The 144,179-nt window shown below is 35.2% G+C and overlaps 2 protein-coding genes across 6 annotated transcripts; both read left to right on the forward strand.

Moving 5' to 3' along the window:
• Positions 1-21,469: 21,469 nt before the first annotated feature.
• Positions 21,470-47,314, forward strand: RNPC3 (RNA binding region (RNP1, RRM) containing 3). 4 transcript variants are annotated; one of them, XR_009345568.1, is made up of 16 exons: positions 21,470-22,016; positions 23,502-23,549; positions 27,663-27,781; positions 28,373-28,456; positions 29,087-29,198; positions 30,261-30,329; positions 31,856-31,998; positions 35,715-35,840; positions 36,848-36,996; positions 39,781-39,942; positions 41,152-41,246; positions 41,337-41,395; positions 43,278-43,410; positions 44,513-44,584; positions 45,617-46,331; positions 47,107-47,314. XR_009345568.1 is itself a non-coding variant. In XM_059138314.1 (15 exons), the coding sequence occupies exons 1-14, from the start codon at positions 21,822-21,824 to the stop codon at positions 44,570-44,572; spliced, it is 1,554 nt and encodes a 517-aa protein (XP_058994297.1). In that variant the 5' UTR covers positions 21,470-21,821; the 3' UTR covers positions 44,573-44,584; positions 45,617-47,314. The 4 variants fall into 4 exon arrangements, 2 of the variants coding, with proteins under 2 accessions (XP_058994297.1, XP_058994298.1); XR_009345569.1 differs by having other exon boundaries at positions 45,617-45,660; positions 46,248-47,314; XM_059138314.1 differs by having other exon boundaries at positions 45,617-47,314.
• On the forward strand, positions 47,107-87,644 carry LOC131810402 (pancreatic alpha-amylase). 2 transcript variants are annotated; one of them, XM_059138312.1, is made up of 11 exons: positions 47,107-47,181; positions 78,992-79,205; positions 79,527-79,673; positions 80,495-80,692; positions 81,121-81,351; positions 82,468-82,601; positions 83,359-83,481; positions 83,574-83,673; positions 85,707-85,825; positions 85,935-86,060; positions 87,417-87,644. In XM_059138312.1, the coding sequence occupies exons 1-11, from the start codon at positions 47,174-47,176 to the stop codon at positions 87,604-87,606; spliced, it is 1,590 nt and encodes a 529-aa protein (XP_058994295.1). In that variant the 5' UTR covers positions 47,107-47,173; the 3' UTR covers positions 87,607-87,644. The 2 variants fall into 2 exon arrangements, with proteins under 2 accessions (XP_058994295.1, XP_058994296.1); XM_059138313.1 differs by lacking the exon at positions 47,107-47,181 and adding an exon at positions 70,000-70,137.
• Positions 87,645-144,179: the final 56,535 nt, after the last annotated feature.

Raw genomic sequence — 144,179 nt, forward strand, 5'->3', positions numbered from 1 at the left:
CTACAGTCTGACAAACTTCCATAAGAAATTTCACATTAGCAGAATTGTGGGGCATTTCACCAAAACAAAGGTAGAGCCAGTGGTCTTATTAGTTTGGGGGCAAGGTAAAGTTTAACTAGATTTTTAAAAATGGTTTTATTTATTTTAATTCCAATATAATCAATATATGGTGTTATATTAGTTGCAGGTATATGATATAGTGATTCATCAATTCTACACATTACTCAGTGCTCATCACCAGAAGTATACTTTTTAATCCTTTTCATCTATTTCACCCATCTCCCCCATCCCCTCCAGTAACCATCAGTATGTTCTCTATATTTAAGATCCTGGGGATTTTTTTGTTGTTGTTTTCTCTTTGTTCTTTGTTTTGTTTCTTAAATTCCACAGAGAAGTGAAGTCATATGGTTATTTGTCTTTCTATGACTGACTGACTTTACAGCATTTTACCCTATATACCCATCCATGTTGTTGCAAATGAAAGATTTTATTTTCTTTGTAGTTAAGTAAATTCCACTGTACGTACACACACACACACACACACACACACACACACAACACCTCTTCTTTATTCATTCATCTATTGATGGAAACTTGGGTTGCTTCACATTTTGGCTATTGTAAATAATGCTGCAATAAACATAGGGATGTTTATAGCTAGTCACCTTACTGTAATACTGTAACACTACAGCTATTCACCTTAGTGAAAATTTACTGGGTAAATGCCCAGTAGTGCAATTACTGGATCATAGGGCAGTTCTATTTTTAATTTTTTGAGGAACCTCCATGCTATATTCCAGAGTGGTTACACCAGGTTGCATTCCTATCAAAATAGCATATGAGGGTCCCTTTTTTCCTACATCCTTGCCAGTACTTGTTTCTTGTTTTTGATGTTAGCCATTCTGACAGGTATGAGATGATACTTCATTATGGTTTTGATTTGCATTCCCTGATGATTACTAATGTTGACCACCTTTTCATGTGTCTGTTGGCCAAGTAGATGTCTTCTTAGAAGAAATGTCTCTTCATGTCTTCTGCCCATTTTTTGACTGAGTTGTTTATTCTTTTGGTGTTGAATTGTATAGGTTCTTTATATATTTTGGATATTAACCCTTTATTGGATATGTCTTTGCGAGTATCTTCTCCCAGCCAGTAGGTTTTAGTTTTGTTGATTGTTTACTTAACTGTGTAGAAACTTATTTCAATGTGGTCACAGTAGTTTATTTTTGCTTTTGTTTCCCTTGTCTCAGAAGACATATTGAGAAAAATGTTTCTATGGCTGAGGTCAGAGAAATTACTGTCTGTACTCTCTCCTAAGATTTTTATAGTTTCAGGCCACATATTTAGGTCTTCCATCCATTTTAAACTTATTTTTGTTTATGGTGTAAGAAAGTGGTCCAATTCCATTCTTTTGCATGCACTTGTCCAGTTTTTCCAATGCCATTTGTTGAAGAGACTGTCTTCAGTAGAATAATACATATTCTTGCCTACTTTTTTGGAGATTAATTGCTCATATGTTCATGGGTTGATTTATGGGCTCTCTATTCTGCTTTATTGATCTATGTGTCTTTTTTTTTGTGCCAATACCCTAATATTTTGATCACTACAGCTTTATAATATGACTAGAAGTTTGGAATTGTGATGCCTCCAGCTTTGCTTGTCTTTTCAAAGTTTTCTTCAGCTATTTGGAGTCTTTTGTGGTTCCATACAAATTTCAAGAGTGTTTTTTCTAGTTCTGTGAAAGATGCTGCTGGTATTTTAATAGGGATTGCATTTAAATGTGTAGATAGCTTTGGGTAGTATAGACATTTTAACAATATTTGTTCTTCCAATCCATGAACATGGAATGTCTTTTCATTTCTATATGTCATCTTCAATTTCTTTTATCACTGTTTTGTAATTTTCAGAATACAGATCTTTCACCTCTTTGGTTAGATTTATTCCTAGGTATTTTATGGTTTTTGGTGCAACTGTAAATGGGGCTGATTCCTTAACTTATCTTTCTGCTACTTCATAATTGGTGTATAGAAATACCACAGATTTCTGTAGATTGATTTTGTATCCTGTGATTTTATTGAATTCCTCTATCAGTTCTAGCAGTTTTTTCATGGGGTCTTTCAGCTTTTTAATATATTGTATCATGTCATCTGCAAATACTGAAACTTTAACTTCTTCCTCAACTATTTGGATATCTTTTATTTCCTTTATACCCTTTTTTGTTGTCTTATTGTTGTGTCTGGGACTTCCAGTACTATGTTGAAACAAGTAGTGATAATAGACATCCTTGTCTTGTTCCTGACCTTTGAAGAAAGGCTCTCAGTTTTTTGCCTAGATAAGATGATGTTATCTGTTTGTTTGTGTTTTTTAAATATGCCCTTTATTATGTTGAGGGATAGTCCCTCTGAATATACATCATTGAGGGCTTTTGTCACAAATGGATGATGTACTTTGTCAAATGCTTTTATGCTTCTTTTGAAATGATCACAAGGTTCTTACCCTTTCTCTTAACTGATGTGATATATCACATTGATTCATTTGCAAATATTGAAACACTGTTGTAATCCAGGAATAAATTTTATTTGATCATGATGAATGATGTTTTTAATATATCGTTAGATTTGGGTTGCTATTATTTTGCTGAGGGTTTTTGCATGTATGTTCATCAGAGATATTGGCCTGTAGTTCTCTTTTTTCTGGTGTCATTATCTGGTTTTACTATTGGGATAATGCTGGCCTCATAGAATGAATTTGGAAGTTTTTCTTCCTTTCCTATATTTGGAATAGTTTGAGAAGAGGTATTGACTCTTCAAATATTTGGTGGAATTGGCTTGTGAAGTGATCCTGGACTTTTGTTTGTTCAGTTTTTTGATTACTGATTCAGTTGCTTTGCTGGTAATCAATCTGTTTGAACTTTCTATTTCTTCTTGTTTCCATTTCCATAGTTATATATTTCTAGGAATTTATCCATTTTTCCAAGTTGTTCAACTTGTTGGCGTAATACTTTTTCATACTATTCTCCTTATATTAGTGATGCTCATTGTTATTTCTCTTCTCTCATTTGTGATTTTATTTGGGTCCTTTCTCTTCTTTTCCTTGATGAGTCTAGATAGATGTTTACCAATTTTCTTGATTTGTTTTTTCAAAGAACCAGCTCCTGGTTTCATCAACCTGTTCTATTTTTTTAGTTTCTATATCATTTCTTTCTGTTCTAATCTTTATTATTTCCTTCCTACTGCTGGTTTTAGATTTTGTTTGTTGTTCTTTTTCTGGCTCCTTTAGATGTAAGGTTAGGTTACTTGAGGTTTTTCCTACTTCTTGAGCTAGACTTGTATTGCTATAAACTTCCCTCTTAGAGTCGCTTTTGCTGCATCCCAAATATTTTGGGCCATTGGTTTTTATTTTCATTGTTTTTCCATGTACTTTTTTATTTCTTCTTTTACTTCCTAGTTAACCCAGTCATTATTTAGTAGCATGTTGTTTAATATATATATATATATATATATATATATATATATATATATATTGTATTTGTGATATACAAATGTTGTGATCCAGAAAAGATGCATGGTATGACTCTGATCTTTTTAAATTTGTTGGGGAATATTTTGTGGCTCAATAAATGATCTATTCTGGAGAATGTTCCATGTGCACTTGAAAACAATGTGTATTCCACAGTTTCGGGGTAGAACATTGTGAATATATCTGTTAAATCCATCTGGTCTAGTGTGTTTTTTAAAGCCATTGTTTCCTTGTTATTTTTCTATTTAGAGGATCTAATGTAAGTAAGTGGGGTATTAAAGTCCCTACTAGTATTGTATTCTTATTGATTAGTTCAATTATGTTTTTTATTAAGTGTTCTATGTCATTGGGTGCTCCCCTACTGGGTGCATAAATATTTCAATTTTTTTCCTTCCTGTTAGATTGTTTCCTTTATTATTATGTAGTGTCCTTCTGTGTCTCTAATTATAGTCTTTGTTTTATTCATTTTTTTAAATATTTTATTTGATAGAGAGAGACACAGCGAGAGAGGGAACACAAGCAGGTAGAGTGGGAGAGGGAGAAGCTAGCTTCCTGCTGAGCAGGGAGCCTGATGTGAGGCTCGATCCCAGGACCCTAGGATCATGACCTGAGCCGAAAGCAGACACTCAACGACTGAGCCACCCAGGTGCCTCTACAGTCTTTGTTTTAAAGTCTACTTTGTCCCATAAAAGTATCACTACTCCAGCTTTCTTTTGACATCCATTTGCATGAAAAATGTTTTTCCATACCCTCACTTTCAATCTGCATGTGTCTTTAGTTATGAGTCTCCTGTAGACAGCATATCTTGATTTTTGTATCCATTCTGTCACTCTATGTCTTTTGATTTGAGCATTTAGTCCAGATACGTTCAAAGTACTTACTGATAGATATGCATTTATTGCCATTTTATTACTAGTTAGTGACTGTTTCTGAAGAGTTTCTCTGATCTTTTCTTGTCTTTTTCTCTTTTATGGTTTACTGGTTCTCTTTAGTGATATATTTGGATTTTTTCTCTTTATTCTTTGCATATTTATTAGTGGTTTTTGATTTGTGGTTATCATTAGGTTTGTATATAACATCTTCTACATATAGCAATCTATGTCACGTTGATAGTTATTTGAGCTTGAACCCATAGTTACTCCTTTCCTCACCATGTTTTAGGTATATGGTGTCATATTTTACATCCTTTTATTTTGTGAGTCCCTTGATGAATTGGGCAATATTCATTTTTACTCCCTTTGTTTTCTACCTTCATTCTGTCTTTTTTGGTTTTTCCTTCCCACTCTAATAGTCCCATTTAAGTATTTCTTGCAGGGCTGGGTTAGTGGTCAAGAATTCTTTTAATTTTTGTTTCCTGGTAAACTATATCTCTCCTTCTATTCTGAATGATAGCCTTGCTGGATAGAATATTCTTGGCTGTGGGTTTTTCCCATTCAATGCTTTGGATATATCATGTCGCTCCTTTTGTCTTGCAAAGTTTCTGTTGAAAAATCTGCTGATAGCTTTATGGGGTTTCCTTTGCATGTAACTGTCTTCTTTTGTCTTGCTTCTTTTAATATTTATTCTTTATCACTATACTTGGTCATTTTAATTACAATATGTCTTGTGTAGATCTGCTTTTAATGATTTTGTGGGGCTTCTCCTAGATCTGAACACCTATTTCCTTCCTCAGATTAAGGAAGTTTTATTTCTTCAAATAAATTCTCTAGCCCCCTTTTCTCTCTCTTCTTTTTCTGGGACTCCTACAATATGAATGTTACTATATTTGATGGAGTCACTGAATTCCCTAAATCTATTCTTGTTTTTCATAATTGTTTTTTCTCTCTTTTGTTCAACTTCATTATCTTCCATTACTCTGTGTTTTAGGTCATTAATTTATTCCCCTACTTCTTCCAGCCTGCTGTGCATTCCATCAAGCATGTTTCTCATTTATTGAGTCCTTTTATTCCTGCTATGCTATTCTTTATGTCTGTGTTAATGGTCTCACTGATGTTCTCACTTTTTTCAAGTCCAGTGAGTACCCTTATGACCATTGCTTTAGATTATCCACCAGGTGTCTTACTTATATCTGAGGTTTTGTTTAGCTCTCTGGCCATAGCTCTGTCCTATTCTCTCACTGTCACAAATTCCTCTGCCTTTTCATTTTGTCTATGTCTCTATGCCTATTTCTCTGTGTTAGGGAAATCAGCTATAGCCGCTGTTCTTGAACATAATGGATTTAAGATGATGAGGTCTTCTACATGGCATAGTGCCCTGCCATGTAGTGTTCCTCATTCTCCAGGCATTGGTACTTTCAGAAGTATAATTAACCAAGTGTACTGTACACACTCTCCTGCTCTGTCATGGCTGCTTTATCCTTTAAGCCAGTCATCTACAGAGGCTCTCTGTTGTGGGCAATGTTTAGTCCCTGGCCTGAATGTGGCATGTTTTAACTAGGTGTGGTCTGGTCTGCTTTTGAGATGAGACTTGCTGCTGGAACTGAGGCCCAACAAAACACCTGGGCTGAGAGACATGGTGTTGGTAGGGGTTTGGGCTGGTCTTCTGGGGGAGGGGCTCACAGCATTGGGAATGAAGCATCTGTGACTGGAAAAGGTGGTTCTTGCAGAGCATGGGGTGGGGGTGCTTAGCAAAAGCAAATTAGGGAGGGAGATCCAGTATTGCACTGGTTCCTGCAGGTGGCTCTGTGTTTATGCTGAGGGGCAGGAGAAGGGAAATGATACTTGCCAGTTCCTTTGCTCCTGGAGGATTCTCTTTGTGAATGCTGCCTCTCTGGGAAATGTTCCAAGATAAGTAACTAACCTCCCTACTCTGTACCCCAGGCACTCTTCAGATAGCTATTTCTATGCTGTATGTCAGTGGGCTGTTTGCCTGCTTCTCTATAAGAGAAGCCCCAATGTCCTCCATGTTCTCCCAAAGCCAAGCATCCTGACCTTTAAAACTCCAGGCTTTAAGCCCCAACTGGTTACAGAAGCTACAAAATTCAGTCTTTCTCACTTTCCAAGACAATTGCTACAGGAATTCATTTCCCATGTGCTCCTGAGTGTGAGTCTATCTCTCGACATTCTCTACAACCATGGCTCCCTCCACCACAGTGGCCATGATCCATTTCTCTCCCAAGCCACATCTCTGAACTTTCTATCTTCTTCAATGTGGCCTCTTTTCTACCTTTAGTTGAGGAGTTTGTTCTACCAATCTTCAGATCAATTTCTGAGATATTTAGGATAATATGATAGTTATCTAGTTGTATTTGTGAGACAAGGCCAGCCTAGAGTCCTCCTACTCTGCTGTCATCTTCCCCTCCCAAAATGTATTCTTATTATAAGACTAATATATACTATAATATATTCTTTAATATGCATATAAGGTAAACCTTAAAATATTATATAAAAAATAAAAATTATATATTCACAGAGAAAATAGATATTAATTTTGGGGAATTGATTCCTGTGATTATGGAGGCTGAAAAGTCCAATGATTTTCCTTCTGTCTACTGGAGATCCAGGAAACCTTATGGTACAAATTAGTTTAAATCTAAAAATCTGAGAATCAGGGAAGCTGATGGTATAAGTTCCAGTAAAGGCCTGAGGTGAAATATTCCAGTTCAACAGTGAGGTCAGAAGAAAGGGGTGGACTCTTCCATCATCCACCTTTTTATTCTATTCAGGATGGTATGGTGTGATATGGTATGTTGTCTACCTCTATTGGACTAGGCAAGCTACATTACTGAGTCTTCCAAATCAAATGCTGATCTCTAAAGCCACCCTCAGAGACAAACCAAGAAATGTTTAATCTGGGCACCCTGTGGCCAGTCAAGCTATACATAAAATGAACCATCAGAGTGTATTTTTTTAATCATGACAGAATTAGCTTTGATATGGTTTTAAAAAATTAACCCTAAACTATTATTTAACATAATAAAAGTTATTTTTTAATTATGTGAAGATTGGTGGAAGTCCAGCAGTTTCACAAGGCAGTTGTTATTGATATGGTGACTAGGTATTCCATGTTGTGTTTACCTGTCTGTCTATGTTTGCCTTATTTCTATAATCTCAGTGTGTGGCCTCCATGATCACTGCTTTCACATCTACTCTTCCATGCTGTAGTCTGGAATTGACACATGTTACTTTCAGTAATAGCCCATTGACCAGAATGATTTATATAGCCCCACCTAAAAACAAGAGATTTGGTAAATGAAGAACATACTGAATAATCAGTGAGCCTTCTTATGTCTGCTCAGGGAGCAAGGACAAAAGTAGAATGGCCATGAGGCTACCACAATTTCAGAAAATTCATGGTGGCTTTTACAAGATGATAACAGTGGAGATGGAGAAAAATGGTTCAATTTTTAATATATTTTAGTTAAGGGACCATTAAGGTCCCTTCTGACTGAGCTCAAGAACTGTCTTCCTCTGATGATGTTTCCAGAATACCTAGTCACCAGGCTTTAGACTATGACAACAGGATTCTTGGAATTGGGATCCAGAAAGGCTTCTATAATCTGCTGACAGGCTTGAGCACAAGATATGAGAGACTTACAGTAGTCAGTTATACTAGTATGAGACAACAAGGGATCAGCCGAAGGTTGTAGACCAACAGACACTGGTCTGCTTATGACTATCTCACACAGTGTGAGGTTATACTTCCCAAAGGGGGAACTTCTAGCCATCAGTAAGACCAAGAGCATAAATACATTAGAACACGTTAGTCCAGTAGTTTTTGGCAAGTTTAGAAATGCTCAGTTTGAGGATCCCATTAGTGTTCTCAACTTTGTCTGATGATTGAAGTGATAGGGAGAGTGATAATGCCAAAAAGTTTCCAAGGTTTTCATTAAGGCTTATAAGATTTTCCCAGTGAAGCAGAGATGTCTTGATCACTGGAGAACATGGAAGGTATACCAAGTAGAAAACACATTTTCTAACAGCTTTTTGCCACTATGAGGACATTAGTCTTACAATAAGGGAAAGCTTGCATCCATCCAAAAAACACAAGAATAAGAACATAGTGGTAGCCCATACTAAGTAACAGCCGAATGACATCCAACAGCAGGGTTCAAAGGGTCCAGAGGGAGGTGTGAAGCCTCTTGAAAAACAAAACAAAACAGTTTCTCTAGGATTATGAGTATAATCCTAGACTATTAATGGTAGACTAGTTTTGAATTTTATAAAAGTTTTCTCATCAATGTCCATTAATAATTTGAGTCATCATGAATGCAGAGTGGGTAAAGGAATGTAAATACCAAAAAAGTGAGGCTTGCCAGGGAGACAGAAAGAACTGCGCAGCCATGTTGGGTTTCCCAGAGCCCTAACTGTTCATTTAATTTACAATTATTGCTTCTTTGATTTAGAAGCAGGCTGTTGCCATGGGGCAAGGACATCAGAATGGCGAAAGTCTGGTATCAAAGGGTAATTTTTTATAGAAGCAGAATAAACTTCATCCACATGTGCCACAACCTTTACAGATTGTGTTTCTGCTGTCTTTGCATGAAAGTCAGCTAAAGCATCTCCCTGATACTCAGGTTTAGTCCCTTTAGTACAAGCCCCAATTTTGATGAGAGCAACTTCAGAAGGTAAAAGAATAATATAAAATGATAAAGTTATATAAGGACACATATGTCTAGGTTTTTCACATGATTTCTAGAACTCTTACATACCCATACAAATACAACATAAGGAAGGCATAGCATTTGTTATGATTTTACAATGCTTCCGGTATAATTTAACATATCAAATAAGCTTAATTAGCTTAACAAATCCTTTGAAATGTTAAGGGAAACTTCTGGGAAAATTCTAATTTCTTCTAGGACAAAAAGACTTCATTTAGAATTTGATTTTGGGGAGTTTGTCAAAATTACACATGGCCAGGAGATGCCCAGGTAGCTCAATTGGTTGAGTATGCCTTCTGCTCAGGTCATGATCCCAGGGTCCTAGGATGAGTCCAGCATAGGGCTCCTTGCTCAGCAGGGAGCCTGCTTCTCCCTCTGCCTGTGGTTCCCCATGCTTGTAAGCTCACTCTCTGACAAATAAATAAATAAAATTTTACAAAAAATAAAGTGCTTGCCTGAATAGTATCACAGATTATTATGAAACAATAATTATCTATAGCAAAAGTTAGCTCTTTTTAATTTTTTTTTTTTTTAATTATTTGACAGAGAGATCACAAGTAGGCATGGAGGCAAGCAGACAGAGAAAGGGGGAAGCAAGCTCCCCACCGAGCAGAGAGCCCAATGTGGGGCTCAATCCCAGGACCCTGAGATCATGACTTAAGCCAAAGGCAGAGACTCAACCCGCTGAGCCACCCAGGTGCCCCAGAGAGCAGACACAGGATATTATTTTTAAAAGACACAAAATCTTTTTTTTTTTTCTTTCTAGGCAGATCACTTAAAAGGTAAAGAAAACTTTATAATCTTGTTATCAAAAGCAGACCAAAAGTCCAACAGTTTTAGAATGGGGCTCAATCCTAGGACCATGAGTTCTTAACCTGAGCCAAAATCAAGAGCCAGACACTTAACTGACTGAGCCACCCAGGTGCCCCTGTATGTTTTTCCTCTTTAGACAACCAGCCTCAATTTAGGATAAAATTACTTTCTTTTCCTTCGACAAAAAAAAATGCATTTCAATTTTTCATAACTTCTCTTGCTGAAAACACGTCCTATTTCTTGGCAAAAGGAGATGCTTCCTTTATTATTTCTAGTAGTTTTAATCACATGCATTAATTAGAATTCTCAACACTTAGAAACCTTAACATCTAGTAAAAACTAGAAGTAAGCAATTGTAAACCATTGTACCAGTGAGCAAGGGACAGGCAGGGCTGGGTAGTGAGAGACAAGTAGAGGGCTATGTGATCAAGCTCACAAAAATCCCAGAAAAGCAGCGGTATAAAGAAAACCAGAGATAAGGGAACATAACCAGACCACCTAATTTATCTTAAACATCACAGATGAGCTATTCATAGGGGAAGTAATCATGGTGACATCACGAAGATTTAAGTTCCTTGATCAGTGCTGTATAAAAGACTGACCATAAAAGGCTTAATGGCAACCCACTCAGGATCCCTCTCACTCTAGAGGGCTTTCTTTAGTTTCTTGCTTTCCACTTAATAAACTATCACTTCACCCTTTTGGTCCCCAAGATTCATTCTTCGACTCTGTGAGACAAGAAACCTGCAACCCTGTAACACCAGTATTCTTTAGGTTGGCAGATTTATGAATACATTTCATAATTTCTAGAAGCATGTGCCTTTTCCAGTGTAGCATTAACACATTCAAATATCTTCTAGTTTCTCTGTAATAAGAAGCCAAAAATAGATACACCTATTCTAAGTAATTAATGTTTCATTACTATTGGGAAGTGATCCAGATATTCAATGAATTTAAAACGTAACTCATCGCTTAGCAAAAATTTAAGGTTTCAAGTTACCAAGATTTGTTGAAAGCATTTAAAAAATTTACCTAAAATTTTATCTATTCAACTTATTTGTTATTAAAAATTATGTTTAGATTATGCACAAAAAATTTATGAGACACCAAAGTCAACCATAATTCGAAATTAGTTTTGCTGACAAATTACAAAACGATGTTACATGAATTTAATTAGTAAATAAAATTTAACTAGTAGGATAATGGTTTGTTTACCAGAATTATATTCCATGTTGATAACTCTAAATATGTGCCTGTTTTAATTAAACGAACAAACTCATTAACTAACTTTAATTTACTAAATATTATCCCAGATCATAAGAACTTGAATTCGTTTGGGTTAGTTTCTATTATAGTTCTGAGAATTTTCATGAATACTGTTTTAAGTAAAGTGCTTGTTTGTTTAAGCCAATTAAACAGAACTTTTATAAATTAATTCTGACAATACTGTCTGGAGGTAAAAATACCACTCATCTACAACGCAGATATAGATACACATGAACTATATGTACAGTTCCAACAGAGATATTATAGCTTCTGTTTTAAGGTTATTGCCATGAAATTGGTACAAAATTCACTAGTTATAAAAATTAATCTAGGTTTGTTTTTCTGGTAAATGGAATAAGCTAAACTTACCTATCTAGATGGCTATAGCTTTTTGTAGTATTTGTGAAGACACAAGATTTGTTATTACTCCTTAGCAAATCAAGTTCTAAATATCTTTCTGCTTTTGTTTTTTTCTTGATAAGAATTATTTCCTCTAAATTTTCTTTTTAAAAAGATGGTCTAGGGGTACCTGGGTAGCTCAGTCAGTTAAGCATCTGCCTCAGGTCATGATCACAGGGTCCTGGGATTGAGCCCCATATTGGGCTCCTTGCTCAGTGGGGAAACCTGCTTCTCTGCCTTCTACTGTTGCTACCCCTGCTTGGGATCTCTCTCTGACAAATACATAAATAAAATCTTTAAAAAATAAAATAAAATACAGTCTAGATAAAAGTTCTGGAGAAGACCCTGGCTACAACATTTATACTTCAAAGGAAAAAAAATAAAGCAAGATGATCCTAGGATGTTTGTTCCCTTGAGGCGGGAGTTTTTACAAGTTTTACTTACAAGCCTTTTGAGATAAATAAGGGAGGTTTGGGTATAGGTAAAAAAGATCAGTGGACTCTGAATTGTTTCTGTAATCATGCCTTTGGTCTTGTAGTAAAGACTAGGTTCCTTAAGCAAGGACAACTATTTCAAATTCTTCAATTTGGTTACTTGCTGCCAAAGATATCAAAGGCCTGTTGTACCCATGTACCTACATTAGAGTTTCTTCTTTCCTTTTGGTTACATTTAGCCTATAGGAGAATGCCTTAAAAACTTCCTATCAGGCTCTCAATATCACTTTTAGATAAATGTCTGATCCGCTTTGGCCAAATGTCTGATCATAGAGTTAAGTCCTTCCAAATATCTTGTCAGGTTTCAGCCTAGACAAAAATAAATATCTCTGGCAGCTGTAAACAACCTCATAGACCTATGAGGTGTTCTCAAAGAGGGTGAAAAGACTGTATCTTCACAAGATCTACAGTTACTCCCATAGATAGCTAAAGAAAGAAGCAATAACCTGCACTCCCTAGGCTGGTAAAAAGCCAAGCCAAATTCTTAGGATGCAAAAGATAGATAAACAAAAAGGAAATAGCTATCCTGGGAGAGAAAGAATCAATAATCAATTGGTCTGGATTTGGAAAGAGAGGGACAATGTGAAATTTTATTTTTCTCTTTTGAATGGGCTCAGGATGCAATTATTTACAAAAACTTCTGAGGATCATCCTTGGATTTAAAAAATTCTTAACTCTAGCCCTTAGTTTGGTATTTGACTGAAGTGTGAAGAATACAACAGGACTACCTGTAGCCTTGAGTGGTCTTAATTTAAAAGGCAACTGTTTAATAGTTTTTTCAGAATATAATGTTCTAAGTACGTTTTCTGTCTTTAGTTTTTTATTAGCCTTTTATAGTGACTCTTCTGCTGAAATGACTCTGAAGTTTGAAAACTTCTGGAGACTTCCGCATGTAAATTAAAATAAGTATCCCATTTATTTAACTTGGGAACCGTTAATTATAAGTGTTCTTCTTAAATGATTGTATCTAATTGTAACATTCCCCATAGTGGCCATTGTAATTCCAGGATGTTTTTAGTAAAATTGTTCCATCTTGCTAGACATCTCCAACTAACAAGACTATGTTATGTAGTCTATGTAACTATAGTTCTTTTTTTTTTTTAAGATTTTTATTTATTTATTTGATAGACAGAGAGAGATCACAAGTAGGCGGAGAGGCAGGCAGAGAGAGGGGGGAAGCAGACTCCCTGTTGAGCAGAGAGCCTGATGCGGGGCTCGATCCCAGGACCCTGAGATCATGACCTGAGCTGAAGGCAGAGGCTTAACCCACTGAGCCACCCAGGCGCCCCTATTTAACTATAGTTCTTAGACACAAAATAAGTAGGTGTGCTGGAAGAGTGTACTCAACTCTAGATATAAAGAATCCTATTTCTTTTAGCTAGGGCTCTTAGCTAGGTTTCTTAGAGGCAAACTAATACCTACAAGGGATCTGTCATAGTTTTGGTATTTGTGAGATGTTATACAGTGTACTTCATTGCACAGAAATTTTCTTGAAGTTGGCAAAGGACCTAGTGTCAGTTTAACCCATTCCATAACAAACCTATCCTATCATGGGAATCTTCTTGAGGTGGTAAAGCCTTTAAATGCTCAGTCCATGCCCACTGATGTTTGCAGCTTTATTTCCAGCTTTCAAGATTCCCCATTAGCAACTAGTTTTTATTTAAAAGGCCTCACACTAAATGCAGGCCAGCTCAAATCAGACCCAGTCCTATCCCAGATCTATTCTGGTTCTTAAATTGGATCCAGCCTAATCCTGAACTCATTCTGGTTCTTAGGTCTGGTTCTTAGCCAGTCCAGCTATGGCTAATCCAAGATGGACTAAACCAGCAAACCCCCGTAAATGGGGACTACAGACTGGAACTAAGAAAGGGATTCTGATATGAAATTGTGGCCTGAACTGAGGGCTGGCTGATGATCTGTTATTGCTTCCTCTTAGTCTAGAGTGATCTGTTAACCCTAGACAAAAAAGTCAATTAGGGCATGAGCACAAATGCAGAGCACAGAGCTCAAACAGAAAAACTCACCAGTGGCCTTGGAAAACAGCCAGAAAGACAGTGAATTCAGAAGGATTCACAGGGTACCATGCTTGTGTTTTTCATTATCTCTGAATATCGATGAAGATTTGCTTTGGATCCTACTGCTGCCACCAACTCTGTTAAAGAACTTAAATTCCATTGTGAAAACTTGAAGATCTAATTGGTTTTTATTAAATGATTCAGGAAGTATCCCATATAGTAGGCAGAGGGGAGCTCCAAGGAGCCATACAAAATAAAAGTTGTTTTTTTTTTTTTCAAAGAAAGGAATAATAAGAAGTTATTTGAAAAAAAAAAAAAAAGAGAGAGAGAGAGAAAAAAGAAAGGATCCTCTCATCTCTCATCTTCGTTTGGGGCTAGAAAGGGACTGTCTAACAAATTACCTCATTGATACTTCACAGAAAATTCCTGACCAGTTAAGGTTGTATGTCTGGGGGAGGTTATGTAGGTTATGTATAAAGACTTGTTTTGGTGACCTAGTCCAGTGAGCCATTTTGGGGCTGCAGGTTGTTTTTGTTTTTTAACAAAACTAAAGAAAATATGGGAGAAGAGTGGAGAAAACATATAAACCATTATTTCTAGGAGTTTTGCTATAAACAGGAAGATATGAAGTAGCAGCAGGAGAGGGAAGTGGGAACAAAAAGTTTTTTTTTTTTTTGCTTTGTTTTTTTAATTTGTATATTTGCTGATGTGAAATTTTGGGGTTTGGGAGCAAATGGTCAAGAAAGAATTCTTGACATATCCTTGGTTCAAAAAACGTGGTTTTATTAAAACATGGGGACAGAACCACAAGCAGAAAAAACTGCCCTGCAGTTGTGAGGAGCAATTGATTATATACTTTCAGATTGAGAGGGGGTTGGGGATAGCATAAGTCCCTAGTGAATTGGAAGCAAGGTTTCCAGAACCTTGAGGGAGCATTTATTACTATCTAATAAAACCTTAGTCATGAGACCCTTCAGATATATACCAGTGGGCCATATGTCTGGAGGATGATTGCTACCATATACCTTGGGATTGATATGGTTTGGGGTGGTGGGGTTTATTGCCGAAGGCCAAGAAAGAATTCTTAAGATATCTTTGGTACAAAAAGGTGTTTTTATTAAAGCAGGGGGACAGGACTGTGGGCAGAAACAAGGGCACTGGGAATGTAAGGAGTGACTGATTATATAAGACTTTTTATCCTGTGGAGAGAAGGGTGATGGTAGGGCTCCAGGAAATTGAGTCTATAGATTTTAGACACTGTTTTTTTCTTGTATCATTAAGACAGTTGCAAGTTAATGGAGATCCATGTCCTGCAGACTGTGACAACTTCAGCCTTTTCTTTTTTTCGTTTTCTTTGTTCTAGGGCAGCCAGGAATGTCTGAGGAATGTCACACATGTTGGAGGAGGGGGTGGGGGGTTACTGGGTGTTAGTTTGTGCTATCTATGCTCTCCTTTTGCCTTTTGTCCCTTATTACCAGCATAGAGATAAAGGAAGTTTCCAAAGGAATTTTTATATGTTAAAGAAGACTTTTAGGACCCTGGAGGTTGGGCTATGGTCAAGCTAAGGCTGCCTTTCACCTCTAGTAAAGTATTAACACAAGGCAATTGATTTTCTGGAGGAAGGTCACTCTGCTTGTCCCAAGTAGTTGGCTATAAGTTGTAAGGAAGTTTATTTCTATATTTCTTTTGCCTTTGTTCTCCATATCATTTGCTTTGCTTTTTTAAAAATCAAAAAAGTAATAGTATATATGCTGAATACAAATGATTCAGGAGAGCACACCAGAAGGGAGGGAATCTACTTCTGAAGTAAGAGGTTGCATTAACTAAAGGGCACAAATGCAAGTAAAATTGATAGGTATGTAAGTCTTCAAACTTTTTTTTTTTTTTCCAATGAGAATAAAAAACAAGGTTATCATTTAAGAGTTGTAAGGACCTACTTAGCCAGAGCACTTCCATTTGGTTAAACAATAACCTTGTTGTTTAACCCTTAAACTGTCCCTGTCCCCCTTCCCCCAGAGGACTTACTTAAAAACAAGTCTTGGAAACCAGTCCCAGGTAACAAAGCCCAAATGCAAGTGTGGGTCAGGCCAGGTGGAGACATCCAATCAGTGTGTGTGTGTGGAGGGGGTGCATACTGTCTCCCTAGTTACCAAGGAGTATGGGTCCCACCCTTTGGGAGCCTTTTGGGCACCAATTCTGACCAAGGTGATAGGCTAGTTCAAATATCTACTAGGATAAATTGTAATTCAATTTGTCACTTATGTGTGACCTACCATGACTGTGCAGCTTTCTCTGTTACAATTTCATTGGCCACCTGTGCATGGCGAGGCCCAACCACGTGGCCTTTGACCTTAAAAGCTAGTCTGTGAAGCAGAGAGAGGTCACCCTCTCTGTAAGAGGCATGGCCCCAAACGTTCGGTTTGATTCTCAACGCCTGGCGCGGAATAAAGCTTTACTTGACCTTCGCTTTGTATCAGTCTTGCTCCTTTAATCACGGACCCATTAATGGGGGAACTTTCAAAGTAAAGATAGGAAAAAAAAAATAAAGCAAAGGTAAAATGAAGATGAAAATTTACTACAGTCAGGCCAGATAGAAAGTGAACTAGAATAATAAGAGAAATGATATATTTTGTAAACCAAGAGAAAATGATGTTTCAAAAAGGATGCGGCCAAATGTCTCAAGTGCTGCTAAAAGTTAAAATGAGAACTAAAAATGTCTACTAGATTTAGAAATTTGTAGATAACTGTTGACTGCAGCAAGAATTACTTTATGGACTGAAGGAATCAGGAGTCAGATAGAAGTGCATTTTGGAGTGAGTACAAGGTAAACAAATAAGGATAACTTATGTCTCATAATGCAGGAAAGGTGTTGAGGTTTCAAGCCAACACCCAAGAAATAATTCTTGAGATGTCTTTAGTGCAGTAAGGTGGTTTTATTAAAGCACAGAGACAGGACCTCTGGACACAAAGAGCTGCATTGGGGTCATGAGGAGTGGCTGATTATATACTTTCAAGCTGGGAGGTGGTTAGAAATAGCAAAAGTCTCTAAGGAATTTTTGAAGCAAGACCTTGAGGTGAGTTCTAGAGGACTGTTAACCTGTTCCAAGGACTTGTTAATGGGCTTGCTGTGAATAGGAAAGAAATTTAATGTTTCTTTACTTCCCACATTATCTCTCTAGAAGTTTGGATATGAAGGAAGAAGAGAATGCTTTTAGCAAAAAAATTAGGAAAGGAATTCAGAGAACTGAATAGCAAAAAATATACAATTATAATAAGCAGAAAATCTAAGTAGACATTTTTCCAAAGACAACATACTAATGGCTAACAGATACACAAAAATGCACCACTTCAGTAATCTTTAGGGAAATGCAAATCAAAACCACAATGAAATATCAATTAATGCATTTTAGAATGGGTATTATCATAAAAAAGAAAGAAGGAAGGAAGGAAGGGTGTTGGCAAGAACCGGGAGAAAAGGGAACCCTTGTGCACTGTTGGCAAAAATGTATACTGATACAGCCACTATGGAAAACAGTATGGGGGCTCCTCAAAAAATTAAAGATACAGCTATCATATGATCCAGCAATTCCACTTCTGGGTACTTAGCTGAAGAAAACGAACTCAAAAAGATACATGTATCCCCTTATCCACTGCAGTATTACTTACAATAGACAAGATACATGCTAAACAACCTATGTATCCCTGAATGAATGGATAGATAATGATATTCTGAAATGTTTTTTTCAGAAATAAAAAAATGAAGGAAATCTTGCCATTTGTGGCAAAATGGATGGATCTCAACGGCAGTTTGCTCAGTGAAATATATCAGACACAGAAAGACAAATGTCATCTGATCTCATATGGAGACTCAAAAACAAAACAAAACCAAGCTCACAAAGAATAGATTGGTGATTGCTCAAGCCAGGAATAAGGGATGGAGAAACTGTTGAAGGGTGTCAAGATATAAACTTCTAGTAATAAAATAAATAAATCCTGGGGATGTCATGTACAGCATGGTGACTATAGTTAATAATACTGTATTACATATTTGAAAGTTGCTAAGAGAGTAGATCTCGAAAGTTCTCAACATAAGAAAAAAAATTGAAACTATGTATGATGGATGGATGTAAACTAGACTTATTGTGATGAACATTATTAAGTAAAACCAAACTAAACCAAAAAAAAAGGAGTAAACTCTTTTCTTTGGTTAGTTCTCCAAGCCCTTCCAGAAATAGTAGAAATAGGCCCCAGGAGTTCTCCTGGCTTCATAAGAAAAATTAAAGAGCTTGGAAATTGAAAGGAATGCTCAAATAGGACATGGCTGAGGGAGGTAAACTGGAGATGTAATCTAAACCAAAGTAAAGGCTGAAGGGGAGGGGGAAGCTACTCTTAACTGAAAAGATAGGTACCCAGTGACTATTGGAGGGGGAGTTGATGAATATGAACCTCTAAAAAACCACATTAGCAGAGGCTTCTATCAACAGATAGAACCAGAGATAATCAGAGTGAGATTAAAGAACCAACTTTTGGTCACTGAAGTAAGATACTCCCAAACTCTTAACTTTCCCTCCTCTTACCTTGCAATGAAGAAAATCAAAACCATAAAGTAGTATAGAGCCATAGTTCTCAAGTGTCCAAGATGCCTCAGCTACCTCAAAGAGGTACTACGGAATATATATATATTTACTAATCTCCACTCTCAACGTGGGGGTTGAAATCATGACCCCAAGATCAAAACTGAGCCAGCCAGATGCACCTACTATGGAATGTTTTAAATATTTGAGGGAAACAGCAATACTCATTATCTGCCAGATACCACATGATCACGAGCTTGAAATATTTTTGAATTTAAGAATCTTTGCAAAGCTGTTTGCTTTTTTCCCCCCTGTTGCTTTGATAAACAGGCGTCTCTTGAAAATCAGGGTGGAATAGGAAGCGAGGAGGCACCAAGGGATGCTGTTAAAAAAAATATTGAGACAGTAAAAGCACTATGAGGTGAGAAAGTTTGGGAACCTCTGTGGTGTCCCAAGAAAAGAAAATTGAGAAATGTATAACACAGAGCAGACCACACCCACTTCTACTCAAATGTGGGAGAGCTGAAAGCAAATTATATCTTCTTTTTATCTCTTAGGGGAAGGCTGATATGAGAAGAGAGCTAAAAGCAAGGGTTGAATGTAATTCAGAGTGACATTTCGAGCCCACTGGGACTATTAACTGAAAGTGATGAGGAAATTATGAAATTTGCCTGAGCTATTGACAAGAAAAGGATAAAACAGATTTAAGTCAGTACAACTAAAAGTAATTAAGTGGAGAGAAAATAAAATTTTGTCCCTTTACTCTCCGAATGAGTTGTGGTGTCTCAATTATAACAAATTAAATTATAAATTTATAACACTAAATTTATCTTGATGGCCTATGAAGCAATTCTTGACCAAAAGAGGCAGTTGTAAATATTAAAGGTAATCCATTCCCCCATTCATTCACTGAACATGTATTTTTATGTCTATTATATGCTGATCATTTTACTAATAGTAAAAGACACAGACAAAAGACTACAAAGGATAGTGTTTAAAGTAGCATGTCTCCAATCACAGTTTATTACTCTACTCTGTCTCTATTTCTCCCCCTACAGCAAGTATTGCTCTCCAAGGGAATTTAATTACTGATCTACATGTTATGGTCTGTCTTTCCTACTAGAATGTGCGTGCCAAGAGAGAAAGGATTACTATCTTGTTCTTCCTCTTTCCTCCAATTCTCAACATTGGTATGCCCCATCAATCAATACTGGGCCCCTCTCTCCCTGCCTATACTCTCTCTCATCCCTTGGATATAAATATTATACAGCTTGATGCTGTATGTGCATCCTGTTTTGTTATTTCTCTAAAATATCAAATTTACATATCCAACTGCTTGCTTGAAACAAGGACGTTGACGAGATACCTTAATTTTAATATGTATTCCTCCCTTTCTCACCCTTCCCAGCAGTCCCTAATCTAGCTAAACTTTCCTCCCTCTTCTCATGCTCAGTAAATGGCATCATCATCCACCTAGATGGTGAACAGTTTGGGGCTCAACCTAAAAATCCCAACTATCCTTCACTACTCCTCTTCAAGTCTATCAATTCTACTTCCCAAATACATCTCAATTTCAGATTCTTCTCTTTGTATCCACTGTGACCAAACTATTTCAAGCAACTTTTTTTGTTGTTGTTGGTTTTTTTTTTGTTGTTGTTTTGTTTTGTTTTGTTTTTGCCGACTATTGTAGGAGCCCAGCGATCTTCTGGCTTCTACTCCATTTTTCACACTGCAACCAAAGAGAAATTTTCATACCCCACATTTAATTATCACACACACACATACATAACTCTACTAGGAAAATCTGTCAATTTCCAATTACTCTTCACATAATCAAGACTTCAAACAAACATATGGGGTCATCAAGTTCTGGCTCTACATACCTGGCATTTTGGGTTTTATTCCCGTGTTTTTTTCCAGTTTTTATTAAAGTCTGTACCTTCTCTGCTTCTCAAACAATGCTCTATGAAAGCAGAAGTTTGATATATTGTTTACTGTTATATTTTAAACACCTAATTAAGTAGCAAATAAAAAGTGCAGGCAGAAGTTCCTTAGGTCTCTAGCTTGTAGCAGGCCCTGTAGAGAATGCCGCGGACTGCAGAGAATACCTTCCTCTAGAATCCTCAAGGCCCTCACTGCATGGAGTGAGGGAGAAATTTCTGATTCTCTTCTTGGGCTGATCTCCGCCTCACTCCATTCAGAAACTAGGCAGTATAGTGGACTCAAGTGTAATCCCTTGTCACACTTGCGGGGTCGAATCTCACTTTTGCCATTTATTAGCTATGTGACAAACTTTCTACATCAAAGTCCTCAAAGGTAAAATGGGAAGGAGTCCCTACCCCTTAAGGTTGTTATTAGAATTAAATATGTGAATACCTATCTATTGGTTATCTATGTAACTATATTCATTAGGGCACATCTCCCAAGAGACCGCCAGTTCCCTGCAATGTACGCTGGCCAGAGCCTATGAGACTGCTATATGCACGGTGATTAAAGAAAAAAAAAACGTACTTCTTAGCTTTTTGTTCCGTAAACCGAGTGCTGCCTACGCGCCCCTTACTGAGTTGAAGAAAGAACTTGCTATCTTTAGGTTCTACCATCCCAAGATTGCAAACACACACCGCTGAATCCCACACCAAGTCGCCCTTCCCAGGCAACCAGTCAAATGCGCTTTCGCAATTGGCCGTAATAGAAACCCCGGGAGCTCCGCTCTGACCCGGCGGGCGCCACGCCCAGACTCGCTTCCTGCTCGCACAAGCGCAGTCGTCGTTCTTTCCTGTCCTTGGGCTTCCATCCTTTTCCTTCACGCGGTCGAGTCCCCTGATCAAATTTTTAAATCCTCGCGCTTCTCCATGGCAAAATTTTGTCTTTAGTACCTTCAGCAGCTGCCTGGAATTCAAAACCACTTCGCTCTCCCACCGGTGTAGAACCTAATCCTCCAGTTTAAGGAACCGGCTTCCGGAGACCAGCCAGCCGCGGGAGCGCAAATCTCGCGAGAAAGGGACCATCCATCGCGGTACTTCCTTGTTTCCAGAATCCTTAGCGCGAGGCGGAAACATACTCTTACCTTCAGCTTCTGTGGATTAGAGGATTTTCACTGCGTGCTCGTTTTTTGCCTTCCGTGTTGCGGTTTCTGGAAATGGCGGCCCCGGAGCAGTCCCTGCCGCCGATGTCAAGGGGATGCCAGAGCTCTGCCTCACTCTCCCCACCGCGGGGCGACCGAACGCTTTTAGTGAGGCACCTGCCAGCCGAACTGACCGCCGAAGAGAAAGAGGACTTGCTGAAGTATTTCGGGGCGCAGTCGGTGCGGGTCCTGTCAGATAAGGGACGACTGGTAAGGGCGCGCCCGTCCCAAGCCGCCGGGGAAGGCCCTGGGCTAGTGACTGAGGGGGTCGGGGGGGAAGCTTTGACAGAAGGAAGTAGAATAGAGTGGGAAAATGAGCTTGGGTAGTGGGGTCTTCCCTGTCTTCTCTCTTTTACGTTAAAATACCTTGCGTACCAAGTGAAGTTTTAAATGCCTTGACCCTGTGTTAGTCACTGCGCTGTAGAAAAAAGCAGTGAAAAAGTCAAGGGAGAAGAATGGAAAATCGCTTCTGCCCCTTTTCTCACCCATCTTGAGAATCTCAAGAAACTCCTCTGAATTTGGGAGCATTTCTTTTAGACGCAGAGTACTCTCAGATATGAGGTACAAAGGACTTTTTAAAAATACTGGATCATTTATAAGCCACTGTTCAGACATTCATTAAAACAGAGGAGAAAGTACAGAAGTAAGTTCGGTAAAGCAGTTACAGAATTTCTACGGGAATTTTTAGGAAAAAATTCTGAAATTTTTCTGACGGAATCCATTGGAATAATATTCTAAGACTATTAAAGGTTTCTACACAGGAAAAAAAAAAGTTTCTGCACAGTAATTTACAGTTACTTCATTTGCTTTTATACCTGAAGATGTTTTAGATCGATTTCTCTCCGTTAAAATAGTGATGGTGATGTGAAGTTTCTGCAAGATGGTCTGGGTCTGTGATTCCGCCAAATGTCAGTGGTTTTAGTCTCACGTGTTTCTAATATGCAAACAGGGTTGAGACGTATTGAGAAGACTGACCAATTTTGGTCAATGTGTCAGGTACACCAGAAAATACAAATAGTTTATGTGTTCAGTTTAAGTACTCTTATGTCATCTTGGATTAGATTAGACAAAACTAGAATGTGTGATATAAATACTCAAGCAACTTGTAAATGTTTTAATAAGCGCTGTTAAGAATGATAACATTACCCGTTGTAATGATTCATTTACCTTTGAGTTACCTTTCTTTTTTCTTCCCTGATGGTCTTTAAACTGTTTACAGTTTATATTTTAAAATAGACTTCCCCCACTGAACTCTTATTGCAGGGGTAAAAGAGAAAGGTACCATGCACTTGATGAATGGTTTTCTGTGGTAAACATTTTTAAACTTTGTATTTGGCTGTATAGAGGGAAAATCTGTATTATAAATTTAAGATATTTTGTTTAAGGGTTGTCCTTTGGTAGAGTAGGGGTTTTAAACTTCTGGTCTCTTGAACTATTTGAAAGTATATAAAGAAAGCATCCTGTGTGTGTGTGTACACCTTTATAGAAAAGGCTATGTAGCTATTATCTCAAGGAACTCTGATACAAAAAAGATTTAGAACCACAGTACTGAAATTAATAAAGTTATAATGGTCTTGATTTTCCATCCTTTTCCATGACTTTATTTATTTGTGAAATAACTGTCAGCTGTTAAAGTCAGACTTAGGAAAACCAGATATTGCAACAGAAGTAATTTGTACCTTAATTCTTTTTCAGAAACATACAGCTTTTGCTACTTTCCCTAATGAAAAAGCAGCTATAAAGGTATGACTTTTTTTTTTTTTTTTTTAAACTAATAAAGTCATCAGCAATTTCCTGTTAACTAATTTTTGTTAAAAAGATTTTGGACTGAGGTATTGGGTTATTACATTACCTGACATTAAGGGCAGGAGTCAAAGGATGTTGGGAAAGGTAGATAATTAATTCAAATGTTACATATTAACTTTGAAGAGTTGAGCTGTTTCTATGGAAATTTTTTTTTTTTTAAAGATTTTATTTATTTGACAGACAGAGATCACAGGTAAGCAGAGAGGCAGGCAGAGAGTGGGGGGAGGGTTCAGCAAGGAGGCTCCCTTCTGAGCAGAGAGCCTGATGTGGGGCTCGATCCTAGGACCCTGCAATCATGACCTGAGCCAAAGGCAGGGGATTTAACCCACTGAGCCACCCAGGTGCCCCTGGAATTTTTTTTTTTTTAAGATTTTTTATTTGAGAGAGAGGCAAAGCATCAGGAGGGAGAAGCAGACTCCCTGCTGCATGGGAATCCTATATGAGACTCAATCCTAGTATCCTGAGATTATGACCTGAGCTGAAGTCAGATGCTTAACCAACTGAGCCACGCAGGCACCCTGGAAATATTTTTAATACAGTTGAAAATATGATTCTAAAGACAGGGTCAAAAATGGAGTTTCTTGAATCAGGTGAATGGATATGGTTGCCCAAAGGAAGACAAGCCAGGAAAGGAGAATGGGAGGGAGAAGTTAAAAAGAAAGTTGAACTAGAAAAGAAATTTTCATCGTTGCAAAGAGAAGAGAGTTTTAAGAAGATGAGGTACTGTGATGACACAAAATGAGGAATGAATAGCCTGATGAGTCAAGGGTTTTTTATTATGAAACAATAGAAATCACCCAAATTCTCATCAATAAAGGGAAGGGACAGCTTATATTATAGTATATCGGTAGCCTGTACTAGTCTCAAAGAATGATGGTCAAACCAATATATATTAGTAAGGAATGTAGCCTTGATAGAGTACATGAATAAAGTTGGCAGACATTATGTATGAGATGTAATGGATTTTTGGAAATCCAATAGTACCTATGTTTATGGATAGGAAAAAACTGTGGCAAAGCTATACACCAAATTGTTAATCAATGTCTTTCTGTCAAGGTGGGATTATAGAAGACTTTCACATTGTATGTATTTTTTAACATTATAGGATTTTTTTTTCAGAAGAAATTCTTGTAAATATGGCATAAGATATTATAAATAAAATATGGTAATGAAACCCACGTTGTTTTATGGTCAACATTAACTTAGAGAAGAGGATGTGGTGCCAGTCATTGTCTTTGGGAAATGTTTGTAGTAGAGAAGTAATGAGAAGATAATAGCATTAGTATGGCTTTTAGGTTACGGTGCACATGACTGATAGATTTTTAAAAAACAAGGGTAGAGAAATCTTTAAGAATAAAGTAAGTAGTTGGGCAAGATGGGTAAATTAGTTAACATTAAAAGTGAAAAACTGTATATCCTTGAAGAGAATAGGTTTGGTACCCATTTTGCCAACAAGAAAGTTGAAGCAGTTGAGCTCAGATGCCCTGTATTTCAGACAATCAAAGGTTCACTGGTAGTGAAGAAGTCTAGAATTGATTTAGGGACTTGTTATTGAAATAATAATAATGTTATTGAAACATTTTAAAATGAAACAAATAAGGATGCATAAAGATGGTAAAATAAAACTGTAGTCCTAAATAAGGCTTATAGGTCTATTTATTAAAAAAATTTAAATGCTTACAGTGTGGTAGATGCTGCTTTAGGTCTTGGGATAAATCGGTGAATAAAATATTTACAAAAAAGGAAATAAAAATTTATGTCCTCATTGGGGCTCATATTCTCAAAAGGGGAGGCAGATTATAAATAATAAACTTAATTGTTTAATATTTTAGAAAATGATAAATGCTATGGAATAAAAAGGAAAAAGAGCAGTACAATCAAGAGTGCGAGATGGGGATGGTTAAGTTGCAGTTAAGGTGATTAGGGTCATATTTAATAATTTGAAAAAGGTGAAATTAGCTAAGGGAATATGTGGATAAAGTACATTCTAGTCTGATTAATGACTGGAATAAGGGCACTAGTATTGGAGAATGCCTGTTCAAGTAAACTAGAATGACTGAAGCAGACGGAATGAGGAGGATGAAATTAGAATTTGAGGTCAGAGAAGTAATAATAGATGCCATATCATGTAGGTACTCTAAAGATCCTGGATTTTACATTTTACATTTGAGTAAAATGGGAAGGTACTAGAATATTTTGAGCAAAGCAGTAACATAATCTAATTTATATCTTTAAAAGGATGTGTTGAGAAGAGATGGGAGGCAGGAAGAGTAGAAATAGGGAAATCTCTAAAAAGGTTATGGTGGTAATTTAGGTCAGAGATGATAGATGTTTGGACCACGTTAGTAAGAAGTGATTAGATTCTGGATATATTTTGAAGGTAGAAGCAAACAATTTCTTGATGGCTTGGGTATGCAATATGGGAAAGAAGTCTTATGTATGTTTCCAATATTTTTGATATGAGTAAGTGGAAGAATGGGATTACCATCAACTGAATGTGAAAGCCTCCACATAAAAAACATTTGGGGGGGATGAGGATAGAATATCCGTGGTCCAATTTCTGAAATGTCAATTTTGAAATGTTTGTTAGACACTTAGGAGAGCTTTCTGGTAGTTTGGATATGGTTTCTTGAACTTTGGAGCAGGTTTGGGCTGAGGTTAACAAGTGGGGAATTAGCACAGCATTGGGATTTAAATTTAGGATGGTGATTAGATCACTAAGATAGTAGCTAGAAAGAGGACCAATAATAGAACCCTGGAGTATGCCAACATTTAGAGTTTGAAAAGGCAAAAGCCAAGAGATTAAGGAGTAGAAACCAGTGAGCTAGGAAGAAAACTGCAGGAAAGTATGATGTTTTAACATCAAATGAGGAACATGCATCAAGGAGGAAGTGATCAACTGTTAAATGCAATAAAAATGAAGACTGAAAATAGACCATTGGCTTGGCAGTACAGAATTTGTTGTCTGAGTTGGAGACTGGATGGGAGGAGAGGGATTTTAGGTAGAGGGCTTAGAAAAAGAAATTTTTTTTAAGATTTTTTAAATTTGAGATCGAGAGAAAATGTGCATGAGAGAGGGCAAACAGTGGAGAGGGAGAAGCAGGCTACGCATCTAGCAGGGAGACCAATGTGTGGCTTGAGCCCAGGACCCTGGAAACTTGACCTGAGCCAAAGACAGCTGCTTGACTGACTTAGCCACCCAGGCGCCCTGGTTTAGATAAATAATCCTTAAGGAGTTTTACTGCAACTGTAATTAAAGAGGGAAGTGAGCAAAATGGGGTCAATAGATGAATAAGAACAGAGTAGGGTGGGAGAAATAGAAGCATATTTGTGTGCTAATATGGATGAATCCATACAGGTCAGAAAATTAGTAATGTAGTTAAGAACATTCCCCAAACAGAGTAGAAGAGAGTTGATGGGTGGATGAGAGGGTGGGATTTAGTATACAAGACAAGTAACTGGATTTAAATGAAAATGTGGGTAATTAATACTTTATAACAGTAGGTTGATGATGTGGATTCATTAGCTTGTAGATAGGCATTAGAGTGGGAATCTGAAGTTCTCATCTGATTGTTTCAGTTTTCCCAAAGTAGGAAGCAAAGTCCTAGGCTAGAAGAATGGGAAAGGAATGTTGTGAGGCTGAGGAACAAGGAAAAAATAGAAAATAATAGCTTAGAGATTAGTAGAAAAAAATTAACTAAAAATGTGGTTAAGTGTGGCATCATTTAGGTTTCATCTCCAAATTTTGTGGTTGTGGTCATGAGTTTAAAGTGAGTCCAGACTGATTATGTCTGTTTTTCTAACTATTTTCAGCTGCCTAGTTATAGGGAGATTTTGATTTAACCAGATGTTGCTTTTACTGAGTGGTAGGAAGCAGTCCTTTAGTAAATGACAAAGGCTAAGCACCCTGAGATTGGAAATGGGTAAAAAATAGCCAGGGAAATATTAACAGCATTCACAAAGATCATGTAAAACTATTTGGAAATGTTCCCTAACAAACAACTTTTGATGCAGTTATAAAATATTTTACTCTTATTTTTCCAACTGAAGGCATTGACAAGACTACATCAGCTGAAACTTTTAGGTCATACTTTAGTTGTTGAGTTTGCAAAGGAGCAAGATCGAGTTCATTCTCCATGTCCCCCTTCAGACACTGAAAAAAAGAAAAGGTATGTAGTTAGGTTTTCCTAACATTTTAAAATGTTTTTTAATCAATTGTATTGTTGTTTTTAGACTAGCAGGTAAATAATTAAACATAATAAATGATACATGTCTCGATTGAAATTAGTACAGTATATTTCTTTTTGTTCCTAATTATGCATTAGGAGTCTGAGTATTGATTTAATATTAAGTAATCAGTGTGAAGTGGGAAGAGGGTGGAGTGAAAAGTATTCAGCTTTAAGTGGAGGAATATAACTAGTATAAAATCCTTGTTGTATTACAGAAAGCAGGGTGTCATGGATAGGCATGCCCTTTGAAATCAAAGACTGGTATTTGGTTCCCAGCAGTAACTCTTTGTAGTTACAAAAACTTTACAAATTTGCCTTATACTGGTGATTCTCAGAGTGTCCCTGGGCCAATGGTATCATGTAGGATCTTGATTGGAATACAGATTCTTGGGCTTTACCCTAGTCCTGTTGAAATTGAAATTTGGGGATGGAAAGGGGGAATATAAGGCCTAGCAGTCTGAGTTTTAACAAACCCTCAATTTTTTACTCTATTTCTAAAGATATGATCAACTTGTATTCTGTATTTTATAGATGTGATGACCCTGTGGAAGATGATAAAGAAAAGAAAGAACTTGGTTGTTTAACCATAGAAAATGGAATTGCACCAAACCATGGGTTAGTGTTTTTTGTTTGTGTTTGTTGCTTTTTGATTTGTTGTTCTGAGTGTGCGTGTGTGTGTGTGTGTGTGTATTGCAATAAGATACTTTAAAGGATACATTATTATGTCAATCAATATGTTGGTTAAAGATGATGAGGTGTTAGAGTCTGTCACTGAATTTGGGTTCATTAAAATGTTAAGAGCTATAAAACAAGCTCTGGTAAGAAATACCTTATTTTTCTTTATTTCAATCAGAAAGCAATTTTTTTTTTCTCTTTTTAAAAAAGATTTTACATATTTGAGAGTGTGTGTGCTCACAAGCATGGGGGGGATGTGGGGGACAGGGAGAGGGAGAAGCAGAATCCCTGCTAAACAGGGAGCCCAATGGCCCAGTGGTGGGGGTAGGGGCTTGATCCCAGGACCCTGAGATCATGACCTGAGCCAAAGGCAGACACTCAACCAACAGAGCTACTCAGGGACTTCAAAGCTATTTTTTTCTTAAATGTACTTATTTGGGATTATAAGGAACAAGGTAAATCTAAAAGTGCTGAATTATTTGAACAATTATGTACTTCATCAGATTACGTAAAAATGTTATTGATATGAAACTTACTAAAACATGATAAGCATTTTAAATATTTTTTTAGGCTGACTTTCCCTCTGAATTCATGCCTCAAGTATATGTACCCACCACCTTCAAGCACAATCCTAGCAAACATAGTAAATGCTTTGGCAAGTGTGCCTAAGTTTTATGTACAGGTAAGTAGAATGAAACTTACTTTCCCAAAGTAAATGCTTGAATAACTTGATAAGTTATTTTTCATGCTAATTTCTTTACTTTTCATAATAGCATTAATCAGACTAATTCTAACAGGTAATGGTATTACAATTATTTAAAGGTATCTTCTCAGTTTGGGCTGGCATAACTAAGTATCATAGACTAGGTGGTTTATAAGCAAAAGAAAATTATTTCTCACAGTGCTGGAGATTGAAACTGTGAGATTAGGGTGACAGCAAGGTTGAGTTCTGGTAAGGGCCCTCTCCAGGGTTGCAAATGGCTGTTTTCTCTTTGTATCTTCACCTAGCTGAAAAAAGGAGAGAGCTCTTTGGGGTCTCTTTTATAAGGAACACTAATCTCATATTCATGGGTGTCTACCCTTGTGACCTAATTACTTCTCAAAGACCCTGCCTCCTTATACCTAAACCCTGGTTAGGGTTTACTATGTGTATCTGGTTGGAAGTTAAGTCCATTGCAAAAGGTAATGAAATATTACTACATTCGAGTAAAGGTTTTTATAAACTGTGGCTTAAAACTTGTTAACATGTTTAATATTAATACTAATAAACACAAGATAATTTGGGAAGTGTATGGTAATTTTTGTTACTTGATCATACACCTTTAATGTGGAGATTCTTTCTTAAAGGAAAAAACATAGTGAACACCTTAGCAATGCTTGAAAGTATTGACAGTACAAAATACTTTGAAGTACAAACTATAGATGATATTTATTTTCTTTAATATGCTTCTTATTTAATTCCATAGTAGTTGGAAGAAAGACATAACATTTTGGTAGCATTTACATTGCAAGAACATGCTATTTTTAATGAGAATAAGTATTTATAATTGACAAGCATTTTAGAAAGGGTAATCTTCTGAGATACATCAGTGACTGGTAACAGCCCCATTCTGGGATAAAGCAAGACGTAGCCAGCTTTTGCGCCAAATCAGGAGTATAGTTATAGCAGAGTTTTAAAGTACATAAAATATGTGAGTTGAATTATCATTTTACTATGCAATTTTCAATGTTTTGTTGCTTTCAGGTTCTTCATCTTATGAATAAAATGAATTTACCCACACCTTTTGGACCAATTACTGCACGCCCTCCCATGGTAAGAAATATCTTAAAATTGTAAAGATTTATGGGGCACCTGGGTGGTGCAGTTGGTTGAGTTGCTCTCGTGATCTCAGCGTCATGGGATCAAGTCCTTCATTGGACTCTGTGCTCAGTGTGGAGTCTTGTTTTAAGACTCCCTCTCCCTCTGCCCCCTGCCCATAAATAAATAAATCTTATTATTATTATTTTTTTTTAGATTTTGTTTATTTGTCAGAGAGAGCTAGATAGGGAGAGCACAAGTACGGGGAGCGGTAGGCAGAGGGACAGAGCAGGCTTCCTACTGAGCAAGGAGCCTGATGCAAGACTTGATCCCAGGACCCTGGGATCATACCCCCTAAGTCGAAAGCAGACACTTACCCAAGATGTCTCAATAAACAAGTCTTTGAAAAAAAATGATTTTTTTTTTTTTTTCTTTGAAGATTCACAACTTCTCTTCCGGAGATGGGATTGTTGAGGCCAACCTTCACAAATACTGAGTCACTAGCCTCTAATGTGCATTGAAAATAAGGGACAAGTATAAAGTTAACATACTAATGGTAGTTAAGTGGAGAATGCTAGAATATGAAAAAGATGCTTTTGGTAATAGAGGCTCTCATTTCTACCAGTGTTCAGTCCTTTGACCCACAGTGCTCTTCCATTTTATAAAATAATTGCATTTGACAACTTAATTATGTAAAATTTCTGTTGTTCTTGTTTTATTCCATATAGAGAACATCATTTGCAGAAGAGAAGAAAGGTTGCTAATAACTTCTATTCAGAATTTACTATGAAAATATATCTGTAATTTAGATAGTAGTCTGTGTCTGCTACTGAACTATTCTAGTTACTATTTTGTTATAGTACCTGGTAATTGTCTAGATAATAGCAATGAGAAATTATTTTGAGTCCTAACATTTAAACAGAATTTGCTTTTCTGTTATGTATTGCATATTGACTGCTTTTTCTGATGTATATACTACTAGCGTCACTATTTTTCTTTGCAATCCCAACACTTCAATATCTGGTACATTACAGGAATATCTGTTAAGTTTAGGCTGCTATTAACATAAAACTCGAATCTTAGTCACTTAACCCAGCATAAGTTATTTCTTGTGCATGTCAACTCCATTCCAAAAGTAGGGCAGATGACTTTCTATTTAGTCATTCAGAAGACCTAACTTGTTTTCACTCTGTGCATATCCCAGAATAATAAAGGCATTATCATACATCCTGCAGATCAAGAAGGAAGAGAGGATTATGGATGGAATTTTTTTTTTTATGCTAGCATTCTGTTGGTTAAAACTCATTTACATGGTTAAATCCAGCTATAAAGGAGGTTTGGAAATTTACTCCAGCTAGGTGCCAAGGAAGAGGAAACAAGTTTGTAATCAAATAGCAATCTTCTGTAGCAGGTGTTCTCTCACTGTGGGTTGAATGTGTCATGAGGGAGAGAGATGAGAATAGAGTATCTGAATGAAGATGGTTTTTCTGTTCTATAAATATCATAGATTACCATATGATTACTGTTTTTCTCTTAATTAGTATGAAGATTATATGCCATTACATGCACCTCTTCCACCTGCATCTCCTCAGCCACCAGAGGAACCTCCTTTGCCAGATGAGGATGAGGAATTATCAAGTATAGAATCAGAATATGAGAGTAGTGATGATGAAGACCGACAGAGGTTTGCAATATCAAATAATATTTGTTTCGATTTCAGGAACAGAATATGAGAGAGATTCTTTTGCTCTTCTTAAATTTTACCTTAGAAGAATTATAAGAACTTATAATTCTTCCATAATTTGGGGTCATTAAAATTTCTCCCAACCTCCCCCACCCCTCAAGCATATTGTAATAGGTATAGATTAAGATCTAAGAATGTATATCCAGACCTAAGGAAAAAATTCTTGGATCATAAGTAATTTTTTAGATTGATTATTATGGTATTATAAAGTGCATTTGATCCTCATTATTTGTGGATTACGTATTTAAGAATTGTCCACATTCTAAAATTTGTTTGTAACACCCCAAATAATACTTAGTGTTTTTATGGTCTTTTGCTAATGTGGGCATGCACAGAATGGTGAAAAATTTGAGTTGCTTGATGTGCACATTCCTAGATGAGGTAGAACAGAGTGACATGCAGTCTTCTTATGTCAGCTCCAATACCGTAAGCAAGTATCCTTTTTGTGGTCTATTTGATACCAAGCCTTTCACATTTTTTATGCTTTTTGTTGGTGAATTTGCTGGTTTGTTTGTTTAGATTTATTTATTTATTTGACAGAGATCACAAGTAGGCAGAAAGGCAGGCAGAGGGGGAGGGGGAAGCAGGCTCCCTGCTGAGCAGAGAGCTCGGTGCAGGGCTTGATCCATCCATCCAAGGACCCTGAGATCATGACCTGAGCCAAAGACAGAGGCTTAACCTACTGAGCCACCCAAGTACCCTGGTGATTTTGCTGTTTAAAGTGGTCCACAAGGGTAGCATTGAGGTACTGTCTGATGTTTCCAAAATCAAGAAAGCTGTGATGTGCCTAATGGAGAAAACATGTTAGATAAGTCTTGTTCAAGCTTGAGTTATAGTCTTTGTGAATTCATTGTTAGTGAATCAGCAGTTTATAAAATAAGATGTCCTTAAACAAAAAAAACAGGAAACAAGGTGTGTGTTGATGAGTTGGTGAAATGTTAGAGCACAGGCTTATAGGAGCCCTATCCTGACTTTCTGGTAGGGGCATTGATTCATTATTCACTAATTCTTTGTGAAGACTTTATAAAACTTAAGTATCTTAAATAACAAGAATAAGAATAGATTGTATTCATATTTTTTCAGCTATTCCCCTGAATTTTATTCACCTCAGAATAAATTTCCAGAGCATTTCTGTGGGATTTTATATAAAATAGTTCATAGTAACTAATGCAGAGGAATTTTTTTGTTGTTGTTGGTTGTTCTTGACACCTTACATGTATTTTATTTAAAGATTCTGGTGAGAAGTAGTAAGTTGTTAATGATGTTAAGGTGTATTATCCACACATAGCCTAGAACAGGAATATGTAAATATTTTCTGTATAGGGCTAGAGTTCTGTTGTAGTAGGAAAGCAGTCACAGACAGTGCCTAAATGAGTGGATATGACTGTGTTCCAGCAAAACTTTCTGTTCACAGAAAGAGGCAGCTGGCTGACTTTGCTCCTAGGACTATAATTTGACAACCCCCAACCTGGAAGTTCACTATCGGCATATGATAAGAATCTTTTTTTTTTTTTTATAAGGTTTTTTTTTCTAATTTTTAAGTAATTGTTATATCCAGTGTGGGTCTCAAATTCACAACCCCAAGGTCAGGAGTCACATCCTCCACCAGTTGAGCCAGCTGGGCACCCCGAATGTTAAGAATCTTAGGTAACTATGTAGAGAAGTCAGACACAGGAGTGGTTGACATGAATCAAAACCCAAGCAGAGAATCCAAGCAATATTTACAAATAATCAGCAATAATATGACTATTATTGAGTCAATGTTAACTTAAGTAGTTGCTCAGCATGCATTCTTTCTAGAGAAAGAGTTAAAATAAAAATGTAGATGGAGCCAAAATTACAAAAATGAGGTGAATAGAGTGTCTTGAATAGAGACATTTAGGAAGTCTGGCAGTTCTTGATAGACTATAACTTTTACTTGTTGATAAATAAAGAACAGTATAAAGTGTTGCCTTGGGTTCATTACATAACTTCTGTAAATTTTACTTTCTTTATAAAAATAGTGATAGCAGTTTCAGGAATGCTTTATGCAGACTGGCCAAAACCTTTTTTTGTTGTTTTGTTTATGTAGGTTTCCATTTAGGGATATAGTGAAGAGCTCAGCAAGTAATTCATCTTGAGTAATGAGAGTAAAGTTTTTCCAAGAAACAATCTCTTTCATGCTTTTCTACTATCTTATGGAAACGTAAAATAAAACAAAACCATACTATTTATTCAGCAAATATTTATTGGTTTTCTAATTTATGCCTGGCAATGTTGAGAGGCTTAGTATATTCTGGATGAGCAATTTATGAATAGAAACATGTTTGTATAACTGGATTTATTCATAAAATTTTTGGCAAACATTGGTTGTTAAGAAGCTTTACAAATGTATAGCATGTTGTCTTTTTCGTAACTTAGTTTAAAGCTTATTTTAACCACATTTGTAGGTTTACATTTTTCCTCACTTGGTTTAAAGCTTATTTTAACCACATTCTCTCCCTTTTTATTTTGCCTTTAAATTTCACAAATGTAACTGTAGAAATAGAGTTATGACTAGTGGTTTTGAGCTTGTGCTCTCTAGGAACACTGTGTTTGATTCTAGGAAGATAACAAAAATGCCTAGACAGGACCTATTTGAAATTTTACACTCTTAATGAAGATAAACTGGGTACAGTGTATCAATTATCACACCTTGATAGTTACTTATAAAAAGCTGCTTCAAAGTATAGTATTGAAACTTTGTTCTAAGTTATTCTGTTTCTATAATGATTCATGTGTAACAGTTATGAAAATGCTTTAAAATAACTTCAGTTTAGACTAATTAGAATAAGAATCAAAATTAATTACACTGTATTTGTAAGGTCTTTTGACTATCAGTCAAGAAAGGCAGTAAAGTTACATAGGTTGTATTACGGTATCCTGTTCAACTTTCTGGCATCAAATACAACCTTTTTATTTAGACAATTAATAATTTTCATAATAAAACATATCTTTAAAAGATAAATTGAGGGGAACCTGGGTGGCACAGTAGCATCTGACTCTTGATTTATGCTCCTGTCATGCATGGTCTCAGGTTGTGAGATAGCCCTGAGTCAGTCTCCACAATCAGCAGGGAGCATGCTTAATATTCTCTCTCTCCCTCTCCCGTTGCCCCTCCCTCTGCTTGTGTATGTGCACACACACACACACTCTCTCTCTCTCTCTCTGTATCAAATAAATCTTAAAAAAAAAAAAAAAAGATAAATTGAAATTAAATATATTCCCAGTCCCTTTAAAGATGAAAGTTGGGGACGCCTGGGTGGCTCAGTTGGTTAAGTGGCTGCCTTCAGCTCAGGTCATGATCCCAGCGTCCTGGGATCAAGTCCTACATGGGGCTCCTTGCTCAGCAGGGAGCCTGCTTCTCTCTCTGCCTCTGCCTGCCTCTCTGTCTGCCTGTGCTCACTCTCTGACAAATAAATAAATAAAATCTTAAAAAAAAAAAAAGATGAATGTTGGCCTAGAAAACTCAGAACTTGAGCTTATTGTAAATTATTTTAATTGATGGCTTAGAAACTATAATTCTGCTATATAAATCATAATTTGTAATACAACATGTATAATTTATATTTATAGTTCATATTATGTGCTTCTACATGAAGAATTTCTTGTTTTTACTTCCCCTTTTCATAATGTAGAATGACTAAACTAATGGAACTAGCAAATCTTCAGCCCAAAAGGCCAAAAACAGTAAAGCAGCACCATGTGAGAAAAAAACGAAAAATAAAGGATATGTTGAAAACACCTCCATCTGCTCCGCAAAGGTAATTTTGTTTTATGAAATAAGTTTCCTGTGTACTTTGTCTACATGCTTAACTCATGTCATTTATAAACAATTATGACAAACATTTTACTTACCTGTCTACCATGGAACTCTATATATTTTAATATATTAATCACATAAAATCAATGTTAATTGCAGTTTCATTTAGCTATTCTACAGTGTAAGTTTCCCTTGAACTTGTAATTAGCTTCATAAATTGAGAAAAGAGTTTGTTAGAAATCTTTTTTTCCATTTTGAAGGAATAAATCCTTAATCTGTGTTTTTTAAAATTTCACATTAAGTATGTGTTTTTCTTACCTATATATGTCTTGATACCATAGTCCCATGCTTTTAATACCTATTGCAGCCCTGAAAAATTAAATAACATAAACCAAATTCAGTTTTCCAGTAGCCACAGTAAAGGATTAAAAAGCTGATGAAATTAATTTTGATAATATATTTTATTTAACCCATTATATCCAAAATATTATTCCAGCATATAATTAATACAAAGAATTATTGATGTGTCACTTTTTTTGTACAAAGTTGTCATAGCAGTGTGTATTTTATATATTTTAATTTGGACATCAGTATTTTCATGTGCTCATTAGGACAAATGTGGCTAGTGGCAATTCTGTTGGATAGTATAGCTATGTTATATAGTAATGTAGAATATAGTACATAAAAATACTTATATTAAACATAGAAGAATGTCTTTGTATATTGGTAAATTTCCTTAAGTTTGAAATCAATAGTCCTCAAGTATTGTTTCTGTCATTTAGTGAGTGATACTCCTTAATCTCAGTCTCCTTGTTTAAGTAGTAATTTAATAGTATCTGTATTGAAAATTTATTAGGGTTTATTAAAGTATTAAATGTAAGTTATATTGTGCAATGCCTGTGGTGTAATGAGTGCTTTGTCAGTGTTAATTTAAGGTAAATAGGAATAATGTTTTACTTAGGATTTTATTTGCAGTTGGAAAGTAATGCTGTCACTATTTATAAACAGTTTACATCCAGTTCTGTTACCTTCGGATGTATTTGACCAACCACAACCTGTAGGTAGTAAGAAAATTGAATTTCATATATCTACTGACATGCCGTCTACATTTAAGAAAGATCCAGAAAAAGAACAAAATTGTGAAGAACAAAATTATGGTAAGCATATTCTAGTTCTCTAATATGCTGTGTAAAAATTCTTCTCATTCTGCTTTTTGTATTAGAATTAAATTTTTAAAATTTGCAGTTAATCTTCCTTAATATTGTGGAATATTATCCATATTGAACTTTTTCATATAACTAAAATTAATGCTTAATGATGAAACCATCACTGTTGCCTTTTGCTAGTAATGAATTTTAGGGTGAAAATTGAATCTGGTTTTTGCTGATATTTACACTAAAAATACAATGAAGCAGTTCTGCTAGTGATTTATTTTTTCATGTTAGATGTGATGTTCTGTGATTTTATTAGTACATTTGTACTATAGATGAGGAAATAAATTGTGACTATTGTGTGTATTGTAGATTTTATGTAAATTTTCTTTTTTACCCAAAAGACATTGGAGATTAATTACTAAGGTACTGTTCTTAGCTTTAAAGATAATTTATTAAAATTGCAGATATTTGTTCTGTTAATTTTAGGCATTAATTTGATACTATGGTGAAATTCCTTTGTTAATTTCATAAATAATACAAACTTACAGAAAAGGTAACAAAAAGCATATAGTGTAAAAAATTTAAGAAGTTTTACCACCTCAAACCCCACTGTCCTCTGTCTCACCACCATTGTTAATAATTTAGAATATAGCTATTCTTCTGGACCTTATTCTATACATGTGTAAACACATTTTCTCCTCTTGTTTTAAATGGGCATAATGTTTTATGTAGTGTTTGCCATTGACTTAATATTGACTTATTGAAAGCATACAGTATAGCAGGCTCTATGCTAGGCACTAAGGAACAAGTTAAATGTGGTATCTGATTTTTAGGAGTTTAAAGTCCAGAGGGAGTAGCTTAAAGTTTCAACATAAAAATACGTACCTTTTTTTATGATTGCATAATACTACATCGTACAGTTAAATCAATCTGTAATCATGCTTTGTTGGTAGAAGTTGATTGTCTGTTTTTTTACTATCTGAGAAACTACTGGCACATATATTTTTGCATATATATCTTTGAGCATTTGTGTGACTATGCAGTTAGAGTTCCAGTAAGTGTTGGAAATGTAGTGAGTAGAAAAACTGATTTTAATCCCTCTTTTTCAAGGTTAATGAGAAGATACTGCCTTTTCAGATAGCTTCCCTATTATTATTAAGGAGAATAGAACATATTTTATTTAACAGTTAAACTTAATTTGTAACTTTACTGTATTTCAGTGTATGGTATGAGGCCTCCATCTGTACTCTTGTCTTGGCCTGCCACCATTAGGGGTGGGTTTGGGTTAGCCATTGGGTCATAATCTCTACCAGAGGGGTAGCATGTGCAGAACCCCTGCTCCAGAGCACAGTGCCTATCACAGAAGAGCAGCTGATAAACACTGGCTGTGAGAAACAAACAAGATGATCCAAGTAAAATGCTGGGCATGGTGCATATGTCTAAATATTAGCTATTATTGTTTGTTGAATAAATGAATATAGGTAGGGCATGGATAGCTCCTTTTTTGTTTGTTTCAATATTTATATTTTTCTTTTTGTATATTTTTGTTTCTTATTTCATGTTAGTCGCCTACACACTAATTTTACTTTTTTAAACTTAATTTACTTAAGGGTGTAGACCACTATGAGATGGTGACAGCCCTACCATGACATCCCTGTCTGGTAGTAATATTGAAGTAACAGTAGAAGTGGACTTGAGTTTTTCTCTTATTGATACTTCCAGGCCACAGGAGATCTATTTGTATATGTTTTTCAACATGATGAAGAGATTTTATAATCTTAAGTTTAGCATGTTCTTTGCATCATTTGCATAGCTTTTTAGTTTTTTGTTTTTTTTGGTAGAATGACTAGAATTTTTCTAGTGAATATTTAACCTTACCCTTACTGTGCCAGTTTAATTTTTGCTGAAGCTAAAATTCATATTTTATAAATGAAATCCATTATATTGCTAAAATTAAAAAATTTGCAGTGTTTTTGAATTTTCCTACTTGAGTAATTTTTAAAGTGTGAATACTTGTTTTTCTTTATTTCTTATAGGATCCAGGAGTAATATTGGTTTCTTTTTGGTGGGAGGGTGGGAAAAGGATTGATGAAGGTTTTTTGGTATCCTCAAACTTCCATTTGTTTTATGATTTCAGGATTTGTGCTGATCTTAATCTTTTAATCATCTTTGATAAGACTGAAGATTGAAGGCTGTTTAATTATATTCTGGTGTAGCACTATGAAGTCTTCAAATCCATTGTATAAATAATGTTGAGTGACCACGTTCCATTACAGAATGAGTGCCTTTGCTACAAATTTCTTTCATATAATTATTAATAGTTCAAAGTGGACAGGTTAAACATAATACTTATTATTGACCCCCTCACACACACACACATATGCGTGCACATTCTGCCTATCTTGCGCAATACACTTTATCTTTTTGAGGTGTCCCTCTGGTATCTCAGACTAAATACATTGAAAATGAATTCATTTTCTTTCCACCTTGCAGGGCCTATGAGTAGCACCACAAAGCAACCATTTGGCTGTTTAGCTATTGTCTGGCTGTTTTCATAATATGGTGGCAGAGTTTTAATAGCCATGACAGAATCATATGGCCTGCAAAGCTTAAAATACTTGCTATTTAAACCTTTACAGAGAAAGTTTGTCTACTCGGTTCTAAAGCATTGAGAAAAACACTGAAGAATTTTAGTGCCAAAAGATATTTTAAAGACTAAAAATGGAAAACAAGACCTGTTTTGAAGGGAGGGAATTTTTAATGGCTGATGTTAATGTTAACTTTTAGATTTACCTGCTGCTGAAGGTGATGCACCCAATGTAGGATTTGGAAAAATCTTCCCGAAACCTAATTTGAACATCACAGAAGAGAGTAAAGAGGACTGTGATGAAATGCCATCAGAATGTATTTCTAGAAGGGAGTTGGAAAAAGGCAGAATTTCTAGAGAAGGTAATTTCATGAAATAGACCGATGCTTATTCCATTTCTCTGATGCATCAGAAACAACAAATCTCTTCATGTTCTTTACCTAATTAAGGCATACATTTCAAAACCTCTTTACAAATAAGGTTTTTAATCACTGCTTTTTTTTTTTTTTTTTTTTTGTGAAGATTTTGTTTATTTATTTGATAGAGAGATAGCGAGAGAGGAAACACAAGCAGGGGGAATGGTAGGGGAAGAAGCAGCCTCCCTGCAGAGCAGATGTGAGGCTTCATCCCAAGACCCTAGGATCATGACCTGAGCTGAAGGCAGATGCTTAATGACTGAGCCACCCAGGCACCCTGCTTTTGGTTTTCCTCCCCATATTTTTTAGGGAGGAAAATGTGTCTCGATAAAGTGTTTTCAGTCTATCTGTGATTGGAAAAAATATTTTTGTTTTCATTCCTAAAACTTTTTATATGTAATCTTTTAAAAAATCAAGTGGCCTATGGTCTGGAATTTTGTATTCCAAATACGGTGGATGTATCATTACAGTTCTGTGTTTGAGAAACATGCAAAGCAGTTGTTTAAAAAAAAAACAGTTTCAATTATTTGGTAATTGAAGATCTGTGTTTAAGATTTTATATCCAACATGATAGTTTCTTTACTTCTAGAAGAATTTTTTCTGTTTTAGTACATTTTAGGAAATTAGGGGTTTTAGATTGTCTCATAGCATTTTATAGTATTTCCCATGATAATGGGAAATAAACTTCCAACTAGCATTTTTACATAGAACATCTGTTGTCAGGAACTGATTATTGATACTACAAGTAGTGGTACAGGGATTTAGAAGCCACAGTTTGTATGAAATTAGGTTTCTTACATTTGACTGTGTTGGTATCTGGTGGTTTGGGAAATTAACTTTAAGCAAGATGATAACATTTATTTGCTTTATTTTTTTAATAAGGTTATTTTATCGTAAAGGAGTTTCAATAGTAGATATTTTATTGAACAAATTTTTGTTATTCTAGGTGACCTGAAATTTTTAAGTTTTATTATCAATACAGATTTTTAATGAGTATATTTATTAATAACATTGCTATTAATGGTTATGGTTTTGAAATTTTCATAATGCTTGTTCTATTTAACACTTGTATTTGAATGTTATTACAGTTTTTCTTTAAGAAAATTAATGAAAATATCCTAATGTGTGTCCTCCTTTTTTTTGCTTTTAAATAAGAAATGGAAACACTCTCAGTTTTCAGAAGTTACGAACCGGGTGAACCAAACTGTAGAATTTATGTAAAGAATTTAGCTAAACATGTTCAAGAAAAGGTAAATTGAAATTTGTCAATTGACTGTATTATTTTACTTCTTTTTTCCCCCCGAACCTTCTTACTTGTCTTTTTCTTATTAAAATTCTAGGACCTTAAATTTATTTTTGGGAGATATGTTGACTTTTCATCAGAAACACAACGGATAATGTGAGTCATACTCTCAAATAATGTTTTGTTTTTATCTGTTACAAATTAGCCCTTTATTTAATCCCAGCACTTTCCCTTTACAGATAACAATTACAGGGAAAAATTGCTCTTGTCTGTTGCATAACTTTTAGATATCTAAAGCATTAGTCAGCAGAATTCTTCATAAATGGACAGGTAGTAAACATTTTATATTTTTATTTTATTATAAGCCATACAGTGTCTGTCAGAGCTCCTCAGTTCTATTTTTGTAACATGAAGGCAGGCATAAATAATAGACTAATACTTATGTCTGAGTTCCAGTAAAACTTTATTTATACAAAGAGCATAAATTCCAGCCTTAATGCCCGGTTCAGAAGCAGTGGGTCTTAAACTTTAACCTACATAAGAATCACCCGAAGAGCTTAGTAAAACCATTTCCTGGATCCATCTAGGTTGACGTAGGGCCTATAATTTGTATTTCTAAAAAGCTCATGGATGATGCCAAAGCTGCTGGTCCAAAGACTATACTTTGAAAACTACTGCATTAATGATCTATTCAGGAATATATATAGTAGTCTGGCAAAATTTTTCAGATTCTTAACCTTGGAAGTAACTTCCCTTCTTTTAATTGGTCTTCATTAACCAAGGCTCCCAATTTTGTGGGAGGAAAAGAGAGGGATATGATTTGTAAACGATATAAAAGCTAATGTTTAGAGTTAGGATTTCATTCTTTAAATTGCTATAATTAGTTGGCTGCAAAGTATAAAAGACCCTCAGCCATATAAGTTAGAAATAGGGAAAAGTAGAAAAGTTAAAGAGATAGACTTTGAGTTGGAGGTAAAATGAAGGACTAACTGGAACTAAGTTTTATTTTAGTATTTTTAAGTCTTATCTGGCCTGTTTATACTCAGTAGTAGCAGATCTCTTTTCTTAGCAGTATACTAAAAGTTTCTTTTGCTACTTTTGCAAAGTACTGGTCCTTTTTCTTGTTGCTACCTTTGAATCATGATTATAAGAAACAGAAAAAAAAATGTATGAAATGTTTCATTTACATAGGTATTTGTATACATCCATTTCTTCTATTTTTAGTATTGCTGCAATTAGAATTTGAGGGGGAAAATAATTCTATATGTGGAGAAAGCTGTATGTACATCAAAATCATAAATAAATTGTTTTTCTTGGGACTAGTGTGAATTTTAAAAATTGCTGCATTTTTTAATGCTCTGTATAGACTATTTTGATTGTAGGAAGTACTTTAGTTGTAAATTATGGTCTGGTTTTTCTGATTTTTGAATATCATTTTCCCAAAAGTATTGAAAAATGAATATGTTATGGAATAATAGAACATTACATTTGGAATAAAAAAATCTAGTTTGTGTTTTTGCTCTAATTTTAGCTATCTTTATGACTGAAGAAGTCACTCTCTGTAGACTTCTGTACAATGATGATTTTGACTAGATGATAAATAAGGTCATTTCCTATGCTGAAGTTCTGTGTTACTTTTCTTTGGTTCCTCTCAGCCTTCCTATCTCATTATGTAGTTGCTTTTTGTCTCTTGGGTGGATAATATTGAGTTGGCTCTATGAAATATTTTAAACATTGAAATATGAAGTAAAAATTTAAGTTTGCTTTTATAGTTTTTAGTATTATAATTTTTAAATTATATAAATACACAACATAGTTTTGAAGGATAGGTATAAGCTCATTATCAGACTTACTTAGAATCAATTTTAGAACAGTATACAAAACATAACTCTAGAAAGTCTGAGTAATGTTCTAATCAGACAGTATTGTCATTTTTATTCAGAAATAGCAAACATCTTAAATGTTCAACACATTTTCCTGTGATTAGAATTGTTTGATACTCTTCAAATCAAAATCTCTTTTTCTTCTTCACTTCTAGGTTTGATATTCGTTTGATGAAAGAAGGTCGCATGAAAGGACAAGCTTTCATTGGACTTCCAAATGAAAAAGCAGCAGCAAAAGCTTTAAAGGAAGCTAATGGATATGTTCTTTTCGGAAAACCTATGGTGGTTGTATCCTTTAAATAATCTGTTCCAAAGACACTGTGTTTTTTAGTAGAAGAGTATGTGAAACTAATTTTTTTTTAAAGATGTTACTTATTTATTTGGGATAGAGAGAAAGCACAAACAGAACTAGAGTCGCAGCAGAGGGAGAGGGAGAAGCAGGCTCTCTGCTGAGCAGGTAGCCCAATGCGGGGCTTGATTCCAGGACTCTGGGATCATGACCTGAGTCTAAGACACTTAACTTAGCCACCCCAGGCCCTTCTTGAAACCAATTTCTAAGTTACCCTTTAGAAAACTGAACAATTGGTATTCTGGCTTGAGATTAGTTATAAACATACTTAACTGGGTCACATGGGTGTAAATAAAGGAACCTCAGTGGCATGAAGGTATTAAAATTTAGCCATGTCTTTTTTTTTTTTTTTTTAAAGATTTTATTTATTTATTTGACAGAGAGAAATCACAAGTAGATGGAGAGGCAGTCAGAGAGAGAGAAAGGGAAGCAGGCTCTCTGCTGAGCAAGAGCCCGATGCGGGACTCGATCCCAGGACTCTGAGATCATGACCTGAGCCGAAGGCAGCGGCTTAACCCACTGAGCCACCCAGGCGCCCCCAAAATTTAGCCATGTCTTAACATTTCATTTATATACTCAGAAGCACATTTTTAGGCTAAGCCTAAAACACTACAATATCTACAAATACACTTGGAGTCATTAAAAAAGATATGATTCATTGTAGTTTTGTTTTATGTTTTATTATAGTATATTTCATATATCTATTTGAAAATTTTAATGACCAAAATATATCATTGGTTAAACATTCTGCCTTTAGTAGTTAATATAGTTTGCAAAATAGAAATCAGTGGGATAGATGGAGTCAGGGTCCAGCTGTAAAAAAATATGAAGTAAAGGTACATTTTTTTACTTTAGCAAATCATGGGCAGTAGGTAGGAGGCACTCAAGAAAAATTTTTTTTGACAAATGGCTGAGAGTAGGAAGACAAGTGTAAGAGACAGATTTTAAAAACTACTTCTATTTTACATTAGGTAGTCTTAATAATTATTTAGAGAAAATAACTGTCCTGTTCGTGAAAGAACCTTAATTTTTGAATATTAGCAGTTTGCTCGATCTGCTAGACCAAAACAAGATTCTAAAGAAGGAAAAAGGAAGTGTTAAAAATTAATGAAGGTAAGTGTGGATATAACATAATGAAAGAACAAGACTTTCTTGAGATAAAATAAAGGAAATATAAAAGCCTGCTTTTTTATAATTCAGGTATCTCCTAAGGTTTTTTAAAGGATACTTAATCATTTGATCCATCTATCCATCCAAGTCTCTATCACTCTCTTTGTGTCACTATGCAGCTAATTCCCAATAAATTTCAAAATTTTAACTACAGACTAAAGTCCATCTGTATATAAAATTAAGTTTGGAGAATGGATTTATGAGGGGAATATGTCTTTGTCTTAGAGCTTGTTCAACCTACAGGAAAGCAGTGGTTCTTAAACTTTAACATATATTACAGTGACCTGAAGGGCTGATAAAACTGTTACCTAGGCTTCTGTTCACCCTCACCCAGAGTATCTGATTCAGTAGGTCTGGAGTAGGAACCTTGTGTAATCAGTCATGCCAGTTTTCCTGTGCTGATGCTGGGAAAGTGTCCACCAAGCCAAGACATGTTGGTCATTCTTAACAGGGCCTCTGAATTCACATTACTAATTTCATATGTCACAGAAATATTTACATTTTTTTTGTGGAATGAAATCTTTTGCTTTTCAAACAAGTAATTTTAATGTATTCTTAAGTAATTTAATGGTTAAAAAAGATAGAATTAACCATTTTAAACTTCAAAGTTTGTGTTACTGTTTGATTTAAGGCACTTGAGTGGAAACATTTTTTGTTTTATTTTAAATCTTTTTATCTTTATATTTGGAAGAACATGAAGTAACTCCGTCAACTTTAATGGTGTTAAGCTAAAAAAAATCACATAACTAAGGAAGAATTTTGATTAATGTTTATTTCTTTTGAAAAGTGCCTTAAATATTTGAATTTTGTGAGATACCTATACTGGTATAGTCAGAATTCTTACAAATACCTTAGTGGAACGGTTAAAAAATTAACAGTTTTCAGTGTGTGTTTAAAAAAAAATCATTTATTTATAAATCTAGTGTGTGAAAACTGAGAAAAAAAATTAAACTGCCTTCTGCTGTTCTTCTTTAGAAGCATTCCTGCGTAAATACTGCTGTATTACTGTCATACAAAGTGTATCCTTTCTTGTTGTATCCTTTTTGGGGCAGTGTTTTCTGTTTTTCCTAGAAATGTTTTGTCCCTCCCCTACTCATTGATTCAGATTAAGCAATAATTTTTTATAATTTATCCAATGAGATATTTTAAAATTAGCAATGTTGACTGGACAAATCACTTACATGTTTTTTAGATCTGTTGCTGAATTTTCTATGCTGTTCTTGAGGTTATGCAATTTTTCCAGAGAAAGTTAGTGAATCAGGTCAACTTATTTACTTGGAGAATGTATGCATCTGCTTCAACACAGAATTTAGTCTTGTTTCTTATATTTATGTATTTCCTAAACCTGTTTAATAACATATGCTTTCTGTTTTATGATATATCTGGTTTAGGGTGTTCTATATAATGTATTGTTAAAATTGGTTTGGGGAAAGTATTTTTTCTTTAAAAAAGTATATATATTGGAAATTAAAATAACTGAATTTCTTTGTAAATTCCAAGTAAGAGTAACAGACTTCACTTCTGAGGTTTTATTATTGATATTTCCTTTGAAACAGAGAGCAAGTAGAAGTATTTTTTTCCCCTCTTTTTCTAAACAAAACAAAAGGAATGAGAAAAGAGGAACAGAGGAAAGAAGATATAATACTGACTCAGGGTAGCACATTAAGTGGAAAAAAAAAAAAAAAATCTGGTAGGTATATGTAGTAACAGTGGTTTCCAGACTGGCTGAGGACCATAATTACCCAAAACAGTGGTTCTTAATCTTGGCCACGGTTGGAATCACCTGGGAAACTTAAAAAAATCTGATGAAGGGAAGAAAAGACTAAAATGTACCTGAGTTTCTCCCCATTTTGATTAATTGGTCTGGCGTACAGCATAGATACTGGAGTATTTCAAACCTCCTAAGTGTGACCCAGGTTGAGAACTATTGAGGAAGGATTTTTACATTCAGAGATTGCTGGACTCTCTCCTGAAACTAATAAATCAGAATTTCTCAGAATAGGACCAAGAATCTAATTTGAAAAGGTGTCTTTAGTAGTTCCAAGGGGTGACCAGTTTGGATACTAGTTTGTTAGATTAAAATGGTTAGATGCTTACTACAACCTAGCCATCCAACCTTCTCTGTGTAGGAAAATCAAGAATTGGAGCCTCTGCATTTCTTGCAAATCCTGCTATTGCTAGTACTAGGAACACAATAAAAATTCTGTTAATAATTTTAATCACTCAAGAGTATAAAAATTTATAGATATTTAAATTGCTGGTTTTTATAGAGACAATTAAAATGTTTTTTTAACGTTAATCAGTTTCTGTATAAGCTGTTTATTTAGACAATTAAAAATTTTTAGTACTGACATGATTCACTAATTTTCTAAATATAAACATGTTAGCTTTTAGTTATTTTAAAACTTATTAATAAACTGCTTTATAATCATAATTATTTTTAATGAACTCTTATGGTGTTTTAGGTTCCTTTTGATTCCATGTCTTCCAACTGCTTTCCAACTTTAAGGAAAAGAAAGTGACACCTGGATTATGGAACTGTGCGTAACAGCTTTTAAAGTATATTTAAAAATTAAATCTATATGCATTTAAATCAGTTTATTGGAGATATATTACATGTATTTTAATCCTCTTCCTCATATATAATAAATTATTTTCTTTCCAATAAAATAATGTTCTTATTTTTTTTTATGTTTATCACATTTGGAAAGTGTAGTTTGATAATTGCACAAAATTTTGAAGGTAAATTTTTCAACAGAAATTTTCTTTTATGATTATAGATACTGCCCTTTTTTCACTCTTACCTGCATACCAATTCACTTAAACATGCTTTTTTATAGTAATATTACTTCTTACTTCTTATAATTATTTTAGGAGTGGTTATATTTGTCTGGCTATGAATTTTGTTGTTTTTTTATTGTTGGTTTTTTGTTTTTGTTGTTGTTGTTTTTAAGTAGTGGGAGATTTCCCCTGCTTGAGGGAATTTGTATCTTGCCCTAATTTAGTGTTTTATTTTGGTGCCCCCAAATCGATCAGATTATCACCTAAGGTTGTAAATGTTTCCCTTACAGAATCTGTTATCTTAGTGAAATTACCTTCATCTATGTGTTAAGGAAACTGATATATTTAATTCTTATTAATACTGTCCTGTGAGTATATAATAATAACTTCACCAGAATCAATGCCCAAAGACTTGGTCTTTGTTGGAATGTTGTTGTGAATCACAGCTTTTTCCTCAAAGCATTGTAAAAGTAAGGAAAATGGGAATTTTAATGATAGAATTTAGAAGTATGGAGAAGTGAACCCTAGAACATGCTCAGTTTTAGATGTCAGGTATATGAAGAAGAGGTAGAAGCCAAATGAAGGTATCTCAGATAGGAAGGGGTGGTGAAATGTAGCAGATCTGTTCTTGACAGATTTCTTCTCGACAAACTGATTGGATGAATGGAAGAAATGAGAAGAGGTATTAAGGAGAATTGTTGAGAAGAAGTTAATATAGTGAGAATTTTGAACAACTGTGTTGGAGAGTCTTGCTCTTAGAGGGATGGAGAAATGGACTGTTAATGCAGGGGGATGTAGTAGCAAGCTTTTTTGTTTTGTTTTGTTTTATAAAGATTGAAGATACAGCAGGTTTGTGTGGATTAATCCAGTAGGACTAATCCAGCAGAGGAAAAGACAAATATGATGCAGGAGGGAGAAGGAGGAGCTATAAATACAGTATACAAATGAAGTTAGTTTTAAAGATGGACATGTAAACATAATAGCAGTGGGAGAAAGGTAGATTATGAAGGTCCAGATATTTGTAGTTTGCTAGATATATAGGAGGAGCATGTAAAAGTTGTATTATATTTTTTTAGTGAAATAGGAAGCAAGGTCACAGAGGGAAAGAATATTGGATTGAGGAAAGAAAAAGGTATAAAATAGATACTTCGGGAAGTGGCAGAGTGAATAGATTATTGGAAAGATGGCTAGGTAGTACTTAAGGAGGTCAGTTGAAGTCTGTTAATTTAAATGAGACTAGTCAAATGATTCTGTATTTTCAATTATGTTTAGCCTTGGTGTTATCATTGAGTAGACAAGAGTTGAATTTAACGAAAGTTGTGATTATCCTAGATGAATACAACAAAGTGGGAGAAAGGAAAAGGTGTTGGTATATTCAAGGGAATGATTATAAAGAAAAGACAGAGATCTGGGTAAAGAGCAAAGTGAGAAAATGAAGGTTGAGAAATAATAGGAAAGTGGTATGATCAATTATAGATTACAGTATGATTGAAGATACGTTGAGTTATTTACTAGAGGTGGGAAGTAGAAGTTGGGGAGGTTGAAATAACCGAATAAAGTAATAAGTTGACAAAGGCATAGAGAATACAGTAATTAGTGACTGTAAGTTCTAGGATCTAAATATGGTAGTTGAGTGAAAACAGGGTCATGGAAAGAGATGAATTAAAGAAGTTAAGAAACTTGAATATTAAAAGGATCATCTAAGGGATTTCAAAATTACCATGACAAGAATAGTGAGCCAAGCAAGATCTAAGTAAAACTATTCCTTAGAACATGTGATCTTGTTAGATATGCAAAACGTAATATTTTAAAAAGTAAATTTATAAAACTCTTGAGTCCCCATCTTTCTATAGTGACAGGAAATTCAGCCTAAATTTACTGAAAACTAGTATATTACTAGTTTATTATAATAGTATATATACCAGTATAGTATACATAGTATAGTATATACTATATATACATAATATATATATATACCAGTATAGTATACATGGTATATATTACTAGTATACTAGTTATATATACTAGTATAAAACTAGTATATTACAGTGGTTTAATAGGTGTAGATTCTGACATCACATCTTGTTTCTAAGGTTTAATTGCTTTATGGCCTTGGGTAGGTTCTGTCAGTTTCCATGGAGATAATAAATACTTGTCATAGTGTTGTAAAGTTGATTTGATGAATATAAAATACTTATAAAACAAGTCTGGTGTGTGTGTGTATGTAAATGTGTGTGTGTGTGTGTGTGTGTGTGTGTGTGTGTTTATAGTCAAGTTTTCAATAAATACTAAGTCTTGTATTGGTTGTGGTGGTTCTCAACTCACACCAATTACAGGTGATACAAAGATTTTGATATCTTAGACAAGACTTCAATCATCTACCCTCTGTGATGTGTGTGTGTGTGTGTGTGTGTTTATAGTCAAGTTTTCAATAAATACTAAGTCTTGTATTGGTTGTGGTGGTTCTCAACTCACACCAATTACAGGTGATACAAAGATTTTGATATCTTAGACAAGACTTCAATCATCTACCCTCTGTGATGACCAGCACCTCTCTCTTCTGAGAGAGGAAAAATTGCCTCGATTATTCAAGGTTCTTCTAGCTGTTCTAAGAATTAAATTTATGTGAGACATACTCCTAATTTCTGAATATTTTCCCAGTTCACGTGAACTGGAAATTCACTTTTTTTTTTTTTATTTTGAGAATTTTTATGAATACAAAACTTACGTAAGTGCTTAATTTCTTTAAGCCAATCAGATAGAACTCTTTTACAAATTAATTTTAGCAATTCTAACTGGTGGTAGAAAATGCTGTATAGCCACAATGGACACATAGTGACAGATGCAGAAACCTTACTTTTATTAATATTTGAGGAGAAAAGGGGCAAGGGAACCCTTTTGCAGTTTCATTTTTTAGGAAGACCTACTTTCTTCTTTTTTCCTTTACTTAGTTGCGGAGATTCAGAGATTCAGAGATAAAAGATTTATAACTTTAAGAGACAGAAAGAATGTAAGCTCCCCCCCCCCCCCAAGAATTATAGGGTAATTGCTATTAAGAATTTTCTTTCCTTAAGTACAGGACAATTCTGTTTCAGTATCCTAGTTATTTTATAATACCTATAAGCATTTTGAGAGGAATAGGTGAGGTTTTGGGATTGGTAGAGATGGCAGGCAGGGTTGGGGGGGGTTGCTTCTAGAGTTGTATTTCTGGTTTTGCAGAGATTGGCAGGCAAAGTTGTTGCTAATTCCCAGAAAGAACTGAATTACAGCCTGAATATCAAGAGACTGATTAGCCTTTTTAACTAAACTTGCCAATTTAGATGAGGGAGATTTCCAAATAAAGTAGGAATCAGAAGATTTATATCTTTGTTAAAACAAAAAGAAAAAGAAAAGAAAAAGTCTATATAAATCATTTTAACAAAAGCCTTCTTTCTTCACAATTCAATCTTGGCTTCTTTAGCCCCTGAATATCAGCCTTCAGCTGTTGAATTGTAGGAGGGCCAGAAAAAATTATGGTCATCTGTTTTCTTTGGTAGTGGGGAGGATGTGAATGGCTACTAGTCTTTCCAATTTCTCTTTAAATTTGGGGGATCTTCTAAAAGTGGAGGTAAAATTGGGCTTTATAAGACTAGCTGCTATCCAAGGGACATGAAATTTTTTCCCTCCTGGGTTTGGGGTGGGAGGAGTGGATCCAGTGTACATCTGCAAAGGACATGACATAAGAATGCCTAAAGCTGGCAGAGCCTGATTGCAGAGCTTTAGAAAGTAGGAGTTTTGAAAAATAGCAAAGTGAGCCTCATCACATGTCTTCGGTGGTTCTGTTATACTCACTTCATGAGTTTTAGCATTTATGTGAGTAACCTACATACTTTGACTCTAGCAGATAGGCTAGAGTGCTCTCTGTAAATCTTATAAGGAAAGGTAAGTTAAAACAGGTGGACAGAGCTGGTTTTTAAGAAGAATTTAACTTGGATGTGGATATCAGTTTTTGTCTTAGTCTAACTTCTGTTCTTTCACTTTTTTAAGGGAGTCCCTAGGTCCCTAACCCTAGTAAGTATACTAATAAGATAATTGACAGCTCTGTATAAGGATTTTTTTTCCTTTGAAATGTAACCAGTTTAAAAGATTTATTGTCTGACCGTTGATGAGTAGAATCTTACTATTTTTTTTTTTTTAAATACTGTATTTATTTGAGAGAGAGAGCACAAGGAGGGAAGGTAAGGATAGAGGGAGAGGGAGAAGCGGGCTTCCTGCTGAGCAGGGAGCCCAATACAGGGCTCAATCCCAGAACCCTGGGATCGTGACCTAAGCTGAAAGCAGATGCTTAACCAACTGAGCCAGGTGTCCAGGATCTTACTAATTTTAAAGCAACTCAAACAAATAAGCCTTTTTATGGAAAGACACAGAGAAACATTCTAGGCTTAGGCCATGGATGCAAGTGGCATCCCTGGGGAGGGCATAGATGATGCAGTCCCCATGATCTAAAAGTTTATTCCCAGAAGTAGTGTAAGAAAGCAGATGCTTTTGTTACATAGGCAGTAAGGATGCTTCAGTGAAAACAGTGTCATTGGTCGCCCACAAAAACTTGAAATGCCTCCAGTCATAGACCTACTAATCTGTGACACCAGGCAGGTGCTACTGAAAATGGGGCACTTCAGCACTAACAAAGCACAAAGGTTAAGAGCACAAAAATCCCTTATGGACTACAGCCTGTTATGACTTACTGTTCTGAGGGTTGTCATGGCTAGATAGAGAATGCCACTAGCAACTTTGTCTTAGAACCCCACTCTTAACTTGGCTACCAAGGTATACCCCAGTAAGTGCTTTGTCTGCATAGTGGAGACCAGAGAGAATAAAGCAAGTTCTCAAGACAGAAGGAAAGCCCTTATCCAGATCTTATGTGTGAGACCCACAGCAAAGTTTTTCGAAACATATGCCAGTCTGTTGAGAACCATGAACTCAACAGTCTATAATGTTAGTTTGAATAGCAGGCTTATAAGGGCCTATACTGGTATTTCCCTATAATAATTCCCTTTTATAACAACACAAAAGATAAAATTAGTGACCATCTCTGGGAGGAAAGAGAGTACTCTACCGAATTTATCAGAGATGCTGAGCCCATGGAACTCTTTCCAAAAATATTTTCTCCTAATCCAGATTTAGAAAAAAAAAAAAAAGGACCATCACCACTCTTGCTTCACCAGATCTTACAGACAGTTTCCAGGAGGCTGACGTGGTAAGAAATCTTACCTTTGCTAGCTGTTTGTCAGATGTCCCAGAATTTCTCAGCTATAGCAATCACAGGGTGAATAATATTTAGCCAGTTAAAGTTTATCCTGCCAACTAGCTAACTATTGAGGAAGAAAAAATTTGCTTCAAGATTCTTCTAATTGGTCTAAGAATTAAATTGACATGAATCAGATTAGCAGTAGGAAAAACAAATTATAATTAAATGTGCATGGAGGCCTAATAATGGCATTGAGTCTCAAATGTCCAAGTCCTATGCTTTTATGCATTTTAAGCAGATGTTGCCAGGTGAACTGCAGAGACCCTGGACCCTGGGTCCTCAACCTAGCCCATCCTGAAGGAGTCACCAAAAGTTCTCTATCTTGAGAAAAGATTCAAGGACACACTCAACACAGTAGATAAGTGACATAACTGGGGAAGTTTATTAAAGTGAAAAGCACTCTAGAGATAGGAGAGCAAGTGAGCTCGAGAGCGAGAGCGAGCGTGTGTGAGCCCTATGTGCTCTGAAGATTGGGTTTCTGTCTTTATTGACAGTTGTTAACTAGAGGGTAGAATATTTATTACCTAGGGCAGGAAGAAGGGTTTTGTACTTTTTCTTCCTAATTTGGTCAGGGGTTTGCTGTCTTGGTATCCATCATCTTGGACCTTTCTGGTTTGATCAGGTTTCTTGTGGAATGGTGCCAGGATAGGCCTCTGACTTTCCTAGCTGCTTTGTTAGAACCTAACTTCCTCTTCGAACAGGAAGAGACATTTATCAACAAGGAATTTAAAAGATAAAGAAAACTTAGAATTTGGGCTGTAATTGTAAATTACTAAAAGTAGTAAGACTTATTTATACAACTTTTTTACCTCTGAATTCCCCATCTCATGATAAGGATATCTCAGGGAGAGTACCTTTCACATGGGAGATTTATTTCCTGCTTTGTGGAGACAAGGTGGGGAAGGGAAGAGCATTCTTAATAATTAGTACATCAGAGTGACACATTTGGGACTACCTGTCCTTGGCCCCCACACTTCCGTGCCACAATTAGACCATGAGAGTTTGACAAGTGTAAGAGTGTTGGTGTCTAAGAATTAACCTGTTTGTGGATAATGCCATTCCACTCTGTTTCATAAATTGAGGATATGACCCAAATAGGTCCAATCAGAAGAATTTCCAGTTCTTGTACAGATTTCTTTCTTTCTTTCTTTTTTTTTTTTTTTTAACTAGGTAGGACTATTCCTGGAGCTGCTAATAACTATTATCCTGATAATTGTGATGATAGTTCACTTTCAGTTAGTTGTTTTTTGTTGTTGTTGTTGTTGTTTTAAATTCATACTGGAGAAGTACTAATAATTTAAACCTGTAGCAAAAGCCTGAACAGCTAGTGTGTCATGGAATTTTTTAGTTACTTGAAATGAAACAAGCTTGAAATAAGTACATTTTCCATTTGCTGGACGGATTTGGCACTCTACAGACTAACTGTGGGTCATAGATGTCATCCTTAAGGACTGAAGTTTCATATAAACCAAATGAAGTGAGAGTTTAAAGGCCTTCTCCAAAGGAAAAGCAGAGAGCTATGAAATCAAGAGAGAAAGTAGGTGCTACACAGCCAAAACCAAATGTTTTACTACAGGTTATGATATATAAAACTCGTATTTCCACATGGTAGTTTTCCACTTATGCCTTCTACAGAGGCTGGGAATGGTATGAGGCAAGTGAGACAAATATGGTATAAAATTAAAGGAGTCACTCAGACTAATGTAAGTCTCTTCATCCCAATTTAGTAGCATGAATAGAATCAACATAAACCTGATTAGGTAAATCAAACAAAAGGCCGTAGTAGTTCAGTTTACTGCTTTAGATGATTTGGAAAGTATTTGCTATGCAAATGAGACTCCTTTAAAATCAGTATCAAGAGATAAGGCTTTTAAAAGAAGTAAGTAAGGGAATATATTAAGAACCTGAAATTCAAAAGGCACTGTACTGAGTGCTTGGAGCAATTTGATCTTAACCACTTTTTAAGAAGAGAGCACTTCCCATTATGAGTAATGGAGAAGGTTTTGTTTTTCCTAATAAGCTTCAGCTGTAAATTAATAAGATACTTTTTTATATCTATACTTATCAATGCTTATAAAACAAAAAGTATTGACCTTAGTATGATTGTTAGGAGAGATGAGAGCCACCCACATATGTTAGGCACATAAGAGAACTGATGATCTCAGGAGGAATAGTGTACTCCAAAAACTTAAGCTACTCTCTATATATGCTACTCTGACATTTCCGGAAAGCAAACTGTTGTTAACTCTAGGGCATTCATGTAAAGGCCTAAAATAAACAGCTCAAACTCACCAAGTTTTGGGGGGGGGGGGGGGAGGAAAGTCCTGGGAAAGGGAGATTCTGTATCCCAACAAGCATAAGCTTCAATACCTTGGTGTGAAGCGAGGGGATTAAACAAAAACAAAACTTTAGAACATCTGTGATTGAAAGGGGTTCTATCCAAAAACTGCAACAGTGAGAAAAGGGGCATTTAACTACACAAGAAATTTTAATTTTTCCAAATAACAATACAGCACTGACACCTGGATATTTGTAAATCTTAAGAATTCAAGAAAGTCTGAGTAAGAAATTAATTTATTGTTTGAAATTTCTCAGAGCTTAGAAAAAAGATACACAAAATATTAAATTACTTACGGAGACATTTAATATGCTGCTATGTAAGAAAAGGGTGGAAAGGAAAGTTTGAGGTTTGAATTGCACAGTTTTGTATATATTGTACATTTCTTTTAAAAAGTTATTTGAATATTTTGATAAAATGTTAACATCTGTTAAATCTGGATCTTGGGACATGGGGCCTGTCATTTTTTTTTTTTTCTTTTACATTTTGCTGTATGACACAACTTGAATGAAAATAAAATAGTGGAACACCTCTAACCTAGTGTTTTGCAGCTGTTTTCATATTGTCCTCCCCAAAGGAACGTTTTTAGAATTTTTTTGACAATTGCTGTACATGAAATTTTAATATCGTAATATACTTTTTGATTTTGAAATATATATGTACCTGTCTTTATGGATAAAAATTGGAAGATTTTCTATCCTTTCCAAGAACTAAAAAAGAACACATGATGCCATAAAACATTAACAAGTTCAAAACCTTAAGAGATCATATAATTTTCCCTGACCTTAGTTGATAAATTAGGTATCAGTAAAGAAAGATTTGAAAAATGCTTAAATTTCTGAATATTAAACAATATTTCTAAATAACATGGGTCAAGGCAGAATTCTGAGGAGAAATTAGATGGTATTTGAACTGAATGAAAGTGAAAATCGATCAGATATTTGTGGAATACACTAAAGGAGTGTTTAAAGGGAATTTGTTTATATTAGAAAAGAAGAAAAATCCAGATTGATGATTCATCTTTTTGCGTTAAGGAGCTGGAGAAAGAAGAGCAAAGTAAACACAGAGAAGCAGATAAAGGAAGTAAAAATAAGCATTAATCAGTGAATTTGTAAGCAGAACAATAGAAAATATTATAAACAAAGCTAGTTCCTAAAAAGACCAGTAGCATTGAAAAGGTTCTAGCCAAATTGCAAAGAAAAAACACCCCCAGAGCTGTAAGAAAATATTTGGAGTATTTTGAACAAATTTATTTCTGCAAATTTCTAACTTTGATGAAATGGGTCAGTATCATAAGAGACAAACTACTAAAGCTGTTTGAGAAGTAAGTAACCTGAATGATCCTACATCCACTTAATACATTTACTTTGTAGTTAAAAATGTTCCTTTCTTTCTTTCAAAGAAAACATAAGGCATAGATAGTGTTACTGGGTTAATTTTGCTAAATGTTAAATGAAACCAACAATTCTGTACGACATATACAAATTCATTTTATGAGTTCTGTACTACCCTGATGCTAAAACAAGATATAAGAAAACTATGTTACACTATTTCTCACGAGAGTAAATATAAAAATCATCATCAAAATATTAAAGAAGATAAATCAAGCACTACGTGGAAAGTATTTTAAATCATGAAATGCAGTTTATCTTGGAAAATGCAGGCTAATCCAACCTTTGAAAATCAACTATAATCCATATCAATAGACCAAAGAAGAAAAAGCATATACTCATCTTAATGAATGAAAGCATTTGATAAAATTAAACGTTCCTAATAAAAAGTAATAGAGAAGAGCTTTCCTTAATCTGGCAAATAGTGTTTACAAAACTTACTACTACCCTAGTGGTTAAAAAACTGAATATTTTATTCCAAGATTGAGAACAAGTTAAGAAAGTAGATACCAATTCCTTCTTTTCAACATCTACTAACAGCCAGTGCATAAAACAAAAAAAAGAAAAGCCATACAAATTGGAAATGAAGAAGTAAAATTGTCCTCATTCAGAGATGACATGATTGTTTATGTAGAAAATCCAAAGAATTAAGTCTCCTATAACTAATAAGTAAGGTAAGCAAGGTTGCAAGATTAAAAGTCAGTAAGTGGATATCAATTTTTTTTCTAAAAAATAAACCATTTGCAGTAGTACCAAAACAAATAATAGAAGTCTACCAAAATGTGTATCGACCCTGATAACCCTTCACCACTTTTGATAATGACAGGTGAAGATCTAAATGAGAGAGATACTGTGTACATGAGTCAGAAGACTCATGATTTTTAAGGACATCAACTCTGCCAAATTGATTCATTACTATGAAAAAATCCTAGCAGTATATTGTGTTGATATTGCCAAGCTGATTTAAATTTCTTTGGAAAAGCAACAACTAGAATAGCCTGGGATGGGGTGTGGAAATGGGGTGACTTAGACTACCTAATTCTAAGACTTATTAGAAAGCTTGGATAATCAAGTTGTGGTATTGGCAAACATGGACACAGATCATTGGAACAGAAAAATCCAGGACTAGACCCACACATGTACCATAATTTTTGACAAAGGTGAGAAGGCAATTCAGTGGAGAAAAGATGGTCATTTCAACATATGATACTACAATAAATTGAACATCCGTGTGCTAAAAATTGAGAATAAAATCTCAGTATATTTTCTCATGAGAAAAATTTCTTCAAAAATGAGCCCTAGGCTAGGTATAAGGTGAAAAAGTATAGAATTCCTGGAAGAGGGGGGAACAAATAGGGTAAGTCTGCATGGCCTTACATAAACAAGTTCTTATATGCAAAACTATAAAAAAATAAAGATAAATATGCCTTCATCAAATAAAAACCGTGTATTTTTCAGAAGACAAAGCTAAGAAGATGAAAGTCACAGACTGGGAAAAATTTTTGCGAAGTATATATTTGAATTTTATCTGGAATATATAAAGAACTTTGAAAACTCAGAGAAAACAAATCCCCTGCCCCAAAAAAGGACAAAAAATTTGAATACTTTACCAAAGACTTAAAGATGGCAAATAAGCACATGAAAAGATGCACATCATTAGATCTTAGACAAATGTAAAATAGCCACAATAATGTATAGCACTACACACCTATTAGAATGGCTTAAAATGAATTTTGACAGTACCAACACTTGTCAAGAATGGAACACTACAGCTTGCAAACATTGCTAATTGAAGTACGAAATGGTCCAGCTGCTTAAAAAAACAGTTTCAAGAAGTTTGATATAAAGTGAAATATACAATTATATGGAACCTAGCTATCACACTTCCTGTTTAAGAGGAACAAAAAAGTATGGTCACCCGGAAAACAAACAAATGAAAAACAAAAAACCTTGTATGTGAAAGGATACTGGGAACATGACAGAGTAGGAAGCACCAGGAATTTATCTCCCCACACAGATGACAATTGGAGTAGTAGAATTTTTTTGATGTAACTATTTTGGAACTCTATTAAGGCCTTTCAGTTTAACAGGAAAAATCTTGGACAGTAAATTGAAGTTAATTTCATTCAAATTTAGCTCTTAACATAGTAGTAGCGACCCATTTCCCCACCTCAGCCATATAACAGGCCACTGTATATGTGTTCCTGGGACAGCTTACACACAGCTAGTGGGCGTCAAGATAGGCAAAAAGAACCTCCACCTCCAAATATTGGGAATCAGGCTGATGGCTGATTTCTGCTTTTGATCACAGGAGTGCAAAGAAGTGGGAAGCCATGGTTCTACTTCTTTCCATTATAAGCATACAAACCCACATCCTGTGAAGTGACTTCCAAGGGTATAAAAGGACTGACATCCCTTTTATTCCCCGTTTCTTTTCTTTTTTCTTTTTCTTTCCTTTTTTCTTTAATCTCTTCTCCCCCCCGCCCTTTTGGGATTCAGGCATTAAAGACCAGGGCATTCATAAACAACTGCATGTATGGGAAAAATGAGAAATTGACCATAAATGCCCAGGGAAAGATTCAAACAAGATCTGAGAAGGCCTTAGGTTTCATACTTCAGACTGATCCTTAGCACAGAGAGCGAAAAACAATCAAAAGCAAATGATAGGGTTGCCTGGGTGACTCAGTTAAGCATCTGACTTTTGATTTTTGGCTCAGGTCAGAATCTCAGGGTTTTGAGATTGAGCCCTGTGTCAGGCTCCACGCTGGGATTGGAGTTTGTTTAGGATTCTTCCTCTTCCTCTGCCCCTCCCCTGCTCATGTACAGGCACACATGGGCACATACACTTTCTCGGTCTCAAAAAACCCCAGCAAACCCCAGGGAGGAATTTATTTCTAGAATTAAGATATTGTAAAAATGTCATTTCAAAAAGCACAAACAAAACAGAAATGTATGATCCATTCAAAAGAGATACAAACTACCTGAAGTAGATGATGGCATTTACTAGACAAAGTCTTTAAAACAACTTAGATGATCAAAAGATTAAAGAATGATATCCAGAAAGCTAAAAAGCAAAAGAGTTCTAGAGATGAAAAATACAGTAAGTGAAATGAAAAAAAATCACTGTAGAGGCGTTCCAAGGAAGATTTGAATAGGCAGAAGAATCAACAAACATGAAGATAAGACAATGAAAATTATTAAGTCTGAAGAACAGAAGCAAAAAAAATTGAAAAAAAGTGAACAGAGCCTGAGGGACCTGTTGGACACCAACAAGAAGATGTATATACACTGTGGGAGTCCCAAAAAGAGAGAGATAGGGACAGAGAATATTTGAAAAAATAATGACTGAAAACTTCCTAAATCTGATGAAAATTTCAAATACAGAGATCCAGGAAGTTAAACAAATTGCCAGTAAGATGAACACAGAGACCCACATCAAGACACACTCTAATCAGACTTTCAAAAGACAAAAACAGAATCTTGAAAACTGTAAGAAGTGAACGGTCACAGGGGATACTGAGATTATCAGCAGATTTTTTTTTTCATCAAAAACTTTGGAAAACCAGAAGGCACTGAGTACAAAGTGCTAAATGGAAAAAACAAAGAACAAACAAAACAAAACAAAACAAAAAAGGGCAAAAAACCAAACCTGCTAACCAGGAATCCTGTATCTAGCAAAACCTTTCTTCAAAAGTGAGGGAAAAATTAATCACAAATGAAGTTTGAGAAAATTTGTTACCATCAGATCTGCTTTGGAAGAAATACTGAAAGGAGTCTTGCATAGTGAACTTAAAGGTCACTAGATAGTAATTCAAAGTTGTTTGAAGAAATGCGGCACTCAATAAAGGGAAATATATGGGCAATTATAAAAGTTAATATTGTAATAGTGGTTTATAACTATACCAGTTTTCTACATGATTTGTGAGACTAATACATTTTTAAAACAATTATAAGCCAATATTGTGACTGTGACTAGTAACTCCACATGTTGTTTTCTACATAATTTGAGACTAATGACATTTAAAATAATTACTTATGTTTTGGGTTTTGGAGTACACAATATATGAAGATGTCCTTTGGGGGACTTAGACAATGAAATTAAGACAACTGTAAAGGCAGAGTTTTTGTCTGATACTGAAGAAGTGTTAATTTAGGATTGTTAAATGTAAATCCCATGATAACCACAAATAAAAGAGCTACAGAATAAACACAGAAGAAAATGAGAAAGTAAACACGTCACTACAAAAAAATCAACTCAACATAAGACTGTAAGGCAGGAATGAACAACAACAACAAAAAGCTATAGGACATACAGAAAACAGACAAATTGATAGAAGATCCTCACTTTAAGTAATTAAGTATAAATGAACTTAACTCTTTAGTCAAAACACAATTGCAAGAGTGTATAAAGACACCTGATTCAACTATATGATGTCTAAGAGAAACACTTTAGATTCAAAGACACAAAGGGATTTAAAGTGAAAGGACAGAAAAAAACTTAAAGGATGGGAAAAGATAATACATGCAAATAGTAATCAAAAGAGAGCAGGAGTGACTTTACTTATACTGACAAAAGAGACCTTAAATTGAAAAGATTGCAAGAGACAAGAAGGATTTTAATAAAAGTTTAATAGAGCAAAATAATATATCTATAGATTATAAACTATAAACATTTATGTGCCTAAAGAATATGAATTGAATGAAATATGAAGCAAAACTGAGAGAGTTGAAAAGTGAAATAGTTTTACAATAATACTTCAAAACTTAAGTACTCCTTTTATGATGATAGAATGAGACAGAAGATAAGGAAATAGAGGACTCACATAATAAACCAACTAATCTAATATATACAGAACACTACCTAAGAACAGCAGGATACACATTCTTCCCAAGCGCACATGAGATATTTTCCAGGGTAGAATTCATTATCAAACCACAAATTAAGTTTCAGTAAATTTATAGAAAGGGGCATACAAAGTATATTTGACTGCAGCAGGATTCAATTAGAAATCAATAACGGACAATTGGAAAATTCATTTTACCATTGAAATTAGACAACATTCTTGAACAGTAGGTCAGTTGGTCAAAAAATAAATCACATGAGAAGTTAGAAAACCCTTAGAGACAACTGAAAACCCAAACAAGGTATTAGAACTATGGGATGCAGCAAAAGTGGTGCTAAGGGGAGAATTTATTGTTATAAATCACGCTAAAAAACAAAGTTCTCACACCAACAAGCAAACTCTATAACTTAAGGAACTAGAAAAAGAAAAATAATTAAATCCAAAGCTAGTAGAAGGAGGAAGTAATAAAAATTACAGATAAATGAAATAGAAAATAGAAAAAATAATAGAGAAAATCAGTGAAATCAAAAGTTGATTAGTTGAAAACATCAGCAAATTTGACATATTTATAACTGGATGTACTAATTAAAAAAATATTAAAATCGTAAGTTAAAGTGGGTACATTACTACAGATTTTACAAAAATAAAAAGGATTATAAGAGTATGATGAACAGTTGTACCCAAATTGAATAACTAGATGAAATGGACAAATTCCTAGAAATACAAAGCCTACTAAGAATAAATTACACACAAAAATAGAAATTCTGAATAGACCTATAACTAATAGGAAGATTGAATCAGTAATCAAAACTCTGACAATGAAAAGCCCTGGGACTGACAGCTTTACTAGTGAATTCTACAAAACATTTAAGGATGAAATAATACCAATCCTTCCCAGACTCATTCTAAAATTTGAAGAGCAGGCAACACTTCTTGGCTCATGCTGTGAAACTAACATTACCCTCATATCAAAGCCAGAAAAAAAAAAAAAAAAAAAAAACACTACAAGAGAAAAAATACAGACCAATATCCCTTGTGAACGTTGATGCAAACAAACCTTTCAACCAAATACTAGCAAACTGAATTCAGCAGCATATTATAAGGATTACACATCATGACCAAGTGGAATCTATTCTTGGAATGCAAGGATGGTTCAACATATGGAAATTTATCAATGTAATATAAACTATGAAAAGAAAGAAGAACAGAAACTATATGGTCATTTAAATTGATACATAAAAAGCATTTCACACAATTTAATACATTTTCATGATAAAAACATTGAGCAAACTAGGAATAGAAGGAAAACTATCTCAACATAATAAAAGCTATATATGGATAACCCACAGTGAACATCATACACTGTGCTGAAAAGTAGGGAAAAGTTTTCCTGTACAATCAGGGACAAGGAAAAAAATTACCATTTTAATTATTTTCTGTTCAACCCAGTGCTGGAAATTGTAGCCAGAGGAGTTAGGAAAACAAAAAGCATTCAAATTTAAAAGGAAGAAATGAAATTATCTCTGCTCACAGATGATAAGATTTTCAGCTTTATTGAGGTACAATTGAGAAATAAAATCTTAAGATAAAGTATACAACATGACTTAATATATACATATATTGTGGAAAGAATCTGCACCCCCCTATTTAGTTAATTAACGCATCTATCATTTGACATATTTACCTTTAAGGTTTCTCTGCAAAGTTCAATTACAGAGTAGTGGTATCACTTATAGTCTCCATGTTATACATTAGATCATCAAACCTTATTCATTTTATAGCTGAAAGTTTATACCCTTTATCAACCTTTTCTGTATTTATGCCACCCTTCAGTCCCTATTAAACACTTTTCTACTCTCTGACTATAGGTTTGACTTTTTCCCCTTTCTTTTTTAAATTCCACTTACAAGGGAAACAATGCAGTATTTTCCTTACTCTCTCTGGTTTATTTCACTTAGCATAATGCCCTTTCAAATACATCCATGTTGTCACAGATTACTGGGACTAGTGGATCATATGGTAATTGTTTTTACTTTTTTGAGGAAACTCTGTACTGTTTTCCATAGTGGTTGTATTTCTTTACATTCCCATATACAGTGTACAGGGTTCTCTTTTTCACATCCTTTCTAGCATTTATTATCTCGTCTTCATGATGATAACCATTCTAACAGGTGGGAGATATTAGCTCTCTGTGTTGTTGTTGTTTTTTAAGATTTTATTTATTTATTTGACAGAGATCACAAGTAGACAGGCAGGCAGAGAGAGAGGGAGAAGCAGGCTTCCTGCTGAGCAGAGAGCCCAGTGTGGGGCTTGATCCCAGGACCCTGAGATCATGACCTGAGCTGAAGGCAGAGGCTCAACCCACTGAGCCACCCAGGTGCCCTATTCTCTGTGGTTTTGATTTGCATTTCCTGATGATTAGTGATATTGAACACCTTTCATGAACCAGTTTCCTATTTGTATATCTTTTAAAAATGTCTATTTAGGCCTTTGTCCACTTTTTAATTAAGTTATTTATTTTATTGAGTTGTAAATATAATCTTATATGTAGAAAACGTTAAAGATTCCACCAAAAAACCATGTCAGAAAAAAACTTGTCAGAATAAATGAGTTCAGCAAAGTAGTAGCATGCAAAGACAACATGCATTTCTGTACACTAATGAACAATCTGAACAGGAAATTATGGAAAAAAATCTTTTATTATAGCATGAAAAAGAATAAAATACTTAGGAATCAACAATGAGGTGGGAAAATGTACAGTAAAACCTATAAAACATTGCTGAAAGATGTTAAAGAGATAATAAATTGAAACATTTCTGTTTTCATGGGTTGAAATACTTAGTTGAATCAAAATGTCAGTACATCCAAAGTAATCTACAGGTTTAGTGCAATCTCTATCAAAATCCCACTGACCTTGAAAAAAAAGAAAGAAAATTCTGTCCTGAAATTCATATCTCAAGGGACCCTGAATAGCCAAAGAATCTTGAGATAGAACAAAAACTAGAGGACTCACTTCTGGTTTCAAAACCTATTATAAGCCTATAATAATCAAAACATTGTGGTACTGGCATAAAGACAGACATATAAATCCATGGGATAGAATAAAATCCAGGATTATAGCCTCTCATATATGGTCAAATGATTCTTTTTTTTTTTTTTTTTTTTAAGATTTATCTTATTTGAGTGAGAGAGGGAGAGCAAGTGTGAGTGGGAGGGGCAGAGTGGAAAAAGTAGACTCCCAAGTAGACTCCTTGCTGAGCATGGAGCCTGATACAGGGCTGGATCCCAGGACCCCAAGATCACGATCTGAGCCAAAACCCAGAGTCAGATGCTTAACTGGCTGTGCCACCCAGGCACTCCTGGTCAAATGATGACAAGAATGATGCCAAAACCATTCAATGGGAAAGAGCAGTATTTTCAACAAATTGTGGTAGGAAAATCGGATAACCAAACATGAAAGATTTCATTTGCACCATTACCTAAGACTGTATACAAAAATTAATTCCAAATGGATCAAAAAAATCTAAATTTAAGAACTAAAAAACCTCTCAAAACAGAACTAAAGCTTCACAACATTGGATTTGACAGTGATTCATTACATAAGGCATTTATGTACTGCACACATTATACATTACCAAAGGCATGGGTAACAAGAAAAAATAGACAAATTGGACTTCACAAAAATTTTTAAAAATTTTTCATCAAAAGATGTATACAGAATGAGAGAATATATTTCAAATCCTAAAATCTGATAAGTGATTAATATTCAGAACATACAAAGAACACCTAAAATTCAACAACAAAAAAATCAACCTAATTCAAAAATTACTCTATTTTCTTTTCTGATAGAATCTGATAGTACTCATAGGGTTTCTTCACTTTTTAAAAATCTTAGTTTGAATCTACTTAGTTTGTATATTGAGTAGACTTATCTCTAAAGATGTATAAATTATCAATATGCACAAATATATTACTTCACTATCAGGATGTCTATTACCAAAACAAACAAAAAAAAAAAAACAAGAAACAAGTGTTTTTGAGGATGTGGCAAAATTGAATCCTGTGCATTTTTGGTGGGAAGTTAAGATGGTATAGTTGCTGTCGGAAGTAGTGTGGCAGTTTTTAATAAAACAAAAATAGAATTACCATATGATTCAGCAATTCCACTTCTTGGTATATACCCAAAAGAACTGAAAGCAAATTCTCAAAGTAATTATTCATGCACCAATGTTCTTAACAGCATTATTCACAATAACCAAAAAGGTGGAAGAAAAACAAGTGTACTTCAGCAGATAAATGGATAAGTCACATGTGGTAATATCCATATCCTTATGAGGGAATAATATTCAGCCTTTAAAAAGGAAAATTTGCCATATGTTACAATGAAGATAAACCTTGATGATATTATTATTGCTTGGGAAGTCTTTATATCTCCTTAATATCTGAAGGACAACTTTGCCAGATAGCATATTTTTAGCTATCAATTTTTATCTTTTAATGCTTTAAATATTTCATTTCATTCTCACCTGTCCTATAGTTTCTGCTGAAAAGTCCACTGATAGTTAAATGGGAGTTTTCTTGTAAATTACTTTCTTTTTTCCCCAGCTGCCTTTAGCATTCTTCATAAGTAATTTTTGACAGTTTTGTTATAAAGTGTCTTGGAAATGGTCTTTTTGCAGTGAAATAATAGGGTGTTCTAGCTTTGCAGACTTGTATATTCAGTTTCTTCCCCAGGTTTGGAAGGTTCACAGCTATTATATCTTTAACTCTCTGGCCCCTTCCCTCTCTCTTTTTCTAAGTACATTAATTACTCGATTTTCTTTTCTGATAGAATCTGATAGTTCTCATAGGGTTTCTTCACTTTTTAAAAATCTTAGTTTTCTCTCCTTTTCTGACTGAATCATTTCTAAAATCCTATCTGCCAACTCACTTATACTTTCTTCCTTCTTATCTGCTCTGTTACCTATGCTCTTCCATGCATTCTTTATTTTATTCTATGACTTCTTCAGCTCCAAAATTTGTTTTTGTTTGTTTCTTTTTAATTTCAGTTGTTTTGGTAGAGAACCCATTCTGTTCATTAATTTTATATGGAGTTCATTGAGTTGCCTTTCTTGGTTTTCTTGTAGCCCATTAAATTTCTTCATAAAATTTATTTTGAATTCTCTATCATTTTTATTTCAATATTTTGTGTTTTTGAGTTCAGTATATGGAGAATTAATTTCTTTTCATAATGTCATATTACCTTGATTTCTCATTGTGTCTGACAATATGTGTGTCTGATTTTACATTTGAAATAGCAAACACTTTTCTTACTTAAAAATTTGTGTTATTTGGTCATTACAGCTCAACAGACTAGCAATTAGAAAACTTTCTTTTGTAATCCATGAGGTGGCACTATAGCTCAAGTTTTTGTTTCTCCTATGGGTGTTTGTTCTTGGGTTGAAGTATGCAAAAACAGCTGGCAGGGAGTTGGGCTAGATGTGGATTTAGCATCTGGAACTTTGGGGGTATCCACAGTCCATTAGGTGGATCCTAGTGTAGGGAACTTCAAGAGATCTATGAATAGACCTACTGCTGAAATTCTGAAGCATACAGAAGGAAATTAAGTTCCTTCAGTGCCATTTAATATTCCTTATCTGCCTCCCCTTCCCTCTCCCTCCCCCAAGTCATGGAGGTCCCTCCTTAAAACTCTTGTGTTGCAAGTGAGAAACAAGCCCCTCCAGCTGCAACCCACATGCAGCTAGGTAGGGTGCCAGCTTCTTTCACTTAACACTTCCTCTGCCAGGGAAGTAGCTCCTTCTGTTGCCCAAAGCCCAAAGTGTTGCACTATAGCCCTGAAGAGGGAGCTGCCTCAGTGGGTTACTCTCTGTCCTCTGCCTCCGCTGCCATCTATCCCACTCTGATGTTGTGCCAGATGGAGCAGGTTCACCTGCTCCCTTGAATCCACAGTCCACTCTGAGATCCTATCCACTTACTTTTGGAGGCACAAGTAGATAGAAATTGGTATAATACAGAGAGGCACTTTAATACAGTTATAGGTGACTAATTAATTGTAAAAGAGGAGAGGAGAAAGGAATCACTCACAGTACCATGATGCTGACATCACAGTCAGTTTTTTTAGGTTTTTATTTGTTCAATGTAAGTACTGCTTGTCTCATTCCTAGGTCATATATATATATTTATATATATATATATAGCAATAAAATAAGAGAATTAGATTTAGATAGGAACAACATATTCTTAACTAAATGTAAAAATGTAAGAATAATATATCAATGTGGTGTATATATATATACAATGGAATACTATGCAGCCATCAAAAGAAATGAAATCCTGCCATTTGCGACGACGTGGATATTATGGTATTATGCTTAGCAAAATAAGTCAATTGGAGAAAGACAACTATCATATGATCTCCCTAATATGAGGAAGTGGAGATGCAACATGGGGGGTTTGTGGGGGTAGGAAAAGAATAAATGAAACAAGATGGGATTGGGAGGGAGACAAACCATAAGTGACTCTTAATCTCACAAAACAAACTGAGGGTTGCTGGGGGGAGGGGGGACGGGAGAGGGTGGTGGGGTTATGGACATTGGGGAGCGTATATGCTATGGTGAGTGCTGTAAAGTGTGTAAACCTGGCGATTCACAGACCTGTACCCCTGGGGCTAATAATACATTATATGTTTATAAAAAAATAAAAAACTAAAAAAAGAATAATATATCAGTGGTAGTTTTTTTATGAAACTGAATTTCATGACTTTTATATGAGAATATGTTTTTATATAATTTTTTAAAGATTCTACTGATTACTTAAGAGCTCAAAATCTGGAAACCATTGGACTAGCTTATTCCAGTAGTCTCTTTCAATATTAATGTTCTCTGATCTTATGATTTATTCTTTCTTCCTACATCACAAGAGAAAAGAAATGTCAAGTAGAATGTCTAAGAATCAAAGAGCTTAATTAAGGGAACTTAATGGTTACATCAATCAGGATAGAATAGGTGATGTCATAATAACAAAAAACCTGAATTCTCAGTGGCTTACAATAGCCAAGTTTATTTCGCACATTTACCTTAAATCGACAAGGAGACTCTTCGTATTAGTCACTTTATAGTCTGTCACTGAAACTTCATTTTGATACATGCTTTAACAATCACAGAGGCCCCAGAATAAAACATATTACTTTTGCTTTTATTTCATTGCCAAAGGAAATTACATAGATATTCCCAAATTCAACAGGACAAGGTGTGTAATTCACGTGCAGGGAGGAGCACTGAATATTTATGAATAAGATCTGGAATAAGAACTGTAACAGAGAGGGGTGCCTCTCTGTGGCTCAGTTGGTTAAGCAGCTGAGGACTCTCGATTTATGCTCACGTCATGATCTGAGGGTATTGAGATCAAGCCCTATGTCGGGCTCTGCACTAAGTGTGATGCCTGCTTAAAATTCTCTTTTACCCTCTGGTTCTCGTGCTCATGCTCTCTCTCTCTCTATAAAACAAACACACAAACAAAAACCTCACACTGTAATAGAGAAATATTAATTTTGTTTAGTGTAAAAATTCGAAAAACAGGAAATAGGAGATGAACTACTTTTGCAATTTTCTAAACATATTAATATTAGCTAAACAGGAATTACCAGATTCTAAAATATCTTCAGATAAAGTATTTGATTTTTTTTACAGCTCAGTGACGGAGACTGATAAGCCTAAGTATTGGCTACAAACACACTATAGAGTTAAACTGCTCGGTTTTGAATTTCAGTTTCAGCATTTACTGAAATTTGACCATGGACAAATTACCTTACTTAGTGTACTTCAGTTCCCTTCACTTAAAACTGGGTATAATCATAATTCTATATTGTATTTATGTTTGTGTGAGGAATTAAAGTGATAATACACTGAAATGACACATAATTGTACTCAATATATAATTAGTTGGTTTTAGTTATTTTTATATTTCTATCATGTTTATCAATAATACTATTATCCCCATTTTCCAACTGAGACCTAAATGCAATAGTCTTTGATTTCTCTAAGGGTCACACAGAAGATGGCAAAGCTCAGATTCAAAATTAGATGTTTGGCTTAGAGACTTTGTTTACATTCTAGTCACACTTGTTGAATTTGACACAATCATTTTAATCTTTGTCTTTAAGGTTATTTTATCAAAAAAGTTTTCTTACAGATTGCTATAGATGGTTCAGGAAAGAAAAAGACTAATTGAGATTGGGAGAGGATACTGAAAGAAAGAGAAAGGAAGAAAAAAAGAGAAAGAGAAAAAGAAAGCAAACAACTGGAAAGGCTCAGTGTAATTAGAAGTGGTGGCAGGACAGCAACTTGAGCAGAGGAGAGAAGACTGTGGTTTGTTCAGCAACCGGGAGTGATGGTAGCCAATCAAGTATCATCGTGGAGCTCACATTAGACTTTTTTTTTTTTTTTTTTTTAAACAGATTAGGTTTGAAGAATTGGAAAGGGTTGTAGAGCATCTATTGGAAAGAAAAGAATTGTAGAAAATCTATAAGTCCTAAATTCAGCGATTTTTTCTTGCTAAAGAGAAAGCAAAACAAATGTCTGATTTTTGTTTTTCTATAATTGAAAAGACTGACCTGTGGATTTGAGAGGTTGCTGATTTAAAGAAGTGATGTGGCAAGTTATTTTTTTTTTAAATTTTATTTATTTATTTGATAGACAGAGATCACAAGTAGGGAGAGAGGCGGGCAGAGAGAGAGGAGGAAGCAGGCTTCCTGCTGAGCAGAGAGCTAGATGGGGGCTGGATCCTAAGATCCTGATATCATGACCTGAGCCAAAGGCAGAGGCTTTAACCCACTGAGCCACCCAGGTGCCCCTGTGGTAAGTTATTTTAATGTTTTATGAATATCATGTAGTCCCTATCCCCCACTTTTTTCTTTGAAAGAAATGGTTTCTATCATATGATTTGATATTGCTATTGCTCAATGCTTCACGACCTATTTTAGGTTTGTTGACAACTCAAGTTTCAGTTTCCAGTGGCACAAAATGTACTGTTTGTGTTTGAAGTGTGTCTGAGCCTTGGCTCAAAATGTTTCTTTCATTTAAGAAATCTGGTAGGCAAACTTGATTATATTTGCCTCTTTTCTCTTTCCCATGTAATTTATTATCTTGAGCTCAGTTTCAATTTCCTGTTTTTATTTTCCTTTTTTTTCTTTTTTTCTTTTTCTTCTTTTTTTTTTTTGTGAGAATAGAGAGCTTGTAGGAGACAGTTTTGAGAAAATTGTACATGATTCAATGCAAAGTTCAGAAGAATTACCACTTTCTCAGTAAGAGAAACCACTAACTTGACCAAATACTATAGTAATAATACTACCTAAAGCTCTAAAATATTCAAAACAATGAAAATAGAAAAAAATGCAGATAAATAAAAGTGAAAAATAAGCATAGATGTGACATATAAGGTATTTCCATTAAAATGTTTTATGATACTTTAAACAACCTAAAGAAATTTAACTATGGTATCTAGGCTAATAACTACAAATGATAAGAGTAGATAACTTGTCTCTTCTTGGTTAATGTTAATTTATTTACATGTTAAAAAATATATTACTATCTGCCTGAGATAGTAATCAGGCAGATAGGGGGAAAGAACATTGTCATAAGTAATACTTATATAGGTAACTGACTGACATTTATATAAGTAGAAAGAAAGCCATAGAAATAGATACTAGTTTTTTTTACTACTACTTTTTACCTAACGTTTTAATAGAGCTCCTTTATTCTATTTATGACATGGTATGATTTAAGTAGACTTTAAGCTGAATCACTGTTTATGGTATTTCATGTATCAAGAGAAATCCTGAATTTATTCTAGAGCTTTTCCCCCAGGATATCATTTATATTGTGCACATTAAATAAAATAACAGATATCTCAATACTGATTGAGAAAAAAAATACTTGAGAGCATAATCTAAGTTAATAGTATTTTCTTCTTCTTCTTTTTCTTTTTTTCATATTTTATTTATTTATTTGAGAGAGAGACAGAGAGAGCATGAGAGGGGAGAAGGTCTGAGGGAGAAGCAGACTCTCCGCGGAGCTGGACCCTGGGACTCGATCCTGGGACTCCGGGATCATTATCTGAGCCGAAGGCAGTGGCTTAACCAACTGAGCCCCTATTTTTTTCTTCTTAGCATTGTATATGTTTTATTGGCACTTAAAAAATAAATACCTCTTAAGGAGTATTGCTTTTTACCAAGTGTCCTAGTTCAAGTTTTTAAGGAACTCCCAATATATCTAATTTGACATATTAGATATATTTAGCTTAAAGCTTTAAAAGGAAATTTCCTCTTTGTAAGGCAATTCACGCAATATGAGATATGGGCAATGGAGCATTGATATTAGTATTAATAACTGTGAAATCTTCTCTGAGGAAAACAATTTTAGGAAATCCATAATGGGAAGTAGACATAACAACGATTTCAAGTTTCTTATTTTTTTGTTTTTTAAAATATTTTCTTTGTTTATTTGAGAGAAAGAGAGGATGAGCCAGGGGAGGGCCTGGGGGAGAGGGAGAAGCAGGCTCCCACTGAGCAGGCCTGATTCAGGCCTTGAGCCTGGGACACTATGATCATGACCTAAGCCAAAGGCAGAGGCTTAACTGACTTAGCCACCCAGATCCCCCTTTTTTTGTTTTGTTATTGATATCAAAGATGTCAAGGATTTGTTTGCAGATTTTACTTCACATGATATAAAATGCTTTAGTTGTTTTAATGTCTCTCCTTATGGAGTTTATAACTCTTTAGATTGATTGAGATAAAAATTAAGATTAAATGAGAAAATCTTTGACAATGACTGACCCTTGATAGAAGATTATTGTATAATTGTATACATCCATCTATGCTGTGATGCTAGTAAAATTTCTCAGCTTATGTTTGCAAGTTATCTGTTATTTTAATAATAGCATCGTAAAATACATGGAAATCAATATTAAAAACAGTTCAGAGATAATGGATGAGGCAGTGATGAGAAGTTATTTCAAAATCAACATGTGATCTCCTATAAGCTTTAAGAGGTTAAAACAAAAAGAGAGAAAAAGAAAAGAAAGTGTGGAAAAAAGAGCAGGTGGAAAACCTTGCTGGTTCCTTCTTATCACTATTCCCATGGGGGGGTATGAAATACTTCTGAGAGTAGAAGGTATTATTATAATTTGGAAAGAATGGAATGGAAAGAGATAATGTCCAAGTGACTATAAGTGAGAGTAGAAAGAGAGCATGAGTTTAGAGCAGTTTGAATAGTACCAGCAATAAAAATAATAAAACAGTAATAGCAACATCATAGAAACCAAATATATTGGGTTTTTAATATATCATGTACTGGGTAACAGTATTATTGATGTTAATTCACTCAATCATGATGACAACTTTATGAGGTACATGTTACATTTTCTTGTTCATAGATAAAAAGATTATTCCCCCCACTCCCCGCGCAAAAAATGATTATTTTCCAGGGCCACATAGATAATAAATGACAACGTCAGGATTTAAACTGTAGTTTATCTAACTCCTAAGGTCATTTTCTTAACATTTGGAAGCTTAACTATGAAGTTCAAACCGTGCTCTTCTCTAATTCTCAACTCATTATCACCATCAGCCCTATATCATCCACTGTCTAGTCAGTCTTTGCTCTTTTTTCTTATTCTGATATTCATCTTCATCTAGTTGGTCTCTTGTCCTCCCCAAAAACTCTTCTTCCTATTTGTTTTTGAAAACCTTTCTCTGGTGCCTGGGTGGGTCAGTCGGTTAAGTGTCCGCCTTCCACTCAGGTCACAATCCCAAAATCCTGGGATTGAGACCTGCTCAGGCTCCCTGCTTGATAGGGAGTCTGCTTCTGCCCTCTGCCCCTCCTCACTGCTTGTGATCTCTCCCTCTCTCTGACTGAAATAAATAAATAAAATCTTAAAAAAAAAAATAAAAAGAGAGAGAGAGAGAGAGCTGTTGGGGCACCTGGGTGGCTAGGTGGGTTAAGCTGCTGCCTTCGGCTCAGGTCATGATCTCAGGGTCCTGGGATCGACTCCCGCATCGGGCTCTCTGCTTGTCAGGGAGCCTGCTTCCCTCTCTCTCTCTCTCTCTCTCTCTCTGCCTGCCTCTCTGCCTACTTGTGCTCTCTCTCTGTCAAATAAATAAAATCTAAAAAAAATTAAAAGAGAGATGTCAAAAGAAACTGGAGAAATTAATGTTAATAATAAATTTGAGGGACGCCTGGGTGGCTCAGTTGGTTGGACAACTGCCTTCGGCTCAGGTCATGATCCCGGAGTCCCAGGATCGAGTCCCGCATCGGGCTCCCAGCTCCATGGGGAGTCTGTTTCTCCCTCTGACCTTCTCCTCGCTCATGCTCTCTCTCACTGTCTCTCTCTCTCAAATAAATAAATAAAATCTTTAAAAAATAATAATAATAATAAATTTGATTTAGCCTAATGAGTCACAAAATACTATTTCAACATAAATGGCATAAAATTATTTTTTACACTAATTTCTAACACTAATTCTTCAAAATTTGGAGTGTATTTTACACTTATAGCACATCTACATTCAGACTAGCATTTTAGGATCTCAGTAGCCAAATATTGCCTGTGGCTATGATATTGGACATTACACCTCTAGAATTCTATGATAACCATTGGTGTAATACAGAGAATGCTGATTTGTGGTAGAATCTATTGTCAAATCACTGGCTCTATTTACCATATGAGCCTAGACAACTTATTCAGTTTATCTGGCATTAGTTCCTTCATGTGTACAAAGGTTTTACAAAGATTACATTGTATCACATAATTTCTGACACTTTGGAAAATCATTGAGAACATCACCCATGTTATGCCTGAATTTTATACAAGGGGTGAAATTTAGTCTTTTTTTTTTTATTTTAAGACTTTACTTATTTATTCTGACACAGAGAGAGAGAACGCAAGCACAAGCAGGGGAAGGGGCAAAAGTAGAGGGAGAGCAAGGAGCCAGATGTGGGACTCAATCCCAGAACCCTGGGATCATGACAAAGGCAGATGTTTAACCACCTGAGCCACCCAGGTGTCTCTGGAATTTAGAGTTTTATGTTACAAAAATTTATTGATCATATAAGCCATTATGCTATGTGTTTTGTTAGTTTCTAAGAATATTAGGTAGAAGGTCTACCTTTAAGAAGTTTGGTATAGAATGATGAGCATGAAAATACTTAGCTATCTATAGTATATTTATAATATAAATCAAATATAGCTTAATAATATCATATAAGTTAAAAAATTATCATACAGAGGAGTTATTAACTATGCCTGGAAATATCAGGATAAGCTTCAAAAGACGCTACTTCAGCTGCATCTGGAAGAAAGAATAGCTGTTAAGTACACAAGGATGTTGGTTAAGTACATAAGGATGTTGGAAGGTGATATTTGGAAAATCATGGAGCAATGAAATTGTTTGTGAAATGAGAGGGAATTTTAGTTTTACAATGGATAAGTGTTAGCATCTGCACATTTATGTCTACTTTCCTCCAAAATTTGCATGTTGAAACCCTAACTTCCAGTGCCATGGTATAAGGCTGTGGGGCCTTTTAGAAGTAATTAGGTTTAGATGAAGTCATGAGAGTGGACTCCCATGATGGGATCGGTGTCCTTATAAGAAGAGAAAGAGACTGGAGCACTCTCAGTTCTCCACCATGTAAAGATACAGGAGAAAATGGCTATCTGTGTCTCACCAGACACTGGAACTGCCGACATTTTGATTTCAGGCTTCCCAGCCTCCAGATCTATGAGAAATAAATATTTGTTGTTTAATCCACCAGTTATATGTTTTAACATATAAAACATGTTTTATATGTTAAAATAATTTTATTTTAACAACTTGAACTAAGAAAGTAAGACTACTTGTGTTTACATGGTGGGTTAGAAGAAGGACCAAAGGAAAGCAGTAGGGTTGATAGAGGAGTAATTATGGACCATAGTGTTCTGCATAACCCTTCCTTAAAACTGGTACTTCCTTGTTTTTCCTCATCTTAATGAATGATATCACCAAATACTTTTCTATATTTTTTCTCTTTCCCTCATTCTTCAGCTCTAATATATCCATAAACCTATTGCCTTTCTGTCTCTGAATTATATCCTATCAGTGCTCTTAGTCTAAGCCACTCACCTCTTTCCCAGATCACCCAAAAATTGCAACTGATCTCCTTATCTCTACTCTTATCTTCACATAGTCCACTTTCTTCATGACAGCAAGTGTGATTTTCTTTTCAAATATACCAAACTTTCTTCACCTGCTTTTTACAGACTCAAAGACTTTCTCATTATATTCTACAAGGCCCTAAATGAACTGGCCTAATAGACCTCATATCAGTTTACCCTTCACTTTATTACACATTGCTTAGCTACTTTTTTTTTTTTTTTAATGTCACTTTGGTTTTTTTTTTTTTTTTTTTCCCTTGGGTTGTTTCTGTTGTATTTTCCTCTAGATTGTTCTTTCTCTCATCTTCAAATGACTGGCTCCTTATCTGTCAAATCCTAGCTGAAAATCATTTCCACAGAGAAATCTTCCTGACTTCCTATTAAAATAACTTGATGACAAAGTCATTTTCTATTTTATTACTGTTAATTCATACTTGTTCTTACTGAAATTATTGAACTTATCTTCAGTTGTTTATTATTATTATTATTAATTCATATATTTTCTTTTTTAAATTCCTTTTCCTTTTTTCAGCTTTTTATATAAATTCTAGTTAGATCACATATAGTGCAAAATTGGTTTCAGGAGTAGAATTAAGTGGTTTATCACTTACATACAACACCCAGTGCTCATTATAACAAGTACCCTCCTTAAGGACACTCCTTAAGGGCACTCCATAGGGCCCTCCTAACAAGTGCCTATCATCCATCTAGCCCATCCCACACCCACTTCCCTCCCTCAACCCTTACTTTGTTCTCTATTATTAAGAGATTCTTACAGTTTGTTTCCCTCTCTCCTCTTTTTTCCCTCCCATATGTTCATAGGTTTTATTTCTTTTTATTTTTTTTAAGATTTTATTTATTTATTTGACAGAGAAATCACAAGTAGGCAGATAGGCAGGCAGAGAGAGATAGAGAGAGAGAGAGAGAGAGGGAAGAGGAAGCAGGCTCCCTGCCAAGCAGAGAGCTCAATGCGGGACAGTCCCTGAGATCATGACCTGAGCCAAAGGCAGAGGCTTAACCCACTTACCCACCCAGGCGCCCTCTTTCTTAAAATTTATTTTATTATCTTTTTTTATTTTTAAAGATTTTATTTATTTATTTATTTGAGAAAGAGTGCAGAGCAAGAGTGAGAGAGCAGTAGTGGAGGTAAGAGGGAGAGGGACAAGCAGACTCCCCACTGAGCAGGTAGCCCAATGTGAGAGTCGATTTCAGAACTCTGGGATCGATGGTGGATGTTTAGCTGACTGAACCACCCAGGTGCACCATCTGTTTTATTTCTTAAATTCCACATATGAGCGAAATAATATGATATTTGTCTTTCTCTGACTGACTTATTTTGCTTAGCATGATAAATTCTAGGTCCACCCATGTTATTGCAAGTGGCAAGATTTCATTTTTTAAATTTTATTTAAATTCCAAGTTAGTAAACATATAGTTTAGTATTGGTTTCAAGAGCAGAATTTAGTGATTCATCACTTACATATAACACCCAGTGCTCATCCTACAAGTTTTCTCTTTCAAACACATCACCCATTTAGCCCATTCCCCACAAACCTCCCCTCCAGCAACCCTCAGTTTGTTCTCTTTATCTATACAGGCCATATGGTTTGCCTTCCTTTTTGTTTTTATCTTATTTAATTTTCCTTCCCCCTCCCATTATGTTCAGTTAGCCAATGATTCATTAGTTGTATAACACCCAGTGCTCATCACTGCATGTACTCTCCTTAATACCCATCACTGGGGTACCCCATTCCCCAAACCCTCTCCTCTGTAACCCTCTCTCCTTTGCTTCCCAGAGTCCAGAGTCTCTCATGGTTTGTCTCTGTCTCTGATTTCTTCCCATTCCATTTTCCCTCCTTTCCCCTGTGGTCCTCTGTGCTATTCCTTATGGTCCACATATGAGTGAAACCATATGATAATTGTCTTTCTCTGCTTGACTTATTTTACTTAGCATAATACATTCTAGTTCCATCCACATTGTTGCAAATGGCATGATTTCATTCTTTTTTATGGTTAATATTCCATTACACACACACACACACACACACACACACACACACACACACACACACCACTTCTTTATCCATTCATCAGTCAATGGACATTTGGGCTTTTTCCATAGTTTGGCTGTTGTTGATAATGCTGCTATCAACAAAGGGGTTCATGGACTCATTTGAATCTATATTTTTGTATCCTTTGGGTAAATACCTACTAGTGCAATTGCTGGGTCACAAGGTAGTTCTATTTATAATTTTTTGAGGAAGCTCCATACTGTTTCCCACAGTAGTCACACCTGTTTTTATTCCCACCAACAGTGTAAGAGGGTTCCCCTTAATCCATCTCTTTACCAACATCTGTTGTTTCTTGTATTGTTAATTTTAGCCATTCTGACAGGTGTGAGGTGATACTTCATTATAGTTTTGATTTGTATTTCCCTGATTGTGAGTAATTTGAGCATTCATATATTTTCTTTCCTCAGTAGAATGTAAGCTTCTTCAGAATAAGAATCCTGTCTTATTCATCACTGTATCCTGAAAATCATCCACATGCTTAAGCAAAAAGCAGCATTCAGTTTAAGCAAAGTGCTTATTGGATAAATGGTTTAAGTTTTCCCCATCCTATTATTCTCTTTTATAGGTTTTTACTTATAGTAGGAAAAAAAAATGGGATTGAGTTCATCAATTTAATGTCCTATCAGGTATAAGAGATATTTAGCTTGGGCCAGCTGGGTGGCTCCATCGTTAGGTGTCTGCGTTTGGCTCAGGCTATGATCCCTGGGTCCTGGGATTGAGCCCCACATCAGGCTCCCTCCTCGGCGGGAAGCCTGCTTTCTCTCTCCCACTCCCCCTGCTTGTGTGCCTGCTCTAGCTGTCTCTCTCTCTCTCTGTCAAAGAAATAAATAAAATCTTTTTAAAAAAGACAGTGAGTGAGAGAGAGAGATTTAGCCAAAGGGAGAAAAAACCAAAACACTCTACTGCTATAGGCATTGCATTAAGCATCTTATTTGATGGAGGTGGGGAAAGGGTCTGTTTCCTCAATTCATGGGCATTCAACTTCCAAATAGTTTCTTAAATCTTAATGCAGACATTTAAATAGCTAAAAATTAAGGTTGGTGGTGTAAAAATAGAATGGGATTGAATATCCTATTTCTTTTTGAAATTGAAACATTATAATGTTTGCAAATAAATAGTTAAGGCAGTGTTTTGACTATAAGTTCAGTTGACTTTGATTGTGATTGTCCTATTAGTGAAGGTCTTCAAATAAAACCTAATCCTAATTAAATAATACATGATTAAGGATTCTTTAGATATAAGCTGCCAGATGTTTAAAAAGGTTAATATTCCCTCAGTAAGGAAAACATTAAGTTCTAAAAGGTCATTTAGATTGTTTTCCTGGGTAAGTTGTTTATAAGATAGTCTTCACCTGTTAATATTATCATTGATAATCCTTTTCTGATTTTGAATAAACACTTTACGTGTTTATTCATGTTAACATTTACTTAGTAAAACATGTTTCTTACAGGAAGATAAATACTTGCTGCAAGGAATGCTGGCAACTTCAAAGCAAAATGAAGGTCTTTCTATTGCTTTCAATCATTGGGTTCTGCTGGGCTCAGTATGCCCCAAATACCAAACCTGGACGGACAACTATTGTCCATCTGTTTGAGTGGCGCTGGATTGACATTGCTCTTGAATGTGAGCGATACTTAGCTCCAAAAGGATTTGGAGGGGTTCAGGTGGGTATTGTTCACAGTATAAATTGTGGTTTGCTATGCTTATAGTAAATGGCTATCATGATCTGAATCTGTGAAGCTGAAACGTTTTACTGAGGAAGAAAAAAGTTTAGTATTGTTGGCAATGTTATGTTTTGTTTCTGATATAATCCTTCTTCAGCAGGACGTTTCCAATATGTTGTTAATATTTTCATGTGTTTGTTAAAAATGTAGCTGTATATACAAAGATTAAGAAATTATTTTAGATTATTGATTAGTCTCTAGAGTACCCAGTGATATAAAGTAACCCATAATTTGATACTTATTATGATTTTTTATTTGTAGATCTCTCCACCCAATGAAAATGTTGTGATTAATAACCCTTCAAGACCTTGGTGGGAAAGATATCAACCAGTTAGCTACAAGTTATGCACAAGATCAGGAAATGAAGATGAATTCAAAGACATGGTGACTAGATGTAACAATGTTGGTGTAAGTGAATTAAAGTTTCCTTTAAAAAATATTTAGGAAAATAATTTCTCCTCTCTCCTGCTTGTTTTGAAGAAAATGTTTTCCATATTTATTTTTTATTTTACTTTACACTTAAGCTATAACTGAAATTTAATTATTACCTTATGTTCAGCTTTTGTGAATTTTTGTATATGTACTATTTGTGTACTAAAGAAATTTAAGTCAAAGTTTAAAGTGAACTTACTTATAAAGCAAGTATGAACTTTTAGTTCTAAAACTATATAAATTTCTGGGGAATACTTTTCTAGTTAGGAATTGGAAATTCTCATTGTGATATTTGCTGTAATTTTTGTGTGACTTGTATCTCCACCTACAATTCCTGGGTCTTCTTTCACATAGGGTTTTTGATAGTAAATAATTATATTCTTTTTGGCAAGGAGCATGAGAGACAATATTTACCTTCAGATGCTTAATAAATAATAAAGGCTATCTGCTTCTTTCTTAGGATGATGCATGGAAATTTCAAAGACCACTACTCTTTGCATCTCAGCTGATTCTTACCTCCCCTCCAAAAAGGCTGCATTTTTTCATAGTTATGGTAGTTTCAGTTCTATAATTTTATCACATATATAAGAATTTTACCAAGATGATAGAAAGCAGATAGGTATAAAGTTCACATTAATTTCCCTTCACTCTTGACTTTTGATTTACTAAGAAGAGAAGTTAAAAAATAACAAAAAACCTATTTTGGAGGTGATTAACATACCATAAACTTCAGTCAATAATACCATAGATTATTACCTCTGTATAAGTCACACTGAAATAAAAACTTTGTTTTTCAGGTCCATATTTATGTGGATGCTGTAATTAATCATATGTGTGGGAATGGTGTGGGTGCAGGAACGAGCAGTACTTGTGGAAGTTACTTCAACCCTGGATATAGAGATTTTCCAGCAGTCCCATTCTCTGGTTGGGATTTTAATGATGGTAAATGTAAAACTGGAAGTGGAGATATTGAGAATTATAATGATCCTTATCAGGTAATTAAAGAAAAAAACCCACAGTGATCTAAATAAAGAGCTATCTGTGCCTTTAATTATCTACATATAATTTATTGATCTTCATTTTAAATACTGGCCTGGATTCCTTAGGAAAATAGGATTCCAACTATGACTCTTTAAAAGTAAGAAACTTGAATTGATATGTAAAACATTTTTCCCAATTTAATTTGTCCCAATCAAAAAGCTCATCTACTTTATTTCCTACATACTCCATTTTTATACTTTGAAAATATACTTTGAAAATATTTCAAAGGCATGTCCCTACTAGAGTGTCAGTATCTCCAGTTCCTAATGCAAGGAAGACACTACAGAAATATCTGTTAATGAATAAATGAATGCATAATTAAATGGATTCTCAGGTAAAGGTGATGTTTTATGTATCGCTCACAAAATGTTTACTTTAATAGGTCAGAGATTGTCGTCTGGTTGGTCTTCTTGATCTTGCACTAGAGAAAGATTATGTGCGTTCTACAATCGCTAAATATCTGAACCGCCTCATTGACATTGGTGTAGCAGGGTTCAGAATTGATGCTTCTAAGCACATGTGGCCTGGAGACATGAAGGCAATTTTGGATAAGCTGCATAATCTAAATACAAAGTGGTTCTCTGAAGGAAGTAAACCTTTCATTTACCAGGAGGTACACTAATACATATATGTATCTGTATTTCATGTGTATATGAAATAATATAATTTAATTCAGTAGAAAATAAGTGATAGGAGTGCGTGGGTGGCTCAGTCGGTTAAGTGGCTGCCTTTGGCTCAGATCATGATCCCAAGCTCCTGGGATTAAGCCCGGCAGGCTCACTGCTCTCTGGAGAGCCTGCTTCTCCCTCTCCCTTTGCCTGCTGCTCTATCTACTTGTGCTCTCTATCTGTCTGACAAATAAACAAAAAAATATAAAATAAATTTTAAAAAAGAAAATAAGTGATAGATTTAATTAATACAATTTCAGTTGTTTATGGGCTAAATCATTTATATAGAAGAGTTTTCTTGAACCTCTTTTAGTGAGACAGTATCTAACACCTAACTCTTTATCACAAGAAGTTTTATGGAACTGCAGAGAATTTATTTAGGCTGCAGACATCTGTGTCTTTTACCATCTCCCCAGAGACCTTTAGAAAAGACAGATAATACTACAGTGGCTTTTTTGAGCCAGTCTATCTGAGTTTACATTCTGGCATTAGCACTATCATCTGTGTTCACTTAGGCAAATTGATTAACCTCTCTGTGTAACATTTTTTTTCACATGAAAAAAAGGGATGATAATCTTATACTTTTGTCTAAATATTAATGAGCTAACATAGTCAAGCATTTACAAATGTTGTGAACCCGATATCAAGTGCTATAGAAATGCAAGCCTTTTTATTATCGTTATGTGCAAGACTAAAATTATGACAGCATTCTCGCAGGCCAACAGTTCACCTTGTTATATTATTTTTTAAATATTGTAGCATATAATTTAGCACATAAAAAGAATCTTTTTTTAGGGAAAGCCATTTACACTTTTTCAAATAATATAAATAGTTTCAAGCCATTTTCTATATAATAGTATTCTTGTTGGTTAATTATCTTAAAAGTTCTGATTTAAAATGATATTTCAAAAAAAACCAAAAAACAAACCAGTAGACCTGAAGAAAATATTTTTTAAAAAAGGATGAACTTGATTTTAGTGTTTCAATTTAGGGCAATAAATATTTTTAGGGGTAAAAAATAGTTAAAAAAATAAAATGATATTTCCCTATATTTCTACTAGGTAATTGATCTGGGTGGTGAGCCAATTAAAAGTGCGGAGTACTTTGGAAATGGCCGTGTGACAGAATTCAAGTATGGTGCAAAACTAGGCACAGTTCTGCGCAAGTGGAATGGAGAGAAGATGGCTTACTTAAAGTAAATGAAATATAATTGTCTTTTAAATTATTTCAAAGATGTATTAGTCTTATTATCCCAATCTGAGTTAGCTTTGGAACTTATTTAGAACTTTTAAGGATTCAGTTACTAGTAATGAGGGTTATAGTTCCCCACACTCCAATTTATCATCTTTATTATTAAGAATGTCAATCATGAGGGTATCTAGAAACCCAAAACATACCTTAGAGATACTATATTTGACTCATGTTTGCATATAGTATGTGAAGGCCATGTTATTGTTAAAATGATTGCATCATTTATGAAGTACTTACAAGGTGACTATTTTTAATTTACATATACTTATTTACATATTTTATATAAAATTATTTACATATATTGTCAATTATTTTCAAATATTAGAATATTTACATTGTAACAATATAATATTGAAACCTACTTTTAATCCAGTTTTCCATTCTGTATGATATCATATGGATATTGATCATTCCGAAGTTTTATCTAAGTTATAATATACTAAAATCTCTAAAAATGACTTTTTTTATAACAAAAATCTTATAACTGTAATGTGAATGTAATACAAGTAATTCATACATTTATACATACATGGAATGTATAATGTATCTGTATATTGTTTATATATTTTTTAAAAACTCCTATAGAATAATCATTTTAATTAGAAAATTTCATTTGGGCCTGCTATACCAAAAGAACTACACATTCGGGTTATCCTAAAGCTATTGGAAAAGAATACATATCTTTGTGTGTGTTTTAATAGGAACTGGGGAGAAGGATGGGGTTTTATGCCATCTGATAGAGCACTTGTCTTTGTTGATAACCATGACAATCAGCGAGGACATGGAGCTGGAGGAGCATCTATTCTTACATTCTGGGACTCTAGGTAGGTAATAAAGCACCCCCCTTTTTTTAACTTACCTTTTAATGATGCTAAAAATATTTTCTTTTATGATGATATCATTTTGTAACCTTCAGACTGTACAAAATGGGAGTTGGATTTATGCTTGCTCATCCATATGGGTTTACACGAGTAATGTCAAGCTTCCGTTGGCCAAGGTACTTTGAAAATGGAAAAGTAAGTTTTGGTGTTATCCAAAATATATTTTTCTCAAGGAAGGGAATGGAATTTTGTTGTAATTGTACATGATGCTATTATATTTACTACTTATCAAATATTGACATGCAAACCTGATATAGGACACTGTTAGTAATGCAGTAGATATTAAAGAATTAAAATTCATGGTCTTTATTGTGAGAGTATTCAAGCAATATCAGAAATATGACAAAATATGAGTGAGAAGTACACTCACCCCAAAGAAGCACTTAAAAGTAAGGGTATAGTGAAAAGAAAAAAAGAAAAAAAATAAGGATATAGTAAGGAAAATATGTACTTTTTATAAGTACCTACTTCATAGGGTTGATATAAGGATAAGTTAACACTTGTAAAGAACTTAAAACAGTACCTGCCCATAATACAAACAATATATTTTTTTAAATACTTTGAAAAAAAAGTTGTATGGAATCCAAAGAAATTATTCAGTTGAACTGGGATCAAATAGGGAAAGTATCTTTTAAGAGGAAAGAAAATATAGAGGAGGATATTTTAAAATATATTAAAGAGGAGAAATTTGCAAACTATTTGGGGAAATGTAAAGATGAGAAAAATATTTGAGGTAATAGAGGATATTAAATAGCAATTTTATTTATTTATTTTTAAAGATTTTATTTATTTATTTGAGAGACAGAGATCACATGTAGGCAGAGAGGCAGGCAGAGAGAGAAAGGGGGAAGCAGGCTCCCTGCGGAGCAGAGAGCCCAATATGGGCTCCATCCCAGGACACTGAGATCATGACCTGAACTGGAGGCAGAGGCTTAACCCACTGAGCTACCCTGGCACCCTGAATAGCAATTTTAAAAAGGGAACTGAGAAATAAAATTATGAATGTATTTGGAAATTAGTGGATTTTTTTTTTTCTTTTTTAAACTGAAGATTTCAGGGTGCTTGGGTGGCTCAGTTGGTTAAGCGACTGCCTTCAGCTCAGGCCATGATCCCAGAGTCCTGGGATTGACTCCCGCATCAGGCTCCCTGCTCCACTGGGAGTCTGCTATTCCCTCTGATCTTCTCCCTTCTCATGTTCTCTCTCACTATACCTCTCTCAAATAAATAAATAAAATTTTTAAACTGAAGATTTCTGATGCATCATTGAATAGCAACTTCATACCTAAAGTAAAAAACACTTTTCACTACAAACCAGACTGATATTTACCTGGTTTCTTCCATTTTTTTTTCTATGACTATCATTAAAAGTGCCAATCAGAAAAGCACAATATTAAAACTTTGGTCAATTTAATAAAGAATATTGTGAAGTATTGATTAACACATTTATCTAGAAGAAAGAATGAAGGAAATGAGTGCTTATTTAGCAATTTATCATATTCAAGGCATTTTCATATGTATTATTTAAATTTTATAGCAACTAAACAATATCCCCGTTTTATAGAAGAAAATTAGACACAGAGAAGATATGTATATTAACTAAGTTTTCTTGACTAATAGTAATAGAATCTTTGTTTCCATTCTACTGTTTCTGACACTGGAATCCTTGCCACTTCAATATCATTGCACTATTGACAGTGATATTTATTAAAAATTCCATGGCAGGGACGCCTGGGTGGCTCAGTCGGTTAAGCCACTGCCTTCAGCTTGGGTCATAATTCCAGAGTCCTGGGATCGAGTCCCGCATCGGGCTCCTTCTTTCTCTGCCTCTGCCTGCTTGTGTACTTGTGCTCACTCTGTCTCTCTCTCTCTGACAAATAAATAAATAAAAATCATTAAAAAAAATTCCATGGCAATTCCTTGGAAAGAAAATAAAAGGGCAAAAAACCCTTATCTTTAAAATATGGCACTAGAGAATGAAAAATTGGCAAGACAATGGTGAGGACTTGGTAAAAGACTGTAAAAATACCAAGGGATTTAGATTCTAAATGAAGACAATGCAGAGACACAAGACAGATTAGGTTTGGTGTTCTGGAGAGAAAAGAGACAAATACATGAAATGTTAAAAGTCAGGGCTTTTAAAATTTTTTCTTTTTTTCTCTTTACTTAAGGATGTTAATGATTGGATTGGGCCACCAAATAATAATGGGGTAATTAAAGAAGTTACAATTAATCCAGACACTACTTGTGGTAATGATTGGGTCTGTGAACATCGATGGCGTCAAATAAGGTGGGCATTCTTATTTAGAGATGTCTTCTAATAATAATAATTCTTAACATTTCATTTCATTAAACTGTTAATGTATTCATTAGCATTTTATGTGGTATTATATTTTTAGGAACATGGTTATGTTCCGTAATATAGTTGATGGCCAACCTTTTACAAACTGGTGGGATAATGGTAGCAACCAAGTAGCTTTTGGAAGAGGAAACAGAGGATTCATTGTCTTTAACAATGATGACTGGTAAGCAGATCTCAATTAGAAATAACATTTTATATTAAAATGTTCTTGATTTACTACTTTCTCTTCTTGCACATTTACTTTTTTCATATCTGAAAAATTCCTTAGTGGATTAAGAAACCACAGAAATCAGAAGAAAAATGATGATGGCTTTTATTCTGATCTCTTCTTTATAAGGGTTCTCTGTTCTAAGTAGAGTGATTTTATGTGCATCCTTGCCTGTTACATGCAGATATATGAGGCACACACATAGGCTCACATATACACCCCACACAAAATACGCAGAATAGTTAATATAAAGGTTGTGAAATCACTAGAACTAATAATCCCCCTCACTTTTTAAATAATGGAAAATTATTGCCTCAATAATTTGAAGTGCCTTTTTTTAGTTCTCTCTTTCAAGTATTCTTGTATCTGTTTTTTTCTTTTTTTTTCACTTCCCTTTCTGACAAATAATATATTTTTTAAAGCATATGTATAAAGAACCTGTATCTTATGGTTGGTCAGTGATTCACTTCAGGAGATTTTCAATTTTTGTTCTGAGACTGCTTCTTACTTTCATTGGTTATACTTACATCCTTTGCCTCTAGTGTATTGATTTCCTAATATATAGAACTAGGACTTAGAAGATGTCTTTGCAAGAAGTTGAAATGTCTCAATTCCAAGGCCAGTTTTCACTCATGCTTAATTAATTTTAGCCTACATTATATTTTACTGAGAAAAAGATAAATCAAATATATCTCTTTCTTGCCAAAAGAAGCTATGGCTTCTTAAATTCTTCTTTAATGTCTGTCTTTTGGATGGGAAAAGCAAAATAAATTTATGAGAGAGCTTTATATTTAAAACCATATACTTCTTTCATTGATTCTTCTCTATAAACGTAAAAAAAAAAAAAACATATACTTCTTCATAAAATGCTAAATTATTTTTACTTCCAGCCCAAATTCATTTTCTCCTCTTGTGAAATATTTTTGCAGAAATAACCAAGTTTAAATTATTGAAAGTAATTAGTATTTTCTTAAGTTTAGATGAGGACAAATTTAAAATATTTGTGTTTACCACAAGAAGTACTTTTATCTAAGAGTGACAATTCACTCAAATTTTCACTGATATTCCTTAACCATAATTTTGTGGTAATATTTACTGCTGACTAAGAAATTGCTAAGCTTTCTGTAAAATTACTTTTAGTTTTGGAAAACTGTTCACATCTACTAGAGAGGTCTTTATATTTTCTTCTCACTGAGTTGAGTCTTTGACTGCTTAGAGTTCTACAGCACACAGTTAAGCTTTTAGAGATAGTCTGAAATCTTGCTTTTAATTGTGCTAAATTCAAGTTAAATCTTAAATTTTATTTTACAGGTCATTATCTTTAACTTTGCAAACTGGTCTTCCTGCTGGCACATATTGTGATGTTATTTCTGGAGATAAAATTGATGGCAATTGTACGGGAATTAAAATCTATGTTTCTGGGGATGGAAATGCTCATTTTTCTATTAGTAACTCTGCTGAAGATCCATTTATTGCAATTCATGCTGAATCTAAATTATAAAACTTGAAATAAATAAATACACATACTCAGAGAAATAACCAAGTGTATTTCTTTTTGTGTGTGTGTGTGTATTCTTACAATTCGTTAATTTTTGGTAAAAGCTGTAAGTAATCAAATTGAAAAGCTCAGAAAAGCATAAAAATCACATATAATTATATAATTATAATGTAGCTACAATTGATCCCATGTTATATTTTAGAAAACTCATGATGACTTATTTGTCAAAAGAATTTCTAAGAATTCAGGGAGTCATCTTAACAAATATGCTTGTTGCCATTAACACTATTTCCCAGTATGTATTTATGTATTTCTTCCAAAAAAAAAAAGTGTTTCTAATAGTTAGGAATATCTGATTTAATTCTTCCCATACAAAGTTATAACATTTGAGTGACTTCAACTTTATGAAAGCTCTTTTACAGTTAATAAGTTAAAAAATAAACTTAAATTATGCAAGATATAAGTCTCAGTTATGGAACTCATAAAAATCTTCTACTTTCTCTCAATTTTTCTCTTCTCTTTGTAATGTCTTTAACTTGATGTAGATGTATGGGTTTTTTGTTCCATTTCTTAACCCCCATATGGATGGATGTAATTATTTAGGACTCTCATTATACCATATGTTCTGGATTTTCTTCCTGATCCTCCAGCTATTCATTTTCCTTCACCTTGATTTTTAAAGTGAAATTTGGTAAGGATCTCATCTGTGTCTTATAACTGTCAGTTGTTTTTCTTATGCTTGAATGATAAAATAAAAGCCATAATTTGGAAATTCCCTCTTCTTTTCACCTGTAAATTTATCTATAATTATTCTTAATATTATTATCATTATTATTTTGAGGGAGAGAGCAAATAGGGAGGGGCAGAGGTAGAGAGAGAATCTTAAGCAGACTCCATGCCCAGCACAGAGCCCCAACAGGGGCCTTGATCTCACAACCCTGAGATCATGATCTGAGCCAAAATCAAGAGCTGGGTACTTAACCAACTGAGCCACGCAGAAACCTGGTCCCTATTATTATTATTTTTTTCTTTCTTTCTGTCATAATGAAGAAAGTGTACTTTATTTTATCAAAGGCCATTCTCTTCACTTGTGTTAATACCATTCCATTTTTATCTGGTGGGTAACTTTATTTCTTAAATTACCCTTTTTTCAGAGCACCTGAGTGGCTCAAGTTGGTTAAGCATTGGAATCTTGATTTCCACTCAGGTCATGATCTCAGGGTTGTGAGATCAAGACCCATGTGGGGCTGTGCCCTGGAAATGGAATCTACTTAAGATTCTCTCTCTTCCCCTCTTCTTCTGCCCCTCCTACCCACCTCCCTCTCCCTTTCTTTCTTTCCTTTTTTAAAGATTTTATTTATTTATTTGACAGACAGAGGTCACAAGCAGGCAGAGGGGCAGGCAGAGAGAGTGAGAGGGAAGCAGGCTCCCTGCTGAGCAGAGAGCCCGATGTGGGACTCGATCCCAGGACCCTGAGATCATGACCTGAGCTGAAGGCAGCGGCTTAACCCACTGAGCCACCCAGGTGCCCCTCCCTTTCCGTTTCTTTAAAAAAAAAAAAAAGAAAAAAAAAGATTATTCTTTCTCTTCTAATTTAATAATCTTTCCTTTTTTTGCTAGATTATTACCTGAGATTACATTTATTAGTCTTCCAACTAAAAAATCCATGACTTCCAGAATTTTTCTCAATATAACCCACTTATTTTCTTCCCTTCCTAGCTGAGCTGCTGTTTTTACCACATAATCTCTACATTTTCAACATTAGTCATTTTCATCTCCTCATTGTCCAGTTTCTAATCATGACTTCACTGAATCTACTCTTGTCAACCTCACCAAAAACACTGACACTGAATCTACTCTTGTCAACATCACCAAAAACACTGATGTTACTAATCCAATGTACTTCTCTATCTTCATTTTACTTTATTTCACAACAGTATTCGACATGTGAGCCAGTCTCTCCTCCTCTCTTCCTTCAGTCTCCATCTACTCTCTGGTTTTCCTTTTTTTCTCACTGGTGGCTCTTTTTCAGATTCTTTTTCTGGCTTATCTTCTGTCTGACCTAAAGACTCATTTGGATCTAACTCTTCTTTTTATTCATCCTCTTTCTTCTAAGTATTTGCAAGCTTTTCCATGAATTTAAAACACAGACTTTTAAATGAAGACCTATACCTCCAATTCAGATCTTTTCTTGGACTTTAACCTCACATTTCTTTTTTTTTTTTTTTTTTATAATTTTTTTATTTTTTATAAACATATATTTTTATCCCCAGGGGTACAGGTCTGTGAATCACCAGGTTTACACACTTCTAACAGATGTTTACTCCACTTCAAGATTCACAGATATCTTATATACAATATATACAAAATGCAACCTTCAAAATTTTTTTTGTAAGCTATGCCCCTCTTATGTCAATGTAGTTTTCTTCAAACAGGAAAAATGAGGCCACATTGATCTTAATATAATACATCTTAAATAAATTTATGCTATGTTCTTAGTGATTTCTCATACTTAAGAACTTGTTAATAGTTTCTTCTTTTAGATGTTTTATTTTATGTATAGAAGCAATTCTGCCTGTGAATACTGAGTAATTTCTCTTCTCATGGAAGGAAAAATATGTTGAAGAATCATTGTTTATGATTAGACTTTCACTTGCAAGTCAAAACTGAACCACTAAATATCATCATGGAATATGATCACAGAGAATGATTGAAACAAGCTCGGTGCCATACCTTCCAGACTAATCTCAGCAATATGATTAATAGTACCATTATTATTATCATTAAACTTCCAAATAAAGTACATCTAGATGTTGGACCAATAAATGACCAAAGTTTTGTTTATGTTCAATAAACCAAATCTCTAAAGAGATCACTTTCATGTGGTATTAAGAGAGAAATGAGGCAGTTTTTGAAAGGGATAGAGATATCTCTGAGGGGGCGCCTGAGTGGCTTAGGGGGTTAAAGCCTCTGCCTTTGGCTCAGGTCATGATCCTAGGGTCCTGGGATCAAGCCCCGCATTGGGCTCTCTGCTCAGCAGGGAGCCTGCTTCCTCCTCTCTCTGTCTCTGCCTGTCTCTCTGCCTACTTGTCTGTCAAATAAATAAATAAAATCTTTAAAAAAAAAAAAGATCTCTGAGTATTTAAACCAATTTTTGAACATTTGCATTTTGTTCTTGTGTATTAAAAGAAACTCCCATATTTCTTTTTTATATTTAAATTTTATATTTAAATATTAAAGTAAATTCCTTCTCCAATTTGGAATTGACTGGAATAAAGTTCAGGAGCTTAACTCAGGGCTAGTTTAAGTAAATTAAAGAAGAATCAATCCTTAAATTGATTAAGAAGAGTTTTTCTTCTGCTTTGTTTGCCCTTACAAATCTCTATCTCTAAACACAGACACACACACACACACACACACACACACACACACACACAAGTAGATATAAAGCAGAAAAATCTAGACGTATCAGTAGTAGCTTACAATTTGTTGCAGAAAATCCTAAGGTTTTAGAAGAAATCATCTAAGAACTCCAATAAAAACAGAACTTAAAAAAAAAAAACAACAGAAGTAAAGTGATATATTAAAAGACCTTTAAAGGTCTTTCACAAGAATTGGAACAGATGGGTAAATACAGTCTATTTGCTCTTTTTGCCCTTGAACATAAGTCTGGGAGGAAAAAATGTGAGTGGCTTGGAGCCACTCACATAACCTATTTAGAAAGAAATAGTTGTGTTGAAAGGGTTTAGGTTCAAACAGCACCACTTACACTAGAATAAAAGGTGATATTTATTATTTACTTATAATTGCAAATCTGTCAAATCCAACTCAATATTTTTCTTTGATGTTTTTAAAGATCTATTTTGAGTAACAAAATATTATATTTTCATAATCAATTCAATGGACATTTTAAAAATGCCTCTCTGAACCTCAGTTTCTTCCTCTATAAAAGGAAAGTAACATCTACTTTTTTAGTTTGGTGTACTGAATGAGAAATTATACATTATACACTAACCACTATTTCTGGTTAAATACACACTTCTTCATATCTTCAGGAACAATGTGTCTTTATGGGGGAGGGTGAAAGATGGCAGAGGAGTAGGAGACTCTATTTCAACTTGTCCCCTGGACTGAACTAGATATCTACCAGAGCACACTGAACACACATGAGTCAGCCTGAGATGAAGATTATACACTTCTGGATCTCTACAGAGAGAGAGGATCATCAGCGGAGAGGTACAGAGATGTTGAGAGTGTGAAGACAGATATCAGGGGATAAACAGAAGGGGGAGGGAGCCCTCAGAAGGGAGCCATTGAAAACTAACACCCCAATGCAAAAGTGTCCTGTGCTTGCAGACTAGCAATAGCTTGGAGACCAGTGGCTGAGAGATGGTAAGGGATCGAAAACAGCACTCAAACAGAAATAAAGGGACTTGAGGGGTAATTGTTGGGACCAGGTGGCCACAACTGCAGACCTAAGCCGAGGGTCCCAGGACAGATCCAAGCCATGACCCATCCATGCCTGAGAGGACCTGGTGCAGACTCCATTCAGCAGTTCCTGGGGGCTGGTGGCTGCTGCCACAACTACAGCTGCTGCCACCTCCGCCACACCTCTCAGGACCCAGCACGGACTTGAGTCAGCAGCCCTGGGAATGACAGCTGCTGGGACTGTGCTTGCCTGGACCAATATCAGTGGGTCCTGGGTGGCACAGTGGTACAGAGAAAAGCAGAGGCCTTGGGTGACCACTGAGACAGTGTGTAAGGGTGTGCATTGCCTGTGGGCGGCTGCAGTATTCAATGGGCTTGGCAGAGGGGGAGTCTGTGTGTTCTTGACCATTTTGAGAGGAGCAGACTATGGCTTCTTTCTGAGGCCAAGTCTGGTTGTGGAGAATTTACGTTGCTCTGACCTTCCAAAAGCGTGTGAAAAGTCACCAGAGAACCAAGCCTCCAGAGAACAAAACCCAGATAAAACTCTTTCCATGGATCCCATCCCCTTGATAGCAGGCAGATCAACTCCACCCAAGCAGGACTGACTGAAAAACAACATGGCAGCTGAAAGTACAAGATTAAGCTGAAAGAACAGGCAGACCACAACCCCAGGGTCCCCATAAAACTGTAAAATCCCAACACCAGGAGAAAACAGTATATTTTTTTATATTCTGGTATTACCTTGAGGCCCGTGTATTTCTCAGATACAACTTTTCTCACTATCTCTTTCTCTCTCTCTCTCTTTTTTAAAAATTCTTTCTCATGATTCTTGTTCTTTTATTTTTTTTACCTACTTACCATTCAACTAGATTGCTTAATACAACATATTCCATAGTAACTTTTTAACTTGAACTTTTTCTTACATATACTTTTTTATTTTTCTTTTTAAAATATGTATAGATGTAAGATTCAATGTAGTCCTTTTTTCCCTATTCTCTCTCTATATATACATGTGTGTATATATATATATATATACACACACACATACCAGTTTTAATTTCCCTGTTTCTCTGAAAAGTGAAGTCCTTTAACAAAGATAAGAAGATACACCCAGGAAGAACTGAAGTACCCTTCCTCACCCACACTGAGGGATTATAACCACCATTCTATTACTAGCCTTTTTTATCTTCTGTTTTTCTTTTTCTTTTTCTTTTGTCAGTTTTTCTGTTTGTTGGTTTTTGTTTTTGTACATTATGAATCTTATTCTTGGGGCTCAGTTGGCAGCTTTTTTTTTTTTCCTTTTTCTTTTGTTGGTATTTTTGTTTGTTTTTGTTTTTGTACTTTATAAATATTACTCTTGGGGCTCATTTTGGCTGGGTTTTTTGTTTGTTTGTTTTTTATTTCTTTTTGGAAGTGACTTCCAGTTTCTCTGAAACTTTCCAGGGTGCACCTTGCTTGGATAGTGGTTGATATTTTCAGTTATACATCCTCTCAACCACAACTCAGCAAAATGACAAGGGGGAGGAATTCCCAACAAAGAAAACCCAGACATAATGGCCTCTTTAGCAGATTTAATGGATATGGATCTAAACAAAATATCAGAAATGGACTTCAGGGTAGCAGTTATGAAGATAATGGTCAGGCTGGATTAAACTATTAATGGCAACACCATTTGTTGAAGAGACTGTCATATTCCCATTGGATATTCTTTCCTCCTTTATCAAAGATTAGTTGACCATAGAGTTGAGGGTCTATTTCTGGGAACTCTATTCTGTTCCACTGATCTATGTCTCTGTTTTTGTGCCAATACCATACTGTCTTAATTATGGCTTTGTAATAGAGCTTGAAGTCTAGAATTGCGACGACACCAACTTTGGCTTTCTTTTTCAACATTCCTTTGCTATTTGGGACCTTTTCTGGTTCCATATGAAATTTAGGATTGTTTGTTCCATTTCTTTGAAAAAAATAGATGATATTTTGATAGGGATTGCATTAAGTGTGTAGATTGCTTTAGGTAGCATAGACATTTTCATAATATTTGCTTTTCCAATCCAGGAGCATGGGAAACTTTTCCATTTATTTGTGTCTTTCTCAGCTTCTTTCATGAATACTTTATAGGTTTCTGGGTACAGATTCTTTGCCTCTTTGGTTAGGTTTATTCCTTTATTCCTAGGTATCTTATGGTTTGGGGTGCAATTGTAAATGGAATTGACTCCTTAATTTCTCTTTCTTCTGTCTTGTTGTTGGTGTATAGAAATGCAACTGATTTCTGTGCATTAATTTTATATCTGACACTTAACTGAATTACTGTACAAGTTCTAGCAGATTTGGAGTGTGGTCTTTTGGGTTTTCCACATAAAATATATCATCTGCAAATAGTGAGAGTTTAACTTCTTCTTTGCTGATTCGGATCCCTTTTATTTCTTTTTGTTGTCTGAATCCTGAGGCTAGGACTTCTAGTACTACATTGAATAGCAGTGGTGATACTGGACATCCTTGCTGTGTTCCTGACCTTAGGAGAAAAGCTCTTAGTTATTCTCTATTGAGAATGATATTCACTGTGGGTTTTTCATAGATGGCTTTGATGATATTGAGGTATGTTCCCTCTATCCCTACACTTTGAAGAGTTTTGATCAAGAAAGGATGCTGCACTTTTTTAGCCTCCATGTTCTTTCTTTTATTGTATCATAATGATTGATTTGGGGATGTTGAACCTAACTAGCAGCCCAAATCCCACTTGGTAGAGGTGAATAATCCTTTTAATGTACTGCTGGATCCTTTTAGCTAGGATTTTGGTGAGAATTTTTGCATCTGTGTTCATCAAGGATATTAGTCTGTAATTCTCTTTTTTGATGGGGTCTTTGTCTGGTTTTGGGATCAAGGTAATGCTGGGCTCATAAAATGAGTTTGGAAGTTTTCCTCCCATTTCTAATTTTTTGGAACAGTTTCAGGAGAATAGGTATTAATTCTTGAAGTACTTGGTAAAATTCCCCTGGGAAGCCGTCTGGCCCTGGGATCTTGTTTGTTGGAAGATTTTTGATGACTGCTTCAATCCCCTTACTGAGTTATGAGTGTGTTCAGGTTTTCTATTTCTTCCTGGTTCAGTTGTGGTAGTTAATATGTCTCTAGGAATGTATTCATTTCTTCCAGATTGTCAAATTTGCAGGCATATAGTTGCTCATAATATGTTCTTATAATTGTTTGTATTTCTTTGGTGTTGGCTACGATCTTTCTTCTTTCATTCATGATTTTATTTATTTGGGTCTTTCTCTTGTCTTTTTGATAAGTCTTGCCAGGGGTTTATCAATATTATTAATTCTTTCAAAGAACCAGCTCCAAGTTTTGTTGATTTGTTCCACTGTTCTTTTGGTTTCTATTTCACTGATTACTGCTCTGATCTTTATGATCTCTCTTCTCCTGCTGGGTCTAGGCTTTCTTTGCTATTCTTTCTCCAGGTCCTTTAGATGTAAGGTTAGGCTATGTACTTGACACCTTTCTTGTTTCTTGAGAAAGGCTTGTATAGCTATACTCTTTCCTCTCAGGACTGCCTTTGCTGTGTCCTACAGATTTTGAATATTTGTGTTTTCATTTTCATTTGTTTCCATGACTTTAGTCAATTCTTCTTTAATTTCCTGGGTGGCCCATTCATTCTTTAGTAGGATTCTCTTTAGCCTCCATGTATTTGAGTTCTTTCTAATTCTTTCCTCTTCTGATTGATTTCTTTTTTAAATTAACATATAATGCATTATTAGCCCAAGGGGTACAGGTCTGTGAATCATCAGGCTTACAAACTTCACAGCACTCACCATAGTACATACCTTCACCAAGGTCCATATCCCAACTACCTTCTCCTTACACCCCTTCCCCTAGCAACACTCAGTTTATTTGTGAGATTAAGAGTCTCTTATGGTTTGTCTCCCTCCTGATCCCATCTTGTTTCATTTTTTCCTTCCCTACCCCCAAATGCCCACTTTGCCTTTCAAATTCCTCATATCAAGATGATCATATGATGATTGTCTTTCTCTGATTGACTTACTTCTAGAGCCTCCATTTTTAAAAAATATTCTATTTATTTACTTAACAGACAGATCACAAGTAGGCAGAGAGGCAGGCAAAGAGAGAGGGGAAGAAGCAAGCTCCCTGCTGAGCAGAGAGCCTGATGAGGAGCTCGATCCCAGTACACTGAGATCATAACCTGAGCTGAAGGCAGAGGCTTTTAACCCTCTGAGCCACCCAGGCACCCTGAGCCTCCATTTTTGATTAAACATCATTAATAGCTTTTTTGATTTTTAGCTTGGTTAGATTTTAGTTCTTTTATTTCTCCAGAAAGGGATTCTCCATCTTCCATGCCATTTTTCAGCCCAGCTAGCATGTTGGTAATCATTATTCTGAATTCTAGTTCTGATGTATTACCAATGTCCATATTGCTTAGGTCCCTGGCTGTTGGTACTGCCTCTTGTTCCTTTTTTTTTTTTTTTTTGTCATAAGTTTTTCCACTTTGTCATTTTATCCAGGTAAGAATATATGAATGAGAGATTAAGATACTAAAATACTAAAAGGGTGACAAAGACCTCAGAAAAATATATGCTAACCACCGGGGGTTGGGGGGATGAAGAAAGGGGGAAAATTAAAATAAAAAATTAAAAAAATATATTTTATTTTTTATTTTTATATTTTATATTTTATTTTATATAAAATTTATTTCATATAAATTTTTTTATAATTTATATTAAATTTTATATAAGATAAAAATATTTTTATTTTTATATTATATATATAAAATATATATATTAGACTGGTGAATAAAGCAGAGCCACCCACTTGATTTTGGGTGTATTCTGGTGTCTTAGAAGAAACTACCTTCCAAAATTTTAAAGAAAGAAAAAACTTATATGTATATGCAAAAATAAGGGTAAATGTGATGAAGGGATGGAATATGACTTTATTTTTTTATTTTTTTTAAAGATTTTATTTATTTATTTTCAGAGAGAGACACCTCAAGTAGACAGAGAGGCAGGCAGAGAGAGAGGGGGAAGCAGGCTCCCCACCAATCAGAGAGCCCATTGTGGGGCTTGATCCCAGGACCCTGAGACCATGACCCAAGCTGAAGGCAGAGGTTTAACCCACTGACCCACCCAGGCGCCCTGGAATATGACTTTAAAGATGAGAATGAAAAAGATTCTAAAAAAAGTTTTGATAAGATAAGTTGGTTGGAAAAAGAAGAAAAAAAAAAGAGAGAATGTGTTCAGGCTGGAGCTAGATTTAGGGTGTATTTTGATCTATTAGAAGAAACACATCCCAAAATCTTAAAGAAAAAGAACCTATATGTATACAAAAAATGAAGTTAAATACAATGAAGGGATAAAATGTGACTATAACAATGAACATTTAAAAAGGTTTTTTAAAAAAGGTGTTGATAAGATATAATAGTTAAAAAAACGTTAAAAGAGGAGGACTGTCAAGATGGCGGAGAAGGAGGAGACACTGTTTCAACTTGTCCCCTAAAGTGAATTAATTATCTACCAGAACACTGAACACCCATGACATCAGCCTGAGATGGTCTTATACACTTCTGGATCTCTACAGAGTCAGAAGACACCTGTGGAGAGGTAAAGCAAAGTAAGAATGATTGAACTGATATTGGAAGATGAAGAGGAGGTGGAGGGGCCACCTGAACCAACCTATTGGAAAGTAATACCCCAATATGAAAGTGCCCTGTGATTGGGGACCAGCATTAACTTGGAGTCTGGTTAAAAGCACTCAAAAAGAGCCAAAGATCTTAAGGAGCAAATGGTGGAATCAGGAGGTCATGGGAACAGGCCTAAGGCCATGGACCCAGGACGGCCACTGCCGGCAACCACCTATGCCAGAGAGAATATGGTGGCAGAGCCTGCAGTTCTTGGTCCTAGAGCCCCTCAGGTTGTGTGGCTTGCACCACCACTCAGCTAGGAACACTCCCGCCCCTGCATGAGGGAGCCTGAGGTGGGTGCCAGCCTGCACTCTCTAGAGATACAATCTTCTGTGCTCTGTGTGCACTGCGTGACCAGGCTCTGAATTTTGCTCCCCACCCATGCCTGAGAGAGTTTCATGAGGGTGCTAGCCATCTGTCTCTAGGACCTGCCAAGAGTCTGGACACTCTCAACCCGGGCTTGAAAGAACTCAGCACACTATCTCTGGTCATGATCTCTCAGCAGACAATGACCTGTGAAGCCATGAAGTCTGGACCCCAGACAGCAGTCCTGGCAAAGGCAACCACCAGAAGTGGGCTCTCTGAACCAATATCACTCATAGTTCTAGTGGCACAGAGGTGCAGAGACAAGCGGGCACTTTGGGGAACCCCTGAGACAGTGGCTGGGGATGTTCAGTGCCTGTGGGAGGTTGCATGATTCAGTGGAGTTTGCAGAGGGAGAATCTGTGTGTTCTGGACCATCCAGAGAGGAGCAGACAGAGGCTTCTCTCTGAGACAGGGGCTTTGGGCACAGTTTGCTTTCCACTAAAGCTCCAACAAGCTGCAAAAAGCTGCCAAAGAACAAAAACCTCCAGAGAACAAAAGCCTGAGAAATTGGTTTCCATAGAGCTCAGCCCCTTGATAGGGAGCAAGAGGACTCAACCCAAGCAAGACTGACTGAAAAACAATATGGCAGGCCCCTTCCCTAGAAAGCCAGCCAAAAGAATGAGAGGACAACCACTACGGTGTCACCATAAAACTGTACAACCCCAATATCAGGGGAAAACAAAATATTAAGCTCCTAGTATTACCCTAAAACATGTCTGTATATTTCATGGCTATAATTGTTATTTTTAATTCATTCTCACTATTCTTATTCTGTTTAATTTTTTTTTAACTTACTTACCATTACAACTAGAGTTTCAATACAACATATTCTGTAATAACCTTTTAACTTGAACTTTTTTCATACATATGCCTGTGTTTTTCTTTTTCTTTTCTATTTTTTTTAAGATTTTATTTATTTATTTGACAGGCAGAGATCACAAGGAGGCAGAGAGGCAGGCAGAGAGAGAAAGAGAGGGAACAGTCTCCCTGCTGAGCAGAGAACCCGATGTGGGACTCGATCCCAGGACCCTGAGATCATGACCTGAGCCAAAGGCAGAGGCTTAACCCACTGAGCCACCCAGGCGTCCCTCTTTTCTATTTTTTTAAATATACATATAGATATATGCTTCAAGGTAATCCTCCGTCCCTAAACAATATTACCCCTATATATAAACCAGTTTTAATCTCCCTTTGTCACTGGAAAGTTGAGTCCTTTAACAAAGATATCAAGATACAAATAACCATCCTCCCCCACATCAAGGATTTATAACCACCCTCCCATCTTTTCCTTCTGTCAGTGTTTCTGCGTATTTGTTTTTGTTCTGGTATTATATAAATCTTATCCTTGAGGTTCATTTTGGATGGGTTCTTTAAATTTTTTTTTCTTGACATTTACTTTTGTCAGTCTTTTTATTTGTCCATTTTTGTTTGTATAGCTTATAAATATTACCTTTGGGGTCCATTCTGGCTGGGTCTTCAATTCTTTTTTCTCTCTCCCTTTCTGTCTCTCTCTCTCTCTTTTTTTTTTCTTTCCTTTTAGTGGTGACTTCTGATTGCTCAGAAGCATTCCAGGGTGCACTTCCCTGGATCATGGTTGATATATTCAGCTACACATCCCCTCAATTAACTCTCACCAAAATGACTGGGAGAAGGAACACTCAATAGAGGAAAAATTTAGAGACTGTGCCCTCTCCATCAGAAATATTGGATATAGACATAAACAGTATGTTGGAAAGGGAATTCAGGGTAACAATTACCCAGGCAATGGCTAGGTTGGAGAAAACCATTAGTGACGACATAGATCTCTAAGGGATGAAGAGAAAGCTGACCAGGAAGAAGTTAAAAATGCTATCAATAAGAGCCAATCTAATATAAATTCTCTAGCAGCTAGGATAACTGAAGCAGAAGATAGAATTAGTGATCTAGAGGACAAACTGATAGAGAAAAAGGATCAGGAGGAGGCATGGGAGAAACAGCTTAGAAACCAAGAAAACAGAATTAGGAAATAAATGATGCCATGAAACTTTCCAATGTCAGAATTATTGGAATCCCTGAGGGGAAGGAGAAAGAAAGAAGACTAGAAGATATGTTGAACAAATTCTCCATGAAAATTTTCCCATCTGGGGAATGCAGCCAGTGTTAGGGTGCTAGAGGCAGAAAGATCACTCCCTCAAGATCAATGAATCTAGAAAGACCTTGAGACACTTGATTGTGATATTGATGAATCATAATTTTAGACAAGAGCTCCTGAGAGCAGATAGGGGGAAGAGATTCCTTCCTTTTTCCTTCTTTACAAAGGAAGGTCCACCAGCATAACGTCAGACCTGTCCACAGAAACCTGATAAGCCAGAAAGGGCTGGAAAGATATATTCAGGGCACTAAATGAGAAGAACATGCAGCAAGACTGACATTCAAAATGGATGGAGAGATAAAGAGCTTCCAAGACCGGCAGGGTTTAAAAGAGTATGTGACCACCAAGCCAACACTGCAAGAAATATTAAGGAGGGGGGAGTTCTATAAAAGAGGGAAAAAAACCCAAGGAATATCATTGAACAGAAATGTATGGAGACAATCTATAGAAACAGATTTCACAGGTAACACAATGTGAATAAAAACATATCTCTCAATAATCACTCTCAACATGAATGCCCTAAATGTGCCCATAAAATGACACAGGGTTGCAGATTAGATAAAACAGCAGGACCCATCCATATGTTGTCTACAAGAGACTCATTTTGAACCTAAGGATACACCCACACTGAAAGTAAAGGGATGGAGAAGCATCTTTCATGCCAATGGGCCTCAAAAGAAGGCTGGGGCAGCGATTCTCATTATCAAATAAATGAGATTTTAAACTAAAGACTGTAGTCAGAGATACAGAAGGACACTACATCATTCTTAAAGGGACTATCCACCAAGAATATCTAACAATTATAAATATTTATGCCCCCAATATGGGAGCAGCCAAATACATAAGCCAACTGTTAATGAGGATAAAGAGTCATATTGATATGAATACATTAGTAGTAGGGGATCTTAACATGCCACTTTCATCCAAGCAGAAAACCAAAAAAGAAATGAGCATTGAACGACATGATGGAAGAGAAGGACTTTATAGATATATACAGAACATTCCACCCTAAAACAACAGAATACTCATTCTTCTCAAGTGTGAATGGAACCTTCTCCAGAATAGACCATATACTGGGTCACATATCAGGGCTCAACCAATACCTAAAGATGGAGATTATTCCCTACATATTCTCAGACCATAATGCTTTGAAATTGGAATTTATCCAGCAGAAAAAGTATGGAAGGAATTCAAACACTTGGAAGCTAAAGACCACCTTGCTTAAGAATGTTTGGATCAACCAGGAATTCAAAGGACTTAAACAATTCATGGAAACCAACGAGAATGAAGACACTTCAGTCCAAAACCTATGGGATATGGCAAAGGTCGTCCTAAGGGGGAAATACATAGCCATCCAAGCCTCTCTCAAAAGAAATTGAAAAAACCCAGAATACACCAGCTCTCTTTACACCTTAAAGAACTAGAGAATCAACAACAAATTAAGCCAACCCCCCACACAAGGAGGGAAATAAATAATCAAGATTAGAGTAGAGATCAATGAAATAGAAACTAGAGCTATAGTAGAATACATGATGCATTCAACATCCAACAGAAATGGATGCATTCCTGGAAACCTCTAAACTTCCAAACTTCCAAAACTGAATCAGGAATAAATTGACAACCTGAATAGACCAATAGTTGATAACAAGATTGAAGTAGTGATCAAAAGCCTCCCCCCAAAACAAGAGTCCAGGACCTGATGGATTCCCTGGGGAATTTTACGAAACATTCAAAGAAGATATAATAAATATTCTCCTGAAACTGTTTCAAAAAGTAGAAACAGAAGGAAAAATTCCAGACTCTTTCTCTGAGGACAGTATTACCTTGATCTCAAAACCAGGCAAAGACCCCATCAAAAAGGAGAATTTCAGACAAATATCCCTGATGAATACGGATGCCAAGATTCTCAATGAGATCCTAGATAATAGGATACAACAGTACATTAAAAAGATTATCCACCATGACCAGGTGGGATTTATCCTTGGGATGCAAGTGTAGTTCAACAATCACAAATCTATCAATGTGATAGAAACAAATTAATAGGAGAAGAGAGAAGAACCTCATGGCCCTCTCAATTGATGCAGAAAAAGCATTTGACAAAATTCAGCATCCTTTCCTGATAAAAACCCTTCAGAGCATAGGGATAGAGGAAACATTCCTCAATTTCATAAAATCCATCTATGAAAAACCCACAGCAAATATCATTCTCAAAGGAAAAAGCTGAGAGCCTTCCCACTGAGATCAGGAACATGACAAGGATGCCCATTCTTGCCACTATTGTTCAACATACTACTAGAAGTCCTAACAAAAACAATAAGACCAAAAAAGAAAAAAAAAAAGTAAAATGTATTCAAATTGGCTATGAAGAAGTCAAATTCTCTCTTCTCATATGACATGATACTTTATATGGAAAACCTAAAAGGCTCTGCCCCAAAATTACTATAGCAATTCATACAGCAATTCAGTAATGTGGCAGGATACAAGGTCAATGTACAGAAATCAGTTGCTTTCTTATACACAAACAATGAAACTGGAGAAAGGGAAATTAGAAAATCAATTCCATTTATAACACCAAAAACCATAAGATACTTTGGAATAAACCTAACCAAAAAGGTAAAGGATCTGATGAAAGAAATTGAAGAAGACACAAAAAGATGGAAAAACATCCCATGCTCAAGGATTGGAAGAATAAACATTGTAAAAACGTTTGTGCTTCCTAGAGCAATCTATACTTTTAAGGTCTTCCCAATCAAAATTCCATCGGCATTTTTCAAAGTGCTGGCATAAACAATCCTGAAATTTGTATGGAACCAGAAAAGACCCTGAATCAACAAGGGAATGTTGAAAAAGAAAAACAAAGCTGGGGCATCATGTTGCCTGATTTCAAGCTTTATTACAAAGCTGTGATCACCAAGAGAGCATTTTACTGGCACAAAAACAGACACAAAGACCTTTGGAACACAAAAGAGAGCTCAGATATGGACCCTCAATTCTATGGTCAAATAATCTTTGACAAAGCAGAGAAAAAAAAATATCCAGTGACAGCGGGGAGGAAGATTGGGGAGCAGTCTCTTCAATAAATGGTACTGGGAAAATTGGACGGCTATATACAGAATGAAACTGGAACATTCTCTTATACCATACAAAAGATAAACACTAAGTGAATAAAATATCTCAATTGAGACATGAAGACATCAAAATCCTAGAGGAGAACATAGGCAGTAACATTTTTAACATTGGCTAGAGCAAATTCTTTCAAGACCCGTCTCCAAAAACAAGGAAAACAAAAGCAAAAATGAATTTTTGGGACTTCATCGAGATTAAAAACCTTCTACATAGTAAAGGAAACAGTCAGCAAAACAAAGAGGCAACCCGTGGAATGGGAGAAAATATTTGCAAATAACGCTACAAAGTGCTGATATCCAAGATCTATAAAGACCTTCTCAAATTCAACACCCAAAAAACAGATAATAAAGTCAAAAAAATGGGCAGAAGACATGAACAGACATTTCTCTAATGAAGACGTACAAATGGCTAACAGACACATGAAAAAATGTTCATCATCATTAGTCATCAGGGAAATTCAAGTCAAAATCATATTGAGATACCACCAAAAATTACACCAGTTAGAATAGCAAAAGTTAACAAGGCAAGAAACAACAATTGGAGAGGATGTAAGAAAGGGGAACACTCTTACACTGTTGCTGGGAATGCAAGTTGGTGCAGTTACTTTGGAAAACAGTGTGGAGGTGCCTCAAAAAAAAAAAAAAAAAAAAAAAGAGTTATCCTATGAACCAGCAATTGCGCTACTGGGTATTTAGCCCAAAGATACAGATGTAGTGAAAAGAAGGTCCGTGTACACCCCAGTGTTCATAGCAGCAATGTCCACAGTAGCCAAACTGTGAAAAGAGACAAGATGTCCTTCAGCAGATGAATGGCTGAAGATGTGGTCCATATATACAATGGAATATTACTCAGCCATCAGAAATGATGAATACCCAACTTTTCATCAACATGGATGGGACTGGAGGAGATTATGCCGAGTGAAATAAGTCAAGCAGAGAAATCCAATTATCATATGGTTTCACTTACTTGTGGAGCATAAGGAATAGCATAGAGGACATTAAGAGAAGAAGGGAACAATAAAAAAATAAAGAGGGAAAATTGGATGGGGAGACAAGCCAGGAGACACTGTGGACTCAGAGAAACAAACCGAGGGTTTTAGAGGGGAGGGGGTAGGAGATGGGTTGGTCCAGTGATGGGCATAAAGGAGGGTACATATTGCATGAGGCACTGGGTGATATACATAAACAATGAATCTTGGAACACTACATCAAAAATCAATGATGTACTCCTCTCCATCTCCCCATGTCCCCTGTGTTATTTCTTATGCTCCACAAATAAGTGAAACCATATGATAATTGACTCTCTCTGCTTGACTTATTTCACTCAGCATAATATCTTCCAGTCCCGTTCATGTTGATATAAAAGTTGGGTTGGGTATTCATCCTTTCTAATGGAGGCATAATACTCCATAGTGTATATGGACCACATCTTCCTTATCCATTTGCCTGTTGAAGGGCATCTTGGTTCTTTCCACAGTTTGGTGACTGTGGCCATTTCTGCTATGAACATTGGGGTATAGATGGCCCTTCATTTCACTCCATATGTATCTTCAGGGTAAATAACCAGCAGTGTAATTGCAGGGTCACAGGGAAGCTCTATTTTTAATTTCTTAAGGAATCTCCACATTGTTTTCCAAAGTGGCTGTATCAACTTGCATTCCCAACAGTGTAAGAGGGTTCCCCTTTCTCCACATCCTCTCCAACACACATTATCTTGTTAATTTTGGCCATTCTAACTGGTGTAAAGTGGTATCTCAATGTGGTTTTGATTTGAATCTCCTTGATGGCTAGTGATGAAAACATTTTTTCATGTTTCTGTTAGCTATTTGTATGTTTTCATTGGAGAAGTGCCTGTTCATGTCTTCTGTCCATTTTTGGACGTGATTATCTGTTTTATGTGTGTTGAGTTTCAGTTCTTTATAGATCCTGGATATCAGCCTTTTGTTTGTACTGTCATTCGAGAATATCTTCTCCCATTCCGTGGGTTGCCTCTTTGTTTTGTTGACTGTTTCCTTTGCTGTGCAGAAGATTTTGATCTTGATGAAGTCCCAAAAATTCATTTTTGCTTTTGTTTCCTTTGCCTTTGGAGACATATCTTGAAAGATGTTGCTGTGGCTGATATCAAAGAGGTTACTGCCTATGTTCTCCTCTATGATTCTGATGGATTCCTGCTTCACGTTGAGGTCTTTTATCCATTTCAAGTTTATCTTTGTGTATGGTGTAAGAGAATGGCCGAGTTTCATTCTTCTACATATAGCTGTCCAATTTTCCCAGCACCATTTATTGCAGAGACTGTCTTTTTTCCACTGCATATTTTTTCCTGCATTGTTGAAGATTATTTGGCCATAGAGCTGAGGGTTCATATCTGGGCCCTCTACTCTGTTCTACTGGTCTATGTGTCTGTTTTTATGCCAGTACCATGCTTGGTGATCACAGCTTTGTAGTAAAGCTTGAAATCAGGCAACATGATTCCCCCAGTTTTGTTTTCTTTTTCAACACTTCCTTAGCAATTGGGGAATCTACTGATTCCATACAAATTTCAGGACTGTTTGCTCCAGTACTTTGAAAAAAGCTGGTGGAATTTTGATCAGACCGGCATTCAAAGTATGGATGGCTCTAGGCAGTATAGACATTTTAACAATGTTTATTCTTCCAATCCATGAGCATGGAATGGTCGTCCATCTTTTTGTGTCTTCTTCGATTTCTTTAAGAGTGTTCTGTAGTTCCTCAAGTACAGATACTTTACTTCTTTGGATAGGTTTATTCCCAGGTATCTTATGGTTCTTGGTGCTATAGTAAATGGAATCAATTCTCTAATTTCCATTCCTGTATTTTTATTGTTAGTGTATAAGAAAACAACTGATTTCTGTGCATTGACTTTGTAACCCGCCACATTACTGAATTGCTATATGAGTTCTAGTAGTTTGGGGGTAGAGTCTTCTGGGATCTGCATATAAAGTATTATGTCATCTGCAAAGAGAGAGAGTTTGACTTCTTCATTGCTGATTTGAATACCTTTTATTTCTCATTGTTGTCTGATTGTTGTTGTTAGGACTTCTAATACTATGTTGAACAAGACTGGTTAGAGTGGGCATCCTTGTCATGTTCCTGATCTCGACGGGAAGGCGTGAGCTTTCTCCCATTGAGGATGATATTTATGTGGGTTTTTCATAGATAGGAATGCTCCTATCTATGAAAAACATAGAAAAAGCATAGAGAAAAATAGAAAAAACATAGAAAAAAATCTATGTTTTCATAGATAGGAATGTTCCCTCTATCCCTATACTTAGAAACATTTTAATCAGGAACGGATGCTGGATTTTATCAAATGCTTTTTCTGCATCAACTTAGAGGACCATGCGATTCTTCTCTCTTCTCTTATTGATTTGTTCTGTCACATTGATTGATTTGTGATGTTGAAACCCAGGGATGAATCCTACCTGGTCATAGTGGATCATCTTTTTAATGTGCTTTTGGATCCTATTAGCTAGGATCTTGTTGAGAATCTTAGCATCCATATTTATCAGGGATATCTGTATGAAATTCTCCTGTTGGGTGGGGTCTTTCTCTGGTTTGGAGATCAGGGTAATGCTGGCTTCATAAAAAGATTCTGGATGTTTTCTTTCTGATTCAATTTTTGAAACAGATTCAGGAGAATAGGTGTTATTTCTTCTTTGAAAGTTTGGTAGAATTCCTCAGGGAATCCATCAGGTACTGGGCTTTTGTTTTTTGGGAAGTTTTTGATAACTGCTTCAATCTCATTACTAGATATTGGTCTATTCAGGTTGTCAATTTCTTCCTGGTTCAATTTTGGAAGTTTATAGTTTTCCAGGAGTGAATCCATTTCATCTAGATTGCTTAACTTATTGGCACATAACTGTTGATAATAACTTTTGATGATTGTTTCTATTTCCTTGGTGTTAGTTGTGATCTGTCCCTTTTCGTTCATAATTTTATTAATTTGGGCCTTCTCTCTTTCTTTTGGATTAGTTTGGCCAATTGTTTATCGATCTTATTGATTCTTTTGAAAAATCAATAATTTTTGATGTGTTCTACTGTATCTCTAGTTTCTATCTCATTGATTTCTGCTCTAATCTTGATTATTTCCCTTATTGTGTGTGGAGTTCGCTGAATTTGTTGTTGATTTTCCAGGTCTTTAAGGTGTAGAGAGAGCTGGTGTATTCTGGACTTTTCAATTTTTTTGAGGGATGCTTGCATGACTATGTATTCCCCCCTTAGGACCACCTTTGCTGTATCCCATAGGTTTTGAACCCAAGTGTCTTCATTCTCATCGGTTTCTATGAATTGTTTAAGTTCTTCTTTGATTTCCTGGTTGATCCAAATATTCTTAAGCAAGGTGGTCTTTAGCTTCCAAGTGTTTGAATTCCTTCCATACTTTTCCTTGTGGTAGACCTTCAGTTTCAAAGCATTGTGATCTGAGAATATACCATCTCTTGGTATTGGTTAAGCCCTGATTTGTGACCCAGTATGTGGTCTATTCTGGAGAAGTTTTCATGTGTACTCGAGAAGAACGAGTATTCTTTTATTTTAGGGTGGAATGTTCTGTATGAGGTCCATCCAATGTGTCATTCAATGCTCTTGTTTCTTTATTGATTTTCTGCTTCAGTGATCTATTTCTGAGAGAGGCATGTTAAGATCTCCAATGATTAGTGTATTCATATCAATATGACTCTTTATCTTGATTAACAGTTTTCTTATGTAATTGGCTGCTCCCATATTGGGGGCATAGATATTTACAATTGTTAGATCATCTTGGTGGATAGTCCCTTTAAGAATGATGTAGTGTCCTTCTGTATCTCTGACTAGTCTTTAGTTTAAAATCTAATTTGTCTGATACGAGAATCGCTACTCCAGCCTTTTTTTGAGGCCCATTGGCATGAAAGATGCTTCTCCATCCCTTCACTTTCAGTGTGGGTGTATCCTTAGGTTCAAAATGGGTCTCTTGTAGACAACACATGGATAGGTCCTGTCGTTTTATCCAATCTTCAACCCTGTGTCATTTTATGGGCACATTTAGGGCACTCATGTTGAGAGTGATTATTGAGAGATACGTTTTTATTGACATTGTGTTACCTGTGAAATCTTTGTTTCTATAGATTGTCTCCATACATTTCTGTTCAATGATATTCCATGGGTTTTTTTTTCCCTCTTTTATAGAACCCCCCCCCCCCTTAATATTTCTTGCAGTGTTGGCTTGGTGGTCACATACTCTTTTAAACCGTGCCAGTCTTGGAAGCTCTTTATCTCTCCATCCATTTTGAATGTCAGTCCTGCTGGATAAAGTATTTTTGGCTGTATGTTCTTATCATTTACTGCCCTGAATATATCTTTCCAGCCCTTTCTGGCTTGTCAGGTTTCTGTGGACAGGTCTGACATTATTCTTTTGGGCTTTCCTCTGTAGGTAAGGGATTTCTTCCTCCTACCTGCTTTCAGAAGATCCTGTTTAAAATTATGATTCATCATTTTCACAATAAGGTGTCTTGAGGTCCTTCTAGATTCTATGATATTGGGGGGGAGACCTTTCTGCCTCTACCACATGAATGCTGGTTCCATTTGCCAGATTGGGAAAGTTTTCATGGAGAATTTGTTCAATTATATCTTCTATTCTTCTTTCTTTCTTCTCCTCCTCAGGGATTCCAATAATTCTGATGGAATGTTTCATGGCATCACTTATTTCCCTAATTCTTTTTTCAGGCCTTCTAAGCTGTTTGTTCCAGGCTTCCTCCTGATCCCTTTTCTCTATCTCTTTGTCCTTCAGGTCATTAATTCTATCTTCTGCTTGGTTACCCTAGCTTTTAGAGAATTTAGATTAGATTGGAACTCATTGAGAGTATTGTTAACACTATGCCTGGTGACTTCCACTTCTTCCCTAATCAACTCCATTTTATAATCAAAGGCTTTCTCCAACCTAGTTATTGCGTGGATAATTGTTAGCCGAATTCCCTTTCCGACATACTGTCTATGTCCACATCCAATAGCTCTGATGGAGAGGGCCCAGTCTCTGAATTTTTCTTCTGTTGGACATTTCTCCTCCTAGTCATTTTGATGAGAGATGGCTGAATGGAGGTATAGCTGAACGTATCAGCTTTGCAGGCAAAGTGCACTCTGGAACACTTCTGAGCAATTGAGAGTCCCCACCAAAAAGAAAGAAAAAAGAAAAAAAAAGAGAGAGTGATAGGGGAAAAAATAAAGATAAAATAAAAGAGAAGGCCCAGCCCAAATGGGCCACAAAGGTAAGATTTATGAAGTATACAAACAAAAGCAGACAAGCAGAAGGACTGACAAATGTAGATGGAAGAGAAAAAATAACTAAATAAATTTTAAAAAGCACCCATCAAAATGAACCCCAAGTATAAGATTTATATACTACCAGAACAAAAACAAATACACAGAAACACTGACAGAAGAAAAAGATGGGAAGGTGGTTATAAATTCTCAGTGTGGGTGAGGAAGGTTATTTTGATTATTCCTGGATGTATCTTGATATCCTGTTAAAGGACTGAGCTTTCCTGAGATAAAGGGGTATTAAAACTGTTTACCTATAGAGGTAGCATTGACTGGGAAAAGGGGATTACCTTGAAACTTATCTCTATATGGATATTTTAAAAAGTTAAATGAAAAAAATTAAAAAAAATAGAAATGAAAAAGAAGAGCGCCTGGGTGGCTCAGTGGGTTAAGCCGCTGCCTTTGTCTCAGATCATGGTCCCAGGGTCCTGGGATCGAGTCCCGCGTCGGGCTCTCTGCTCAGTGGGGAGCCTGCTTCCCTCCTTCTCTCTCGCTGCCTGCCTCTCTGTCTACTTGTGATCTCTCTCTGTAAAATAAATAAATAAAATCTTAAAAATAAAAAAAATAAATGAAAAAGAAAAACACAGCTATATGTATCAGAAAAGTTCAGGTTAAAAGGTTATTATGGAATTTGATGTATGAACATTTCATTGTGATGGTAAATAGGTAAAAAAGTTATATTAAAAAAAAAATGTAAAGAACCAGAATAGCAGGAATGAATTCAAAATAAAAGTTGTATCTATGAAGTAATGGTGGTTGTCCTCCAGGTTTTTTTTTTTTTTTTTTTTTTTTTTTTTTGCTGGCTTTCTGGGAGAGGGGCCTGCCACAGGGTTTTTCAGGGAGTTTTGCTAGAGTTGAGTCCTCTTGCCCCCATCAAGGGGCTGGGTTCTGAGGAAACTGGTTTTTCTGGCTTTTGTTCTCTGGAGGTTTTGTTTGTTTGTTAGCTTGTTTTTTGTCCCTATGGCGGCTTTTGGCAGTTCTTTGGAAGTTTAGATGAAAGCAGACCTCCATCTCAGCAAGAAGACTCAGTCTGTTCCCCTCTGGGTGCTCCAGAGCACATAAATTCCCCCCTGCTGCTGACAGAGCACATCCCCACTCATGGTCTCTGGGGTCATAGGAACTCTTGCTTGTACCCAAAAGCATGAGAAATACTAGCTATGGCTGTATGGGCAGCTCCAGATTACCAGAGAGGTCCCAGGCAGAGATAGTGCACTGAGATTTTCACTCTGGCCTGGGCTGAGAGTACTCAGAGTCTCCAGGTCCTAGAGAGTGCTGGCTGGCACCTGCACAGACCTCTCTCAGAGGAGGGTGTAGGACACAACTCAGACCCCGGTCGTGCAGTGTGTGTGCAGAGTGCCAAAGGCTGTGGTTCTGCCAGCTGATGTCCACAGCAGACTCCCTCACTCTCACGGGCGCCACTACCCAGATGCTCTCAGGTGCGCTGGTGGCTCAGGGACCAAGACCTCGCTTCTTTGCTGTGCTCTCTGGTTCCCTGATGTTGGTGGCCATCCTGGGTCTGTGGGCTTAAGTTCCTGTCCCTAACCACCCAATACCACCAATTTCCCCTTACAATCTTTTGCTTTTTTTGAGTTCTTTCAACCAGACTCCAAGTTAATGCTGGTCCCCTATCACAGGGCACTCTCATATTGGGGTATTACTTTCCAATGGGTCACTTCTGGTGGTTCTCCCTCCCTTTTGTTTATCTTCTTATGTCAGTCTAATGTTCCCACTCTGCTTTACTTGTCACTTGCATCTTCTGCCCCCATAGAGATCCAGAAGTGTATAATTCTAATCTCAGTCTGATTTCATGGATGATCAGAGTTCTTTGGTAGGTAATCAGCTCACTTTAGGGGACAGGTTGAAACAGCGCCTTCTCCTACTTCTCTGCCATCTTGTCTCTATATAGTAATCAGCTCACTTTAGGGGACAGGTTGAAACAGCGCCTTCTCCTACTTCTCTGCCATCTTGTCTCTATATAGTGTTTTTAATTCAGTTCTAGGTCTGATACAAGATCTGTAGAAATTCCTCTATCAGAGACTTCAGCCTCAGCTTTGTATATTACAATCTTAAATGTGCTATAAGAGCTATAAGTAAAGATTAAACAAATCTGTATATTATGATAAAAATGCACATCAACCAATCCAACATATTAAATATACAGCACTCTTAGTACTTTGAAATATGTTATCCGTATTTAAATACAAAGTATAGTTTGGAAAACAAAATATAACTACATGATACATTAATGAAATTAGAGGAAAATAAAGTTATGCAAAACAAAGTATGGATAATAGGTTGTTTGATTTCAAATGAAGGAGATAATGCATGTGCTGAAATGGTCTGAGACAGATTTATGGAAAAGGAAGGTCTTGATATGGCTAAGAAAAATTTATAAGGAAGAGAAAAGAGTCAGGGATATTCCAAGAAGAAAAAGTGAATGACAGAAACACAAAGGAATGAGACTGCATGACAGGGAATAGATTACTTGATTAGTTCTGGAGAGAAGGACTTTTAGGATACTAATGGAACATAGGTTGGAAAGGTAGAGTAAGACTAAAAACAGAATATGTTTTTCTGTCAAGACTTTCCTATTAGGTTTGATATATTGATACCAGCAATGACATTTCTGAATATAAAGGATATCACTGTCTATACAAGATAATGAAATTATAGAAACTATCACTCATTATATTAATACACAATTAGTTTATTAAGTTTTAGTGTATATTACCTTTATGGTTTTCTTCCCTCATCTCACCATCTTCCAGCTATGTAGTTTAAATGAAACTGAATTCTGCAGTCCACTAGTTCATAGGTCTGCTGGTCCTTTTATTGCTTCAGATTTGCATGAACCTGTATTTGACAGTCCTCACTCCAGGCTTCTATTGTCTTATGCTCAAATAATTGATTTTGAATGACAACCTGCTTCCTGCTTACTATTTTAACATCATTGGGGACAGAAATAATTTAATGATCCCTTGATTTAACTATCAATCAATTGGCACCTCAAGCATACTATAAACCAAACAAAGCCTCTCAATCTGGAACTAATGATTTTTGTAATACTCCTGGGTTTGTAGTAGAAAGTTCATATATAAAATGCTTCCCTATGATATATGAGGATTAATATGTTTTAAAATTAAAATATGGAATTATATCCTGTAAAATTCCACTTCAGTGAGAATTAACCTATAATTTTCATTTGAGAGGAAAAACATTTGGTATATTGACTTCTTTTTATTCAAAGGTTACAAACCAATGAAGAAATGTATATGCATTTAATAAAAGCAGCTTAAAAAGGGTAGAAAAAAAGAACTAATAGCTCAGTAGAAATTTTTCTGAGGAAGTGAATGTATCAGCAAAATGCAGTGTTATTTTACAGAGGTTTAATTTTAGAGATACTATACGGAAATATTTTAGAGATACTGTATGCAGACTTAAATGCTTTCCAATATGGGCAAGTGGCATTTCTAATGGTGAACCTAAGACTTAGTTAGACATTCCCACTCAACAGCTTGAAATGGGACAGAGGTCTCCCAAAAAGATAAGCAAAACATCTCTAGAAAAAAACCAAAAAAACAAAAAAGCAGAATATCTTTATCAGCAGAATATCTGAATCAATCCCAAGGGAAAGAGAAGAAGGAGCTAAGTTACATGTGCCCAGTATTTCTTTCCCAACATCAAGATGTTGCCCTCTTCCTCTAGTGAGTGGAATAACACAGTGAAGCCAGAGTGTTCTGTGACTGTAGCTATTCCTTAAGAAAACAAATAATGAGTAGGGAAAAATCATCTTCATTTTTTTTTTTGTATTTTAGAAAGGTAATAAGTGTTTTATGTTAAAATCAACAATTTAAAAGGAGAAAAGAAGGAAGGAGAAGAAGAAGAATATGAAGAAAATAACTTCTGAATTGTAGTTTCTTTCTCTATTCTTTCATTATTCTTTACTAGTGACATTTCAATAGAATTTCAGAGCTTTCTAGAGTAGTAAATTTGCTTTGGAATTCCTTTGCATACCCCATGATTGTCTTTGGTCTTATTTTCCTTTTTGGAACCCTCCTATCCTTATGGAGCAAGAAGAGCATCCTGCAGTTATGCGATTTTACTCTCCAAAATCCTTTCATTAAAACTTTTTCCCTTTTTTTTTTTTTTAAGATTTTATTTATTTATCAGAGGGGGGAGGGGAGAGAGCGAGCACAGGCAGACAGAATGGCAGACAGAGGCAGAGGGAGAAGCAGGCTCCCTGCTGAGCAAGGAGCCCGATGTGGGACTCGATCCCAGGATGCTGGGATCATGACCTGAGCCGAAGGCAGCTGCTTAGCCAACTGAGCCACCCAGGCGTCCCAAAACTTTTTCCCTTTTTGTTAACTCATGTCAAAGGTAAAGGTAACATGTTTGTCCTTCAAGAAACATTCTAACTCCATTATAGTAAAAATAAAAGAAGGTTTACTGAGGAGTGTTACAAACACATATTATAGACAATTTGTTGTCCCACTGGGAGTTATGTTTTGACTAGCACACCTGGAGTGGGTGACCACTGAAAATACTCCAGTAAAAATTCCCCATTCCCCAAATCCTAACAATGTGACATAAATATGGAGAGAGAACAGTAAATAAGTGACTCTGTTAAAAATGTGGCTTCTGGAGTCCAGCTTCTGGTAATACCTTTTCTCCCATTGAGTTTATTCAGACCTGTGGTGTCAGCTTGATGGTAAGCTATCCAAACAGAAGAGGAAATGAGTCTTCAAAGAAAACTGAATTTATCTCTCTTCATTGTTTCAAAGATTTAGTTGATGTTAATCCTTTAATATAGTTTTTATTAAATAAATTAAAAATTTTAACTGAATTAAATTTTAATAATTATTTAAAAATCTGGAGATAATGTCTTAATTTAAAGGTGTGGCTTCAGTGATAGTAATTATTGACATGATAATGGTGAAAATATGTAAGAAGGCTCTGGATAGTCTTCCAACCTCTAAGTGTCAGTCACTACCTACTATTTACTTTTCCAATTAAGGTTAACAAATGTTCTGAATGTCAAAATCTGTCAATCATTTCTACCTACACATAAGCTGAAAAGTGGCACGAAAATATTTTTTTAAATTTTTTACTTATTAGTATCATGTGTATTCTATAGGTATAGACCCTTAAGAATGCAAATGACAAAGAATGTTTCATGTCCTCCCTCAAGGGTATCCTTCCAAGGGAAAAAAAAAAAAAGAATTAAAATAGACCATTTTTAAGCTGATACATATTCTGGTAAGGGGATGATTAAAAGAGTGATAAGAAAAACACTTGCATTTCATAACATGATTATTTAGGCTGTGGGAGAAAGGAGTATTTCCCCTAGGAGGCACAATTTAGTGTAATTATTTATGATTTTTAACCATTTATAGTTGGATTTAATTACTATATATATGTGTATATAAACAAACTACTTTTAGGAATAGGGAGAAAATTTGTATTTTTCTAGATAAGATGACTGTGTGGTGAATAGATTACAAACTTATATGTTAATATAGCAGAAAAATCTCCTCTCTCCTCTCCCTCCTTAAAAACTGAAACTTTATGTGGAATTTCACTGTATAAAAACCAGCAATGAGATTTCTCTAAGGTTGTAGTGGGATGGGCTGAGGAACTGGAAAACTTTCCCCCATCTTCTGCTTCCCTATTCAGAAGAGCTTGACAGCAAGGAGCATGATACATTGTTTTTAAACTGAAGTATGGGAAAAATCTGCAAAATGCCTTTTTAAAATATTTTTAAAATTTTACTTATATGGAAAAATTTTTTAGCAGTGTAAGAGTTAAATTGTGTTAAATTGTAAAACAATGTTACATGTCAAAATTTTCTTCCTATTTTTAACAGCACCATTTTTACACAATATGCTATATTGAAGATAAGTACATTATAACTCACAAGTAGGGTAAAAAGTTTAATGTTTAGTTTTCTGCTGCAATAATGCTGCACAATCAATGATTTCAAGATCTCAGTAACTTAAAACAACAAATGTTTATTTTTCTTGTCTGCAGGTTATTTGGGGAGACTGGTTCATGCTGACTACTCCAGGTATGTTCTTTTCATACTACAAGGAAGAAATACAAGGAACTAAGATGCTGAAAGGACATTTAAGAATTTGCTTGCCTCAATACGTAAAAATTCCACTGGTTAAAAGAAGACACATGGACAAGCCCAGTATCAATTGATTGAGTAGGAAAATACTCTGTATATTCCAAAGGCATACAGCAAAAAACATGGGTATATATTTCTCTAACACTGACAACTAAAGAGTTTGGAATAACAACCTAAATGAAAAATATAAAAGGAAAACAAACAAAAACAAAAAACAAAAAACAAAACTCAGATTTTATCATGGACATTTCAGGACAAATATGATTCTGAATTCATAATTGGCAATATATTAGACAGCATTACATGCATGTGCACACTTTCCACTACCATAATTCTAAGATTTTATAGTTCCCTTTTATAATTATTTTGGTTAGCGATAACTTTAGTGATAGTATCTTTTAGGTTCACCTGAACCAGAAGTTTTCAACATGTGCATGTGATGAATATTTATTGTTTATTGCTGTCAAGGATCATTTCTTCCTTTATTGGTAACAATATATCACCTCCTGTTAATAAACCACCTAGAGACCATGTTTCACCCAAGCTGTGAAGGCACAGTTGAGCTCATTTCTCATCTTCAGGGGAAGGAATGTGATCTATGCTGATTATTATCACAACATCCCATTCCCTTTTCACAATGTTTGGGTTCCAGGATAGGCTTAAAAGTCAAGCCAAATCAATTAAGTCACCCTTTGGTCTTTGGCTTAAACTGTTGGGAAAGAGCTCCTTCTTTTTTTGTCTGAGTTTGCCAATCTGTTACCAAGTAAGTTTGACACTATGTTTGAACAGCTCTGACACTGCATGGGAGAAGCTTGACTGAATATACCCAAGATATAGTAAGGCAGAGCCAGGAGATAGAGAGAGGAAGTGTTTTGAGGTTTTTCTGAGCTGCTAATTCCAGTCTGAAGCTGTCTGTATCCCTGTATTTCCCAGCTATAAAACTAACAAATTTTCATTGTGCTTGAGTCAGTCAGTCACTTGAAACCCACTCCATTCATACTAATACTTACTGCTATTTTTGGTTCTTTCGGGTCTCCAAAATCCTCCCTTCTCTCTGGACTCCTGTGTCATATCACCTTGACTGATACAGGACACACGTGTCCCTGCATCTTTCATGAATCATCTACTTTCTTGTGATCTTAGTTTTTCACTATACTCCTAATTCATTTCTTATTTTGTCTTAAACGTGTAGACTTGCTGAATAAAATGGCTTTTTAACCAACATTTTTATTTCCTCAGTTAAGCATTCATATTAGTCCCAGATCTCTGAAAATGTGTCCCAAATTTTATGTATTTCATTGTATATCTTAGATTCTAACTACATCTATTACTGTGTATTGACTGCTTTCCTTCCAAGTCTCTTAAATTCTCTGTCTGCAAGACTTGATGCCATATCTCATGGCTGAACATATTCTTCTAAACCATGTAGTACCTGAAATTTTTTTGGTTTCCTCAATACTGGTTAAGCTACCACGTGAAATTGCCTTTTGATCAATATAGATTGCCAGTCCCTTCCCTGATGATGCTGTCTCCTTGTAAAAAGGTCATGGTGTACTGAAGCCACACTTCTATGCCAAAACTACTAAGAGAGCTCATGTATGTACTGATGGTTGGGAACTCTTGATGTGCCAAAGTCTTGTTTTGAATTCCTTTTTCCCAATAATGATGAACATATAAGTCTTAAATCAGTGTTGCCTTTTAATTAAAATATATCACAAATATTATCAATTTATATGCATAGTTTCCTTCTCTAGAACTTACCAATTAATCTATGGGTACTTGTCAAAAAAATTTTTTTTTATGGTACTCAGAATTATTCCTTTCCTTTAACCTTTTGATCAGGTTTTGATTTTCTATTTCTTGAGATTTTATTTTCAGAGAGAGAGGGATAGGGGCAGAAGGAGAAGGAAAGAGAAAATCGTTTTTCCATACCCAGCATGGAGCCAGACATAGGACTCGATCTCATGACCCTGAGTGGGTCACCTAAGTGAAACCAAAAGTCGGATGCTTAACCAACTGAACCATCCAGGTGCCCCAGTTTTGCTTTTCTTTCTATGAGTTCTCTCCTCAAATTTTCTTGATATTTTGGGAAAGAGAGAGGACTTGTCCTTTGCAATCTTCTTCATTGGTGGAATTCTATCATTATTACAGCTTCTGGTCATGTTAAGAATCCACCACAATAAAAGAAAACATTTCAGATTGGTTATATTGGGTTAATGGGTTCTTATAGGCATTAAACTTATAGGCTAAATTAGCTTCATTATCCCATCCTATTCTCAGAATAACAAGCAAATAGATCAATGCGGGTTAAGATCACAGAAGTTTAACACTAAGATAGAATAGAGTATACATTGTAGGCATAGGCAAGCAGGAACCCTTCAGAATTCTCAATGGATCCATCATTCTTTGATAGAAATTAGAGCACTATTAGAATTAATTAATTCACTTACTTATTTATTTACTGTGTGTGAGAGAGAGCGTGTGGACGGACTGGGCGAGGGACAGAGGAAGAACCAGACTCCACCTTGGACAGGGAGCCTGATCCAGGGCTGGATCCCAGAACTGTGGGACATAACCTGAGCTGAAGGCAGAGGCTTAACTGGCTGAGTACACCAGGTACCCTAAGAGAATTATTTTGATCATCAGACTTACTCATTGCTTCCTTTTTTGACTATCTGGGATGGTTATTTTGGGTCCACGTTAACACCTAACTCTGCTCCAAGCCACCTACCCTGGAGCACAACATATCAATAGTTCTACTGGGAACTGACTTATTGTTTTACTTAGTTACTTTAATGTATTTATTAGGTTACCAATATAGGTTTTATAACATTTAAATATGGCAAAGCTTATATTTTGAAATATACTTTAACTCAGTGCTGTGATAATTATTAGCATTTAATGACCTATTTTATTTAAACCCCAATTCTTTTTGCAATTACCCTTTTTTTGATAGTACACTTACAGTTTCAAATTTTTGTTCCTATGAGATTCTGTGAGAGACCAAACTATGTCAGGAAAGATGTAACATTAAAACGCTGTCACTGAGGGGCTTGCTCAGATGCTCTATAGTGCAATAGTGGATTGAGTGAGTTAAAGTGTAAAGATCTTACATCTGGTCATATTTGGGCCCTGTGATAGTGTCCTAATGGAATAGAAGCCACAGAATTGTCTTCTCTGTATTTAGTGTTTTGTTGTCGCTGATATTCTGTGGTTGTATGTATTATTAATATCTATTAACCTCAGAATAAAATGTCATATTGAAATTGTAAAGGGATGTTGGGACTCTGCTAAAGAAGATTGCTTTTTCAGATGCAATGAGATGTAAAATGGAACCTCTGTTTCCTAGTGGTACAGTTTATAAGAATTGGGTGTTACTTTAGGAATTCTGCACAGTTCTATCTTAGATACTTGTATTCTATTAATGTCAATCCTCTATAATTTAATTTGACTGGGATATTTCTTTCTCTCTCTCTCTCTTTTTATTTGACAAGTGTTATTTTGCTGAAGATTTTCTATTTCCCTTCCTAGAAAGAATAGTTTGTTTTCTTTTAACTCATTGCAAATAACATTTAAAGTCCATAGAGACTAATGAGATAGAAAGTACCAACATTATAATTGACATATAATGATTATTAGAATGAGAATAATAAAAGGATATTGTTTAAATATTTCTAGCACATTTTTGACAACAGTACAATGCACACATACTGGAAGAGAGACTAACACCAACAAGATAAAATGCTAGGTATGAGAGGTAAAAAGATAAACAAGGTACACTGAAGAGCCTGTCATTTACTGAAATCTGGCTAGTAGTTCCCCACAGATCAGAGAATTTTGCATCTTACCCTTCTGTAACCCAATAATATCTAAGAACGTTAATTCAAAAATAGGAATAAAGAAGAATATAGTAAAATATAATATTTTACATATCTTTGAAATGAATTAATTCCTTTTTGCTGCAGATAAAATTTCCCTCTGTAAATACTGATTTAGAATAGTTGAAAAGAAATCTAAACTTTAGTTCTATTTGTCTTTATTTACCCTTATATTTGTATGCCAATTATTTAAGGTAATATCCAAAATTTATTTTAAAATTTAAGCATTTACTTTCCAAAAGTTTCTTTTTGCATAATTTCAAAGTTAAATTGATAGGGTTTTTCATAATTATAAAGTTTTAAAAACTGATTTACAAAAAAAGTCAAACACATGACTTTGAAGCAAATCTTGTTTTTGGAAACTTCTTCAAATCATAGAACTTTTAGTTACAACAATAGAAGACCTTTAAAACAATATTTCCATTTTCTTATGTTTGATGATTACAAAGTTATTTCCACTCCAACCCCCCTGCTTGGTGAACATAGAAAATAACAAGAACAAAAACCATAGGAAAGAAATTCCCTTCGTCTCCAATAAAATTGTGGGATTTCCAGACCAAATAATAAATAATAAAAACCAACACAGAAATACCAATCAAGTGGAATTTGGTATAATCTATAGAGGAAGTAATACCACCAAATTTTGTACATGGGAGAAACCTCTTAGAAATATGGTGGTCTCTGACCTTAAAGGTCTAATCAAAGATTTCTTTCTTTCATTAGTGAGTTACTAGAATATAATGGGGGGGTTGAAATGATACACAAATCCTATTCCATAGTGTGAGAATGGAAAAGCCACAAAGAAAACCTATCTTTTCCAGAAGAAGTTAATTAGAGTTGTAAGTAGTAGCAAGAAATATGTTTGATGATCAGCCTGAAAATTGTATCAAGTCCATTTAGAGCTATCTAGAAATAATTAAAGCAGTTACCTAAAATCTGTCAGATGCCCTGGTAGATGGCAGAAAGTAGATGAGTTAGAACCCCTTTGTCAGCTGTATTTCTGGGGAAAGGTTCTACTGATACTTGGCAGGAGGAAGAAACCTTATCTTTCAAATGCCCTTTGTGGAGTGTCCAGGGTAAGGGTTACCTATAGTAACAGGAACCTATAATCTATGAGGCATGGTGATGTCTTATAAATTATACAATGCTCAGATTTAAAATGGAGATATTTTATATCTTAAAAGCTTTTGTGTGTGAGGTGACTCTATGATCTTTATTTAGAGACCTGATCTATTATTCTAAGCCAGATAGTCATATACAGTGCTAGAGGATGGGGCCTAGGGAGCTGTTTTTGATATCTTAGGCTTTTCTCTGTTTTGTCTAAACCTCTTACTGACTATAACTTTGAAATTATTAGTAAGATTGATGCTGAAATAAGATCTCTGATTTGATAATACAGTTCCATGTTTGACTTGAGGGAACAAAATGGACTACTACTACAAAGGAAACCTGTAACATAAAAAGTTTTATAATGAACCATACAGATTTTCCGTTCATTCCAAAAACATATTTAGAAACAGGCAAAAGTACTATGAAGAAAACAAACAAACAAACAAAACTGACACAGAAAAGTTGGTGAAAAAAGTGTCTTGAGACAATGTACAGAAAATGATGTTGTCCCAGCTCACCTGGCCACCTAAACTCAAACACACACATGCAAAACTTTAGCTAGATTGAGACCTACTCATAATAAAAGTTGTTAATAATAAAATAATAATAAAATATTAACGACATGGGTCATGTGACCCATGACCCATGTTAAGTAATTATAAAAGGTGGAAAGGAAGATAAACAAAAGACAGCAGTACAGAATCAATTCCTAAAAAACACCAAAAATTTGGAAAAATTCATTTAAAAACACAATTTATAATAACAATAAAACCACAAGGAATATAAGGATACATTAACAAAAATGGAAATTAACACTATCGGGAAAATTCTATAATGTTTTAAGATAACACAAAAAGGCAATGGAAATATATTTATACATATGAGTAAGAAAATTAACTTTTCAGAAAATTAAATATTCTGAAATTAAAAATGTGTTAACTAAAATTAAAAAAAAACAATAGAAAGTTGGAATGTAAAACTAAGGAAATATCTTAGGAAACAGAGGAAAAAAATAAAAGATAGAAAATAAAATAAAGAGAAAATTAGAAGACTATTTCAGGAATTTCATCATTTAAATATAGTGATTTCTGAAGAGACTATAGGAAAAACATATAAAAGACAATTGTGAGCTCAAGCATATGAGCATATAGATTAAAAATTGAAATGTTAAAAAGAAATGCATATTGTAATACTTCAGAAAATTAAAGGGAAAAAGGGAGACAAACTTAATTTCTTTGGATTTCAATTTTCTTATCTCTCATTAAGGATACTACTTTTCATAAGTTTGTTATAAGGAATGAGTAGGCTAGTATGGAACTTGGAATAGAATTTAGAATTTAGGAGTGCTAAATTAATGTTAGGTATTATTAGAAAACTTATTAACAGCAACACTGGAAATTTAAACATAGTAGAACATTATCTTTAAAATCCTGAGGAGAATATTTTCTTTTTTTAAAAATTTTATTTGTTTATTTGGCAGGGAGAGATATCACAACTAGAGAGGCAGGCAGAGAGAGCGAGAAACAGGCTCCCTGCTGAGCAAAGAGCCCAATGTGGGGCTCGATCCCAAGACCCTGAGATCATGACCTGAGCTGAAGGCAGAGGCTTAACTCACTGAGACACCCAGGTGCCCCAAGAATAATTTCTAACTTAGAATTTTGTAGCCAGACAAATTATCAGTCATGATTTGTGGGGGAGAGTAGATATTTATCACATGTGAAAACCTAAAATATTCTAATTCCCTTGTACCTCTTTTTTTTTCCCCCCGCCAAAATGAAGTGGTAAAATCAAAAGGAGGAAAATGAGTTTTCTGAAATAGAATTAAACACAAAAAAGAGACTAACAGAATATTCAATATAATGGCAGAAAGTCCCCAGGCAGTAGGATTCCAGCAAGCTAGGGGTAAACCAGTAAGTACTGGATCAGGACAGTAGTGAGAGTTGTGAGAAAGGTGTTTTTAGAAGAATAAACTTGATACATTATCTGACAGTTTTGGCCAGGTGAATAATTTGATTAAAAAGCATTATATAGAGAACTATTAGAAGTATGAGAAGACTTTAATAGAAATCTGTGTTTTTAAATTTTGTTTTGCTTTAAAGATCTTATTTATTTATTTGAGAGAGACTAAATCATGGGGTGAGGGGGAAGGTCAGAAGGAGAGGAAGAAAAGGACTCCCTGTGGAGAGGTGAGCCTGACATGGGACCTGAACCCAGGACCCTGAGATCATGACATGAGCTGAATCCAGATGCTTAGTTGACTGAGCCTCCCAGGTGCCCCTTTAGTAGATGCTTGAAGACTGTCAAGCAAGTAAAAATAAATTAAAAAATTAACCTGGAAAAGTAAAAATTATAAAATAAAAATAAAAAATATTTATATAGACATAAAAATAAAAAAGACATGTGAGAATAAAAAAAATATTTATATAGACATAATATTGAAAACAGTAAATTTGGACCTAACTAATAAAAACAAATTGGAACAATAGGAAACAGAAAATGTGCATATGTGAGGGATGTATTATAGTGCTAAATTATAGTCTTCTAAATTTGGAAGTCAATGCATAATATCCACAACAAAGTGAGAGAGAGAGAGAGAATACAGACATTTTTATAATAGGAATACCCTAGAAAAATAGAAGAATCCTTATTTTCACTTCACATTTATTACTACATATTAAAGGTCACCTGAATTAGAGTGCTAAAGCCATTATTAGATTCAAATTTTTAGAGTCATTAACTACTAAAACCATTTTGAAATCCACATTCCTTTGCGATAGTATTTCTTTCTTTTTTTAAATTAATTTTTAAATTTTTAAATAAACATATAATGTATTTTTATCCCCAGGGGTACAGGTCTGTGAATCACCAGGTTTACACATTTCACAGCACTCATCATAGCACATACCCTCCCCAATGTCCATATCCCCACTGCAATAGTAATTTTTAAAAAGATTTTTATTTATTAGAGAGTGAGAGAGCACAGAAGCAGTGAGAAGGAGGGCATAAAGAGAAGCAGACGCCCCACTGAGCAGGGAGCTTGTGGTGGGGATCAGTCCCAGGAACCTGAGACCAGGACTCTGAGCTGAAGGCAGGGACTTAATCAACTGAGCCTCCCAGGCACCCTTGTGATAATAATTTTTTAGAAACAAACAAACAAACAAAATACTGAAGTGCATATAAATGCAAAGAACTCTAACAGAGTTCTGAATTTTGTATTATATTTAAATGTTTTTCTTTTTAAAAATACAAATATAAAATTTTCCAAGCTATATGTATATTTTTTCCCATTTCACCTTTTCCAAAGCCTCAAGCATAGACTAATTGCCTATTGTATGATTAATCTTAGGTTAAAACCTAGGCAATCCTGTTGTAGTCTCCTCAGAGTATTAAACAGACTTTGGAAAATTCTAGGGATCTGTGCTGCACTGCATAATGGGGATTTGGAAAAACACACATTTTTACAGCATGATCAACATGGTAGGCAGCATTGGATTTTAGTAATGAGTGTTACAGATCTGTAATATGATACTGAAAAGAAATACCTTTTCCTAGTGAAGAGTCAGCTTCTTGAATGGCTTGGTCTTTAAGAATAAGCCATGTCTGGGAAGAAACTCTGTATTGTGTTTATTTGGTTTTGTACCTTTTCTTTGAACTATGGGGAAAATAAAACTTAGTCTTTAATTCCTCCTTTCCTATATTTACTCTGGTTTCTCCCAATTTTCAGTAACGGTTGAATTATACAGGAGAGGATAAAGTCTCAGGGCCTTAAAAGACAAGTGTGGCCAGTCCCTACTTCTGCCATTTGAGTGTAAGGGGCAATATTTTTCAAAGGAATGCTGAAAAGATAAACAGGGACATGAACAGTGGCCTCCAAAGGAGTTTGAGGCAGTAAGGATGAGTATTTGTATGGTGGACCATCCAGGGGTAGATGTGAGACAACAGCTCTTTTTCTATATATACCATAAAATGGTGACATCCATATTTGGAAGTTTATTAGAATTATCCCTGTAAGGATTTTGTATTCTCTTTTTCTCACATGTCTTAGATAATATACCTCATATCATTTTGTCTTTGATATGGAAGTAGGTGAAAAAGCTAATATTGAGGCCCTTGTGAGGGTCCTAAACAATTCTCAAAATCGAGGTTTTCTCTGAAATCTGCGTTTAGGCACAAATTAAAGTAGATCTAAAAGGGCTTCTGCTGCTCTTGACCTTCAATCTTCCACCAAATTAGTTGAAGTTCTATTAGATTTTGGAACAGATTTGTACCTGTTATTTAGCTTGATAGATGATTGAAGTCAAATATGTATTTTAATACAGGAGTTCAAAACTTTAAAAAATAGTTGCTTTATTTTTGGGAAAAAAAGATTTATGCTGGGAATATTGGCTGTTCGTGTAGGTAAATCATCTGTGACACGTGAGTGCTTTACATGCTGTCAGGTCAGTTATCCCCATGCTCTTACTGCTGCCAAGTCCATCATTACATGTCACCCAGAAAAATGTTGACATATTGCCAATTAGGTAGAGTCTTCCTGTCACCCCATCCTATATTTTATTGCCTAAAGACGAATACTGTGCAAGTATAAGCCAATATGTTAGGGACAGTCAAAAAAGCTAATTGGGAGACTGGGTCCATGTATGGGTCAGGCAAAACTGCATTCTCATTATTTTAGAGGTTTTGAAGGAAAAAATTTAAATGAGGAACTGGCAAGGCTTATAAGAGGAAAAAAATATCTCAGCTTAGTAAAAGATTTTCAAAGTTTATTATTGCATTAAGTATTTATAGTTAACTATTTTAATAAATATATGTAATTTGAGAAAAGCTCACAAAATATTATTAGGAGGACAAATCTTTATAGTTATGCAAATACGTATTTACGTCCAAAGCTTTACTAAATCTTTAGCACCTAACATGATATCTGATACAAAATAGGCTTTTTTTTTTTTTTTCCTAAGGATTTTATTTATTTGAGAGAGAAAGAGCAAGCACAAGTGTGTGGAGGGACAAAGGGATAAGCAGACTCCCCCTTGCACAGGGAGCCCACGCAGGGTTTGGTGCCAGGACTGGGGTAGCCCGAAGGCAGATGCTTAACCAACTAAACCACCCAGGTGCTTCACAAAATAGGCTTTAATTAAATATATGTTGACTGAATTGATGAGTAATTGAAAGAAAATGTAGTTCTTTACTAGATACTAACGTGCAACTTCTGAAAAATGACCTTCATGCAAATAGATATGAATAGTACAAGGATATTGATAATTACAAATAATAAATTTTCACATTAGTAGAAGTGTGCCTTGTGGGTGGGAGAGATTTGGGTTTGAATTTAATACCTGCTGCTTTGTTGTGTGGCTAGAGGAATTTATGTAACCTTTCTGTACCCTAGTGTTCTTAGTTAATTATTCTAAGTAATACTAATTTACAGAGAAGTTACAGAAATGGGATAATATATAGGACAAAGTGCCTGCCTCAATGAATGTGCAAGAAATTATACTTATTATTATAACAAAACCTTCTTATCTTGACTAGAAAGAATAAATAAATAATGTAATTATATAAATTGAGTAGATACCAATTTAATTTAGTTACTTCAATGGATTTCTTTCCACTTAAACATCCTTTCTTTAAATTGAATTTACATATTGAACTAAAAATGTAAATAAAAATTGACTTCACAGCACTGATGAATTTAATTTAGCAATTATATACTTGCTAAATATGATTTAGCAATTATATAAAAAAGATGGCTTTTTTTTTTTTTAATAGGCTTCGGTCACAGCATGAAGCCCAATATGGGGCTTGAACTCATGACTCTGAGATCAAGACCTAAGCTGAGATCAAGAGTTGTATGCTTAACTGACTGAGTCACCTATGTGGCCCACTATTTGAACTACAGTTTGAATGTGAAACTATAATTTGAACTATGATTTAAATCATAGGCATACACAGTCAGTTTTTAAATGTAAACTCACAAAAAAAAATCTGGTCCATGAGTGGTTACTATCAATTTAAATATCAGTATCAAGGAAAATATGTTTAAATCTTCCTATTAAGTATTTTGAATTTTTAGCATTTGATTAAATTAAAAAATTCTTTCAGTGAGTTGCCTAAATAATGATTGCATTTATTTGGAATATCAGTATTGGTATTACAGTATTATATCAGTATGAAATAATACAAAGAATACTGTAATGAGGATCCAAAGGCTCAAGATACATTATGACTTTGATTAATAGTGAAATCTTGGGAAAGACATTTTCCTCCATAGGTCTCAGGATGTTGGACAAAATGATATTTATAATACTTGATAGGGCCTCCTTTCTATGGCCAAGTTTGCAGCCAAGAAATAACTTCCCAAATTACAGAATTTAAATAAAAAGACAGATAGGAGAAGGTGAAATGTATTGTTTTAGTATCTGGTATGTGAGTTGTCTCATAGGTAAAATGTGCCTCTTAAAAGAAGATATCTTGAAAATCCACCAGCAGATTGAGTTTCTGAGACAAGACCTCAAGAGTAATTATGGTTTTCAATTCTGTACTAGAGAGGAGGGGATTTTTTTTTTCTAGGAAAGGTAATAAAATTAGGGACTGAAGAGGGAAGAGAGTTAAAAAAGCCAGTAAAACACTGTGAGATGACAGTGAGTACATTAACTCATTCCCTCCTACCATCCTTTAACAGAAATCTTGATGGCTTTGGATTTCCAAGGTAAGATGGATTTGGAGTTTTATCAAGTCTTATCTAGCTTTCAAGGAGCAGGCAAGACCTATGACATCTGGACCACATTTTGGGGACTCATCCAGGATTATGTGAACTAAGGCTTGGAATTGAATTAAAATTCTTTTTTTTTCTTTTTCAAATTTTTATTTTAATTCTAGTTAGTTAACGTATTATTTAAAATTGGCTTCAGGTGTAAAATTCAGTGATTCATCACTTACATATAATACCTAGTGCCCATCATAACAAGTGCCCTCCTTAACACTCATCACCCATTTAGCCCATCCCCATCCACCTCCACCCATCAACCCTCTGTTTGTTCTCTATAGTTAATTATCTCTTATGACTTGCCTCTCTTTCTCTCCATTTTTTATTCCTTCCACTACGTTCATCTGTTTTGTTTCTTAAATTCCACATATGAGTGAAATCATATGATATTTGCCTTTGACTGACTTATTTTGCTTAGCATAATACACTTTATTTCCATCCACATCATTGCAAATGCCAAGTAAATCACCAATCTTTTTTTTTTAAGATTTTATTTATTTATTTGACAGAGAGAGATCACAAGTAGGCAGAGAGGCAGGTAGAGAGAGAGAGAGGAGGAAGCAGGCTCCCTGCCGAGCAGAGAGCCCAATGCGGGACTCGATTTCGGGATGCGAGATCATGACCTGAGCCGAAGGCAGCGGCTTAACCCACTGAGCCACCCAGGTGCCCCTAAATCACCAATCTTAAACTAAGCCAGGAGTAACAAAGTTTTGGACACATGGAACAAAATAAAAGACTTGAGTTGTCTTTAAAAATGGAATAATTACCACAATTAAGTTACTTAACACCTTTATCACCTTGTTTCTTTGGGATATATACTCAGGAGTGGAATTGCTGAATCATATAGTAGTTCAATTTATAATTTTTTGAGGAACCTCCATAATGTTCTCCATAATGGCTATGCCAACTTATATTTCCAACAACAATGTACAATTGTTTGCTTTTCTTCATATCATATCCAACATTTGTTATCTCTTTTTGATAATGGACATCCTAACAGATGTGAGGTAATACCATATTATGGTTTTGATTTGCATTTCCCTGATGATTAGTATTGTTTAGCACTTTTTCATATGTCTGTTGGCCATTTATATGCCCCTTTTAGAAAGATGTCTATTCAGTTCCTTTGCCCATTTTTTAATTAGGCTGTTTGTCTTTTGTTTTGTTTCTGCCATTGTATTGTAAGAGTTCCTTATATATTTTGGATAAACATATGGTTTGCAAATATTCTCTCCCATTCTATAGTTTACCTATTTTCTTTGCTATGTAGATGTTGTTTAATTTGATGTAATTTTGTTTGTTTTTGTTTTTTTAACTTGTGTTTTTGGTGTCGTATCCAGGAAAACATTGCCAAGACCAATGTTGTGAAGCTTTTTCCTTATGATTTCTTTTAGGAGCTTTATGGTTTCAGGTTCTACATTTAAGTCTTTAATTAATTTATAATTATTTTTTTAATTGTATGATAAGGATCCAGTTTCATTCTTTTGCATGTCGATATATTTCTCCAAGTACTATCTATTAAAGAGACTATCATTTCCCCATTGTATGTTCTTGCACTCTTGCCAAAGATTAGTTGACCATATATGTGCGGGTTTACTTCTGGGATTTGTATTTTTTTTTTTTTTAAGATTGATTGATTTATTTGAGAGAGAGATAGAGAGAGAGAGAGAGAACATGAATGAGTGAGGAAAGGGCAGAGAGAGAAAGAGAACCCCAAGTAGACTACCTGCTGATCACTGAGCCCGTTATGGGGCTGAGTCTCAAGGGCTCAGTCTCAAGACCCTGAGACCATGACCTGAGCCAAACCAAGAGTTGGAAGCTCAACTGATTGAGCTACTCAGGCATGCCTGAGCTCTGTACTCGATTTCATTGTCTTCTATGCCTGTTTTTACACCAGTACCACACTGTTGATTACTCTAGCTTTGTAATATAGTTTGAAATCAGAAAGCGTGATGCCTCTAGCTTTGTCTTTCTCAAGTTTGGTTTGGCTATACAAGGTCTTTGTGGTTTCACACCATACCAATGGGTCAAAGAAGAAAACAACAGGATATCAAAAATATCTTGGGGGCACCTGGGTGGCTCAGTGGGTTAAAGCCTCTGCCTTCAGCTCAGGTCATGATCCCAGGGTCCTGGGATCGAGCCCCACATCGGGCTCTCTACTCAGCAGAGAGCCTGCTTCCTCCTCTCTCTCTGCCTGCTTCTCCACGTACTTGTGATCTCTGCCTGTCAAATAAATAAATAAAATCTTAAAAAAAAATACCTTGAAACAAATGAAAATGGACCCATAGAATACCAAAACTTATAGGATGTAGCAAAAGCAATTCCAAGGGAGAAAGATTAGCAATAAATGCTTATATTAAGGAAAAGGAAATATCTCAAGTTAACCATCTCACTTTCTAGTTCCTTATGGAACTAAAAAAGAGAAACAAACTAAGTCCAAAGTAAGAAGGGATAAAATAACAAAAGCAGAGCAAAAATAAATGAAATGAGACCAGAAACATAGTAGGAAAAAAAAATCAATAAATATGAGCTTTTTTTTTTTTTTAAAGATAAAACTGACAAATTTTTAGCTAGAGTAAGGAAAAAATAAGAGATAATAATCAGCCAAATAAAAACAGAAATTAAAGAGAAGACACAAATTACAAAGGATATTCAGAGACTACTATTAACAAATATATGCCAACAAATTAGAAAAAATTTAAAAACCTAGAAGAAATGAAAAAAATTTCTTAACCTATCAACACTGGGTGATGAAAAATAGAAAATCTGAACATACCAATAGTAGGTAAGGAGATTCAATGAGTAATTAAAACTTTTCCAACATAGTTAAGCTCAGGACCATGTCACTTCACTGATGAGTTCTACTAAACATTAAAAGAATGACTACAAATTCCTCTCAAATTCTTCCAAAAAACAAAACAAAATAAAACAAAACAAAGAGAAAGGAACACTTTCAGACTCATTTTATGAGGCCAGCATTACTCTTATATCACAACCAGACAATGTCAATACAAGATATAGAAATTATAGGCCACTATCTCTGATGAACATAGCTGCAAAAATCCTCAAAAAAATTTTAGCAAATAGAATATAATAGCCCATTAAAAGGGTCATATGCTATGATCAAGTGTGATTTATACCTGGTCCCAAAGATGGTTTAATATGGCAAATCAATAAATGTGACACATTACATTAACAAGATGAAGGTAAAAAATAAATTATCTCAACCAAGAGACAACTGACAGAATGGGAGAAGGTATTTGCAAATGACCTATCAGCTAGTATCCAAACTCTATAAAGAGCTTAGCAAACTCAACACCCAAAGAATAAATTAACCAACTAAGAAATAGGAAGAGGACATGAACAGACATTTCTGCAAAGAGGACATCCAGATGGCCAACAGACACATGAAAAAATGCTCCACATCACTTGGCATCAGGGAAATACAAATCACAACCAATGAGATACCACTTCACACCAGTCAGAATGGTTAAAATTAACAAGTCAGGAAATGACAGATGCTGGCGAGGATGCGGAGAAAGGGGAACCCTCATACACTGTTGGTGGGAATGCAAGCTGGTGCAGCCACTCTGGAAAACAGCATGGAGGTTCCTCAAAATGTTGAAAATAGAACTACCCTATGACCCAGCAATCGCACTACTGGGTATTTACCCTAAAGATACAAACGTAGTGATCCGAAGGGTCACATGCACCCGAATGTTTATAGCGGTAATGTCCACAATAGCCAAACTATGGAAGGAACCTAGATGTCCATCAACAGATGAATGGATAAAGAAGAGGTGGTATATATACACAATGGAATACTATGCAGCCATCAAAAGAAATGAAATCCTGTCATTTGCGAGGATGTGGATGGAACTAGAAGGTATCATGTTTAGCGAAATAAGTCAGTTGGAGAAAGACAACTATCATATGATCTCCCTGATATGAGGAAGTGGAGAGGCAATGTGGGGGGTTTGGAGGGTAGGAAAATAATAAGTGAAACAAGAAGGGATCGAGAGGGAGACAAACCATAAGTGACTCTTAATCTCATAAAACAAACTGAGGGTTGCTGGGGGGAGGGGGAATGGGAGAGGGTGGTAGGGTTATGGACATTGGGGAGGGTATGTGCTATGGTGAATGCTGTGAAGTGTGTAAACCTGGTGATTCACAGACCTGTACCCCTGGGGCTAATAATACATTATATGTTTATAAAAAATTAAAAAAACAGTAAAAAATAAAATAAATTATCTCAATAAATTAAAAAAACCACATTGGGCAAAACTCAATATACTTTCATGATAACACATACCAACAAATTGGATATAGAAAGAATGTACCCCAACATAATAAGGGCCATATATGACAAGCCAACAGCTAACATCATATTCAGTCGTGAAAACTGTGAGCTTTTCCTCTAAGACCAGGAACAAGAAGATGATGCCTGCTCTTGCCACTTCTTTTCAGCACAGCTCTGAAAGTCCCAGCCAGGACAGTTAGGTATGACAATGAAATACAAGGCATCCAAATTAGAAAGCACAAAGTAGAACTGTAAAAAACCATAGTGACTCCACAGTGACTCCAAAAAAACAAACAAACAAACAAACAAACAAAAACCCATAGTGACTCCAAAAAAACTATTAGAACTAATAATACTCTAATTCAGTAAAATTGCAGGATACAAAATCAGTGTACAGAAACCTATTGCATTTTTACTTACTAACAGTGAACTATCTGAAAGAGAAATTTAGAAACAATTCCATTTACAATAGTATGAAAAACTATAAAATACCTAGGAATAAATTAAGCCAAGCAGGTGAAAGACCTATATGCTGAAAACTACAGAACATCGATGAAAGAAATGAGGAAGACACAAATAAAAAGAAAGAGAACTCATGTTCATGAATTGAAAGAATTAATATTGTTAAAAATGTCCATCTCCTGAAGCAGTTTATAGACTTCAATGTTATCACTATCAAAATTCAGTGCCATTTTTCACAGAAAAGGAAAAACAATCATAAAATATATATGTAACACATGCTTTCTTACAGGTTAGAGATTTGCTCAAAGGTGGTCCATAACATATTTGATGGCTTTAAGTACCCATTTCATTCCATCCATATTTTGTAGCTATAATATAGTTGATCATTGAAATTCTAAGAGAGAGTAAATGCAGCTAGTAACTAGGAATGTTTGCGAAAATGCCACCAAAATGATGTAGGAGTGGAATTCTTAAAAACATGGCAAGTGAAGGATAAATATAAATTGACATAGTCCAGCATTGCAAATCAGACATGTTTCTAGGGAAGCCAGTATTTGTGTTTCTGTCACCAATTGCATGACATCTGATCAGGTAGTGTAAATATTCACTCTCAAATATTTGGCAACACATGAGTGGGAAAAGGAGAAGACCATTTTATTAGTGTTAGTTCTCCATAGATTATTATATTTTCTTTTATATTTACTATACCTATGACTCGATAAGGCCAATAACAAAGAACTCTTATTAAAAAAGTAAAGAAAAAGAAAGCAATGCATTATTATTAGTGAAGATGATGATTTTAATGTGGTTGGGAAACTAGTCAGGTTGTTGCTAGTGAAAGATGCAGAGAATATGAACATAGACAGTGCTATGAGGATAGAAATTAAGGAAATGATCTTAAAAGTATTCATGAGGGGCGCCTGGGTGGCTCAGTGGGTTAAGCTGCTGCCTTCAGCTCAGGTCATGATCTCAGGGTCCTGGGATCAAGTCCCGCATCGGGCTCTCTGCTCAGCAGGGAGCCTGCTTCCTCCTCTCTCTCTCTGCCTGCCTCTCTGCCCACTTGTAATCTCTGTCTGTCAAATAAATAAATAAAATCTGTAAAAAAAAAGTATTCATGAAATGGAATTAAGATAATGGAGTGAAATGTGGATGGTGAAGAAGAATGCTTTAAAAATAATCTATAAATTTCTGATTTAGTTTAGGAGATAGATGGTGCCATCACTATAATGGGAAGCATAGTGAATATGAGTGGAGAAGTGGAGGTCAATAAAGAATTGAGTAAAGGGAAAAGAATAAAGGGTAAATGATAAAGGATAAAGAATAAAAGATAAGGGAGATGAATAAAATGGGATAAATATAATAATTAATTTAGTTTTGAACACATGAGTTTCCAGGTAGTGATGTTCAATAGACAGCTGGACATGTAGATGCAGGCTTTACAAGAAAAATCTTTGCTATAAATATGTATTTGGGAGTTTCCAATATATATGTGTGGTTGAGGCCTTAAGTGAAGTTTTACTTACAGAGTAAAAAGAGAGGAGGAAAAGGGGAGGGAGAAAAGAGAGTGGAAAAGATGGGAATGGAAACAATGAAAGATTGGGAAAAAGACTTAATGGATATAAGAAATGACTTTTGGAGTCAGAATTAGGGCTTATCAGTATATTAAAAACATAGGGTGAAAATAAGGAAGAAAAGTCATAAGAGACATAAGGGGCAGAAAGGTTGAAGAGACAAATGGTTATCTTGCTACTGGTGACCTTAACAGTAGCAGTAGAGGGTGCAATTGGAAACCTCCTAAGATTTATATGGGGAAGTTAAACAACGTCAAATTTCTATTTAGAAATTTGTAGCTTAGGGGCCCCTGGGTGGCACAGTCAGTTAAGTGGCCGACTCTCTCTCTTTTTTTTAATGTTACTTTAGTCATATACATTATATCATTAGTTTTTGATGTAGTGTTCCATGATTCATTATTTGCATATAACACCCAGTGCTCCATGAAATCCACGCCCTCCTTAGGCTCAACCATTGTCCCATCCCCCTCCCTTCGAAAACCCAGTTTGTTTCCCAGAGTCCATAGTCTCTCATGGTTTGTCTCCCTGTCCAATTTCCCCTGTTCATTTTTCCCTTCTTTCTCCTAATATCCTCCATGCTATTCCTTATGTTCTGCAAATAAATGAAATCATATGATAATTGACTTTCTCTGCTTGACTTATTTCACTCAGCATAATCTCCTCTGACTCTTGATCTCAGAGTTGTGAGTTCAAACCCCATGTTGGGCTCCACAGTGGACATGGAGCTAACTTTAAAAAACAAAAAAAAAAAACCCAAACCCTAAACTAAAGCTTAAATTCACTGAGAACATAAGAGTAATTCGAAGATAATATGCATAATATGGGCATTATAGAGCTTAAATAATATTGTAAAAGAAATGTGTGTTTACAAGGAGACTAGTAAATGTTTGAAAACTAAGTTATTTTTATAGATTTTAATTTAATTGTATAAATTTTTGATAGTTTGTGTTTTCACAAATGCCACAGTACTGTGGCATTTAGATTTTTAAGCTTTGTAGAATTGCTAGCTGAATTGAAATAGATAGCTTAGGTTCTCTGATTTCCATTTAAATGCTCAACAAATTGTCACAAAGAAGTGGTGTTGCATGGTTCATAACAACTTTAAGAGATTTGCAGCTGTGCTATGAATATATCCAATTATACAAATATGACTTTCAAAATTACTTTTTGCTATTACTTGGACAAGTTAGTATAGAAGGAAGTGGTTTGCCTAGATATAGGAAGCTAATACAGATTTGAACATTTGATATATTCAAACAACCTTCTCTACAAAAAAAAAAAAAAAAAAAGGAAAAATTGGAGCAACTATTTATTACAGATAAGACATAATTAAAACGAAAGAGTTGAGTTTTCAGGATTATTTTTTAATTTCAGAACCTGATATTTTTTATTAAGTGGCAGGAAGGTCAATTAGAGTTCTCAATATTATCTATTGAATTTTAGATGACTCCGTGTTTAATTTTGGTAAGAAACTGATTGCATGGGATGGCAGAATCTAGAATCATATAACATTATATCAGGAAGATAGTTGGCTGTCATCTTTTTAGATCCTAACTCTGCAGGTGAAGAAATTACAGCTTGAAAAAGTTAAAGAGAAACAAAGAGTCTGGGAAGGTGGATCTGAATGGAGTGCTGCAGTAGATGTGGAACAAAGAGATATTGGCTTCCCATCGCTGAATAACTACAGGATGTCAGGGATAAACCATTAAGGGAGACTGGATATAAAATGAAAGCAAAGGCAAAGCTCAAATACCATGAAAAAAATTGCAAAGCTCTAACAAGCAACTCCATTAACTACAGGGAGACATGTTAGGTACTAGTGAGGAATGTCAGTTCTTATTCTGGAGTCACCACATTTTATATGATTTTAAATATTACAGGTTGTATAATTAAGAGATATATTTGCTATTTTTCCTTATTAAAATAGATATCAAAGTTCATTCCATCCTATAAAATTGCATATTAATTGCTAACAAATTTGTGGCCAAATTGGGAGACAGATAGATGCATGGGGCTGGAGGAAGGAGCAAGGGTGGGGGAGAAAGAATAATTATCCATGAATAAAGATATTTATTTTATCTCTTAAAGTATCACTTTAAAGGCTAAGAGAATTGAAAGCAGACTAAATTTCACAGAACAAGAGAAAATGGAGTAAATAAATTAAAATCTAGCTTTATAATGACCCATTATTCAGTCATTTAAAATCATGCGTTCAAAGAATGTATAATGAATTTGGAAAAAGATAATTTATAATAATCAGGAAATAAATGTTTAAACATATATGTGATATAATGTAAACAATATAGTATTACATAATATATGTGTATATAAGATGACACAGAAAAGGAAAAATCAAAAGCAAAACTACTAACTTGCTATGATTCCACTTAATTTTGATGCTTTCACTGTCCCTGTATTTTCCAACTTTTAAATTTCTCTCAAACAATGACCATTTATTGATTTTATTATGCTTTATACTTGTATCATTTAGGTTTTAGTCACAGAACTTCAGTAAGATGTATTTAATATAAAGAATAGTTAACCAAGTAACAAGTGGTTAACTACTGAAAGGGGTAGAAGTAAGCTGTAAGTGTAATGTGTTAAAAACTCAGAGGACTGCTGCCACCTCTAGGACCAAGGAAAGTTTCAACTGTGAACAAACTCAGAGTTTAGGGAACATTCTCTCCTTTTCCCCCTCTCCCAAAGCTGAGATTCGTTTCTCTGAGATGTTGATGCAGTTGCTGCAGATAAATGCCTTCATACCCCCATCCCACCCTGCAGTGAAGAGAAGACTTACTGGAGGTTGCTCTCAGATACATGAAAGCTGCCAAGAGGAAACATTTTGTAGACCATTAGGAACCACAAGAGCATCCTGTCACCACAAGGAACACAAAGTGAACCGTATTTTCAGCCATTTACTGCTTAGGTGAAGGAGGGCAGTGGAAATGAGAGTCATTTCTTCCTTCTCTATTTGTATTTTAAGTGATTTAGTATGCAGTTAATAAATACGAACAATAGGAAAATGGAAAACATAGAAATGTGTCTTTTAATTTTTTTTAAATTAATGCATGCAACCTGGAGTTACACAGTTTTAACTAATATCTGGGTGAATGTCTGGTAGAGACATCAAATCAGTGCCTTGTACATTCATACATTGACATAACTTATTCTCAGTCTAATGATTAAGTAGTGGATGCCTACTTGCTTTATTAAGTAAGAATGGATTAATGTGTTTCAAAATGTAAATCTATCATATCATTTGAAACTGAAAACAGTGCTGTATTGTTTTTGTCCAGTTTTTTTTTCTGTTGCTATATTTGGTATGGTTTTCATCTTAAAAATATGTATCAGCATTACTTGTGACAGAACTGGTTGCTCATGGCTGAATTTTGAAATAGAAATCTAAAGTCTTTGTTAATTTTGAACTGTTAAATAAATACTTCTCCAGATTTTTCCTTAAATCATATTAAAAATAAGCTGTAGTTTAATATTAGCTTTGTTTTAAAATTTATACATTGTTCTTTTACATTTGGATTTTTATATTGATATAGTTCTAGATATTAAATATGTATTTTAAAAGATTTTACTTATTTATTTATTTGACACAGGGAGAGAGAGATCACAAGTAGGCAGAGAGGCAGGCAGAGAGAGAGTGGGGGAAGCAGGCCCCCAACTGAATAAGGAGCCTGATGCAGTTCTCAATCCTAGGACCCTTGGATCATGACCTGAGCCAAAGGCAGAGGCTTTAACCCACTGTCCCATCCAGATGCCCCTAAATATGTTTTTAGTATAAGTGAAAACCAATAAAAAGAAACAAACAAATTTTGAGGAAATCCAAATTGAAATGATTATAACCAGCCCCAATCCCACTGTATTGGGTACTTTTCATTTTTTATAGAAATTTAAATTTCAAAAAATGTTTTCATCTTTTACCACTGGAAAAATGGAATAGAAATATAGAGCAAAACAAAATGTTAAAATAAAGGAAAAGTCCTTTCCAACTAGCTTCTATTAAAATATCTGTTCCATTCTAAGCAGATGATTATGAGATAATAGAATTTTCCCTCTTCTCCAAGATGCTGTTCATGTTTGAGGTACTCTGACAAATGCTACTTTTCACTATTTAATAGATTTGCTGGAACCCATTACTACTTCCTTTACAAAATTTTGTAAAGCATAGCAAAATGTTTTAAATATAGCGGGTGTTTAAAAGTGTTGATGATTGTTAGTTTAATAAAAAAGTTGACTTTTTTCCTTTAATGAGTGATTTTTAAATCTCTTAAAGGAATCAAAGTACTTTATTTTTTCTCATATCTTTATGTGGTATAGGTCAAGAGAATTGGTTAAGATTAATGATGAAATATACATAGGGTTATACTGAAATATCTTGTCAGAAGGTGGCACTGCTGTTTCAAATATGAGGCTATCCAAATCTAGCACTTTTCTGTTTTTGGGTGATCTTTTAAAATGTTTAAAATGCTTTAAAACTACTTCATACTACTTTAAGGATCTTAGATCTCAGATAAATTGTAAAGAGAAATATTCACAATTAATGTTGCCTACTGGCTACAATTTTTATTTTTTGTAGTTTTTTTTTAAATCAAGGTCCTTTGAAGTTCTCAGTCTCAAATATCCAGTTTTGATTAAATTTAAATATGCTAATATAATCTAATACCCTTAGGCAAAAAAATATCCAGATGGACATTCCAGACCACAATTCATTAATTTTTTACTTTCATTTCTTTACTGACTTACTAAAATAATTGATTCAATTTTATTAAATGTCATTATCAGGGTGTGATAATCAATTTTTGTCCATCAGGTTAGTAATTATTATTTATTTTGGGAAAAAGGAAATATTTAATATTCTGAATTGGTATTTTGTTAAAAAAAAAAAAGGTATCACAGAGTTTACTACCAAAGTACATCTCATATGCACAAGTTGAAATTACCACTGAGTAAAATAACATCACATGTTCTTATATTCTTTGTTAGAAACACTCATTTAGTCTTATTTTCACTCACTATATAGTCATGGTTTTTATAATTATAGCTATAATTACAGTGTATTATTTTTTACATAAAAAACAGTACTCTCAGAATAAAGTATTTGAGCTACAGAAGCCAAAAGGTGAGAGGTGATACTCATTAAGCAGTCTGGAAAGACAAGTAAGGATATAAGTTTGCTAAAGGCAAACCGTCACCTTCACAAGTGTAAAGAGTAAAGAATAATACCAAAACAACATTCCTACCTGAAGTTACCAAGGGAGATGGAATTAGTTTAAAAATATAGTTTTAGAAAGATTAGCATAACAGCTTTTAAGCTTAGCAAATTGTATGTTCCCAAGGAATAATTAAGTTAGATCTCGAACCCTGAATGAACCTGCTTGCCATATATAAATATCTTATGTTCCTGTTTTTGGATTTTTTTAATTAACATATAATGCATTATTAGCCCTCCAGGTACAAGTCTGTGAATTGTCAGGCTTACACACTTCACAGCACTCACCATAGCACATACCCTCCCCAATGTCCATAACCCAACCACCCTCTCCCTATCCCCCTACCCTCTGGCAACCCTCAGTTTGTTTTGTGAGATTAAGAGTCACTTATGGTTTGTCTACCTCCTGATCCCATCTTGTTTCATTTTTTCCTTCCGTACCCCTCAAACCCCCCACTTTGCCTCTCAGATTCCTCATATCAGGGAGATCATATGATAATTGTCTTTCTGTGATTGACTTATTTCACTAAGCTTAATACCCTCTAGTTCCATCCATGTCATTGCAAATGGCAAGATTTCATTTCTTTTGATGGCTGCGTAATATTCCATTGTATACACATACCACATCTTCTTTATCCATCCACCTGTTGATGGACATCTAGGCTCCTTCCATAGTTTGGCTATTATGGGCATTGCCGCTATAAACATTTGGGTGCGTGTGCCCCTTCGGATCACTACATTTGTATCTTTAGGGTAAATACCTAGTAGTGCGATTGCTGGGTCATAGGGTAATTTTATTTTCAACTTTTTGAGGAACCTCCATTCTGTTTTCCAGAATGGCTGTACCAGCTTGCATTCCCACCAACAGTGTAGGAGAGTTCCCCTTTCTCAACATCCTTGCCAGCATCTGTCATTTCCTGACTTGTTAATTTTAGCCATTCTGACTGGTGTGAGGTGGTGTCTCATTGTGGTTGTGATTTGTATTTCCCTGATGCCGAGTGGAGCACTTTTTCATGTGTCTTTTGGCCATCTGGATGTCTTCTTTGCAGATATGTCTGTTCATGTCCTCTTCTTATTTCTTGATTGGATTATTTGTTCTTTGAGTGTTGAGTTTGATATGTTCTTTATAGATTTTGGATGCTCCCCTTTATCTGATATGTTGTTTGCAAATATCTTTCTCCCATTCCATCAGTTGTCTTTTGGTTTTGTTAACTGTTTCATTTGCTGTGCAAAAGCTTTTGATCTTGATGAAATTCCAATAGTTTATTTTTGCTCTTCCTTCCCTTGCCTTTGGTGATATTTCTAGGAAGTTGCTACGACTGAGGTTGAAGAGGTTGCTGTCTGTGTTCTCAAATATTTTGATAGATTCCTTTCTCACATTGAGGTCTTTCATCCATTTTGATTCTACTTTTGTGTGTGGTGTAAGGAAATGGTCCATTTTCCAAAACCATTGGACAGCATGTGGCTGTCCAATTTTCCCAAGACCATTTGTTGAAGAGACTTTTTTTTCCTTTGGACATTCTTTCCTGCTGTGTCAAAGATTAGTTGACCACAGAGTTGAGGGTCTATTTCTGGGCTCTTTATTCTGTTCCATTGATCTATATGTCTGTTTTTGTGCCGGTACCATACTGTCTTGATAATTACAGTTTTTTTTTTTTTAAAGATTTTATTTATTTATATTTGACAGAGAGAAATCACAAGTAGATGGAGAGGCAGGCAGAGAGAGAGAGAGGGAAGCAGGCTCCCTGCTGAGCAGAGAGCCTGATGCGGGACTCGATCCCAGGACCCTGAGATCATGACCTGAGCCGAAGGCAGCGGCTTAACCCACTGAGCCACCCAGGTGCCCGATAATTACAGTTTTATAATAGAACTTAAAGTCTGGAATTGTGATGCCACCAACTTTGGTTTTCTTTTTCAACATTACTCTAGCTATTTGAGGTCTTTTCTGGTTCCATATAAATTTTAGAATTATTTATTCCATTTCTTTGAAAAATTGATGGTATTTTGATAGGGATTGCATTAAGTGTGTAGATTGCTTTAGATAGTATAGACATTTTCACAATATTTGCTCTTCCAATCCATGAGCATGGAATGCTTTTACATTTCTTTGTGTCTTCCTCATTTTCTTTCATGAGTGCTTTATAGTTTTCTGAGTACAGATTCTTTGTCTCTTTGGTTAGGTTTATTCCTAGGTATCTTATGGTTTTGGGTGCAATTGTAAATGGGATTGACTCCTTAATTTCTCTTTCTTCTGTCTTGTTGTTGGTGTAGAGAAATGCAACTGATTTCTGTGCATTGATTTTATATCCTGACACTTTACTGAATTCCTGTACAAGTTCTAGCAGTTTTGGAGTGGAGTTTTTTGGGTTTTCCACATAACGTATCAAATTATCTGAAAAGAATGATAGTTTGACTTCTTCTTTGCTGATTTGGATGCCTCTAATTTCTTTTTGTTGTCTGACTGCTGAGGCTAGGACTTCTAGTACTATGTTGATAGTGGTGATGATGGACATCCATGCCATGTTCCTGACCTTAGTGGAAAGGCTCTCTTTCTTCATTGAGAATGATATTTGTGGTGGGTTTTTCATAGATGGCTTTGATGATATTGAGGTACATACCCTCTATCCCTACACTTTGAAGAGTTTTGATCAAGACAGTATACTGTACTTTGTCAATTTTTCTTCAGCATCTATTGAGAATATCATATGGTTCTTGTTCTTTCTTTGATTAATGTACCATATCACATTGATTGATTTGAGGATGTTGAACCAACGTTGCAGCCTGGAATAAATTCCACTTGGTAGAGGTGAATAATCCTTTTAGTGTACTGTTGGATCCTTTTGGCTAGTACTTTTGGTGAGAATTTTCACATCTGTGTTCATCAAGGATATTGGTCTGTGATTCCTTTTTGATGGGGTCTTTGTCTGATTTGGGGATCAAGGTAATGCTGGGCTCATAAAGTAAGTTTGGAAGTTTTCCTTCCATTTCTATTTTTTTGGAACAGTTTCAGGAGAATAGGTATTAATTCTCCTTTAAATGATTGGTAGAATTCCCCTGGGATGCTGTCTGGCCCTGGGCTCTTGTTTGTTGGGAGATTTTTGATGACTGTTTCAAGCTCCTTGCTGGTTATGGGTCTGTTCAGGTTTTCTGTTTCTTCCTGGTTCACCTTTGATAGTTTATACATCTCTAGGAATGCATCCATATCTTCCAGACTGTCAAATTTGCAGGCATATAGTTGCTTATAATATGTTCTTGTAATTATTCTTATTTCTTCGGTGTTGGTTGTGATCTCTGCTCTTTAATTCATGATTTCATTTGTTTGGTTCCTTTCTTTTGTCTTTTTGATAAGTCTGACCAGAGACTTATCAATCTTATTAATTCTTTCAAAGAACTAGCTCCTAGTTTCATTGATTTGTTCTACTGCTCTTTTAGTTTTTATTTCATTGATTTCTGCTCTGATCTTTATGATCTCTCTTCTACTGGGTTTAGGCTTTCTTTGCTGTTCTTTCTCCAGCTCCTTTACTTGTAGGGTTAGGTTATGTATTTGAGACCTTTCTTCTTCTTGAGAAAGTCTTGTATAGCTGTATACCTTCCTTTCAAGACTGCCTTCGCTATGTCCCACAGATTTTGAACAGTTGTGTTTTCATTTTCACTTGCTTCCATGACTTTAGTCAATTCCTCTTTAATTTCCTGGTTGGCCCATTCTATCTTTAGTAAAATGCTTTTTAGCCTCCATGTATTTGGGTTCTTTCCAAAATTCCTCTTGTGATTGAGTTCTAGCTTCAAAGCATTGTGGTCTGAAAATATGCAGGGAATGATCCCAATCTCTGAGTACCGATTGAGACCTGATTTGTGACCTAGGCTATGATTTATTCTGGAGAATGTTCCATGTGCACTAAAGTAAAGTTGTATTCTGTTTCTGTGGGATGGAATGTTCTGAATATATTTGTGATGTCCATCTGGTCCAATATGTCATTTAAGGCCTTTAATTTTTTGTTGATCTTTTTCTTGGATGATCTGTCCATTTTAGTGAGGGGGGTGTTAAAATCCCCTACTATTATTTTATTATTGTTGATGTGTTTCTTTGCTTTTGTTTTTAATTGGTTTATATAATTGGCTGCTCCGAAGTTAGGGCACAAATATTTAAAATGGTTAGATATTCTTGTTGGACAGACTCTTTGAGTGTGATATAGTGTCCTTCCTCATCTCTTATTATATTCTTTGGCTTAAAATCTAATTGATCTGATATAAGGATTGCCACCCTAGCTTTCTTTTTTTGTCCATTAGCATGGTAAATTGTTTTCCACCCCCTCACTTTAACCTGGAAATTTCTTTGGGTCTAAAATGAGTTTCTTTCATAAAGCATATTGATGGGTTTTGTTTTTTTATCTATTCTGATACCCTATGTCTTTTGATTGGGACATTTAGCCCATTTAAATTCAGTGTAACTATTGAAAGATATGAATTTAGTGCCATTGTACTGCCTGTAAGGTAACTGATACTGTATATTGTCTCTGTTCCTTTCTGGTTGGTTACTTTTAAGCTCTCTCTTTGCTTATAGGACCCCTCTCAATATTTCCTGTAGGGCTGGTTTGGTGTTTGAAAATTCTTTCAGTTTTTGTTTGTCCTGGAAACTTTTTTATCTCTCCTTCTATTTTCAAGGATAGCCTATCTGGATATAGTATTCTTTCTGCATGTTTTTCTCGTTTAGTGCTCTGAATATATCATGCCAGCTCTTTCTGGCCTGTCAGGTCTCTGTGGATAAGTCTGCTGCCAATCTAATATTTTTACCATTGTGTGTTATGACTTCTTGTCCTGGGATGCTTTCAGGATTTTCTCTTTGTCACTAAGTCTTGTAAGTTTTACTATTAGATGATGTGGTGTGGACCTATTTTTATTGATTTTGAAGGAGGTTCTTTGTGCCTCCTGGGTTTTGCTGCTTGTTCCCTTTGCCATCTTAGGGAAATTCTCTACTATAATTCACTGAAATATACCTTCTGCCTCCCTCTCTCTTTCTTCTTCTTCTTATTCTAATATTGTTTTATCTTATGGTATCACTTATTTCTCACATTCTCCCCTCATGACCCAGTAATTGTGTC

This window comes from Mustela lutreola, chromosome 10, assembly GCF_030435805.1.
Source record: "Mustela lutreola isolate mMusLut2 chromosome 10, mMusLut2.pri, whole genome shotgun sequence".
NCBI classification, from domain to species: Eukaryota; Metazoa; Chordata; class Mammalia; order Carnivora; family Mustelidae; genus Mustela; species Mustela lutreola.

Bases quoted from the DNA above. Each gene is read 5' to 3' on its own strand.
- RNPC3 (XM_059138314.1), top strand. From the start codon at position 21,822: ATGGCGGCCCCGGAGCAGTCCCTGCCGCCGATGTCAAGGGGATGCCAG. The intron at 36,997-39,780 runs GTAAGCATATTC...GTTAACTTTTAG, and splicing joins TTGTGAAGAACAAAATTATG to ATTTACCTGCTGCTGAAGGT. The intron at 43,411-44,512 runs GTATCCTTTAAA...TTTGAATATTAG, and splicing joins TCGGAAAACCTATGGTGGTT to CAGTTTGCTCGATCTGCTAG.
- LOC131810402 (XM_059138312.1), top strand. The intron at 82,602-83,358 runs GTAAATGAAATA...GTGTTTTAATAG, and splicing joins GAGAAGATGGCTTACTTAAA to GAACTGGGGAGAAGGATGGG. The intron at 85,826-85,934 runs GTGGGCATTCTT...TTATATTTTTAG, and splicing joins CATCGATGGCGTCAAATAAG to GAACATGGTTATGTTCCGTA.